At 46.6% G+C, this 140,161-nt stretch overlaps 7 protein-coding genes across 26 annotated transcripts; 3 read left to right on the forward strand and 4 right to left on the reverse strand.

Annotated features, from left to right (window-relative positions):
• Positions 1-1,966: 1,966 nt before the first annotated feature.
• Positions 1,967-32,580, forward strand: PILRA (paired immunoglobin like type 2 receptor alpha). 2 transcript variants are annotated; one of them, XM_066382241.1, is made up of 7 exons: positions 1,967-2,199; positions 2,480-2,869; positions 25,562-25,750; positions 30,686-30,716; positions 31,796-31,842; positions 32,069-32,100; positions 32,258-32,580. In XM_066382241.1, the coding sequence occupies exons 1-7, from the start codon at positions 2,112-2,114 to the stop codon at positions 32,378-32,380; spliced, it is 900 nt and encodes a 299-aa protein (XP_066238338.1). In that variant the 5' UTR covers positions 1,967-2,111; the 3' UTR covers positions 32,381-32,580. The 2 variants fall into 2 exon arrangements, with proteins under 2 accessions (XP_066238338.1, XP_066238339.1); XM_066382242.1 differs by having other exon boundaries at positions 1,967-2,160.
• A 529-nt stretch (positions 32,581-33,109) lies between these two features.
• Positions 33,110-58,990, reverse strand: ZCWPW1 (zinc finger CW-type and PWWP domain containing 1). Of its 17 annotated transcripts, XM_066382244.1 has the most exons (18): positions 57,852-58,134; positions 57,464-57,585; positions 53,581-53,639; positions 51,877-52,130; positions 51,354-51,432; positions 50,452-50,584; positions 49,589-49,746; positions 49,302-49,424; positions 43,945-44,061; positions 43,083-43,203; positions 42,392-42,467; positions 41,086-41,190; positions 39,219-39,302; positions 38,321-38,387; positions 37,745-37,836; positions 36,128-36,182; positions 35,540-35,674; positions 33,110-33,578 (listed from the first exon to the last, which is right to left on the reverse strand). In XM_066382244.1, exons 3-18 carry the CDS (start codon positions 53,606-53,608, stop codon positions 33,271-33,273), a joined length of 1,935 nt encoding a protein of 644 aa, XP_066238341.1. In that variant the 5' UTR covers positions 53,609-53,639; positions 57,464-57,585; positions 57,852-58,134; the 3' UTR covers positions 33,110-33,270. The 17 variants fall into 17 exon arrangements, with proteins under 17 accessions (XP_066238341.1, XP_066238346.1, XP_066238344.1 ...); XM_066382249.1 differs by lacking the exons at positions 57,464-57,585; positions 57,852-58,134 and adding an exon at positions 58,527-58,990 and having other exon boundaries at positions 50,452-50,542; XM_066382247.1 differs by lacking the exons at positions 57,464-57,585; positions 57,852-58,134 and adding an exon at positions 58,527-58,990 and having other exon boundaries at positions 49,302-49,421.
• A 1,003-nt stretch (positions 58,991-59,993) lies between these two features.
• MEPCE (methylphosphate capping enzyme) lies at positions 59,994-65,124 on the forward strand. Its single transcript, XM_066382261.1, has 4 exons — positions 59,994-62,334; positions 63,433-63,651; positions 64,250-64,376; positions 64,494-65,124. Exons 1-4 carry the CDS (start codon positions 60,679-60,681, stop codon positions 64,544-64,546), a joined length of 2,055 nt encoding a protein of 684 aa, XP_066238358.1. The 5' UTR covers positions 59,994-60,678; the 3' UTR covers positions 64,547-65,124.
• Positions 65,125-66,487: 1,363 nt separating this feature from the next.
• On the reverse strand, positions 66,488-67,730 carry PPP1R35 (protein phosphatase 1 regulatory subunit 35). The gene is made up of 4 exons (XM_066379933.1): positions 67,371-67,730; positions 67,038-67,290; positions 66,814-66,950; positions 66,488-66,735 (listed from the first exon to the last, which is right to left on the reverse strand). The coding sequence occupies exons 1-4, from the start codon at positions 67,611-67,613 to the stop codon at positions 66,562-66,564; spliced, it is 807 nt and encodes a 268-aa protein (XP_066236030.1). The 5' UTR covers positions 67,614-67,730; the 3' UTR covers positions 66,488-66,561.
• A 25,559-nt stretch (positions 67,731-93,289) lies between these two features.
• Positions 93,290-97,757, reverse strand: SPACDR (sperm acrosome developmental regulator). Its single transcript, XM_066382263.1, has 3 exons — positions 96,554-97,757; positions 95,954-96,277; positions 93,290-93,726 (listed from the first exon to the last, which is right to left on the reverse strand). The coding sequence occupies exons 1-3, from the start codon at positions 96,605-96,607 to the stop codon at positions 93,493-93,495; spliced, it is 612 nt and encodes a 203-aa protein (XP_066238360.1). The 5' UTR covers positions 96,608-97,757; the 3' UTR covers positions 93,290-93,492.
• Positions 97,758-97,821: 64 nt separating this feature from the next.
• Positions 97,822-108,501, reverse strand: TSC22D4 (TSC22 domain family member 4). The gene is made up of 5 exons (XM_066382262.1): positions 107,974-108,501; positions 106,538-107,576; positions 103,877-104,043; positions 98,939-98,987; positions 97,822-98,506 (listed from the first exon to the last, which is right to left on the reverse strand). The coding sequence occupies exons 2-5, from the start codon at positions 107,297-107,299 to the stop codon at positions 98,297-98,299; spliced, it is 1,188 nt and encodes a 395-aa protein (XP_066238359.1). The 5' UTR covers positions 107,300-107,576; positions 107,974-108,501; the 3' UTR covers positions 97,822-98,296.
• Positions 108,502-111,267: 2,766 nt separating this feature from the next.
• Positions 111,268-119,434, forward strand: NYAP1 (neuronal tyrosine phosphorylated phosphoinositide-3-kinase adaptor 1). Of its 3 annotated transcripts, none has more exons than XM_066382264.1 (7): positions 111,268-111,378; positions 112,590-112,741; positions 114,102-114,457; positions 114,925-116,436; positions 117,312-117,530; positions 117,736-117,845; positions 118,364-119,434. In XM_066382264.1, the coding sequence occupies exons 2-7, from the start codon at positions 112,674-112,676 to the stop codon at positions 118,619-118,621; spliced, it is 2,523 nt and encodes an 840-aa protein (XP_066238361.1). In that variant the 5' UTR covers positions 111,268-111,378; positions 112,590-112,673; the 3' UTR covers positions 118,622-119,434. The 3 variants fall into 3 exon arrangements, with proteins under 3 accessions (XP_066238361.1, XP_066238364.1, XP_066238363.1); XM_066382267.1 differs by having other exon boundaries at positions 117,315-117,530; positions 118,364-119,432; XM_066382266.1 differs by lacking the exon at positions 111,268-111,378 and adding an exon at positions 111,417-111,618.
• Positions 119,435-140,161: the final 20,727 nt, after the last annotated feature.

Here is a 140,161-nt window from a genome sequence, read left to right on the forward strand (position 1 = left end):
GATCCCATAGCTCGTGGGCCAAGGCAAGAATGGGTATCACCTCATAAACAAGGCAGGCTACCCTCTGGAGGTCCTGCTGAGAAGCCAGTGGGTCCCTTGTTGTCTCCTCCGCCCACATTTCCAGCTGTTACAAATAGAGATAGTAATGCACCCACCACAGAATGTTGTAAAGCTGTAAAGGAGGCAATGGATGTTTAGCACCTGACTCAGATAAGAGGATTCCATAAAAACTTGAAACCTGGCCCTGGCCGGTTGGCTCAGCGGTAGAGCGTCGGCCTGGCGTGTGGGGGACCGGGGTTCGATTCCCGGCCACGGCACATGGGAGAAGCGCCCATTTGCTTCTCCACCCCCACCCCCTCCTTCCTCTCTGTCTCTCTCTTCCCCTCCTGCAGCCGAGGCTCCATTGGAGCAAAGATGGCCCGGGCGCTGGGGATGGCTCCTTGGCCTCTGCCCCAGGCGCTAGAGTGGCTCTGGTCATGGCAGAGCGACGCCCCGGAGGGGCAGAGCATCGCCCCCTGGTGGGCAGAGCGTCGCCCCTGGTGGGCGTGCTGGGTGGATCCCGGTCGGGCGCATGCGGGAGTCTGTCTGACTGTCTCTCCCCGTTTCCAGCTTCAGAAAAATACAAAAAAAAAAAAAAACAAAAAAAAAAAACTTGAAACCTCCCTTCTCAGGTCCAGAGGAGGGGTAAGAAAAGCAGGCACAGTTACGGCCCTGGGAGAAGCGTGGAAGAAAACTGTTAGGACTGGGGAAGAAACTGATAAAAAGAAAAGGGAAGTTGGTCTGCTGCTTCCATCGCCAGAAGACCAAGGCCACTTCCTCTGATGAAATCATGCCCACCCACTCCCATGGTCTACTCAGTGAGTTGATGTCAACCTCATTCTGGGGAGGGGATGGGCAGGACCTCCTGTGAGTCATCAAAGACCCCAGTCCCCAAGCCCTCACTCTGTCCAGCACCAGTCACAGGCTGGCAGTGCTCTCCATTCGAGATGGTCCCAGGGGCTCTTTCAGGGGTGACTCATTACTGCTCTGATCTCTAATCCCCTCTGTCCAGGGAAGGCTCTGGCTTACTTGGCCAAGGCTCTCACAGCTGTGGATGGAATCACCTAAGGAGCATTATAAAAACACAGTGTCGGGGGGCTCACCCCCCAGAGCTCTGCACTCTAATGCTGAGGTCTAGAGGTTCTGTGGTGCAACCAGGTAGAAGCATCCAGAAAGAACAGAAGGCTCTGTGGACTCAGCAAGATTGCAGTTCAAGTCAGGACCCATCACTTGAGAGTCATGGGCCTGGGGCACACCCTCTCTGAGTCTTGGTCGCTCACATGTGAAGTGGTGTAGACAGAGGGCCTTGCAGATCCGGACTTGAATTCTGTGCATAGAGCTGGGGCCTCCAGAAGGCCCACTCTCTCAGGAGGTGGGAGTGGCACACCAGCTTCATCTCCTAACCTCAGGGAGGGTGTGAGGTGCACAGAGGGAACAGAATGGGGCCTGTGTACTACACGGGAAGGCGAGAGGTCAAGAGCCAGATGGATGCACCTGTTGCTGGGGCTGGGGTCATCCCCAGCAGGGTCTCCCTCCTCCTTCTCTCTAAGGGGCTGTAGCTGGGCAGAGATTCATGGCTGCCTTTCCTCTCCTGAAAGAGCCTGAGCTGATCCTACTGCCCCTTCGCCTGGGATGAGAGAGAGAAACAGAGAAGCAGAGAAAAGGAGAGAGAGAGAGACAGAGGTGGGAACAGACTCCTAAGGAGATGAGGCAATCCCTCGCAGAGACAAGGAGTTGAGATGGGAGAGGAGGGGCCCCGGGCAGCCAAGGTCAGGACCACACTTATCAGCATGAGGATGGGACGGGGACGTATATCATGGCTCTCTCTCTCTGCACTGATCACAGGGGAGGCCCTTTTGCAATAGAGGAAAAGAAGAAGCCAGATTGAAAAAGGAAGTGCTGGTCACTCTGGGGCAGGCATGTTTGGGGAAGGCCCCCGCCCTCCCTCAGTCCCCTGAAGGAACCTGATCCTGCCTCTCCTGGTGATCAGAATACCAGGAGGCTGCCCTTCCACAGAGCCCCTCTGGCCTAGAGGCTCTACTTGTCTTCTCACCCAGCAGGAGAGCAAGGCGATGGGTCTGCCCCTGCTGCTACTGCTGCTGCCAGCATCTCTGCAGGCTGGTGAGTGGCTGGACCACCTGGCTCTGCCCAGGGCCACAGGTGAGCCTCGGGAGGGGCTGTGGCCAGGCGTCTGGAGAAGGGGTCTGCTGGAGTAGCCAGCCAGGCTTCCCGCCTGCAACAAGCTGCTCCTACAGTGCTGGGTCTCCGCACCCTCATCCCCCTCCCTACCCCAAGCCTGGGGAGGCAGACTCCAGCCAGAGGGCCAGTCCTACCATCTCTCACACTTCTGCCCTTGACTGAGGGTGCCAGACTGCCTGGGGTTATCCTCTTTGTCTCCCCAGGTGGCTTCAAAGTCTCTCCCTCTCCCTCCCTCCTCCAGGTGGCTCAGCAAAATGCAAATCAAACAATGTTTATGAAGTCAACCAACCAGAGCACCTCTCAGCCCCTGAGGGTGGCTCCATCCACATCCCCTTCTCCTTCTGCTACTCCTGGGAGCCAGCCAAGGATCCCAGAGAGAGTATATCCTGGAAGTGGGGAAATTTTCACGGGGAGTTCATCCACAACACAACCCTGCGTTTCACCCATAAGGATTTTAAGAACCGCCTCGTCCTGAACTGGACAAAGGGTGCGAGGAACGGCTCCCTCCTGATCTCTAACCTGCGGAAGGAGGACGACAGTACGTACTTCTGCCGAGTCCAGTTGACCACACAGAAAGAAGGCCAGCAGATGTGGCAGTCCATCCCGGGGACCAGTCTCACCATCACCAGAGGTGAGTCCCGCTGCCCTGGCCACTGGTGCCCTCGTCCCTCAGGACTGGTCCAGGCGCCTCTCTTCCTGACCTTTCTCTCAAACTCCTCTCCATGACTCAGACTCCTTCTCAGGCCTCTAACTTTACCTTTTCCATTGTAATCTCCCTCAAACTTAAGCTGCTTTCCTTGCCCACCCCCCTCACCCCCTCACTGACCCTCCCCAGCCCCAGCCCAATCCCCAGGCTTCAGCACCTTCCAGACTCCCTGGTTACCCTCCCTTCTTTCCCCAAGCTGGGGCTCCAGCCCTGCGCCCTGCCCCATGTCCTCCAGGTGGACTTGACTTTTTCAGGAAGTGGCCTGTATTCCCTTTGTCGTGTGTCTGTGTGGGGCCCCAGCTAGTCCATGTCTGAGTCTCCCCACAGCCATGAGCTCAGCCTGCAGACACAGGAGGCACCAACAGCTGCCTGAGGAATCCCCATTGCCCGGCCCCTGGTAACACCCTGTCACCTGTGTTCCCAGTCTTCCTGCTTCCCTTCCCCACTCTGCTCCCCAGAACATGGCCCTTAGTGCTCCCGCCCCAGTCCCATCTCTCCCTCTCCTTCCCCACCTCCACCCTCTGTATCCATTTGCCTTTCACAGCGACCCCCGCACCTCCCCCACACAACCCTGCTGTTGTGCCCTGCTCCCTCGGTCCTGGTCGTTAGAGGCCCCTCCGCAGCAGCAACAGGGCAGCTAGCTCCTGCTTACTGGGCACCACGTCCCAGCTGAACACATTGGTGTGCATGGCCCTAGTTAACCTGCACCAGGAACCCACAATAACAGTAGGAACCACTATCATCTTCCTGTTCCAGACTGGGAAAAGGAGGCTTTCACCTGCACGAAGTCACCATCACGGTGCAGATGGAATTTGAACCTAGTTTAACCCCAGAGACTCCTGTCTTAACCATTAGCCCTTCAGTCTCACCTACTGACTTGATCATTTTGTTGTCTTGACCTATTTTAACATACTACAGGGTGTGTTGTATTAATAGACCTACCTATATTACTCACTGGGTATGGGAATTTGAATTTAGGCTTATCCGTCTCCAGGGCAGTGGGGGAAGGGCTCTCTCCCAGGCCCAGGCATAAAGGGTTGTGTTGTAAGTTGAATTACTTTTTATAATCACTTGTGCTGGCAACTCTAAACTATGTCAGAGATGAATCACTCCTCCCAGCCTGGTTAAACCGCTGCCCCATCTTGACCACAGAGCTGGCTTTAGATCAATTATAAAGTGGCTCACAACCGAATTAAGCAAGACAGCCTTGGATTTATACTTCCTGCACCTCCTCCATATCTCCTTAAATGGCCATTTTTAAACAATTTTGTCTCTTTTTAGATCACTCTTTCTTCTTTCTTAATTCTTCCTTTTCTCATTTGTCTGTTTGAGTCACATTTAGTATAGGTTTTTTCATCAATAAATTAATTTTTTCAATTAATGCAATTAATAGGATATTCATGCTGATTTTTTTTAAGCCACTGAACTGCCCAGTCAGTGCCTGAAGATTTTTTTTTATAAATATCATGCTTTTTATTTATTTATTCATTTTTAGAGAGGAGAGAGGGAGAGAAAGGAGAGACAGAGAGAGAGAGAAGGGGGGAGGAGCTGGAAGCATCAACTCCTATATGTGCCTTGACCAGGCAAGCCCAGGGTTTCGAACCGGCGACCTCAGCATTTCCAGATCAACGCTTTATCCCACTGCGCCACCACAGATCAGGCTTGCTGATTTTTTTTAAAAAAAACAAAAGTACAAGAAAGTACATAACTGAGAGGAGTACTTTTAATCCAAGTACTTCAATGCAAAGACGTTACACTAAAGGAATATTTGCAGCAAATTTAATTGATAAGTTTGTGATTGGCTTATTAATTTTTTATGTACAAATGTTTTCTTTTATAGCCAAATCTAATAGTATTATCCTTCTTAATTATTTTTCTTTAATTTCTAAGCCCAAAATCTCATATCCCACAAAGGGTTGAAAATATTTTAATTTCTTCTAACTTTTATATGATTTCTTTCCACAATAAAATTCTTTAGTGTTGTGAGAATTTAGTTTGGTATGTGATGTGAGGCAAATAACTAAATTGATCTTTATACCAAGAAACTAATCAATTGTCCCAATCTCATTCACTGATTTCTTGAGTACTTTTTCTCTTCTCCATTGATTCATAGGCCTGGCTTCTAAGTTCTTTTGTGGTAGAGGATGCATTTATGGTCTCTCCATTCTGTTTCACCGTTTGTTTGATGGTTTGTTTGTTTGAAGGGTCAAATATTTTTAATGTTCTTTACAAGTCCTTCTTAGAATGCTAACCTATTTTTTTCAAGTTTTACTGAGAAGTAATTAACATACATCAGTGTGTAAGTTTAAGGTGTACAGCATGATAGTTTCATTTACATATACTGTGAAACAATTACCTCAGTAGGTTCAGCTAACACCCATGTTCTCATATAAATACAATTAAAAAAATAAGAAAAAAGGTTAAAAAGATTCTTCTTGTGATTAGAACTCTTAGGATTTACTCTCTTAACAACTCTCCTGTATGCCACAAAGCTGTTAGCTATAGTCATTGTATCCCTGGTACTTAGGTACTGATTTTGTAACTGGAAGTTTGTACCTTTTGATCATCTACCTCCAATTCCCCTTTCCCCCGCCTTCAGCCTCTGTTAATCAGAAGTGTTATCTCTTTTTCTATGAGTTAGGGCTTTTGAGTTACTTAGATATTACATAAAAGTGAGATCATACAGTATTGGTCTTCTTCTGTCTAACTTATTTCATTTAGCATAATGCCTTCCAAGTCTATTCATATGTGGCAAATAATGGTAGGGTTTCCTCCTTTTTATAGCTGAATAATATTCTATTATATCACCCATCACAACTTCTTTATCCATTCTTCCACCAGTGCATACTAAGCTTGTTTTCATATCTTGACAATTGTAAATGATGCTGCTATAAGTGTGGGGGTGCAGTTATCTTGTTAAACTACTATTTTTATTTCCATTGAATATATTCCCAGAAGTGCAATGGCTAAATTATATGGTAGGTCTATTTTTAATTATTTGAGGATCTTCCACACTATTTTTCATAGTGGCTGCACCAATTTCCACTCCCCCAACAGTGCACAATTTTCCCTTTTATCCACATCCCCTCTAGCATTTGTTAATTCTTGTCTTTTCAATGATAGCCATTCTAACAGGTGTGAGGTGATAGTTCATTGTGGATTTTTTTGATTTTTTTACTTTTAAATCAGTCTGTGTGTGTGAGAGAGAGAGAGAGATAAAGAGAGTCAGAGAGAGGGGCAGATAGGGACAGACAGACAGGAAGGGAAAGAAAGGAGAAGCATCAATCCCTCATTGCAGCTCCTTAGTTGTTCATTGATTGCTTTCTCATATATGCCTTGACCAGGGGGCTACAGCAGACCGAGTGACCCCTTGCTCAAGCCAGTGACCTTGGGCTCAAGCCAGCGACCATGGGGTCATGTCTATGATCCTATGCTCAAGCCAGAGAGTCCAGGCTCAAGCCAGCAACCTCAGGGTTTTGAGTCTGAGTCCTCTGCATTCCAGTTCAATGTACTATACACTGTGCCACCATCTGGTCAGGCTTAAATCAGTCTTTAACTTTCAATTTAGGTATAAGGATATATATATATATATATGTATGTATGTATGTATGTATGTATATGCATATATAAACATTTATTCAAATATTTCTTACTATTATCACATTAATAAGCATTTCTGTTTGTTGAGAGGAGATGCCATCATGATTAATGAAACCTATCTCGTGGTTTTATTTGCATTTCCCTAATGACTAGTGATCTAAGCATCTTTCCATTACCTTTTGCCCTTTTGTATATCTTCTCTAGAGAAATGTCTATTCAGGCCCTTTGCTTATTTTTAAATTGATTTTTTGTGTTTTGCTATTGAAGTGTATGAGTTATTTGGATATTTGGATATTAACCCACTATCAGATATTTATCACTTGTCTTTTCTTATATTAGTACCACAAATTTTATATATTGCAACCTTATATTTTAATGACTGATAAGACTATTTCCATCTCAACAACATTACTTCTTCTTCAATAACTTTATTATTGTTGTCTGCCTATTCCTTCACACAAATGTTAGAGTAAGTTTGCCAAGTTCTGGAAAAAATATTCACAAAGATTTTTTTTCGCCTGACCAGGTGGTGGTGCAGTGGGTAAAGCATCGGATTGGGATGCGGAAGACCCAGGTTCGAGACCCCGAGGTCTCCAGCTTGAGCACGGGCTCATCTGGTTTGAGCAAAAAGCTCACCAGCTTGAGCCCAAGGTCGCTGGCTCAAGCAAGGGGTTACTCAGTCTGCTGAAGGCCCACGGTCAAGGCACATATGAGAAAGCAATCAATGAACAACTAAGGTGTTGCAACGTGCAATGAAAAACTAATGATTAATGCTTCTCATCTCTCTGTTCCTGCTTGTCTGTCCCTGTCTATCCCTCTCTCTGACTCTCTCTCTCTGTCTCTGTAAAAGATTTTTTTTTCTTTTTAAATGAGAGGATAGGAGGCAAGACAGACTTCCACTAGTGGTGCAACAGGGACCCATCTGACAAGGTCCCTACAGGGTGGGCAATGCTCTGCCCATCTGCAGTGTTGCTCTGTTGCTCAACAATCGAACTATTCTTAGTGCTTCAAGTGGAGGCCATGGAGCCATCCTCAGTGTCCAGGGCCAACTCTCTTCAGTTGAGCCATGGCTGCAGGAGGGGAAGAGAGAGAGAGGAGCAGATATTTGCTTCTCCTGTGTGCCCTGGCTGGGAATCAAACCCTGGACATCCACATGGTGGCTAATGCTCTACCTCTGAGCCAACCAGCCAGGGCCCACAAAGATTTTTAAAATCAGAATTGTATTAAGCCTATAAAGCAATTGGCAGAAACTGAAATCAGTGTAATATACAATATTCCCACCCAGAAACAGGTCCTGTTTTTTATCCCTCAGTAAACCTCAGTAGTGTTCTTCTGAAGCTCATATAAATGTCTCACAAGGCTTTCCTCCCTATATTCTTTATTTTTATTATTAATGTGTAACATTATTTTTCATATTTATTTTTTATAATTTTCATTGTGAAATAATGCATAAATTCTGACCAAGATGGAGGGCTTTAAGTACCTGTTTACCTCCTCTGACTCCTAACATAGACAGCATAGGCAATTTTTTAAAGAAAAAAATCCACAAGAAAAATACTTTGTGAGCTCGGTGGACCAAAACAAAATCTGGGGAAACTGGAAACAAATAAACTAATGTAACTGACTTAGGAGACCAGATAAGCTGAACCCTAAGCCAGCAATGGGGCGACCCAGAGCAAGACAATTTGCACTGCAAAACCCCATAAAGGTTCAGGAACAGCAACCCCAAGTACCTGAAAGTGGGGGTGAAAGGGGGTCTGACAACTAGAGGATTTGTTGAAATCTATTTAAGACCAGGGAAATCTCCATAACCCCATCCCCCACACCAGCAGAAGATGAGATTCGGTAACCAAAAAAAAAAAAAAAAAAATGAACCAGAGGGAGTCTGAGTGAAGTACCCTGGGCATAACTGGGGGCAAGGGTTCAGTTCTTAAAACTGGAGATTTGGTGAATTGATGAAACCCTAAAAAGGGTTAGATGCCTCCTAAGACTCAGGGAGCCAGGCTGATGTCCCCCCATCCCACCAGGGACAGAAGACCAGGAGATTCTTCTCTGGGAAATCTCTCTGATGGGGCCAAAAAAAAGATCTAGAAACCTAACAGATCATTCTACAGCCCACTAACTGACCAGCACTTTCTTCCATGACACACACAACTTCCAATCAGTGTTGCTTTCTGCCCACTGGGGGCCAAAAGGGCAAGGAGAGTGGGGTCTCCGTCTCACACCAAGTTCCCCAGCACTGAGAACTGTACCCTCGCCTCAGCTGTGCCAGGGATGCCCCAGACTAGAGGCGCCATTTTGAAATATGACTAAACCAAATATTTAAGGAAAGTTTCTCCCATGAAGTTCAGAGAACATAACAATAAGGGTAGAGTTAGAGAGAGGATAAAAAAGAACCTCAAAAAAGCCAAGACAATGGAAGGAAAGTAACATTGCCAAGTTACAATCATTTTCAGAAAGTCGTGCATGTATGTGACAAAAAAAGGTGCTTTACAAGGGAGCCTTCCAAACAATAAAGGAGCCCTTGGAAATTAGAGATAAAATAGCAAAGATGGAAAATTTGATAAAAAAAAAAAAAGATTGAAAGATAAAGTTTATGGAAATCTCTCAGAAGGTAGAACAAAAGGTCAAAGATTTGGAAATTGTAGCGGGTTGAATATCGGTGGTCTATGAAAAGATATGTCCATGTCCTAATCCCCAGACCCTGTGACTATTTTCAGAAGTGATAACAGATGGGATTCAGTCAATATAATATAGAAACAATAAAAAAAGATAAGAAAAAATGAAGCTTCATCTAAGAGGTCCAACCTCTGAATAATACTAGTTCCAGAAATAGAGAAGAGAGTGGGGAAGAAAATATTAAAGCAATTATTCTAGAAATATTCTAGAACAAAAGAGCCTGGCAAAATGGGTAAAAAAACAAGCAAACCAACAAAAAAAACAAAACAAAAAACCTACTGCAAGACACTGCAACATGAAAAATTTTAATGTCAAAGATAAAAAGAAGATCCAACAAATTTCCAAGGAGGAAGGAAACAGGACCAATCCAGAGATCCAGGAATCAGTTGGCTTTGGATATCTCAAGAGCAACACAAGAAGCTAGACGACAATGGCTGAGTACCTTGAAATTCCAAGGTACTCAGCCTTGAATTATTTCATTCATTCATTTAACACATATTGATTGTCTACTATGGCACTGGGAAATCAGCAATTTTAAAAAATACTCTCAACAATGGAACTTATATTTGAGTTAGGAAAAAAAATCTCTCAAAAAGGAAACAAATTAGTTCTATATCAGGTGGGGGTGAAGAGAAAAGGAGGAAAATGAAGCAGAATCGATGGGATAGAGGTTGCTAGGGGGGCTTCTGTACCCAGATGGAACAAGGAGGACCTCTGGGATACTAGTCAGAGTCCCAGCAGGAAGCAGCCACTCGCACAGGGTAATGAGGAGAATTCTGAGTGGGGCACAGGATAGGAAAACCTATCAGGGATGGTGAGACACCTGGAACCAGCCATGGGCCTAAGGAACAGGGGAGGGAGTGGGTATTGAGCCCCAGAGAGGAGCTGTGGTCTCTGGGGAGAGTCAGCATGCCCATGAGTTAGTTTTATGTGTCAGTTTGACTGGGCTAAGGGACACCCAGATAGCTGGTAAGACATTGTTTCTAGAGGTGAGGGGTTTTTTGAAAAAAATTAGCAGTGAGCATTATCCATTCAGTATGTGCCCAAATAGGTCAATAAGGAAGGGTAAATTTGCTCTCTGCTTGAGCTGGGACATCCATCTTCTTCTGCCCTCAGACATCAGAGCTCCTCGTTCTCAGACCCTCAGGTTGACTAGAAGTATGCAACTGGCTCTCCTGGGCCTTCTTCTTGCAGACAGCAGATCATGGGACTTCTCAGACTCTTTTATAGTGTGAGCCAAAAACTCATAACAAAACTCCTCCTGTATTCCTATATATCCTATTGATTCTGTTTCTCTGGAGAACACAGACTCATGCAGTGCCCATCAGAGAGAGAGCAAAGGGCTTTTCCCTGACATAAATCTTCTCTCCTTCTGTCTCTGCTAACGACTCCCATTGGCCACGGAATGAAAACCAAGGAGTGAGAGCCCATGGATGGAATCCACCAAGACCATTTTCTTCAAAAGCACAAAGCAGGTGGTAAAGCCAGCTGAAAAATCCAGCCTGGGCACAGGAAGTGAGGGAGAGGTCTAAAGAAGAATGTTCCAGTCAAAAGGGAACCGCAAGGTAAAGGCCATAATGTTGCAAGCCAGCGTGACTCATAATTATGCAGGTCTCAAGTGGGAACATGGAGGATTAGAAAATAAACACAGAGAGAAAAAGGATGGGACCAGGAGGACTCATTGCCAAGACTGATGGTCTGCAAGAGCAAGCCCCTACCCCCAAAACACTTTATTTATAGTGCAGAGCAAAGCCATTTGCAAAACAAAGAGAGCTCAGATACAAATTCACATTTCTGAGGCAAACCAAAAATTCTCCCAAGTGCATAAGACCCCCCACCATGCCTAACATCTTAACTTCACAAAACAAAGGATAAGAAGAACACAGCAACTGCCTCCAGTCTCTTCGAGGGACAGGGGGATGAGAGGAGTAGAAACCATCAGCATTACAGCTAACATGGAGGTGTAAGGAAGGGCATGTAAATTGCCTTTACCAACTTAATCAAACAATCAGAGATTGTGGGGAAGAGCTTAGCCCTTTGGCTTAAGCGTTAAACTGCAAGGACTTTTGTCAGCTTGCAGACTCCCACACCATGAGGTAAGATAAGAGTGGCCGAAGCAGATGAAGAGCCTGAGGAAGGCAGGAGGTGAGGTTAGAACAGACAGTGGGGCAGGACCTGTGAGGCTTTGAAAGCCAAGGTAAGAACTGTCACTCAGTGTGATGGTGGCTAGTGAGGGTGTCCTGCAGAGGAGTGCGGTGACCTGATTTATACTGAAAAGTGTCTGTCTAGCTGTTGGAAGACCAGTGAAAAGTAATGTGGCTTGATTAGGGTGTCAGCAATGGCGGGGTGAGAAGTGGCCAGATGCTGGTTACACTGTGAAGACAAAGTGGACAGAATTTGCAGGTGATTGGATGTGGGGGTGAGAAAGAGAGAAGAACCAAGGATGACTCTAAGGCTTTTGGCCTGCGCATCGTAAAGGATAGAGTGGCTGAGAAGGGGAATGGGAGAGAAACAGTTTGGGAGGAAATCAAGAGCTCGGTTTTGGACATCTTAAATTTGAAATCTTAACAGAAAAATGAATGGAATATGATGGGCAGTGAGATAGATGAGTCTGAAGTGCAGGGGAGAGTCGGCTGGGTGTGTGCATTTGGGAGTAATTATCACTAGTAATAATGCTGTGAGGCTGGGTGAGATCATCTGGAAAGTGAGTGTAGATAGAGAGGAGGTGCTAGGACTGTTGGGAAGACAAAGAGGAATCAACAAAGAAGACTGAGAAGAAGCCGCTCAGGAGTCAGGAGAAGAAGCAATAGGAGAATGGTGTCCCGGAAGGCAAGTGAAGAACCCATTTCATGAAAGGGAAATGTCAAATGCTGAAAGCTGAGTAAAATGGAGAAAATGAGGGTGTAAGAGATCTAATTCTTCAATTTCAAAAGTAGGAAGTAAATATATACTACCTAAAACAAGAAACCTCAAACAACAGCAGTATGCACATGTGATTTAGAAATATGAAGTTCAGCTATAGGTGCTAAAAATAGTTGCCTCTGGGGAGTGGGAAGGGAGTGAGGAGGCTTATGCAAGAAATTGCTGGGGGTTTTCGTTTTTGTTTTTGTTTTTTTTTTCCTAAATTCTCTATTTTTGTAATTTAGAAAATTAATTTTAACTGGGTGACATTGATCAATAAGTATACAGAGATTTCAGGCAAACATCACTTCATCATTTAAATAGTGAATTGTGTTGTATATCTATAACCTAAAGCCAAATCATTTTCCATTACCTAGTATTTGTCCCTCTTTACACACTTCCCCCAAGTCCCCTTTCCCTTTCTCTACATCTCCCTCCCCTTGGTAACCACTGCACTCTTATCTATGTCCATGAGTCTCAGCTTTGTATCCCACCTATATGTGAAATCATACAGTTCTTAGCTTTTTCTTATTTACTTATTTCACTTAGTATAATATTCTCAAGGTCCATCCATGTTGTTGTACATGATCCGATGTCATCATTTCTTTTTTTATTATTATTAATTTTAGTGGGGTGACATTGATAACATTGTCTTCCGTCACCTTCTAACTGGTTTTCTTTGTGCCCCTCCCCTCCCCCAACCCCCTCCCTCTCCTCCCCCCCACCCTGTAACCCCAACACTGTTGTCCATGTCTCTGAGTCTTATTTTTATGTCCCACCTATGTATAGAATCATATAGTTCTTAGTTTTTTCTGATTTACTTATGAAATTGCTGTTTTTATAAGCTGTATACAATTTTTGCACTCTTAAATTATGTGCCTATACAACTCTGATAAAAATAAATATTAAAATTTTAAATAATAAGGGTACTATTAATACTTGCACATAATTTTAAAAATTATCAAACAGCACAAAAGAGAATCAAATTAAAAGTATGTTTCTCCCTCTCCATTTTATCTGCCCAGCTACTACCTCTTTCTGTGGAAATGTTCTCTCTTACAGATATATCTATAGATATACATACAGATATAGGTATAGATATAGAAAAATAGAATTAAACTGCATACTATTTTGCTCTACAACCTCCTATTTGTACTGTATGCACCTCAAGTATCTTTCCATTTCAGCACATATACATTCATGCCTTTTGTTTTAATAGCTATGGTATCAAAAATAAAATAAAGTACCTAGGGATGAATTTAACCAACAAGGTAAAAGACCTGTACTCAGAAATTATAAGACACTAAAGAAAGAAATTGAAGAAAATACAAATAAATGGAAGCATATACCATGCTCATGAATTGGAAGAATTAACATCATTAAGATGTCCATACTACCCAGCGCAATCTATATATTCAACACAATTCCTATCAAAATATCAATAGTGCATTTCACAGAACTAGAACAAATAATCCAAAAATTTATATGGAACCTCAAAAGACCCCCCAAACAGCCACAGCAGTCTTGAAAAAGAAGAACAAAGTTGGTGGTACCATGCTACATAATATCAAACTATACTACAAGACTATAATAATCAAAATAATATGGTACTGCCTGAACAGTGGTGGCACAGTGGATAGAGCATTGACCTGGGATACTAAGGTCCCAGGTTCAAATCCCCAAGGTCATCAGCTTGAGTGCAAGCTCACCAGCTTGAGAGCAGGGTGGTTGGCTTGAGTGTGGTATCATCAACATGATTCCATGGTTGCTGGCTTGAGCCCAAAAGTCACTGGCTTAAAGCCCAAGGTTGCTGGTTTGAGCCCAAGGTTGTTGGTTTGAGCAAAGGGTCACTGGCTAAGCTGAAGCCCCCTGGTCAAAGCACTTGTGAGAAGCAATCAATTAACAACTAAAAAAGTGTCACAACTACAAGTTGATGCTTCTCATCTCTCTCCCTTCCATTTTCTATTTCTGTCTCTCTGTATGTGTCTTTCTCTCACACGCACACATTAAAAAAGAAAAAATTTAAAAAGCATGGTACTGGCATAAAAGGCATATAAATCAATGGAACAGAACAGAGACACCAGAAATAAACTCACACCTGTATGAGCAATTAATATATGACAAAGTAGACAAGAATATACAATGGGATAAAGACAGTTTTTCAGTGAATGATGTTGGGAAAATTAGACAGATACATGCAAGATAAACTCAAAATGGATTGAAGATTTAAATGCCAGACTTAAAACAGTAAAACTCTTAGAAGAAAACATAGGCAGTAAAATCTCTGACATTTTTCTTACAAATATTTTTTCTGATATATCTCTTCATGCAAGAGAAACAAAAGAAAAAAATAAACAAATGGAACTACATCAAACCAAAAAGATTTTGCACAGCAAAGGAAACCACCGACAAAACAAAAAGACAACTTACTGATTGGAAGAAAATATTTGCCAATAACACATTTGATAAGGGGTTAATATTTATAATTTATAAAGACCTCACACAACTCAGCACCAAAAAATGAAAAATCCAATTAATAAATGGACAGGAGACCTTTATAAATAGACACTTCTCCAAAAGGACATACAGATAGCCAATAGACATATGAAAAGATGCTCAATGGCACTAACCACCAGAGAAATGTAAACTAAAACCACAATAAGCTACTACCTCACACCTGTCAGAATGGCTAGCGTCCATAAATCAACAAACAAGTGTTGACAAAAATGTGGAAAAACTGGAACCCTAATGCACTATTGGTAGGAATGAAGATTGGTGCAACCACTATAGAAATTTTGGAGGTTTCTCAAAAATTTAAAAATGGAACTGATATATATCCACTTCTGGGTATATGCCCCCCAAAACCCAAAACACTGATTTAAAAAAATAAATGCAGCCCTATGTTCACTGCTACATTATTTACAATAGCTAAGATATGAATGCAACCCAAGTGCTCATCAATAGGCAAGTGAATAAAAAAGTGGTGGTATATAGATATAATGGAATATTAGTCAGCCATGAAAAAGAATATAATCTGACCATTTGTAATAGCATGAATGGACCTAGACGATATCATGCTAAGTAAAATAAGTCAGACAGAGAAAGCCATATACCAAATGCTTTCACTTATGTGTGGAATCTAAAAAGCAAAATAAATAAATAAACAAAATAGAAACAGACTCATAAATATAGAGATTAGATTGATATTTGTCAGATGGAAAGGATTTGGGGATAGGGGGCTGGGTGAAAAACAGGAAGGGATTAAAAAGTACAAATTGGTAGTCACAAAATAATCATGGGGATATAAAGTACAGCATAGGGAATATAGCCAAAAATATTGTAATAACTATGTATGGTGACCAGTGGGTACTTGAAATATTGGGGTACTACTTTGTAAAGTATGATTATCTAATCACTATTTTGTATACCTGAAACTAATACAAAATAATATTGAATGTAAATAGCTGCATATATCTATCCTGTTGTAGCAATGTATTATAATTTACTTAGTCTCCTATTTAAAGACATTTGGGTTGTTGCCACATCACAACAATGCTGCAAAGAACACCCTTAAACACAGGCCTTTTAATATCTGCACCAGCATTCCCATAGGAAAAATTACTAGCACTAAAATAACTAGGCCAGCCTGACCAGGCAGTAGTGCAGTGGATAGAGCGTCAGACTGGGACGCAGAGGACCCAGGTTCGAAACCCCAAGGTTGCCAGCTTGAGCATGGGCTCATCCGGCTTGAGTGTGGGTTCAACAGCTTGAGTGCAGGGTTGCTGGCTTGAGCACAGGATTATAGACATTACCCTATGGTCGCTGGCTTGAGCAAGTGGTCACTTGCTCTGCTGTAGCCCCCCAGTCAAGGCACACGAGAGAAAGCAATTGATGAACAACTAAGGAGCTGCAACGGAGAATTGATGCTTCTTATCTCTCTCCTTTCCTGTCTGTCGGTTTCTATCTGTCTCTATCACAGTAAATTAATTAATTAATTAATTAATTAACGAGGACAAAGAGTATGCATGGGTATTTTGCACCTTGATATTCTCAAACACATTCCCAAAGGTTGTGTCAACTTATACTACCATTGTGTCTATAGTGGGTATTTCTTCCTACTCAGGCCAGTTAAAAAACAAAACAAAACAACAGCTCTTTGTTTTCATCTTCATTTTTAAAAATTATGAATGTATATTAGCATCAGGGTTATCATTTATGTAATAAATTAGAATTGCATAGTCTCCCATATTTCCCTATGTTCTAGACCTTTGGGTTAGGAATTATCTGTTCCTTAAATTTTTATAAGAATTTACCCATAAAACCACCTGAGCTTAGAATCTTTATGAAAGGTGTTCCTTAATAGTGTTCTCACTTCTTTGTTTACCCATCAGTTAAACTACTTAATAAACCCAATTTTTAAAATTTCTTGTTTTAGAATCATCCATTTCACAGTTTTTTATAAAAAGTTCTCAACCTATAATTGAGCATACACTTATTCAGACTAAAGCAAACTCTTGTTGTTGGGTTAGCAAGAATCTTGTTTGTTTTGTTGTTTTTTTCCTAAATAACCATTTCCTATATTTATTATACTTTCTGCTGTTCTGTTTCCTAATTAATTTATTCCTACATAGGTTTTCATTACTTTCAAACTATAATTTTCCTTAGGGCTGGCCTCTGTCTGTTTGGGGTTATTTTTTTCTTTGAAAATTGACTATTTCATTCATTTAAAAAATTTCTCCCCTGGCCCTGGCCGGTTGGCTCAGTGGTAGAGCATCAGCCTGGCGTGCAGAAGTCCTGGGTTCGATTCCCGGCCAGGGCACACAAGAGAGGCACCCATTTGCTTCTCCACCTCTTCCCCTCTCCTTCCTCTCTGTCTCTCTCTTCCCCTCCCGCAGCCGAGGCTCCATTGGAGCAAAGATGGCTCTGGTCGCAACAGAGCGACGCCCAAGAGGGGCAGAGCATCGCCCCCTGGTGGGCAGAGCGTTGCCCCCTGGTGGGCGTGCCAAGTGGATCCCAGTCAGGCGCATGCGGGAATCTGTCTGACTGTCTCTCCCCGTTTCCAGCTTCAGAAAAAATAAATAAATAAATAAAAATAAAAGAAAAAAGAAAAAATTTCTCCCCATTTAAAATAATGAAAGCATTTAACACTACAAATTTAGTTTAGAGTGAAGCATTAGTTGTATTTAAGGAGGTTTTTTTAAAATATGTATTGCTTTGATTTTTATCTTCTAAATAACATAATATATATATACATATACATATATATATATATATATATTTCTTTCTTTCTTTGACTCAGAATTTAAAACTGTTGTCTCAATTGAAAGATGGTATTTACACTTTTATTATTAACTTCTAACAAGAGTGACAGAGAATTTGGTCCATGCTAACCTGGACCAAATTTGTAGTGTTAGATTGTAGTGTTAGATTTTTTTTCCTGTAACTTGTATTATGTCAGTTTTTAATGATGCATTAAACATCTATGAAGGTACAATCTGTTTGTAGGAACTAAAATTCAATATATATTAATTTAACCTTAAAAACATTTCTGTTTTGTCCAGGGATGAGACGGGCAGGTGCTGGGTTGTGTGGCTACATCACAAGAGGCCCAATTCTATATCCCCTGTGAGCTCAGCTCATGCTATCCCAGGAAGGGGAAGAAGTGCCTGCCTCCTTTAGCTAGCTGGCACCACCTCCAGTAGGAAACTGTTTGGATCTGCACCCTCCAAGTCCCAGTAGCCCTGCCCTGCTGAGCTCAGTTCCACAAGGGAAAGGGAGGGCTGTTCAAGCTGGGACATTTGGAGTGTGTCTCCCTCAGAAGTTATTGTTTGGGACCAGGAAAAGTGCTTAGATCTTTCCTGCAGTCTTGCTGGCAGCACCCCCAACAAGAGACTCTTTTAATCTGTCCTCCTGAGCTGCAGTGGCTCTTCCCTCCTGAGCTTGCTCCTGCAGAGGGGATAGCTGGTTGCACCCAAACTGAACCTGCAGTGCACTACTCCTGGGGAAGCTAGGGTTGGAAAGTCTGGCAGAGACTGAGTTGTTTGGTTCTGGAGTAGGGGCCATTTTCCCTTCGTTGAGTTCTCAAGGAGAGAATCAGTGATATCAAAGACAGGCAACTAGAGATGATACAGAGGGAAGAAGAGACTCAAGAACTTTTAAAAATGAGAGAGCTCTATGAGAATTGTCTCGACTCCATCAGAAAGAGCAATATAAAAATAATGGGAATTTCAGAAAAAGAAAAAAAGGAGAAGGGAATAAAGAGCCTATTCAAACAAATAATTGATGGAAACTTCCCAAGCCTATGGAAAGAGTTAGATCCTTAAATCCAAGAAGCAAACAGAATGCCTAGTTACCTCAACCCAAACAGACCTTTTCCAAGGCACATTGTAATAAAAATGTCAAAAATCTATGACAAAGAAAGAATCCTCAAGGCAGCTAGAGAAAAGAAGAACTTAACATATAAAGGAAAGCCCATCAGGTTATCATCAGACTTCTCAGCAGACATTCTATAAGCCAGAAAAGAGTGGACCCAAACATTCAAAGTACTGAAAGAGAGGAATTACCAACCAAGAATAATATATCCATCAAAATTCTTCAAATATGAAGAAGGAATAAAACTTAAAACTTTTCTAGACATACAAAAGCTGAGGGAATTTATCACCAGAAAACCCTCACTACAAAAAATACTCAAGGGGGCTATTCTACCAGATACAAAGAACAAAACAACACAAAACTACAAGTAAAAGCCCCAAAAAGGTTACAATATAAACAAGGATAATCTGTGACCAAAAAAACCCCCCCAAAAAAACATAAAAAGGGAGAAGATAAAGTAGCAAAGGAGGATAGAGGGCAGAATCACTCATAAGACAAAGGACTTCATATATATGAAACAGTATTTCTCAACAACCTAATGGTAACCACTCATGGGAAAAAAAAAACTGAAATACATAGCAGAAAAAAATAAAAAATAGAAGAAAGAAACATGGGATACCACCAAACAAAAACAACTGACAGAAACACAAAAGAAAAAGAATGAAGGGAGACACAGAACTACCAGAAAACAAAACTAACAGTGGCTATAGGAATCCTCATATGTCAATAATTTGCCTAAATGTAATAGTCTGAACTCACCAACAAAGAGACACAGAATAGCAGATTGGATCACAAGGCAAAACTCAAACATATGTTTCCTTCAGGAGACACATCTAAGCTGCAGGGACAAAAGTAGACTCAAAATGAAAAGTTGGGAAATGATTCTCCAAGCAAATAATACATATAGAAAAGCAGATGTAGCCATACTTGTATCTGACAATACTGACTTCAAGACAACAAAGGCAACAAGAGACAAAGATGGATATTTCATAATGATAAAAGGAACACTATATCAAGAAGATATAACACTAGTATATATGCACCAAATCAGGGAGCACCAAAATATATAGGGCATCTACTAACAGAGCTAAAAATAGAAACAGATAAAAAGGTAATCATAGTTGGAGACTCAACACAACATTTACTGCTTTAGATAGATTATTCAAACAGAAAATCAATAAGAAAATACTGTCCTTAAATGACATATTAAACAAAAGGGACATAATAGACATTTACAGAACATTTCATCCCAGAACATCAGATTATATATTCTTTTCCAGTGTGCATGGAACACTCTCAAGGATAGTTCATTATGTGGGGATCACAAAACTAACATCAACAAATTTAAGAAGATTAAAATTATACCAGACATATTCTCTGACCATAAGGCTTTGAAGTTAGAATTCAACTCCAAAAAAGAAGTAGAGAAATCCACAAAAAAATGTTTAAATTAAACAATATACTTCTAAAATTGGCTGGGCCAAAGAAGAAATAAAAGCAGAGATAAAAAAAATATATACAGACAGACAAGAATGACAACACAACATATCAAAAAACAAGAGAGCTCTCAAGTAAACAATTTAACATCACATCTGAAAGAACTAGAAAAAGAACAAAGGCAACCCAAAGTCAGCAGAAGAAAGAAAATATTGATAATAAAAATTAGAGCAAAACTAAATGAAATAGAGAACAAAGAACTACAGAAAAATTAATACAACAAGGAGTTGGTTCTTTGAAAAGAACAATAAAATTAACAAATCCCTGGCTAAACTCACTAAGGATAAAAAAGGAAGGACTCATAAAAACAAAATCTGAAATGAAAGTTGACAAATTACCACAGATATCTTAGATATACAAAGGATCATACTAGATTATATGCCTCCAAATTCAACAATCTAGAAGAAATGTATAAATTTCTAGAACTATACAATCTTCCTAGACTGAGACACAAAGAAGTGGAAAACCTAAATAGACCAATTAGGAAGGAGGAAATTTTAAAAAATATCAAAAACCTCCCCTAAAATAAAAGTCCAGGACCAGATGGCCACACTAGTGGCAAACATTCAAAGAAGATTTGGTACCTATCCTTCTCAAAGTCTTCCAAAATATAGAAGAAAGAATACTCCCTACTACATTTATGAGGCCAACATAACCCTCATACCAAAACCTGGCAAGGACAATACAAAAAGAAAAAGAAAACTAAAAACCAATATCTCTAATGAATACAGATGCAAAAATCCTAAACAAAATTCTAGCAAATTGAATATAACACATTAAAAAAATTATACATCATGATCAAGTAGGATTCATTCCAGGAGAACAGGGGTGGTTCAACATTTGCAAAATGATCAATGTAATATACCACATCAACAAAACAAAGAGTAAAAAATAATATCATTCTCAATAGATGCAGAAAAAGCATTCAATAAGATACAACATCCATTTATGTTTAAAACACTCAATAAAATGGGTATAGAAGGAAAGTACCTCGGCCCTGGCTGGTTGGCTCAGCGGTAGAGCGTCAGCCTGGCGTGCGGGGGACCCGGGTTCGATTCCCGGCCAGGGCACAAAGGAGAAGCGCCCATTTGCTTCTCCACCCCTTCCCCCCTCCTTCCTCTCTGTCTCTCTCTTCCCCTCCCGCAGCCAAGGCTCCATTGGAGCAAAGATGGCCCAGGCGCTAGGGATGGCTCCTTGGCCTCTGCCCCAGGCGCTAGAGTGGCTCTGGTCGCCACAGAGCGACCCCCCGGAGGGGCAGAGCATTGCCCCCTGGTGGGCAGAGCATCGCCCCTGGTGGGTGTGCCGGGTGGATCCCGGTGGGGTGCATGCGGGAGTCTGTCTGACTGTCTCTCCCCGTTTCCAGCTTCAGAAAAATACAAAAAAAAAAGAAGAAGAAGAAGGAAAGTACCTCAACATAATAATGGTCATATATGACAAACCATCAACAAATATCATACTAAATCCGTGATGGCAAATCTTTTTATAAAAAACCGCCCACTTTTGCAGTGCTGGTCAACCTGGTCCCTCCTGCCCAATAGTGGGTGTCCCAGCTTTCATGGTGAGCCAATCATGGCGCCATTTGGTTGCTCCGCTACCCGGGCGGGAGGGACTAGGTTGACCAGCACTGCAAAAGTAGGTGGTTTTTATAAAAAGGTTCGCCATCACGGTATTAATGGTGGAAAATTGAAAGCTTTTCCTCTAAAATCAGGAACAAGACAAGGTGTCCCACATTCTCCACTCTTATTCAACATAGTACTCAACTAAATATTATCAAACCAGATTCAGCAATACACTAAAAAGATCATACACCACAAACATGTAGGATTTATTCCAGGGATACAAAGTTGGTACAGTATTCACAAAACAACAAACATGATTCATCACATAAACAAAATGAAGGATAAAAATCACATGATTATATCAATAGATGCAGAAAAGCACTTGATAAAATTCAACACCCATTTATTGTGAAAAAGCTCTCAGCAAAATGGGTATAGAAGAATCAGCCTGACCACGCTGTGGCGCAGTGGATAGAGCGTCAGACTGGGATGCTGAGGACCCAGGTTCGAGACCCCGAGGTCTCCAGCTTGAGCGCGGGCTCATCTGGTTTGAGCAGAAAAAAGCTCACCAGCTTAGACCCAAGGTCTCTGGCTCAAGCAAGGAGTTACTCAGTCTGCTGAAGGCCCGTGGTCAAGGCACATATGAGAAAGCAATCAATGAACAACTAAGATGTCGCAATGCGCAACGAAAAACTAATGATTGATGCTTCTCATCTCTCCGTTCCTGTCTGTCTGTCCCTGTCTATCCCTCACTCTGACTCTCTCTCTGTCTCTGTAAAAAAAATAAAAATAAAATAAAATAAAATAAAATAAAATAAAAATGGGTATAGAAGAATCATACCTCAAAATAATAAAGGCTGCCCTGGCCGGTTGGCTCAGTGGTAGAGCGTCGGCCTGGCGTGCAGAAGTTCCGGGTTTGATTCCCAGCCAGGGCACACAGGAGAAGCGCCCATCTGCTTCTCCACCCCTCCTCCTCTCCTTCCTCTCTTTCTCTTCCCCTCCCACAGCCAAGGATCCACTGGAGCAAAGATGGCCCGGGTGCTGGGGATGGCTCCTTGGCCTCTGCCCCAGGCGCTAGAGTGGCTCTGGTCGCAACAGAGCGACGCCCCAGAGGGGCAGAGCATCACCCCCTGGTGGGCAGAGCGTGGTCCCCTGGTGGGCGTGCCGGGTGGATCCCGGTCGGGCGCATGCGGGAGTCTGTCTGACTGTCTCTCCCCGTTTCCGGCTTCAGAAAAATACAGAAAAAATAATAATAATAATAATAATAATAAAGGCCATATATGGCAAACCCACAGCCAACATCATACTCAATGGGCAAAAACTAAAAACATTTCCCTTAAGATGAGGAACAAAACAGGGATGTCCACTTTCATCACTCTTATTCAACATAGTACTGAAAGTCCTACCCACAGCAATCAGACAAGAAGACGAAATAAAAAGCATCCAAATCTAAAAGGAGGAAGTAAACTGTCATTATTCGCAGATGTCATAATATTGTACACAGAAAACCCTAAAGACTCTACAAAAACACTACTGGGTCTAATAAATGAATTTGGCAAAGTAACAGGATACAAAATTAATATTCAGATATTGGTGGCATTTTTATGCACCAATAATGAACTATCAGAAAGAGAAGTTAAGAGAACAATTCCATTTACTATTGCAACAACAACAAAAAATAAGGTATCTAGGAGTAAATTTAACCAAGGAGGTAAAAGACCTGTACTTGGAAAATTATAAGATACTGAAGAAAGAAATTGAGGAAGATTCAAATAAGTGGAAGAATATACCACATTCATGAATAGGAAAAAATAACATCCTTAAAACATCTATGCTACCTGCACTCAAGCTGACGACCTCAGGGTTTTGAACCTGGGTCCCCTGAGTCCCAGTCTGATACTCTATCCACTGTGTCACAGTCTCTCGTTCTGCTATAACCCCCCAGTCAAAGCACATGTGAGAAAGCAATCAATGAACAACTAAGGTGCCGCAACAAAGAGCCACAACAAAGACTTGATGCTTCTCATCTCTCCTGTCCTGTCTGTCCCTATCTATCCTTCTCCCTGTCTCTCTCTCTCTGTCTCTGTCACAAAAAGAAAAAGAAAATGTCTATACTACCCAAAGCAGTCTACACATTCAGTGCAATTCTTATTAAAATACCAATGGCATATCTCACAGATCTAGAACAAATATTCCAAAAATTTATGTGGAACCACAAAAGACCAACACGTAGGCACAGACAACAGTGGTGATAGCCAGAGGGAAAGGGGGTGGGGGGAGGTGGAGGTGGGCAAAGGAAGGGAAAATGGGGACAGAAACAGACGTTGAATGGAGTGATGGGTGCACGATGCAATGTGTAGATGTTTTATTGAGTTGTACATTTGAAACCTGTGTGGACCAATGCCACCCCAATAAATTCAATAAAAAGCAAGTTTCAAAATATGTATAACATGACACCATCATAGTAACAGCTGCTGAAAGTTACCAGCACATTTTTTTAAAGTTCCAGGTGGTTTTAAACACCTTTTGTAAATACTCATTTATTTTTTACAACAACTTTATGAGGTACACACTTCCATTATCCCTGTTTGATAGATGAGAACAGAGGCATGGAAAGATTTTAAAACTTTCCTAAGGTCACAAAACTATTAAGCAGCAGAATAAAGATTCAAAAGAAGGGAGTATGGCTCCAAAGTCCACACTCTTTAAGTCATTCAAAGAAATGCCCTGTACTGTTTAAATATATAGTTTATTAAGAGGTAAAATGTAAGGATACACATCAAATTTGTCATAACAATTGCCTCTGGGAGGGAATATGAGGAGGAAAGAGAGAGGATAATATTGGGGAGAATAAAAGGGACTTTAACTTGATCAGCAATGTTCAAGTACAGTATAAAGTTATACACAGCTCTTTTAGAATTCAGCATAATAACTATAATACACATATTTCTTTTATATTAAGCACATATCTGAAGCAAAAATGTTAATATTTTGTATGGTGGGTATTGTATGTTTACTATTTTTTAGTTTTCTGTATTTTTAAAACATTTCAAAAATAAAAATGTCTTATTTAAAAACAACATTACAACAAAAATAAAAAGAAATTTGTTTGGCTGACATTGGTTGACAGGATCACATGGGTTTCAAGTGTACATTTCTATGATACATAAATAAAAAGAAATTTAAGAAAAAAAAGCATCTTTTATTTTGCCCCACAAAACCAGACATAGAGAATGATAAATTGTCTATAGATAGTAAGGATACAATACCCACCATACAAAATATTAACATTTTTGCTTTAGATATGTGCTTAATATAAAATTGTCTATAGATAGTAAGGAGAATAAAGAAAACTGAGAGGCAGAAAAACCCCACGTCATATTGCAACATATTTCCAATATACACTAGGTGCTTTACGGATGTTTTCTCACTTATTAAAACAATCTTATAAAAGGACAAATACTGTTTGATTCCACTTGTATAAAGTCTCTACAGTAGTCAAATTCATAGAGACAGAAAGTAGAATGGTGGGTTCCTGGGCTGGGGTGAGGGTGATGAGGAGTTATGTAATGGGGACAGATTTTCAGTTTGGGAAGATGAAAAAATTCTGGAGGTGGATGGTGGTGAGAGCTGCCCAACAATGTGAATGTGCTAGTGCCACTGAGCTGTACACTTAAATATGGTGAAACTTGTAAATTTTATGTTATGTGTCTTTTGCCAGAATAACAACATTTTTCTAACCCTGTGATCCAGTTATCCCTATTTGTAGGGGATGAAATGAGGTTCTGAGGTCACACCACTGACCAGTAGCGGAGTCAGGATTTAAACTGAGAGGTGTGGATTCTCAGCCCTCAGCATCTCACCTTGTTACTCCCCTCCCGGAGTGAGAGCTTCAGAGGGCTGCTTTCCAGCCCCATTAGTCCCCAAACTAGGAAGCAGGATTGACAGTGTCACCCAGGTAGCTCCAGTCTTCCAAGGGAGAATTTGCTTATCTCTCCTGTCTTCTCAGCCACAGAGAAAACCACCACGCGGGCCACCAGCACCATCACCACCACCACCACCACAGATGACGTCAGTGTCACAAAGAACGAAAAGCATCTGACTCTAGAAGCTACAATTGGTGTGGCACTGGCCGTTGCTGTGCTCATAATTGCAATTTTGGGACTGATGGTCTACCTCAGGTGGAAGGGAAGTAAAGGTAAGTTGTCAAAGACTCCACTGTCTCCTGAAGCTTTCCATGCAGGTATTTCTCTGAACCCACTTACAGCAGAATGATCATAAATATCCATTAAAAATGCAAATCCAGTCCTGGGCCGGTTGGCTAAGTGGTAGAGCATCGGCCCAGCATGTGGATGTTCCCAGTTAGATTCCTGGTCAGGGCACAAAGAGAGGCGACCATCTGCTTCTCCACCCTTCTCCCTTGCCCTTCTCTCTCTCTAGCTCTCTCTTCTCCTCCCACAGCCATGGCTCTGTTGGAGTGAGTTGGCCCTAGGCATTGAGGATGGCTCCATGGCCTGGCCTCAGGCACTAAAATAGCTCATTTACCAAGCAACAGAGCAGCGGCCCCACATGGGCAGAGCATCAACCCATAGGAGGCTTGCCAGGTGGATTCTGGTCAGGTCGCATGGGGGAGTCTGCCTCTCTACTTCTCCGCTTCTCACTTAAGAGGAAAAAAAAAAAAAAAGCTTGATGGACTGAGGTCTGGACTTGGGAATCTGCACTGTTAACAGTCTCCTCAAGTGGTGTCTGGGAGTGATCAAGTTTGAGAACCATTGCTTCAGACCAACCCCTTTCTACAAATCTGATCATTTTCCAGGTCTTGTTTCTTGACTTAATAATTTTTCAGTAGTCCTTACCTTTTGGTACATGGGGAGGATCTGCCCTGAAAAAAGAAAGGAGAGAGCGGAAGGGATAGGAAGTTGACTCAGCTCAGCAAGCATTAGTGGGGTGCCCCTTTTCTAGGGCCTGGCTTGAAATTGAAGAGACAAGTAAATAAAGCAAAAGCCCTGCTTTTAAGGAACTCAGCGTGGGCAGAAAGTGCCTTAAGGGCTAATTCCGTCATTTGGAAAGAGCTGTGGTAGGTTGGGAGGAAGCACAGTAATCAGGGAGGACTTTCCTGAGGAGGCACACCTGCCAAAAAGTCTCAAAGAATAAAAAAGAATTAGCCAAAGAAGCAGTGAGGATGTGTAGAGATCACTGTTATTCCAAGCAAAGAAAACCATTCTGGGAACTGTAAGTAGCTCAATGATTCTGAGGAGGCAGGAGCTGGGAGAAGAGGGCCTTGTAAATCACACCCATGAGCCTATGATTCCAGAGACAACATGAAGCAGCCAAGGGGCAACCTCACTTCACCTTGCAGATACATAGGTCTGCAGAGAGAGCCAGATTCTGTAAACGGTTAAGAGGGAACAATAAGACTTGGTGATTGGACTGATGTAGTGATGAGGGAGCAGGAAGAAGTCACATGTTTACAATTTGGGTGAACAAGGGTGTGATGAAACCACCAAATGAATTAGGGGACATAGGAGGCCAAAGGCCATGTTTGGAGGGAGAAAATGATTCCTCCAGTTTGAGATATGTTATGTTTGAGACACCTGTGTGGCATCTGAGCCAAGATGTCCATCAGAAACTTGGATGCATGCACTTACAGCTCAAAGAGAGAACAAGGCTAGAGGCATTAATTATTTATGCCCCAGTAGCATCAAAAATTGATTCAAAATTACTTTTAGGAAAGTTTGCACCTGACCAAGCAGTGGTGCAGTGGATAGAGCATTGGACTGGGATGTGGAAGACCCAGGTTCAAAACCCCGAGGTCGCCAGCTTGAGCGTGGGCTCACCAGCTTAAGCACAGGGTCACTGGCTTGAGCCCAAAGGTCACTGGCTTAAGCAAGGGGTCACTCGCTCTGCTGTAGCCCCCCAGTCAAGGCACCTATGAGAAAGCAATCAATGAACAACTAAGGTGCCACAATGAAGAATTGATGCTTCTCATCTCTCCCTCCCTGTCTGTCCCTATCTGTCCTTCTCTCTTACTCTCTGTCTCTGTCAAAAAAAAGAAAAGAAAAAATTGCAGAAAGATTTGTCCTAATTGATATTAAAGTACAGAGGTGAAGAGCATAAACTATGACTGCCTGCAGGCAATCCAGTCAGTGCTGGCTGGGTCAACTCCGGCACCATGGTACTCTTACTCTGCGCTTCAACTTACTCATCATAAAATGGGGATAATATTAGTAATTAGCCCACAGGTTGTCATGAAAATTAAACACAATGCATTTAGAATAGATCCTGGCACAGAGTAAGCACTAGATGAGCATTAGCACTTATAATTATTTTTTTTGTATTTTTCCTAAGTGAGAAGTGGGGGGCGGCAGACAGACAGACTCCCACATGCACCCGACTGGGATCCACCCGGCATGCCCACCAGGGGCCGATGCTCTGCCCATCTGGTCGTTGCTCCTCTGCAACTGGAGCCATTCTAGCACCTGAGTCAGAGGCCACAGAGCCATCCTCAGCACCCAGGCCAACTTTGCTCCAATGGAACCTTGGCTGTGGGAGGGGAAGAGAGAGACAGAGAGGAAGGAGAGGGGGAGGGGTGGAGAAGCAGATGGGCGCTTCTGCTGTGTGCCCTGACCAGGAGTCAAACCCAGGACTTCCACATGCTGGGCTGACACTCTATCACTGAACCAACCAGCCAGGGCAGCACTTATAATTATTAAGCTACAATTACTAAAGTGATACAATCCTAGTATATGATACATAAACAGATTATAAAGTAATGGAAGAAAATAAAAAACTCAGATATAGGCAGGATGAAAATAGGCCTAAATAAATGCTGGAATTTAGTTGATTAAAAAGTAACATTTCTAATCAAAGGAAGAAGAGGAGTAATTTAATACATAGTGCTAGAACCATGGAGTGGAGATGACTTCCCTAAGTACGACATAAAACTCAAAAGGGGTGAATAAAAATATTGATAAATTCACCTAACCAGGCGGTGGCACAGTGGATAGAGCGTCCGACTGGGATGTGGAGGACCCAGGTTCGAGACCCCAAGGTCGCCAGCTTGAACGTGGGCTCATCTGGTTTGAGCTAGGCTCACCAGCTTGAGCCCAAGGTCGCTGGCTCAAGCAAGGAGTCACTCAGTCTGCTGTAGCCCCCTGGTCAAGGCACATATGAGAAAGCAATCAATGAACAACTAAGGAGCTGCAATGAAAAATTGATGTTTCTCATCTCTCTCCCTTCCTGTCTGTCTGTCCCTATCTGTCCCTCTCTCTGACTCTCTCTGTCTCTGCCACAAAAAAAGAAAAAAATATATATACGCACACACACACACACACACACACACACACACACACACACACATATATATATATATAGAGAGAGAGAGAGAGAGAGAGAAATTCAACTACATAAAAATTGAGGTTAAAATTTTACAAAGAAGTTTCACAGTGGTTTCTCCTGAGAGTGAGAATGAGGGTCAGAGATGAAGAGAGAATATGATATAGCCTCCAAGGAAATGGAAGGTTGTATTCATGGATTCACAATAAGCCATAATAAGCCATAAATCGGCCGAAGCATCATTGCACATAATGAATGGTGTTTTTCCCAGCAGTATTCAACCATGCCATTTAGTAATCTTTAGGACCTGTCAACAGTTCTATTTAGCAGTTAGCATCAGAGACCAGAAGCAACCATAACTTAAATGACACAGAGTTTATTATTTCCCCCTCATATAAAAGGACCTAGAGGCAGACAGCAGAGGCCACTGTCCTTAGGCACTCAGGCTCCTACCTTTCTGCTAACTGTCCTGAAGACTGGCTTATATACTAAAGGTTGCCTCCTGGTCCAAGGTGGCTGCTAAGACTGAGGCCATTATTTCTGAATCCAAGTAGGAAACAGAAGGAGGAACGGACAAAAACCCATGCCTCAATTGTCTGTCTTCCTTTTAAAGAGCCTTTCTGAAAGTCCTACCCACACTTCCCCCTATCTTATTGGCTAGAATTTAGTCCTATGTTCCACAGCTATCTGTAGGGGAGCACACTGCCACTCCAAACAAAATTGAGGTTCTGTAACTGAGTAAGAACAGGTGAATGGATACTGAATAAACAAATAGCATTCCATGCCATAGACACATGCAGGACTGGAGATTCAGCAGCTCGGTGTGGCAGGACAGGCAACTCAGGAGGTCAAGGAGCTGGTGAAAGGGCACAATGGAATGGAGGACTTGCAGATGCCTAGATAACCTGAAAGAAAGTGAACAAGAGTTCAGGGAGGTCAAAGCACAGGTGCCGGGGGGTAATGACCAAAGAGAGCTGGAAGGAAAGAAAGTTGTAGCACAAAAATTATACTAGCATTTAGTATTTCAGAGTCCTCATTTCAGGGATTAAAAAAAATAAAGTCCAAGGTATTGCTGAGTGGAACGGAGGTTGCTGGAGCTGGGGGGACGGGTGAGTCCAGAGTGTTCAGAGGGTTGTCCCTGTGGATGATGAGACCTCCCAGGACGGTGGTGGCGTGAATGTGTGTGAACTAGAGGCCAAATGCTGGGGAAATGCTGAGAGAGACTTGAGGATGTGGAGGGAGGCTGGTGCAGGGGGGACAGCAGAGTCCTCAGTGGAGGAGAGGAACAGACTGCAGTGCAAACACGGATTCCAGCCACGAGGTTCATGCGCTGGGAGAGAGAAAGAGCCGCCACTCAGAAGGAAAGCACAAGAAGCTAGTTTTCAGGGCAGGAGGGAGCAATGGTGCCTGTGACAAGAGGAAGGAGGGGGGAGTGAGGGTGGGCCAGGGCTCAGCAGTGGAAGGAGCAGGTTTGGGGGTTGCAGGGAGTTCAAGGAGAGGGGAAGGGAGCAGAGGGAAAGTTAGGGAGAGAGGGCAGGGTGAGGGAGGCACAGGGTGCAGAGAAGAGCTCCTCTCCAGATTTGGTGTCGAGGACAATAACAGGACAGGCGTGGGCGGCTTCAGGGTGCCAGCTGGGTGCCAGCTCTGAGTCCTAGGCCCTTCCCACATGGGTTTCAGCAGAGCTGCTTTGCTCCCTGGTTTGTCCAAGGATGGTCTCAGAGTAGAACGGAACAGAGAAGGCAGGAGGACAGGTGCTGTTCATGGGTGACACACTGACACACTGTTGGTCCTTCCACAGGTCTGCAGACTAAAGCCAGAGCTCCAGCCAGGTGAGCGCTTGTCTTCCAAGGTGGGAAGGGGGGGAGGGGCTCTGATCTGGGAAACAGGAAATGTCCTTATGGGAACAGTGTGAGGGAGCCTTTCACAGCTGCTCTCATCCTCGACTTTCTCATCCCTGTCCTCCTACGTCCCTAACAGGCTAGACTCTTAACTTCCTGAGTCTGACTCCTAAAAGCAAAACAAAACAAAAAATCAAGAGCAGTGGAGCTAGAGGTTTCAGCAGTTTCGCTAATTCTATCCCAGAACGTCTCCCTTTTCTCTTTCCCTGGTGTTCCTTTCAGAGCCATTTCTGTTCTTCCTTCTGCTCGTTGTGTTCTTTCCACCTTGAACATCATCCTTCCCAAACACATTTCCCTGTTCCACTTTTTTCTTTCTTGCTCATTGCTCAATCTGCCTTTTCCCCTGGTGATGGGTCTGAAGGGGACACAAGAATCGTTACCTCCATCTCCTCTGCCATGTGCTTTTCCCCAGAGCACCTTCCTCCCTCAGCTCCCAGCCTAGCTTCCTCTCCTCTGTGCTGGGGATCCCCTCCCTTTCCTGGACACTCCTATCAGTTTTCTTCCCTCCATCCTTCTTCTCATTTCCACACTTACCCTTCCCTAAGTCCCCCTTCCTCCTTTCTCTCTACCCCTGACTTTTGCCAGCTGCCTTCCTCGGGTCCCCTTCCAGCATGATGTCTCCTTCTGGGGACCAGGCCTGAGCACCGAGCCAGAGGCTGTGAGATGAGCTTCACTTATTTTCGTTCTCCAGTTCTAACCGAGGCAGTGCCAGCAGAGAGGACAGCAACTCACCCGTCCGACTTCTCCTCCCGTGCCCCCTTCCTACCAAAGTGGCTTCTCTAGAACAATGCTCCTTCTGTTGGCACTCAGGGACCTCTCCTGGCCATAGCACAGATTGCCTCTCAATGCTCTTGCAGGCAGCCTCCTCTGAGAGCCTCAGACCACTGCCTCCCTCTTCTGAGTATGTCCAAGCAGGTCACAGCGCCCCCACAACACAGCCAGCCCGATGCAGGCTTTAACTCTTTTCTGCCTAGCCTCTAACACATTCCCACCCTTTCCTTTCGGTGCAGGGGATCCTTCCATGACACTGAAGAGTCCAAGAACATTGGGAATAAAGGTCAGTCCGACCATTATCATCACTCCCCACTCTCCACCTTGGCCCCTCCTTTTCCCACACACTTCCTCCCAGTGTGCCCCTTTTCCCCTTTCCCATGCCTCACCCATCCCTCCCATGTGACCCGGGTCCTCACCTAGCAGATGACCTCACTGCTGAGCCCTCTGCCTATTTCTCTACCCTGGCTGCCATGCCATCTGACCCTGGCACATCTTGATTTTTTTCCTAGAACAACATAGAGACCCCAAGCTGGACCCAAAGGTAAGCAGCTCAGACTAGAGCCTGAAAGAATTAAAGGGAAGCTTGGAAGGAATAGAGGGACAGTGGTATTGGTGGGACGCTCAGGTGTGGGATCACTGCTCTCAGATGGGGTCAGCTCCCCCTCCACTTCTAACCCCCTTCTCCCGTTCTCACCCAGGTGGATGGCATCGTCTATGCCTCGCTTGCCCTCCCCAGCTCCACCTCACCATCAGCACCTCCTTGCCATCCTGTCCACAAGACCCCCCAGGAAGAGACCCTATACTCTACCCTAAAGTCCTAAGGAGTGGGACTGAAAGATGACCTCCTTAGAGTAAGCTGCACAGAGGGATCACCAATTCCCATAATAACCCCGGCCAGACACAGGTGCTTCAGAAACCAGCAGGGGTTAAAGGTCACCAAGAATCTGAGAGAAACAGCCATCTTCTCCAGTTCCTGCTTTAACTCCCTCCCTTATCAACAAAAATAAAAGTACCTATTGGATTTGCCTGAATGTATCTAAGGAGAAAATTGATGTTACCTTCAACTTCTGTCCTTCTCACCAAAAATGAACAATAGCTCACTCCCAAGATTCCTCCTCTAGTTAGTAACTGCCTCAGGCCTGGAAACAGCAAGTCCCCAAACACTGGTAGGTAGCCCAAACTCAAGTCTTCCCCTCCCCCAATCTAACCATTCTGTTTTCCTTGTGATAATAACTAGGTGTATTGTATTATGCAACACTCTTATCAACAACCCTCTATGGCATAGGATGTACTCGTTTGAGTCATGAAACGAAGAACCAGAATGATTACAGTGCTTTTCCCAAAGCCACACAGCTAGTAAATGGTGAGCCAGGATTTGAGTCCAAACTTGCCCTTCTTGATGTCCTTCTCCCAGGGTTCAGGTGTCATTGCCTCCCCAGATTCCTATACTGTGCAGGCCCCCCACCAGAAATAATGATGTGCCACAGTGACATGAAGGAGGAGGAAGAGAAGCCAAAAGGAAGCATATGGTTAGAGACAAACCAAACCAATTGAGCCAGTAACCTATTTTATTAACACATAAACCATACAACTCTGACTTTAGCCAATTAATCTTATAGTCAGTGAGAAATCCCAATGATTCTCTGGGATCCTCTAAGAGGTTCTCCACCCTGCTGCCAGGAAAGAGGGGAGGGAACAAAAGAGCACGGAACTACTCCTCAAAGAAGGTGAACTCCTCTGTGTCGTCTCTATGCCACGGCTCCACCCTCTGCTCTGGCTTTTTTTCAACATCTTCCATGAGTTGTTCAAGGTCCAGGTCACTGGAGGTTTTATCGTCAGGGGGTACACCACCAACTTCCTGTAGCTCCTGAGGTCCAGGCTCTTCTTTCCCCATGGCAGGACAGGTCCCATGATCAGCTAGTAGGATCAAGCCCTTTGGCACCATTTTAACCTCTTTTTCTTCAGACAAGCTGGTTACTGACACCTTGCTTTGGGGAGCTTTAAATTTTTTCTTAGGGCCTAAATGTAAAAATGACGAAACTGTGAGTTGTTTTTTTTAGGTGAGAGGTGGAGAGATAGTGAGACAGACTCCCATACACACCCTGCCTGGGATCCACCCCCATCTGGAGCTGATGATCGAGTACTGAGCTATATTTAGCACCTGAGGCTGCCATACTCTAGCACTATTCTCAGTGCCCAAGGCCACACTCAAACCAATCAAGCTACTGGCTGTGGGAGGGGAAGAGAGAGAAGGGTGATAAGGAGGGAGGAAAAGCAGATGGCCGCTTCTCCTATGTGCCCTCACCAGGAATTGAATCTGGGATGTCCATATGCCAAGCTGACACTCTATCCACTGAGCCACCAGTCAGGGCCTTTTTGTTTTCTTTCAAAACTGAGAGTCTTGCCCTGGCCGGTTGGCTCAGTGGTAGAGCGTCAGCCTGGCGTGCAGGAGTCCCAGGTTCGATTCCCAGCCAGGACACACAGGAGAAGCACCCATCTGCTTCTCCACCCCTCCCCCTCTCCTTCCTTTCTGTCTCTCTCTTCCCCTCCCACAGCTGAGGCTCCATTGTAGCAAAGATGGCCTGGGCGCTGAGGATGGCTCTGTGGCCTCTGCCTCAGGCGCTAGAATGGCTCTGGATGCAACAGAGCAACACCCCAGAGGGGCAGAGCATCACCCCCTGGTGGGCGTGCCGGGTGGATCCCGGTCAGGCGCATGCAGGAGTCTGTCTGACTGCCTCCCTGTTTCCAGCTTAGGAAAAATGAAAAAAAAAAAAAAAAAAAAAACAGAAAAAAAAAACCTGAGAGTCTTAATTAGTCATCTGTCCTTACCTTTTATAAATCAAATTCCTAATTTCTATTTCCAAAATATCTCTGGAAAAGATTGCCTTTCTCAATAGAAAGAAAAGGGCTTTGGAGTCTGGCCTGTGGTGGTGCAGTGAATAGAGTGCCAACCTGGAACACTGAGGTCACCAGCTGGAAACTTTGGGCTTGCCTGTTCAAGGCACTTACGACAAGCAACCAATGAACAGCTAGAGTGAAGCAACTACTTCTTGTCCCCATACCCACCCCTCAACCCTTATCCCCCATAAAATCAATAAATAAAATCTTTAAAAGAGAGAGAGAGAAAAATAAAAGAAAAAGAAAAGAGCTTTGGACTCAGAAAGATTTAGATTCAAGCTATAGTTTGACCATTTGCAAGACATGAGTCTTGAGCAAATTTTAAACTCCTTGAACCGCCCTGGCCGGTTGGTTCAGTGGTAGAGCGTCGGCCTGGCGTGCGGAGGACCCAGGTTCGATTCCCGGCCAGGGCACATAGGAGAAGCGCCCATTTGCTTCTCCACCCCCACCCCCTCCTTCCTCTCTGTCTCTCTCTTCCCCTCCTGCAGCCAAGGCTCCATTGGAGCAAAAGATGGCCCGAATGCTGGGGATGGCTCCTTGGCCTCTGCCCCAGGCGCTAGAGTGGCTCTGGTCGCGACAGAGCGACGCCCTGGATGGGCAGAGCATCACCCCCTGGTGGGTGTGCCGGGTGGATCCCGGTCGGGCGCATGCGGGAGTCTGTCTGACTGCCTCCCCATTTCCAGCTTCAGAAAAATACAAAAAATACAAAAAGAAAAAAAAAAAAACTCCTTGAGCCACAGTCTCCTTAAGTGTTCAAATGGTAAATACCCCGTCATAGAGATACTGAAAAAAATAAAGAGAAAAAGCACGAGTGTATCTATCCAACCAGTCAGTATACGGCAATACTCAATAAATGTTAGTTCCTGCCTTCTTACCATTCTCAGGTCTCTGGATGAAATTTAAAAACCATTATGTTTCTGTAGTGCATACTGCATTCTACAAGCTGAGAAATGCCCTTTTGGCCTAATTTTTGTTCTTTTTAAAATAATGAAAAGCTGTAGAATTGTTTTAAAATGATCCAGGGAGGGGAAATGCAGACATGAGCCCTATTTCCCCAACTTCTCCCAAGTCTACAGCCTTACCTGGCTGGTCAGGATCTGAATTCTCATGCACTTCTTTCCTTCCTATTATGGGTATAGGAGTAGCTGCAGGTTCATTTCCCAGAGATCTCTTCATCGACTTCCTTTGCTGAGTCCCATCTTGTCCGTCTGCTAAACCTGTACCATCCCAGCCCCCAAACATGAAGAACATTAGTTTACTTCCTTCTAAATAACAGCTTGTCAAAGGTCCATGGATTCCCTATATTTAAGTCTCTTCCCTGCATCTTCTGCTAATCTTAGTCTAGTAATTTCTCTACGTTTCTTTTTTCCCCCAAAGAGTCAACGCCACCACCCCTGCCATCATTTTCTCTTTAGGGTTCTCCACCTGCCTTCTCCAGGAAGTCACCATTCTTGCCTAATAATTTAAAACATTCATTATTAAGATTTTATAGCTCAATATACAGAAGTGAGGAGGCTACAGCTCCTCTAATGACACTAGCATGAGTCCTGCCTGTTTCCTCAGGTTCTGGAGCTGAGACAGGAAGTTCCAGCTACCTGCAAGCCCCTTACCCTCTCTGCTTCTGTCTTGCCTTAACTGTAGCATGTCCCATTTTCAGCTGGCTTGCTTACCTCTTGCCTTGGGTTTTTTTGTCTGAATTTTGGTTGGCTTGTGCAAAGTTGGGTCCTAAGGAGAGGAGAGAAAAGTGAAAAGATAAATGAAGTCACATAACTGTGTTTTTAATAGAGTGGGATGCTATATAAATGATGAAAAGACAGGCCACAGACTGAGAAAAAATATTTGCGAAAGGCACATCTGATAAAGGACTGATATAAAGAACCCATAAAATTCAACTATAAGAAAATAAACAACTCAATTAAAAATGGACCAAACACATTAATGGAAACTCACCAAAGAAGATAATACAGATAGCAAATAAGCATATGAAAAGATGTTAAACATCAAATGTCATCAGGGAAATGCAAATTAAAATAACAATGACATAGTACATCTATTAGAATGCCCAAAATCAAAAACACTAACAACATCTAATGCTGGCAAAGATGTGAGGCAACAGGAACTCTCATACATTACTGGTGAGAAAGCAGAATGATATAGCCACTCGGGAAGACAGTTTTGTGGTTTCTTACAAAACTAAACATACCCTTACGTATGATCCAGCAATCAAGCTCCTTGGTATTTACTCAAAGGAGTTGAAAACTTAATTTCCCACAAAAACCTAAACATAGATGTTTATAGCAACTTTATTGATAATTGCCCAAACTTGAAAGCAACCAAGATGTCCTTCAGTAGGTCAATGGGTAAATAAACTGTGGTACATCCATAAAATGGAACAGTATGGAACAGGAAAACAAAGAAAAGAAAGAGAAATAAACAATCAAGCCATGAAGACATGGAGGAACCTTAAATGTATAATTCTAAATTAAAGAAGCTAGTCTGAAAAGGCTACATACTGCATAATTCCAACTATATGACATTCTGGAGAAGGAAAAACTATGGAGACAATAAAAATGCCAGTGGTTGTCAAAGGTTGAGGGGTACCAGGGCAAGAGAGGTGAATAGGTGGAGCACACAGGATTTTTAGGGCAGTGAAAATACTCTGAATGATACTGTAATGATGGATACATGTCATTGATACATTTGTCCAAACCCACAGAATGTAAAACACCAAGAGCGAACCTTAATATAAATTTCAGACTTCAGGTGATTATGATGTGTCAACATAGGTTCATTTATTATAACAATTGTACCACTCTGGTGGGGAATAATGGGGTAGCTATGAATGTTTGGGGAAGGGGGTGTATGGGAATTCTCTGCACCTGCTTCTCACTTTTTCTATGAACATAACACTACTCTAAAAATCTCTTTCAATATGAAAAACAAATCTGTATTTCATGTGCCTGAAAAGAGACTAAGGAAACAAGTGAATGAATATCCTAAGTGTCTGCATAGTAGAAAGGGAGAATAAAGAGAAGCAACCTGGTATTCTCTGAAATTGCTCCAGTAAGAACTAAAGAACTACAGTAGAAATTGAAATGAAAATCAAGAAATAAGTTCCTGAAGATGTGATATAGAGAGAATTACCTAGGAAAGAGGAGACCAGTCAGGTAAGACCAGTCAGGGATACCCTGAGGCAGAGACAAGACAGTTCTTTAATAAATGTAAACCCATGCCAACCAGATGTCGTAGAGTAATCTCCTAAAAGGAGCCCCAAAGAACAATCTTACTTTTTTATCTTCCTCCACCTCCTCCAAGTCTGACTCTTCCTCTTCTTTCCCCGAGAAGGAATCTGGGCTCTTAGCCCCAGAAATCATTAAGTCTAGAACAGGAATAGGAAGGAAAAGCTAAACCATTTATTCAATAAAATAGGTGATGAGTTAATAGAGCTGATCCCAGAGAATCATTCTTCTAACTCTACCCTTCATGTCTGAGCAGTATTTTCTCTATAAAACATGATCCTAGATGATCATGGGGCAACTCTTTTCAAAGTCCCATCACTATTCAATGTGTACCCTCCCTTCCTGCCCTCTTTTTCCCTCCATTCCTCTCTTCACTCATCTATCTATCTATCCATCCCCAACTTTTCTCTCGATTCCTCTCTCCATTTATCTTTCCTTCTATCCATCTCTGACACTGGGCCAATGGTATTCATGGAAAGCCTTCTAATATAAAATCCAGAACTAGGCTGATGACATCAGATATAAAATAAAGCTTCAATTGCTTCCCTCATGAAGAAATTCCCTCCTCTACTCTTTTTTTTTCCTCCTCTCCCTTTTTACTCCTCCTCCTCCTCCAAATCTTACCTTTTCCTTCCCTACTATTGTCAGATCCATTGTATCGGCTCCAGAAACCAAACAAGTTAACTCGCTCCTGAGGAAAACAAGAAACAGAAGCATCATCTACCACTCTCCCAGGGGCTATTTTAGCCCTCAGTCCTCAAGATTTTAGTTATAAAATTTGTATTCATATTCCATATCACTTTCACTTGAAATTTCACATTAAATTTATTTAGATTTTTATGGAGATTAACTATTATAATATATCATAGTATTATAGTAAGTAAAATAATATATAATCATATACTATTATATAATATTATCATCTCTTTTTTAGTTTATAATTCAGTAAACAACTGGAAAATAAAAATTCAGTTTGTCATTCTCCATTCCATCCCCAAACGTAGAATTTGAGGATAAAAACTGACTCCTCATAGAAGAGAAGATAGCCTGATCTGAAGTGGCACAGTGGGTGAAGTATTGACCTGAAACACTGAAGTTGCAGGTTCAAAACCCCAGGCTTGCCCAGTCAAGGCACATATGGCCGTTGATGCTTCCTGCTCCTTACCCCGCCCTTCTCTCTAAAATGAATAAATAAAATCTAAAGATAAATAAATAAAAAGAAGAGAAGGTAGGGTACATACATCTAAGACTTGAAGTTAAAATAGGGAGGGTGGAGGTCCCCTACCATAAACTGTCTCTGTTTGAGCTTAAAGAAGATCTCATTTGTCCAAGGGTACAGAAAAGAATGGATGAGTTAAGAAATCAAGGTTATTTGGCCTGGGAAGAAAGGACTATATAGTTCTAAGACTAAGACTGTGTAATGGAGAAGGACAAACCGGTTCTCTGCAATAGAGAATGGATGGTTTACTTTAGGTCTCAAGTCCCAAAGAGGAGCTGGTATGTGGTCTGAACACTATCCCACCTGAATACTGATCTGTTCTGCCTCTTGAGCCATTATCATGGCTGCCCCCAGTTTCTGGCTGCAGTCCTTGTTCCTGCACTTTTTCTAAAATGGAGGAAGATTAGAGTCATGATATATATTAGAGAAGTGACCCCAACATACAGCTATTCACCAGACATTATCTTTATGCTTATTTTTGGTTCTTGGTATTGACATAATACTTTTATTAATCTTTTGAGCTCAGAAACACAATTGCCTCTTAGCCCCCAACAAAAAAACCCTCACTAATTCCTAGCAATATTTTCAACCAATATTTTGGTGTCCTCTCCAAAGTAAATCCCATGGAAATTTGAAGACAAGATATAGGAGTTCAGGTGATTACATTTTAAGCTTCTCACAAGTTCATTTAGATCCAGCTGCTTGATTTAATACTCACTACCTGATTTTCTAAGGCCTCTGAGCTGCTGTACCTCTGTTCATTTGTAAGGCTGGTCAAACCCAAAGCAATTATAGGAGGAAAATATTTATCTAACTCAGTGATTCTCAATCAGGGGAGGTTTTATCCCCCCAGAAAACATTTAGCAACGTCTAGAGACAACTTTTTGGTTGTCACAACCAAGCGTTAAGAGTTGCTACTTGCTAGATGCCAGTAGGGCCCAGGGATACTATTAATTATCCTACAATGCCTGACAAGTGGTGGCACAGTGGATAGACACTGAGGTCCCCAACTTAAAACCTCAAGGTTGCCAGCTTGCATGCGGGCTCATCCTGCTTGAGCACAGGCTTGCCAGCTTGACTGCAGGGTCATCAAAAAGCATGGGATCATCAAAAGGATCCCATGGTCATTGGCTTGAGCCCAAAAGGTCGCCAGCTTTAAAGCCCAAAGTCACTGGCTTGAGCAAGGCGTCACTGACTCAACTTGAGTCCCCTGGGTCAAAGCACATATGAAAGAAAACTAGATAGAAGGTGACGGAGGACAATCTGACTTTGGGTGATGGGTATGCAACAGAATTGAATGACAAGATAACCTGGACATGTTTTCTTTGAATATATGTACCCTGATTTATTGATGTCACCCCATTAAATTTAATAAAAATTTATTTATAAAAAAAAGCACATATGAGAATCAATGAACAACTAAAGTGATGCAACTACAAATTGTTATTTTTCATCTCTCTTCCTTTCTCTCCATCTCTGTCTCTGTCTCACTCTTTTTTTTTTTTCAGAGACGGAGAGAGAGTCAGAGAGAGGGATAGACAGGGACAAACAGACAGACAGGAACGGAGAGATGAGAAGCATCAATCATTAGTTTTTCGTTGTGCATTGCGACACCTTAGTTGTTCCTGGGTCCAAGCTGGTGAGCTTTTGCTCAAACCAGATGAGCCCGTGCTCAAGCTGGTGACCTAAGGGTCTCGAACCTGGATCCTCATCATCCCAGTCCAATGCTCTATCTACTGCACCACCACCCGGTCAGGCTCTGTCTCACTCTTTTGCCAAAAAAAAAAAAAAAAATCCTACAACACACAGAATAGCACTCTACAACAATTAATTATCTGGCTTAAAGTGTCAATAATATCCAGACTGAAAAATCCTGAGTTAATCTGTGCCCACATTTCTGCCACATCTGCTTTGGCTAAACTATAGAAAACCAGAGTCTTCAGGAAGGCCTCTCATTGGAAGGCATGGAAGGAAACTAAGAAAAATCATTATCCTGTTACAATCCTAGTAGAAAGAAGAGTCCCTCATGAAGTACCTCACCCTCACACACTTGGTCAGACATGGGACTTTCTCCTGACACAGCTTCCGCTGGGAGAAAATCATGTTTGACTCAGGGAAGATTTAGTTTTCCAGTTTCCTGTATCACAACTGACCCCCAAGGGTTGCTCACCACTCCAACTAACTCCAGAGACAGCTCCTGGAAGTTCTTTAGCATGTTGACTGGGATCCAAGCACGAGAGACTGTATCGCCAAAAAATGTCACATGGTACTTAGACTGAAATAAAAGATGGTTATGTTATAGCCTCTTCTCTTTCTCTTTGCTTTGGCCCTCTAGCCAGAAAAGGCAGGGAAAGAACTGAGAATCACAAGAAAGAAGTGTGGGGCCCTGGCTGGTTGGCTCAGTGGTAGAGCATCGGCCTGGCGTGCAGGAGTCCCGGGTTCGATTCCCGGCCAGGGCACACAGGAGAAGTGCCCATCTGTTTCTCCATCCCTCCCCCTCTCCTTCCTCTCTGTCTCTCTCTTCCCCTCCCGCAGCCAAGGCTCCATTGGAGCAAAGTTGGCCCTGGCGCTGAGGATGGCTCCATGGCCTCTGCCTCAGGTGCTAGAATGGCTCTGGTTGCAGCACAGCAACGCCCCTGATGGGCAGAGTGTCGCCCCCTGGTGGGCATGCTGGGTGAATCCCAGTCAGGCGCATGCGGGAGTCTGTCTGACTGCCTCCCCATTTCCAGCTTCGGAAAAATACAAAAAAAAAAAAGGAAAGAAAGAAAGAAGTGTGGGCCTGTCTGCTCCCTTAAACCTGACTCACCTAATTCCATTGTTCTTTCATCCTGACCTCAGGAATCCTAACCAAAGCATATTTACCAAAACCATAGGCCCTGGCCGGTTGGCTCAGTGGTAGAGCGTCGGCCTGGCATGCAGAAGTCCCGGGTTCGATTCCCAGCCAGGGCACACAGGAGAGGCGCCCATCTGCTTCTCCACCCCTCCCCCTCTCCTTCCTCTCTGTCTCTCTCTTCCCCTCCCGCAGCCAAGGCTCCATTGGAGCAAAGATGGCCCGGACGCTGGGGATGGCTCCTTGGCCTCTGCCCCAGGCGCTGGAGTGGCTCTGGTCGCAACAGAGCGACGCCCCAGAGGGGCAGAGCATCGCCCCCTGGTGGGCAGAGTGTCGCCCCCTGGTGGGCGTGCCGGGTGGATCCCGGTCCGGCGCATGCAGGAGTCTGACTGTCTCTCCCAGTTTCTAGCTTCAGAAAAATACAAAAAAAAAAAAGAATTTTAAAACCATAAATGTCCTAGTAAGAAATATTTAATCAGACACATGTCTGTTTTTTATATGCATTTATTTCTGTTTGTCACTCTAGCTAAGTGTCTGTTTCTGTTCATGTCTGCTGGCTCTGACTATGTTTCTAACTCTGCACATCTGTTAGGATGAATTTAATCATTACTTTGGCCTGACCACCTACCCAAATCAGGATACTCACTGGCATGGAATCAAGATGAGAAGCAAAAAGAAAATATTCCCCCAGGTCAGGATCAGATTCTACCATGCCTGGCCACCTGGAGAAGATAGATGGGTGTAAGGGATAGAAGAGAAGGAGTTGGATGAACAGAACACAAACTCATCTATATACCTGCAGAAAGGGACAATATGTTTTATAAACAAAGCATCCCAAAGATAGACCTTTCTGTCAATTCCTCCTAGTGGCCACTGCCAAATAACTGAACTGACTTCCATAAATGTAGAAAGAAGCTCAGGATCTTCCTTGTAAAAAGTATCTTATCCTTAGGCCTTCTGGTAACTCTGAGAACAAATTCTTCTGACTAGGGACATCTCCAAAGAAGAAATTACCCATGCTACCATCCCTGTTCTTTCTTTGTCCATAATATCTCTCAATGTTTTAAAAATGCCGTAGAGCCACCCTCTTTCTACCCACTCAGGGTAGAATTGTCAGACCCTTTTTTCCAGGCAGATACTACTTCCACTGTGAAACTCTAGAAAACACACTCTTTCAAAGCCTCCAAGCTTGGTACTCTATCTTTTCCCTCACCCCATGCTCTTTCTAAGGCAGGTACCATTTCCATTGTAAATGCTTTCCATTTCCTTCCCTCTCTACTTGAATCTACCACACCCAAGTTCATAAAGGATGTTCTGAGTATGCCATGGTGCCCTACCAGGGGTAACCATATTGCTTGGCCCAGATGATGGATCCTGGGATGTAGGAGGCATAGGCCACATCACTCTCACGCCCTACCCAGGTCTCCTCAGGGATATCACAGCGATTGTACTCCAAGTCTGCCAAAGAAAGAGAAGAAATGAAGGGAAGACAAGAGCATGGATGAGGGCAGGAGGTAGGACAAGAAGAAACTGATATCGGCAGCAGGTGGGATCAAAAGGGAACCTGGAATATGAGCATGGAGGAAGAGCCTTTAAAGACCCATGGAGGAAATGCAGTCTAGAGCCAGGAGAAGTAGGAGTGCTGCCTCTTTGAAAGAGATTCCATACTTCTCCAATACCTACACTGTCTGATCCTGCTTTCATCTATGTAACACCACGGCGGTAATTTCCCTGAAACTCTGTTTTCTCATCTATATAATAATTGGGTTGAACTAAAGCATCATAATTTCTTTTAAGTATTATAGTTTCAAACATTCTAGAATTCTAAGTCGCTGGATCGCTCTCACCTGCTATTTCCCATATATCCCATTTCCCTTCCTACCCACCAGTCCAGCCCCAATAATTTAATCAGGATTGACAGAATCATACCAATGATGAAAAAGATGGAATTTGCTCAAAATATATGTTTAGATTCCATGCCCTCCCCACAACATAACTGTTCAGGCTGTCTTCTCATTATGCCACATTCATCTTGATATGACAGGAAGATCCTTTTCTCTCTCTCAAACACTATAAGGACCCCTAGAATTGAAACTACACCTACAACATAATTAATCGAAAGAATATATGTAGGGAGAGAAAGGGAAGAACAATAAAAATTTAAAAAAATAAAACAAAAACAGTTCCACTCCATTCTACCTGTATTCTGGTCACAGGACCAATTATCTGGGAGGACTGAGGGGTCAATGTTCCCACGTAGCCGCCTCCATTTCTCACAGTTTGGAGAGGAACACTGGACCCAGACTAGACACTGACCTGTGATAAAGGAAAAAAAAAAAATGAAAAGACTCAAAAATATGCTCTTGGCCCTGGCCGGCTGGCTCAACGGTAGAACATCAGCCTGGCGTATGGAAGTCCCAGGTTCGATTCCCGGCCAGGGCACACAGGAGAAGCACCCATCTGCTTCTCCACCCTTCCCCCTCTCCTTTTTCTGTGTCTCTCTCTTCCCCTCTCACAGCCAAGGCTCTATTGGAGCAAAGTTGGCCTGGGCGCTGAGGATGGCTCCATGGCCTCTGCCTCAAGCACTATGACTCTGGTTGCAACCAAGCAATGGCCCAGATGGGCACAACATCGCCCCCTAGTGGGCATTCCGGGTGGAACCTGGTCAGGCGTCTGCAGGAGTCTGTCTGTCTCCCTCTCCGCTTCTCACTTAAGAGGGAAAATATATATATATATGCTGTTCCTTCTTCAATCCAAGTAAAATCAATATACTCCCCACCAGAATCACACAGCCTTAGTGATCACCTAGTCCAATCCTTGACTTATAAATGGAAAAACAAAGGCTCAGAGAAGATAACTGACTAGCTGAAGATCTGTCTAAATTTGTGGCAGAGCTGAATTTACAGCCCAGGTCTCACATTTCAATCTTTTACTATATCACGCTATCATCTCTCTTCCACCCAGGGCAGAAAGGAGTGTTCCCTGTATTGACAGTTCTTAAAAACGTTGGTTTCCATCCTCCTGGCTAGTGCCTTGTTCTCTGCTGGCAGAGAACCTTACAGTACTGAAAAGTTCTTTTGAAGGGTTACCCAACATCTTTTATATACAATATCCAAAGTTCCTACTTAAATTTCAATTGATTTACCTGGCATCAAATCACCAAGTTGCAGCCTTTGAGACCAACAACCCTGAGTTCACCCCCCTCCAAAAGGCACAGGTTTCTCAATTAACTACTTCAGGCCCTGCTAAAAGGCAAAGCATTCCTTTTAACCATTATCTTCCAAACCCTCATCCCTCATCTTTCTTTATATCTACATTTTCTAAGTTGATCCCATGCTCCAAACATCTCCTCTTTCGCTCTCAAATCCTTCTACTGTGTTCTCTGGAATTCCAGACAACAGCAACAAAAGTCCACATAGCCTCAACCTCTTCCCTGAGCCTCTATCCTTTTTGTTTGTTTGTTTGTTTGGTTGGTTGGTTGGTTGGTTGTTTTATTGATTTTTTTTTAGAGAGAAACATCAATTTGTTTTCCCACTTATTTATGCATTCATTGGTTGACTCTTGTTATGTGCCCTGACTGGGGATCAAACCTGCAACCTTGGCATATCAGGACAATGCTCTAACCAACTGAGCTACCCAGCCAGGACCCTCTATCTCTTTTTTGAAACCTGGTGAAGCAGTGCCTCTATCCACCCCATCCCACCCACAGCCCTCTATATAGAGTTAGTTCCTTTTCATACATCTCATGTCTCTCAGGCCAGAAAATGGGGTCAGCATAGTCCTTACTCCCCATTGCCATTTCCAGACTATTACTATCTTCCTTTTTATAAAAACCCTTCCTCCCTTGAGGTTCATGCCATGAAACTACATCTCCCTCTCATCTCCCTTGAAAAGACGCTGACATTTGGTTCAGCCTTCTCCTCTCTACCTCCTGCCCTAATTACAAATGGCCACTTTTTCCACATGGGGTAACTCACAAAGCACCCCATTCTCTGAGTTCCTTGACCTTTTTCCTCTATGACACCTCAGTAACCCATTTCACTTCAGTAACCCATCCTACCCTTGCATGCCCCACACAGTCATCTGCAGGGGCCACATACTCCCTTGAACCACTTACCCAAACATCTCTCTCTGATAAAAGTTCCCCATCCTTCCACTTCACTTGCTCAAAGACCCCTACAGCAATATTCCCTTTATTTAGATCTCTGATCCACTGGCCCCTAACTTCTCCTCAATCCAGTAGCAACCTCTTTTCTTTACTCTGCACTTACTCAGGTTGGATTCCTTAGATTTTCTTACAGACATCTTCAACTCCCTTTTCCTGTCCTTCTGCCTACCCAGTTGATAAAATACAACCCTGAATAAACCCACTCTACCTTTTCTGTGCCTATATTCATTAAATTGAGTGTTCCTAGAGAAAAATCACATAACCCAGCACATAAGTGCACTATATATTCACAATATATTTCCCTAGTAAATTCACTCTCCCACTGTCAAATTTTGTCTTAAATGCCTGAACATAAGAAATGCTTTCCATTCCACAGAAATCATCCTTCAGAAAAGCATATTATGATCACTTTCTCAATTACTTAATTTTGAAGAACAAAGTACTGGTTGGGAATGATGTATTATTATTCTAAAAAGACAGTTGCTGCCCTGGCTGGTTGGTTCAGTGGATAGAGCGTCAGCCCAGTATGTGGATGTCCCTGGTTCCATTCCTGGTCAGGGCACACACAACAAGGGACCACCTGCTTCTCTTCCCTCCCTCTCCCCCTTTTCTCTCTCTTTCCATCTTGCAGCTAGTAGTTCGATTGGTTCGAGCGTTGGCCCCAGGTACTGAGGATAGCTTGGTTGGTCTGAGCATCGGCCTCAGGCATTAAGGATGGCTCGGTTGATTTCAGCATCAGCCCCAGACAAGGGTTGTCAGGTGGATCCCAGTCAGGGCACATATGAGAAGCAATCAATGAATACCTAAAGTGATGCAGCTGCAAGTTGGTGCTTCTCGTTTCTCTTTGCCTGCCTGCCTGCCTGCCTGCCTGTCTCTTTCTGTCTCTTCTCTCTCTCTTACTAAAATAAATAAATAAATAAAAAGAATAAATAAGTCTATATCCATCCTCATCTTCCTTCCATCGTAATTTCAAAAGCTAGCTGTCCTTTCCAACAAAGAATAAATCCTCTGGTTCTCTCCTCATTCCCTTCAATTTCTCTCTATATTTAAACAATTTTCCCTAAATATGTAAATATACTGAGAATACCCAGGTCAAGTCTATTTCTTTTAAAAGAAAGTTAAAAAAAGAAAAACTTTCCCTCAACTTTATACCCACTCTTCCCTTTATTTAAGCATTTTATCCCTCCCAGTTTCATATCTAAACTAATTGAAAAAGTATTCTTCAACCAACTATAACCTGCCATTCAACCTTACGAACCTATATGATTGCTCTAATCAAGACCCTAATTACTTCCTAATTGTGATATCTGTTAAGCATTTTCAAATCTTTATTCTCTTTGATGTCTATGTAGTAGCATTTGACAAGGCTAAATACTCCCTTTCTTGAAATGCTCTTCTCCCCTAGCATTTGTGATAACAACTCTCCTAATTTTTCTTCTATCTTTCTATTTTTCCCTTAGTTCTTAGTTTTTACCCTGGGCAGTTCTTCTTCTGCTCAATACTAAACATTATGTCCTCCCAGGGTTTTTTATTCAGTGTTCTTCTCTTTTCACTCCCCACCTTCTTCTTGGAAAAAACTTTTTCCATTCCTACTGATATAGATGACTCCCAAATATCTATCTCTAACTAAGACCTCTCTCGAGCCTCATCAAAGACCTCTTCACTTGTCCAAAGCTGAATTCATTATCTTAAACTTGCTCTTTCTTCTATATGCTACATTTTAGATCATAATTCTTTTAGTCACTCAGTAGCACATGCCAGAAAACCGAATCATCCTCAAGGCTGAGGCCTCACTCCTCTTTAGCTCTCATATCCAACTGGCAACCAGATCATATTGATCCTGCCTTCTAAAGATCTCAAACTTATCTCTTTCTCTTCACTGCTATTGTCTATGTTCCTTGCTTTTGTCACTATTTCTGAGTCTAGTCTGGTTCCTGGGAATTCATCTTCCATGCTAGTGCCAAAATGGGCTTTCTGTTTTTTATTTTAGGTGAGAGGAGGGGAGATAGTGAGGCACACTCCCGCCTGCACCCCGACTAGGATCCATCCATCAACCCCATCTTGGGATGATGATTAAGTGGCACTGAGCTATTTTTTTTTCTTCTTTTTCCAATTGAAAGGAGGGGACATAGAGAGACAGACTTCTGCATGTGCCCCAACTGGAATCCACCTGGCAAACACCTGTCTAGAGCTGATGCTCGAACCATCTGGGGCTCATGCTCACAACAGAGCTATTTTTAGTGTCTGAGGTGATGGCTCCACAGAGCCATCCTCAGCGCCTGGCCAATGCACTCAAATCAATTGAGCCACTGGCTATGGGAGGGGAAGAGAGAAAAAAGGGGAAAAGGGAGGAGGGGAGAAGCAGATGGTTGCTTCTCTTGTGTGCCCTGACCGGAAATCCAACCCGGGATGTCCATAAGCCAGGGCGATGCTCTGTCCACTGAGCCACTGACCAGGGTCCCAAAGTGAACTTTCTAAAATGCAAATTTTATCAAGGTTTCCATACTTAATGCCAATGGTTTCTCTTTACCCGTAAAATAAAATCCAAATTCCTTTGCTTCACACGATAAGGCCCTTTATGATCGGGTCCTTGCATGCCTCTAGACTTATTTCCTGATCCCCTGCAACCTCCTATCCCACAATAATTATCACTTTGATCCACCCCCATTTTCACCTTGGTTCATCTGACTAAATTATACTTCAAGATCTGTCTTAAGCAATACCTTTTCTTAGAAATTTTCCAAGTCTACTCTCAACTTGTAGCTTTGTCTGACTTCCTTAGAAGTCTGTTTCAAACCCTGGCCAGTTTAATCAGTGGTAGAAGTGTCAGCCAGTGTGTGGATGTCCCAGGTTCGCCCTCCCTCTCTCTCCCTCCAGCAGTCATGGCTCAATTGGAGCAAGCTGGCCCCGGGCACTGAGGATGGCTTCATGACCTCTGCCTCATGCATTAAGAAGAGCTTGGTTGCTGAGCAACAGAGTAACACCCCAGATTGGCAGAGTATTTCCCCCTAGTGGGCTTGCCAGGTGGATCCCAGTCGGGGCACATGTGGGGGTCTGTCTCTCTGCCTCTCTGCCTCTCCTCCTCTCATTGAATAAAAAAAAAAGAAGTCTGTTTCCTTTGTGGCAGGCTTATATTCATTTCCTCTGCACTTACCCACACCTCCTAAAATGCCTGGTGTACAGTAGGTACCCCAAAACTATGGATTATATGAAGGATTAATTGAATGAATTAAATCTTTCTTCCTCAGCAGCATATCCTCTACCAAGCAGCTGTAAGAAATTAATTAAAATATTTGCAGAATTCCTTCCAACATTCTAACCCTTGCCTCTCTGCTCCACCTCCAGTTTTCATTCCCAAGTAGTTTTTCCAAACAATGGCTGAACTTACCAAAACCACTTTCCTCTCCTTTCTGTTGGTCCCTGATCTGAGAATGATCCTGAACCATTTTATTCAGTTGGTCTTTTTGTATATGCTCATGTCCACTTTGGGCTTTCTTCATTTTCTCATCTTCTGGCAAGATAAAACATTGTAGGGTAGGAAGATGAGGAAGAGATTCTTTGTAGATAGCAGGAATAATAAGAAGAAGAGAATCATAGCCTGCCCACTGTCCCATTTCCTAATTTCATGGATTAAGTACTTGAGTCAGAGATCAAAGTATATGTGACTATACTTACGAGCTTCTTTATTTCTTTTGCTTAAGGAGAGTTTACTGAATTTCTTCTCAGGGGGTGCAGGATCTCGCTGGCCTGGCTTAGATGACTTTATCTCAGGGAATATTCCATCCTCCTGAGAAGCTGAAATCTCTAAAATATGAGGTGCCATTACCTTCTCTCTGAAAATAAGATTTTCTTTTAATGAAAAGGTAAAATAAATCTGAAGATAAAAGTTAAGAGAAGCGGTAGAGCGTCGGCCTAGCGTGCGGAGGACCGGGGTTCAATTCCCGGCCAGGGCACACAGGAGAAGCGCCCATTTGTTTCTCCACCCCTCCGCTGCGCTTTCCTCTCTGTCTCTCTCTTCCCCTCCCGCAGCCAAGGCTCCATTGGAGCAAAGATGGCCCGGGCGCTGGGGATGGCTCCTTGGCCTCTGCCCCAGGCGCTAGAGTGGCTCTGGTCGCAACATGGCGATGCCCAGGATGGGCAGAGCATTGCCCCCTGGTGGGCAGAGCGTCGCCCCATGGTGGGCGTGCCGGGTGGATCCCGGTCGGGCGCATGCGGGAGTCTGTCTGACTGTCTCTCCCTGTTTCCAGCTTCAGAAAAATGAAAAAAAAAAAAAAGTTAAGAGAATAGGAAAATCCTAGGCTCTCTAAGGCCTCTGAGGTCATTTTATCTATCTACAAGCCTATTTTCCCCAATTCAGACAGGTGTCTTTCTTGAGCTGAGAGAACTCTACAGAGATATAAAAAAAAAAATGACCAGTCAGATAACTAAACTGATAGATAGATAGATAGATAGATAGATAGATAGATAGATAGATAAATGATCATTTATAAATATTAAATATACCCTGTGATCAACTTACTTTACAAGGATAAACTTACCTATCACCATTATTATTATCAGTAGTAGAAGAAGAAATTCTTGGTTCCTTGTCTAACTGGGTACATCTTATGGGCTGGGCACAGGAAGTCTCTGCAAAATCAAGGCTAGATTCTATCCTCTCAAAAGAAAACACTATAAGCAGAGAAGCAATTAAAGAAAATAACCACTCCATTATTTTCAAACTAACCTTTCATTAAAATGTCTTCCACCTGTTGCCTAGAAGAGCCTACTTTTGGACTTTTGTCATATCATAAAATTTTAAGTCTTTAAATTTTCAGGAAAAGGTACAAATCTATGTCCTTCTGAAAACCTTTCCAGAATGGTCAAGTAGTGTTAATTGTATTTTATGTACTGTGTTTTATATCATTTGTTCTTCAAACTTTCCTCTAGGAATAGAAATACACCTAAGAATAGCTGAAAATGTCAGACCATTCTCCTCAGCCTCATGACCTTATAGAGAAGGTCTCAGAGCCTATGCTATGGAGTTCTTTGTCCTAAAAATCAAATCCCTGAGCATATGCTGAAACAGTATGGGAAACACAGAATATACAAGGGTAGATGGAAACTAAATTCTTTCAACCTAGGAAAAATAATTTATCTCTTCTAAGTAGATTCTGAACATATAAAAATGAATTTAAACTACATTTTAAAAATCTAGATGAGACTATATTTATATTCTGAAGTCCATGTAATCTACTTTTATAAAAATCTGTACCCCTTAAGGTGGTATAGTTATAATACTATTAATAGAAGGATGAAATATTTAAAAATATCTCAAAGTCTCATCTAATTCTTTATTAGGAAGATGGAGGGAAGGAGTGAAGCTGTCAGCTTACTCTATACCTCTGGTAACAGTTTCTCTGCCTAACTCAAATTCTTTTTCTCTCACCATAAGCCATACCCAAGCACTGCTGAAGGGACTTCTGTAGCACAATCTGGACAGTGTCCTCAAATTCTTCATTGGTAAGACTTAATTTTTTCTGCAGAGACAAGGATAGGGAAGGAAAACTGCTCATCTTTTCCTAGTTCTCCTCTTTGGCCAGTCAGAAAAGCCTCCTTTAGATAAAGCAGTAAATTAACAAGGTCAAGAACATGAAGTCAATGATCGTACATAAGAACTCCAAAAACTCTATCCCAGATCTACTGGGAATAAAGGAGTCAAAAATTGAATAAAGTTGATTAAATTTCTATCTACCTCTAATCTCAATTCCATCCCACCTCAGGCCCTACCTACCTGCCCATTATTTCCTGCTAAATGCTTTTGTCAAAACATTTTTTACCTCCCATTAAAAAAAATGGAAGTCTCAAAAAAGGAATAAAAAACTGAAACTACAAGAATTTCCCCAACATGAAAAGATTCTGTTTGTCCAGGATGGGTAACTAGAAGAAACTGTCCCACTAGAGCCCATCAATATGACTGATACCTTTTCTTTCTTTTCTGCTTGCTTCTTAGCTTGAGCCTTTATTTTTCTCTCCTGGCCACTGCTTGGACCATTCTCTGTGGTTGCTTTCTCCTCCTTCTTCTCTAACTCGGTCTTTATCAGGTCTGGCCTGGCCTCTGCCCCCCGGGAACTGATCCCCAGGGTCTCCTCTTTGGGTGAGGTAGGGCTTAAGGGCATCAGGCTACGCAATTTTTGTGCAGGCGGGGCAAAAGGTTTTTTTGGTCCTTTCGCATATTCTGAAAGAAATTTGGTCATCAAATGGAATTTATAAAACATAGAATCTAACACAGAGACTACTAAACACTGCTCATTGACTAACTATTCCAGAATTGTCTGGAGAAATATTTTAACAAATTCAGATTTCTAGGCCTCTCCTCAACTACCCTCACCTCCTCTGCCCTGAGATTCTGATGAAATATTTTGAAGTGAGGCCCAAGAATTTGTTATTTTATAATACTATCTAGATGATTCTGATAAAATTGCAGGCTTAAGAACCACTGAGTGCCTGACCAGTGGTGGCACAGTTGATAAAAAAGTATCAACCTGGAATGCTGAGGTCTCTAGTTTGAAACCCCAAGATCACAGCTTGAGTGCAGGCTCCTCAGGAAGAGCACAGGCTTGCCAGCCTGAGAACGAGGTCATCAACATGTTCCCAAGGTCACTGGCTTGAGTCCAAAGATTTCTGGCTTAAAGTTGAAGGTCACTGGCTTGAGTAAGGGGTCAATGGCTCATCTTGAGTCCCCCAGTCAAGGCACATATGAGAAAGCAATCAGTTAACAACTGAAGAAAAGCAAATAGGAGTTGATGCTTCTCATCTCTCTCCTCCCTCTCTCTCCTTTCCTGTATCTCTCTTTATAATCAATTTTTTTAAAACCACTGAGTAATTCAAAGTAATAAATATGATAAATATAAGCATATGGATAACTGAATTATTCAAATGTGAAAATTTTTTTAATTTGCTTATTTTAACTTTGGACAAAATTGTATGGAAAATTAAGAAAAAATGAAAAAAACTAGTCATAATCTATAAATGATACAATGAAAATTACAGTCATCCTCCCAGTATGAGTAATATCTCTTTCTTCTGAGCTTCCATACTATTTTCTATCTGCCTGGTGGCAGTCACCCAATTCAAATTTATGTTACAGATATGTAAATGTCTTTTCTCTCCCTATAAGTTCATACATTCCTTAAGCAGTACTGTTTCTAAGACATGTATTTCACTCAAGTGTCTAGAAACGTAGTAACTTTAACAGAGTGGACACAAAATACATGTGAACTAAGCTTCTCTTTGGTGGGAACCTGAACCCCTTGGTCTAGATGACCAAGAGCTGAGACAGAACAAAAAAATGGGAGAAATGTATAATGATAACCTCCCTCACTTTTTTTTTTACTTGTTGATTTGAGAGAGAGAGAAATACCAATTCGTTGTCCCACTTAGTGATGCATTCATTGGTTGATTCCCATATATGCCCCAACCTGGGATTGAATCCACAACCCTGGCACATTGGGATGATGCTCCAACCAACTGAGCTACCCCGCCATGGCCATGAGAGAGACAGGAACATCAATCTGTTCCTGTATGTACCCTGACCGCGGATCAAACCAGCAACCTCTGCATTTCAGAATAATCCTAACCAACCAAGCTATCCAGCCAGGGCCGAACCTCCCTCATTCTTGACTTACCTTCTTTACTCTGCAATGTTGTCATCATTGAGCTCAAAAGTTACACTTTCTTTGTGCCTCTGTTAGAAAAAAATAAAATAAATAACTGTTATGATTCTGGTTGAACATGATTTTAAACTTTCTTCTTTTTATCTTCTTGGGTTCAGGATTTATTTTCCTAGAACCCCTGAACTGTATTTTCTGCCTTCTTGATTACCCTCTGCCTCCTCAGTAGTGCCAAATACATGACAGGGGGTAATAAGAGTTACTATTATAAAAATTATCAATAATCCTTAGTGTTTTCAATGCTGAAGACATTAGTATACCCACACAGCTATAAGCCATATGTGGCCCAGCAGAGTACTGAGACTCAACTTGTGATGTTTCAATAATTTATATACTTATCCAATTTACATTTTCCACTATTGATATTATTTCTACCCAGTTGTTAGAATTGCTTTTTGTTTTGTCAGCCTAAACTTATAACCCTCTACCCAGTTTTCTTTCTGTTTAAAGCATATAATTAATTTACTCTTATTTTTATAACAGTTATAATAAACACTGTAACTCTGGTAGGGTCTTTAGAGGTCATAAAATGCCACTTTCCCTTTTTACAGGTGAAAAAATACACAGAGAGGTTAAGTGGTTTGCCCAAAGCCTCAGTGTTCATATATAATAGAGCCAAGTTGAACCCAACCCTCTGGCTTTCAAATTCTACTAATACCACATCAATTCTTCTCAATGAACTTGTTTCTGGTTGTTGGTTTTCAGTACTCTGAAGGCCCTAGACTTGAAACTCAATCTTCCAAATCTGCCATCTCCCACTTATAAAGAGACCCAAAAGCAGTATAAAAAGGAACTTTTGGTTCAGACCCTTCAAAGGATCTGAAATTTTAAGATCTTCAAATGGCCAAGCTATAGTAAATACTTAGCTGTTCAGGGTGTAGGGTTCCTCTCCCAGGTTCCTAATATAAACTCAAAAGCTGTTGGGGCTTGACTTAGTGTGGCCACAGCACAGTTAAGTGTAAAGTCTTTTTAAACTATCTTTTGGTATGTTTCTGTTTCTTTTCTTAATTCTATAAATGTGAATAATTCTGATGTGCTGTTCTTCAATAACTACTTTTCCTTCATAGTAAGGGGCGTACTTTCTCATTTTTTCTATCTTAACTCATCACCACCAACCCCAAATTGTATTTGCTCTAAGAAAAAAGGCAAATGGGAAATTGAGGGAGAAACACTATAGCAAATTGGTCTCCTTCTTTATATTAATCCTAAATAGAAGCTAAAAATGGAATACAATTGGCTGCATAAGGAATATTAATTTGACCACAAATGACAAACATATCTTCTCTCAGATTCCAGGATTCCAAAAATAATCATGAGAAAGTCCCTATGAAGGTAATCTAAATTACAAGAAAAGCTATACTAAATAAAAAATGAAAATTAGTATATTTGAGATGACAACATTGGATTTTAAAAAATATACGTCTTTATAATATGCTTGTATATACACAAACTGTCTCTGGAAAAATATACAAAAAACTGACAAAAGTGCCTCTGGAGAATGAAACTGTAGAAGGGAGCTTTTTACTGTACCCCCATGTGCATCTCTAGTATTTTATAACATATACATATTATCACTTCAACAAAAGTGATTATTTTTAATTCTTTAAATAAAATAGAGTATTATGATCAACCTAAAAATGCAAAAATTTCCAAGTTAAGTTCAAATCATTATCTAAGCCTATACTGCCCTCTCTAGGCAAAAGTGTGTTACTGGAGCTCCAACCAACTGGATAAAATTGTGACTCATTATTGAGTTAATAAACTGTAGTAAATTTATTAGTAGCAATGTATAACAGTTCCCCTTACTCTAGAGTGGGGGTGTGAGGAAGAACATTACTTTCAAGGAAAATATCTAACCTGATCAATAGATAAAGGAAAGCCAGTAAGTCACTGACCACTCAAGTTTCTTCTCCTCTGTTCCAGACTAATTCTTTTCTTCCACAATAATAAATAGTAAAATCTGGTTCAGAGAGAGAAATTTTTTTAAATAACTAATATGTATACCAAATACCACCAACTTTCATCTGACCAGCTACAAAATGATTGGGGACTCCAGGCCCAGGAATAATAATTGAGGTTTTAATTTATCTTAAATGAAAAAGGTGGGGGGGAAATCCAATAAAGCTTCAAGGATGAAAGTAAAAGAAAGTTCTATAAGCCAAATGCTATTCATCCAACATAAAAAAAGAAGGATGAATAAGGAGGGGAAAAGAATAAAGGAAACCAAGGGAAGGTGAATGAGGTGCTTCAAGAAATAGAAAGTTTTCTTTCACTTAAACACTAAAAATTATCACATTGGCTTTTAGATAAAATCGCCTAGCTAGCTCAGCAGTTCTTAAAGTGTGAACCAAAGACTCCGGGAGGTCCCTCCTTTTTCCAACTACTTATCTGTATTAGGTTGGATTTTCTCATATACTTCAACCAAAATAAGATACAAGCATACCTTGGAGATATTGTGGGTTTGGTTCCAAACCACCAAAATAAAGTAAGTACCCTAATAAAGCAAGACATACTCTTTTTGCTGGCGGAGGGTCTTGACTTCAATTTGTGTGTGTGGGGGGGGCAACATCTGTAAAGCTCAATAAAGGGAAGAGCAATAAAACGAGGTCTGCCTGTATCATAACAGATTGAATTCAGAAACAGATGAAAATCCAGCTGTCGTCTATTAATAGACATAAAAGATATTGGAAAAATGTAAAACACCACCATTCTTCACACTAACATTCCATTCATTTAGGAAAATATATTTTTCATAAAAAATGTTATGTTAACATGTAATGGGTTTGTTATTTTCAATGTTGATAAATGTTTATATTTTTCTGTTTAATTTGTCTTCGGTCAGAAATTAAACTAGCACTCGATAATTTCTAATATATTCATACCAATAAATATATAAATATATATAAACCAACTTTTGGAGTCCATAATTTTTTAAATTATAACATATTTGAGAACTGGTCTAACTAAATAACTTAATTCAGTCTTGTCAATATTTTTCAAAAAGCATTAACTCTCCTCCCCCCCCCCCACCCCATTTAGAATGTGTTCACAAATTTCCCCCTCCTAAATATCCAATTGTTTCTTCTTTATATTGTTCCTGGAATCCTTAGTCTAAGAGAATAAAAGTAAACCCTTTAACATTGCCCTCTAACACAGACTCTGTGAGCCTCTATAACCTGCATTTAAAGACCTTTTAAAATCTCCTTTAAGCTGGAGTTAGATTTCCTTTTGGTTTTAATATCTAATGGCATATAGCCCTCCGCTTATTTTCATGCCTTGATTGTTAAGAGCTGTTTTCTTTTTTTTTCCTTCCTGCACTCAGCGAGCATGATTTAAAACATTTAACAAGAAAGAAGGGAAAAGATTCCAGCTACCTTACTGCCTCTATGTACTAGACTACCTGACATTACTGTCATAACTACTCTACTTGACCTGCTCCGTTTCCGACCTGGGCCGGTTCACCCCTCCTTAGGCAACCTGGTGGTCCCCCCCTCCCGGGAGATCACCATATTGATGCCTTAGTGCGGACGTCCCATCGGCATAGCGCACGCACTACGGCCCAGAACTCCTGGGCTCAAGCGGTCCTCTTGCCTCAGCGTCCGCTGTAGCTGGGACTACAGCCGCGCGCCCCCGCGCCCGGCATAATAACTACTGTGCTGGAGCTAAACCTTTTACAGACTCTTATACGTAGGTTAATGGTGAACTAAAGCTTCTAGGTTCAGAGAATGCAAGGAAGCACAGAGAAGCAGCCACTCATCACCAAAATGCTCCTTCAGGACTTTCATCTTGCTCTTGCTAGCTACTGCCCAAGATGCTTCCATATGTGCCGGTTACCAACCTCCAACTCGCTTTTTTTGTTATCATTTAAAGGAGCACGTCTCCATCAACTTCGCGGCGCCCTTTTCCGTCTCAGGGGGCCAAGGTTTGGAACCGTCAAAGGCCTTAACTTCACCTTTAAAACTTGAGGGAAGAATTTTTGGTGACCGCTATTTTTCCTCTTTTTTCCCTCACCAAATCTCTCTCAAGGACAATTAAGATCGGAGGTATCACAAAGCTAAAAGTCCTTAACATCCCTCAACGGGTAAAATTGTCTTTCTACCTTCCCTTTCCCACCAAGAACCCCACCGTGAGAGAATTTCCCCTCAGCTTGCCCTCCCGCTGAGGCACCAGGATCCTCATTCTCGTTCAGACCGTCATAACCCGCCCGTATGAAAGTATGGGGTTACTTTTGTTTGTTGGTTGGGGGTGAATCTGCGGTTAGAGGTTCAAAGAAGCATGGGTTAAGAGCTGGTTGTTGCCCTGAAGAGAAAACTCAGACGAAAGGTTCCGGGATTGACTGCTCCTGGCACCTTTATCTGAAACCGAGATATAGCTGCCTTCTGGAAAGAGGAAGACCTAAAAGCAAGGAGCAGAGTGAGCTACTGCAGCAATTCTGCAAGCCCCTCCGACCTCGACCCCCTTTTCCCGCCACGGGGAGAAGGCGCGAGGCTACGCACAAGCGCCGCAGTTCCCTCCCACACAGAACTCTGAGCTGAGGCGCGTGCGCAGCTGGACGACACATTTGCGCTTGCGCAACTGGGTGATGCCGCCATCTTCTAACCCAACGCTCTGTAAAACTACAAATCCCATAATCCTGATTGTCCTCACTATTTTTTTTTTTAGGTGGCCGCAGCAGTGCCTGATCCTTAATGAACCGCATCTTTCTTTTACTAACTTTTTCTTGGCCCAAACTTTTTTCCTTTTCGTTCCCTGATTCCTTTTAGTCTCCTTAGCACCCTTATTTTAATACTGTGTGTCCATAAAGTCATGGTGCACTTTTGACCAGACACAGGATAGCAACAAAAGATGATAGAAATGTGAAATCTGCACCAAATAAAAGGAAAACTCTCCCAGTTTCATACCTATTCAGTGCAGTTCGATGTGGGCTCCATTTGTTGCCCATCTGTAGCAAACGTGCATCATGTGGGTCTATCCGCGGATTTGATAGCGTGCAACAGCCTCAATTTGTACCCCGTAAAACAGAGACGTTTCTTTAACACCTTATGAACCGTAGTCTTGTTTAGGTGTAATTGTCGAGCACACGTGCGCACAGATTTTTTAGGGCTCCTTAGGTAGCTATCCCGTATAGCCTCTACACACTCGTCACTGACTGATGGCCTACCAGAACGGCTTTCTCCACCAAACTGCCGGTTTCCTTCAACTGCTTATCCCACCGAGTAATGTCATTCCTATGTGGTGGCGCTTCATTATAAATGCGCCGATATGCACGTTGCACTTCGGTCACGGATTCGAATTTAGCGAGCCACAGAACACACTGAACTTTCCTCCATCCCTTCCACTGGCAAGGCTGTGGGCTGCTCCGCTGTATACAGTTACGTCATCGTCTGCGCATGCGCACATGCTGCCACATCATCCCACAGAAACTGGGAGGGTTTTCCTTTTATTTGGTGCAGATTTCACATTTCTATGGTCTTTTGTTGCTTTCCTGTGACCGGTCAAAAGTGCACCATGACTTTACGGACACACTGTATTTTGAGACTCTTCTAACCCCATTCTCGCCTCTCCATCCTCTTCTCAGCCACAGGACCCGCACCCCAACCACTCTTGCGGGCCACCAAGCACCCAGTAAAAAGGGCATCGGACAGCTTCCTTCCCGTTGGCGGAGGCGGAGACCAAGGAGGCCTAAACCTCTTACCCCCCTACACACACACACACACACACACACACACACACACACTCATTTCTCTGTAAGGCGGAGAGAAGCCGCAACGTGCGAGGTGCTGGTGGTGTAGTGGGGAATGTAATACTGTACTATTGGTAGCTGTGGTGGGCATAGGGTCATAGTCTGCGGACTAGGGGCTCAAGCGCAAGTGTCAGGTGATGTGTAGAAGCATTGGTGTCAGGGCTTTCGGTGTGGAGGCACAGGGAAGGGCGTAGTGTTCCCAGGTGATCGTGTTTAAGGGAAGGCTGAGTGAGAAAAACGACTCAAACCTTTCGGGGGAAGAGGAGGTTGGATAACAACGGCCGTCTTAGTACTGTTTTTTTTTTCTTAATTCAGCAGAGAATATTTTCCAGGAGGGTTGTTAAAATGACCTATCGTACTCGACTGAGAACAGTTCGTAAGAAGACGGCCACTACGACCTACCACTTCCCTTCCCTTCTACTTCTGTTTCCCCTCCTCCGCCCCTCCGAGGCCCTTGTAAGTAGGCGGGCAAAATGTGGGGGAGGGCGGTAAACAACCAGTCATGAATAATTCATAAGAGCTACCTCGGCCTTTAGTCACGCCCCTCCAAGTCGTGCTGACGCACGTTACGTACACCAAACCTGGGGAAGCTACGTAACAGTCCCCGCCCCTAGGGCGGAGGGCGGGGCGTCACCTCCAGCACGTGCTGCATCTACCCGCGCAAGCCCAAAAGGGTGTGCGCAGGCGCTGCCTGCTAGGGGGAGGAAGGAGGCGGGGTAGGGAGGTTGTTGGGTTTAGAGCCGGGCGGAGACCGCTGAGACTCATTCCTCAGGAACAAGGGTCGGGTGTCAAGGAGACCTTTTCACACCAGCTCCCCGTCCCCCGCCTACGGTGGGTGGGTTCGCGCGGCAGAGACAAAGGATATCAGTAGGGACGAACATAACTGCGAAGGGAAGTAGGGTGTCAGTTTGGGGTGGTGGGCTTTGGGGGAGGATTGAGGGGGGCTATATTTAAACTCCCGGAGCCGTTAAGTTGGTTCGTTCTGGGATGCGCGCGCGACCAGGGTGGTGGCGGACTGCGCATGCGTGATTCTAGGGCCAGAGGAACGCGCTTCAAGAGGGCGCGCTCGCGCAAAGCGGTAGTGGTGGAGGAGAAAGGGGTCGGCGCACGCGCAGTTCACTCCGAGTTGTTCGGGTCTCGCGGGCGAGTTGGGCGCGCTTTGGGGGAGGTGCTTGGGATCGAGACTAGGCTAGAGGAGCAGAGCTGCGCGCGCACTCGGGAAAGGGGGGTAGGGAGCGGGGTCTAAGGAGGGGGATCAAGCCCCCTAGTCCCTCCTCGTAGCCCTCGGCTGGACGGAATAAGGGGAGGAAATGATAGAGATGGCGGCGGAGAAGGAGCCGTTTCTGGTGCCTGCCCCGCCGCCGCCGCTCAAAGAGGAGTCCGGCGGAGGGGGCAGCCCCTCGGTGCAACCACACCGAGAGGCCGCCTCCGGGGAGCTCCGCGGCGGGACGCAGCGTGGGCCGGGCCCGCGCGCACACTCAGCTGGGGTCCTGGCTTCTGGGGCGGGCAAGGAGAGCCCCGGGGCTACATCCACCCCTCGGGGCGGCCAGTCGCAGCAGCGAGGGGGCGGCCCCCAAACGCACGGAGAGGCCCGCTTGTCGGATCCCCACGGGCGAGCCGCCCCCCCGGACGTGGGGGAGGAGCGACTGGTAGGGGGTGGAACAGAACTGGGGCCCCCGGCCCCGCCTCGACCTCGTAATGGCTATCAGCCCCACCGGCCCCCTGGGGGAGGTGGGGGTAAGAGGAGAAATAGCTGCAATGTAGGGGGAGGTGGTGGAGGCTTCAAACATCCGGCCTTCAAGAGGCGCAGGCGGGTTAATTCGGACTGTGACTCTGTGTTACCCTCCAACTTCCTCCTGGGGGGCAATATCTTTGATCCACTGAACCTGAATAGTCTCCTGGATGAGGAAGTGAGCCGCGCACTCAATGCAGAGACCCCTAAGTCATCCCCACTTCCGGCCAAGGGGCGAGATCCAGTGGAGATTCTCATCCCCAAAGATATTACTGACCCGCTCAGTCTCAATACTTGCACAGATGAGGCTCAAGTAGTTCTTGCTTCACCACTCAAGACTGGTCGGAAGCGGCATAGACACCGGGGACAGCATCACCAGCAGCAGCAGGCAACTGGAGGGAATGATAGCCACTCTGTGCTGCCCACAGCCCCCCTCACTCCCTCACTCCATGGGGAGGGCACCACACAGCAGCAGCGGCATAAGGGCCAGAACCGAGATGGCCCCCAACCCTATGAACTCAACACTGCTATCAACTGCAGGGATGAGGTCGTGTCTCCCCTTCCATCTGCCCTACAGGGTCCCTCAGGCTCCCTTTCAGCCCCTCCAGCTGCCTCAGTTACCTCTGCACCCTCGTCTTCCTCCTCACGACATCGAAAACGTCGCAGGACTTCCAGCAAGTCAGAGGCAGGGGCTAGGGGTGGAGGCCAGGGTCCCAAGGAAAGAAGCCGAGGGAGTGGGGTAGGCCGCCACCACCTCCATCCACTACCTGCAGTAGGTTTCAAAAAGCAACATCGCAAGTTCCAGTATGGGAATTACTGCAAGTACTATGGGTACCGCAATCCTTCCTGTGAGGATGGGCGCCTTCGGGTGTTGAAACCTGAATGGTTTCGGGGTCGGGACGTCCTGGATCTGGGCTGCAATGTGGGCCATCTGACCCTAAGTATTGCCTGTAAGTGGGGCCCATCCCGCGTGGTGGGCCTGGATATCGATCCCCACCTCATCCACTCGGCCCGCCAAAACATTCGACACTACCTGTCTGAGGAGCTGCGTCTGCAACACCAGACTTCTGAGGAGAACCCAGGGACAGAGAGTGAGGAAGGGACCACGACCATCCGAAAGAGGAGCTGCTTCCCAGCCTCACTGACAGCCAGCCGGGGTCCCATTGCTGCACCCCAAGTGCCCTTGGATGGAGCAGACACATCAGTCTTCCCCAACAATGTTGTCTTCGTCACGGTAAGAGGGTCTTGGGATAGGGGCCAGGTATGAGGATGAGATTAAATTAGAATGTGGCAGGGAAGGTTATGAGCCAGAGGAATTTCTGTGTATGTAGTTCTCACTGGGAGAACCAAATCCTCAAGAGAAGAGTCTGAATCTGCGACTGTATTCCGCTGGTTGTCTCTTTCCTCCTATAGCCTGAAAAGGTAGGGGCTCTACCTGGGCTCCTTTCTCATGACTACAGGCCCTCAAATGGGATCTGACTCCTTTTGCTCTGCTCCCTTCCTGGACTGTAATCCAGACCAGTCTACCTTCCCTTAGGGACTGGTTACTGCTGATGATCCCTAGGGAATTTGGTTCAGATGGAAACTTGTTTTCCAGCCTACTGAAGGTGCATGAAGTGATGGGTATCAGACATGGGATGTCTTGGAGTAGGAAGAGATTAGGGTAGTGACCAATATTTACAGTTTCTGTGCTTTGGTAAGGACTAGGTTTTCATTAGATACAAAGTCAAAGTGTCAGTGGTCAGTCTCCACATTGACCCTAGCTAGTAGGATGGAGAGAAGAGTCAGAGTCCTCTGCAGGAAGGGAGGGTAACATGTCTTCAACAAATGTCCCCTGGCTGCACATAGCTCCTCATAAAATACTCTAATTCAGCCATTTGCAGTAGTGTTGGGAAAGTGGACTTTCCAGAGGGTGGTAGTGAGCTTATCTTCATTTCTCTAGAGGAAAGGGAAGAACAAGCCTATAAACTGCCCACCCCATCTACTGAGAAGGAACCACCGGTCTCCCTTTCAAATCTAGGTTAGGTGCCTTTGGATAATGTTAGGTTGCTGAGCTTAATGGACAGGGTCTTAGAGGAACTCCATCCAGCATTTTCTCTGCAGTTTCACCCAAACTTTGGAGATCTCATGGATACTTTGCTCAATTTAACATTCCCTGGGCTCTTTTTTGTTTGTTTTACCACCAATAAATAGCTTGCTAGAAAATGTGACCGAAGGTATCACAGATGATTATGGCCAAGGGCTAAAGTGTGGCTGCAGGATGAATGAGTTATGTGGGGGTAGTGGTTCTTTTAATCCCTCTATTGACCTTGCCCCCAATTCTTGCTCTCAGGGTAACTATGTGCTGGATCGAGATGAACTGGTGGAGGCCCAAAAACCTGAGTATGATGTGGTACTTTGCCTCAGCCTCACCAAGTGGGTGCATCTGAACTGGGGAGACGAGGGACTGAAGCGCATGTTTCGCAGGATCTACCGGCACCTACGCCCTGGGGGCATCCTGGTCCTGGAACCCCAACCTTGGTCAACTTACAGCAAGAGAAAGACTCTCACAGTGAGTTGGGATTTCAGTAGAAATTGGGGATATCCTTCCTTTAATTGAGGCATGGTGGGCCTGGCTATCAATCCCCGGCTCATCCACTCAGTCCGCCAAAACATCCAACACTACCTGTCTGAGGAGCTGCGTCTGCAATACCAGACGCAGCTTGGTGGCAAGATAGGCCTCAAGGAAGCAGAAGAGGACTTTTTTTTTTTTGGCTTGCTTTTTTTTATTTATATAATTTTTTCTTTTTCAATTACAGTTGACATACAGTATTATATTAGTTTCAGGTATGCAGCCCAGTGATGAGACCTGTACTGTATAGCTTACTAAATGTTCATCCTGATAAATCTCATACTCATCTGACACCATACGTAGTTATTAGAAAATTGACTATTTTTCTTATGCTGTACTTCACATCTCCGTGACTGTTCTGTAACAACCAATTTGTACCTCTTAATCCCTTCACCGTTTTCATCCACCCCCTCAGCCCCTTCCCCCCCAATCTGAGGAAGACTTTCTGAACGAGGTGAAAAGATAGCCTGGGTGGGCATCATTTTCCATGAAGGGATAAGGCAGCAAACTGAAAGTGTTCCCTGCTCTTTTTTCCTAGGAAACAATCTATAAGAACTACTATCGAATCCAGTTAAAGCCAGAGCAGTTCACTTCCTACCTGACATCCTCAGAGGTGGGCTTCTCCAGCTATGAGCTTGTGGCCACACCCCACAACACCTCCAAAGGTAAATTTGGCTTATTTCTTGGGGGAGGAAGGGAGACCAGTCCTTATGGAGAAGGTGCAGACCCTGTGGAGTCTTGAAGTCCTGACAACCCCTCCTGATTGCACGCTCTCTTCTCAGGCTTCCAGCGTCCTGTATATCTGTTCCACAAGGCCCGTTCCCCCAGCCACTAAGTGGCCCCCTGAATAGAAAGTGAAGAAGCTGTCCAAGAAGCTGCCCGCTGCTCCTAAGGACCTGGGGGTAGGGCAGAAGAAAATATCCCACGGTCTTGCCTTTCTGGCTCCGAAACGTTTCCTTTCTTGGATCTACACAGAGAGCTTATCTTATGTTGCTGCCCCAGCATCCTCCCTACACCTCTGGTACCTAAGCAGCAAGCCCAGCTGTGTTGGAGTTACCACCAAATCTTCCTCTTACCCCAGCCCACTGGGCTGGATGGCATGGACTGTTTGCTGACCTCTGTTCTCCTAGAGCACAGGAGGTTGTGTGTGGGGCGGGGGCGGGTATCAAGTTCTCTAGCCTCTTCCTCCTGTTCTTCCAAGGAGAGATTCCCTTTTTCCTCAGCCCTTGTCCTTAGCTACGTTTCAGTGGACCACAGACAGGTGGACTGAGGCTTAAGAGGGGGGGAGCTTGGTAGGAGGCACACAGGTACTGTGAAAATCCTTCCCTCTGCTGTCCCCCATTGGGAGAGGGGGTTGAGTTTGGAATGCAAGAACAGCACAATAAACTTGATGTTAGGGCAGTGGCCCCCATACCTATGTCTGGCACTTTTTAGCTAGTGGGAAGGGATAGTTCCTCTCAGTACCTGTGCTTTCTCTCTGCTCTAACTAGTCTCAAGGTTCAGTGGTTGGGAAGATTGTGGATTGCTATATAGAACCCTACTCAGGAAAAAGGTTATATTGCAAATGTTGATGTGAAACTTGAAAAGCCCATCTATTCCCCACCCCTCTCACCCTAAAAATGAAAACCCATCGACACAGTTTTTTGCAGAAGCTATGGCAGGCTAACGAAATTAACAGTGGAGTTGAAGTAGAGCTAAAAAAAGGGACTGTGGGCCAGACTACCTTTCTACTGCAGGACTTACGACCATCCTTTTTTTTGGTGTGGTGGAATGAGATTAATAGGCTGTTTAACATGTAGCTTGTTGAGTATTCCTGGAGCTTTGGATAGCCAACAAATATTGAGTGCTCTTAGGCCAGGAGTAAAGACAAGGCGAGACCCTTGGAGGTAAAAGCAAGGAGATAATTTAGATGCTAGTAGCTGCTTTGCAGGTTCCTGGAGTCAGGTAACATGGGTGAGGACACATATGTTAATCAGAAATAAGTGGTGCGAAGGAACAAGCATGGAGCCATTGAAAACAAAGGTAGGTATGAAGTCAGGAAGATGTGGGGAGGGTATTTAAAGTCCTGGCTTGAACCAGTGTTTTCTACTTGTCATTACTGAGTTCTTTTAAAAAGGGACCAGAGGCCCTGGCTGGTTGGCTCAGTGGTAGAGCATCAGCCTGGCATGCAGGAGTCCCGGCTTCGATTCCCGGCCAGGGCACACAGGAGAAGTGCCCATCTGCTTCTCCACTCCTCCCCCTCTCCTTCTTCTCTGTCTCTCTCTTCCCCTCCCGCAGCCAAGGCTCCATTGGAGCAAAGTTGGCCCCGGGCGCTGAGGATGGCTCCATGACCTCTGCCTCAGGCACTAGAATGGCCCTGGTTGCAACAGAGCATTGCCCCCTGGTGGGCATGCCAGGTGGATCCTGCTGGGGCGCATGCGGAAGTCTGTCTGACTGCCTCCCAGTTTCCAGCTTCAGAAAAATACAAAAAAAGGGGGGGGGGCCAGAAACTTGACCCCATCTTAAACATCCCCAGAAAAGTCCCATTTGTTAGCAAAACCACTTTATTATTGAGAGAAGGGGAGATAGAATACTATATGGGACACACACACATTTGACAACCCTGTCTGGCTGAAATGTGCACCTGGGGAGATGCTGGAACCAATCCAGCCACTGGCTGCCAGAGGGGAAGAGTGGGAGGGGGACAGAAACAGATTGTTTTCTCAAGTGTGCCCTGACCAGAGATCCAACCCTGGACTTCCCAGCTGGGCCAACACTCTATCCACTGAGCCAGCCGGCCAGAGCAAAATCACTTTATTCTGATTCATGTAACACAAAAATATGAACTAGCAATTCTGGGAGCCTGCAGCTCTACACTTCCCATCGCCTCAGTGTCCGATGCATGAGAAAAGTGTCCTCTGAAGGGCGCGGCCGGAGTTGAAGGCGGAGAGAGGGCAGACTGTCCAGGGTCAGGTGTGGAGATTCATAAAATAATGTTTCTGGGTCACAGAGCATAGTCATGTCAGGCCCTGGCCCAGGTGGCTCCTGTTGGGAGTCCAAAGCAAGGTTAGAGTCAGGGAGGGAAGAGAGCACCTGGAGGGGACTAAAGCCCAAGTCCCTCACCTTCGGGGGCGGGGCTCGAGCCTGCGGTGGTAGGAGCGCCAACTTCTCCCTCAGCGCAGCGTTCAGAACCTGTTCCTCCGGGACCTGCAGGCTCACCAGGCCCCGGAAAAGCCGCTTGGAGCGCGGAACGTTCAGTCCTAAGGGCGTAGGGGGAACGGGGGTGAGACGTGCCGCTCACCCCCACTTATGCGCCCGGGCGCAGGTCTCCACCCCACCACCCTCACCCTCGGCCACGCTCTCCTCCAGGACACAACGGGTCTGGAACGACTTTCTCAGCTGTTCCTCCACGGCCTTTGCAGCATCGAACTGGCCGGCGGCTGCGGCCCGCGCGGCTTGCAGCTCGAGGCTCAGAGCCAGGCTGCTGTGCTGTGCGGGAACACCCAGCTCCTGCGGCGCCGCGGGCTTCTCGCTCGGTGCAGCGGTGACCAGCAGCGGTTCAGACTGGACTGGGGAGAGCGGCGCTAGGCGGAAGCGGACCTGGGAGCAGAGAGCAGGGCAGTGAAATAGTGGGCGCGGGGTTGTTGGCGGGCTGCCGGCCAGGTCTTAAGCCAGCTCACCTGCCGCCCCTTGCGGGTCCCGCCTCGCCGGTTTGCCCGCCCCTTTCCCCGCCCCGGGCTGCAGTTCAGCCTGTCTGGGCTGTCGGACCGCGGGCTCAGGCTCAGGCTAAGGCTCAGGTCCAGGCCGGGCTCGGGCAGTGGGGCTCCGGGCTCCAGGGCGCGGGGTATGGGGGGTGGTCCCGCGGCCGCTACGGCCTCTTCTCCTTCCACCGACTTCAGCTCTGAGTCCCCACAGCCCATCATTTTGGAGTGGCTGCAAGGTGCGAGGGTCGCTGAGGGCCAAGGATCAGAGGGAATAAGCTCCTCACTCAAGAACCCGACCCCCACCTAGACACCGCTACCGGAAACGGTTAGGCCCTACTCAATGGGGCGGTGAAACAAGCCCCGCCCCGCCTACTGACGTTCTAATCGTCATTTCCGTTGCCCCTCCCCGTTTCTCGGTCCCGCCCCTAAGGCAGGGTAGCGCTGAAGCCGGTAAAATTTCCGCTGATTCTCATCAGTACCGTTTCCCTTCGAAAAGTACAACACAGTTTCCTCCCCTGGCTAAATCTTCACATGGCTTCTGCTGGAGTCCGGAGTGTGTCAGTCCCCCCAGTACGAGTGCCTAATAGGACAGCCTTAACAGTCCAGCTTCCCCGCATTGGGACTTTTCTACTCCGTGCCTTCACAGCATCTCCAGGTTTTCTGTTGCCTTCGAGTTCGGACCAGAGCTTCCCCGTTTGAATGAGACAGGGCTTGCTGACCCCAGCCTCCTTCTCCCTCCTGGGACCCAGGGCGACTGTGGTTGCCTGAGTGATAACTGCTTCACTCAGTGTTGAGGAGTTTTTTTTTATATATAACTTTTTCCTTTTGGAGAATCTCCTAAAATACCCATCTCTATAAAAATAAACATTTGGGCCCTGGCCGGTTGGCTCAGCGGTAGAGCGTCGGCCTGGCGTGCGGGGGACCCGGGTTCGATTCCTGGCCAGGGCACATAGGAGAAGCGCCCATTTGCTTCTCCACCCCTCCCCCCTCCTTCCTCTCTGTCTCTCTCTTCCCCTCCCGCAGCCAAGGCTCCATTGGAGCAAAGATGGCCCGGGCGCTGGGGATGGCTCCTTGGCCTCTGCCCCAGGCGCTAGAGTGGCTCTGGTCGCGGCAGAGCAACGCCCCGGAGGGGCAGAGCATCGTGCCGGGTGGATCCCGGTGGGGCGCATGCGGGAGTCTGTCTAACTGTCTCTCCCCGTTTCCAGCTTCAGAAAAACACACAAAAAATAGATATTTGTATGTTGAGTACAGTTTTTTTTTTTAAAAAAAAAAAAAAAGAAGAAGGGCTTGGCCTGACCAGGCGGTGGCACAGTGGAAAGAGCATCGGACTGGGACTCGGAGGACCCAGGTTCGAAGCCCTGAGGTCACAGGTCGCTGGCCTGAGTGCAGGCTCATCTATCTTGAGTGGGGGCTCACCAGCTTGACCGCAGGGTCGCCGGCTTGAGCCCAAGGTCGCTGGCTTGAGCAATGGGTCACTTGCTCTGCTGTATCCCTCCCTCCAGCCCTCCTCCCCCCCCCCAATCAGGGCAAATATAAGAAAGAATCAATGAACAACTAAGGAGATTAAGGAGCCACAGTTAGAATTGATGCTTATCATCTCTCTCCCTCTCTCACTCTGTCCCTCTATCTCTGTCACACACACAAAAAAAAAGAAGAAAGGCTTGGATTTAGCCAACTGCAAGACAGAGAAGACTGGAACTCTCCCTCATTCCCTATATTATATCCCTTGGGCAGGTCCTTTCAATTCTGTGAGCCTGTTTTGTTCTTGTGTAAAATGTACTAACTTGGGTTCAGGACTCTTGAGGCTCTCCTAAAATGGATTAATAAATCAATAAGCATGTTCATGTATCACTGTGTGTGTGACAGAGAGACAGAAGAAGGACAGATAGGGACAGACAGGAAGGGGGAAGAGATGAGAAGCATCAATTCTTTGTTGCAGCACCTTAGTTGTTCATTGATTGCTTTCTCATTTGTGCCTTGAAGGGGGGGGGGGCGCCACAGCAGACCAAGTGACCCCTTGCTCAAGCTAGCAGCCTTGGGCTCAAGCTGGTGAGCCTTGCTCAAACAAGATGAGCCCGCACTCAAGCCAGCGACCTCAGTGTTTTGAACCTGGCTCCTCCACGTCCCAGTCCAACACTCTCCACTGCACCACTGCTTGGTCAGGCTGTGTATCACTTTTGAGTTTGAGAGTTTTCACATCCTTAACCTTCCAAAAAAAATGCTGTGGAAGATCAGAATGGATAGCGTTGCCCTCATTTTACAAAAAAAAAAAAATTAGGATCTCTGATGAAACACTAGAAGCTTACCTCTTCAAGTCGGGAATAAGAAAATGTGTCCATTTCCTCTACTCTTAATTTATAAAAGGGAGTAAGGAGGTACAATTGTAAATAAATAAATACTTACACTTTTTTAAAAGTGGAAAGGTAAGCCCTGGCCAGTTAGCTCAGTCAGAGCATCTTCCCGAAATGACAAGGTTGTGGGTTCAGTCCCCTGCCAGGGCACACATAGGAAGCAACCAATGAATGCACAGCTAAGTGGAACAACAAATGAATGCTTCCCTTCTCCCTCCCCTCTCTCTCCCTTCCTTTCTCTGTCTCTCTAAAAATTGATAAATAAGTTGATAAATTAAAAAAAAAAAAAAATCAAGCCCTGGCCTGATAGCTCTGTTGGAGCATTGTACCAAAGAGCAGAGGTTGCCAATCCCTAGTCAGACACATACAGGAAGGGCTCAGTGTTCCTGTCTGTCTCTCTCCCTGCCTCTTTCTTTAAAAAAGTGGAAGTATAACATTTTATTTAAATTTTTTAGGTGGTGGAGAGAGATGAGAAACATCAACTTATAGTTGCTTCACTTTAGTTGTTGCTTCACTTTAGTTGTTGCTTCTCATACCTTGACTGGAGTGCTCAAATTGAGCCAGTGACCCCTTGAGCTTCAAGCCAGCAATTTTAAGATCAGGTTGATGATCCTGTGCTCAAGCCAGCAACCTCACACTCAAGCTTGGCAAGCCAGCACTCAAGCAGGCAACCTTGAGGGTTTGTGTGTGTGTGTGTGACAGAGACAGACAGGAAGGAAGAGAGATAAGAAGCATCAAGTCTTGCCTGACCTGGTGGTGGCGCAGTGGATAGAGCATCGGACTGGGATGTGGAAGGACCTAGGTTCGAGACCCCGAGGTCGCCAGCTTGAGTGCGGGCTCATCTGGTTTGAGCGAGGCTCACCAGCTTGGACCCAAGGTCGCTGGCTCCAGCAAGGGGTTGCTCAGCCTGCTGAAGGCCCGCTGTCAAGGCACATGTGAGAAAGCAATCAATGAACAACTAAGGTGTTGCAACGCGCAATGAAAAACTAATGATTGATGCTTCTCATCTCTCTCTGTTACTGTCTGTCTATCCCTCTCTCTGACTCACTCTCTGTCTCTGTAAAAAAATAAATAAATAAATAAATGTTTTTAAAAAAGAAGCATCAAGTCTTTGTTGGGGCTCCTTAGTTGTTTATTGATGGCTTTCTCATATTTGCTTTGACTGGGGGGGTTACAGCAGAACGACTGACCCCTTGCTCAAGCCAGCAACCCTACGCTCAAGCTGGTGAGCCCACGTTCAAGCTGGTGACCTCAGGGTTTCAAACCCAGGTACTCTGCATCCCAGTCCAACACTCTATCCACTGCGCCATTGCCTGGTCAGGCAACCTTGGGGTCTAGAACAGGGGCCTTCAGTCTCCCAGGCCTACACTCAATCCACTGCACCACCACCAGTCAGGCTAACATTAAAAATTTTTAATAGTTACTTACCTTTAAAAGAGAGACTAGAATGAAGGGAAAAGAGACAAGACTTTGATTATATTTTGTGCATTTGACTTCAGAAACATATGTTTTACATGATTGTATGATAAAAAAAAATTTTTAAATCATTCCCTAAAAGATGAACATGAAACAAATGAACCTAAATGTATATCTAGTTGGTGGCCTAACTGCACAGAAAGGAACTCTTCTGAAGGACTGGAAAACACACTGATTTAACTGTACATCCAAAGATCTACCCTAAGTATAAAATTACCTGCCATTAAAAAAATGTGTCATAAAATTTTAAATTGTATTTAGTAGTTATATTTTGTCAGGAATAGGTGAAAATGTGTAAGGTAAAACAACTATGTTGGGAATCACTTCATAAATTATATAATTGCCTGACCAACACGCTATACACCTGAAACTAATATAAGAAACTAATATAAGATAATATTGAATGCCAAAAAAAGACAAATACTAGATGATCTCAGTTATATAAGATATTTAGATTGCTTAAAATCATACAGACAGACAGTAGAACAATAGTTACCTAGGGCTAGGGAGGAGGAGGGAGAAATAAGAAGTTATTTAATGGGTATAGAAGAGCAATTTTCAACCCTTTTCATCTCATGACAGACTTAAACTAATTACAAAATTTCTGCAGCATGCCAAAATATTTATTACATTACATTTTTTGCTGATCTGACATAAATAGGTATACTTTTGAGTCATTCATACCAGATGGCTGTCATTTTTCTTTATTTGATAGTCTAAGGGAAAAGCAGATGAAATACCTGATGAAATAGTCAGTTATCTCATGTTTTAAAAATCCTTGCAGCACATCAGTTGAAAATCGCTGGTATAGAGTTTTAATTTTACAAGATGGAAAGAGCTATGGAGCTGGATGGTGGTGAAAGTTGCACAACATTATGGACATATGTAATAACACAAATGTACACTTAAAAAATCGCAGTGGATAGAGCGTCGAACTGGGACACGGAGGACCCAGGTTCGAGACCTCGATGTCGCCAGCTTGAGCGCGGGCTCATCTGCTTTGAGCCTGGCTCGCCAGCTTGAGCCCAAGGTCACTGGCTCAAGCAAGGGGTCACTCAGTCTGCTATAGCCCCCCAGTCAAAGCACATATGAGAAATCAATCAATGAACAACTAAGGAACCGCAACAAGAATTGATGTTTCTCATCTCTCCCTTTCTGCCTGTCTGTCCCTATCTGTCCCTCTCTCTGACTTTCTCTGTCTCTGACACACGCACACACACACGCACACACACCACACACAAAATGGTTAAGATGCTCTGGCCAGTTGGCTCAGTGGTAGAGCATCTGCCTGGCGTGTGGATGTTCCTGGTTTGATTCCTGGTCAGGGCACACAGGGGAAGCACCCATCTGCTTCTCCACACCCCCTTACTTCTCTCTCTCTCTCTCTCTCTTTCTATTCTCTTCTCCTCCTGCAGCCATGGCTCAATTGGAACAAGTTGGCCCCAGGCACTGAGGATGGCTTCATGGCCTCCACCTCAGGCACTAAAAAAATGGCTCTAGTTGCAATGGAGCAAGGGCCCCAGATGGGCAGAGCATCGCCCCCTAGTGAGCTTATGGGGTGGATCCTGGTCGGGGCGGATGCAGGAGTCTGTCTCTGCCTCCCTTCCTCTCACTAAATAAAAAACATTTTTAAATGGGGTAAAATTTATGTTATGCTTATTTTATCACAATAAAAAATTGTGGAAAGGCCCTGGCCGGTTGGCTCAGTGGTAGAGCGTCGGCCTGGCGTGCAGAAGTCCCGGGTTCGATTCCCAGCCAGGGCACACAGGAGAAGCGCCCATCTGCTTCTCCACCCCTCCCCCTCTCCTTCCTCTCTGTCTCTCTCTTCCCCTACCCCAGCCAAGGCTCCATTGGAGCAAAGATGGCCCAGGCGCTGGGGATGGCTCCTTGGCCTCTGCCCCAGGCGCTAGAGTGGCTCTGGTTGCAACAGAGCAACGCCCCGGAGGGGCAAAGCATCGCCCCCTGGTGGGCAGAGCATCGCCCCCTGGTGGGCGTGCCGGGTGGATCCCGGTTGGGCGCATGCGGGAGTCTGTCTGATTGTCTCTCCCCGTTTCTAGCTTCAGAAAAATACAAAAAAAAAATTGTGGAAAAATAATTATTTTATTGTGTCAGAACAAGAGAAAATACATGCAGACCTAAACTTAATGATTTATGCAAATTCCCCATAGTCTTGATTTAATTAGGAACTATCTGTATGAACTCATGGCATATTTTAGCTTAAATTAAAAAGCATAGCCTGCCTGCCTGACCAGGAAGAGGCACAGTAGATAGAGCATCAATCTGGGATGCTGAGGTTCTAAATGATCCCATGGTCACTGGCTCGAGCCCAAAGGTCACTGGCTTGAAGCCCAAGATCACTGGTTTAGCCCAGGCCAAGGCACATATGAGAAGCAATCAATGAGAACAACTAAAGTGATACAACTATGGGTTGATGCTTCTCATCTCTCTCCCTTCCAGTCTCTCTCTCTCTCTCTCTCTCTCTCTCTCTCTAATAAAAAAAAAGGAAGCATAACCTGCCTGACTGGTGGTGGTGCAGTGGATAGAGCTCACCTGGGAACTCTGAGGTCTCTGGTTCAAAACTCCAAAGATGCCATCTTGAGCACAGGTTGCTGGCTTGAGTGAGGGATCAACATAATTCCTGGGTTGCTGGCTTAAGCAAGGAGTCACTTGATTGGCTTGAGCCCCAACATCAAGGCATGTACAAAAAGCAATCAATGGGCCCTGGCCAGTAGCTCAGTGGATAGAGCATCACCCTGGCATATGGATGTCCTGGGTTTGATCTTGGTCAGGTCACACATGAGAAGCAACCATCTGCTTCTCACCTCCCCTTCTCTCCCTCTCCTTCTTCCACAGCCAGTGGCTCAATTGGTTCAAGCATGGCCCCGTGCACTGAAGGTAGCTTGGTTGGTCTAAGCATGACAACCTCAGGTGCTAAAAATAGCTTGGTACTTGAGCATCAGTCCCAGATGGGGTTGCTGAGTGGATCCCCATCAGGGTGCATGCAGGAGTCTGCCTTACTATCTCCCCTTCTCTCACTTAAAAAAAAAAAAAGAAAAGGAAGCAATCAATGAACAACTAAAGTGACTCAACTATGAGTTGATGCTTCCCACTCTCCTTCCTCTATCTGTCAAATCAATTTTTTTAAAAAAAGCATATCCTAATTCTATCTACTGCAAAGCCCTTACAGACAATGATGGACTCAATAAGCACCCCCAGCCCCTGGATTGTGATAGGTATTTCATAGCATAAATGTTCATAGCAGCTTGATTCAAAATAGCCAAAAAACTGGAAATAACTATTTACCTATTGAAGGTAAACTATGGTACTTCTATATCATAGAATACTACTCAACAATCAAAAGGAACAAACTATTGGCCCTGGCAGGTTGGCTCAGTGGTAGAGCATTGGCCAGGCATGTGAAGTCCTGGGTTCAATTCCCAGACAGGGCACACAGGAGAAGCAACCATCTGCATCTCCACCCCTCCCCCTCCCTCTTCTCTCTCTCTCTCTCTCTCTCTTTCTCTCTCTCTCTCTCTCTCTTTCTCTCTCTCTCTCTTCTCTTCCTGCAGCCATGGCTCAAATGGTTTGAGCAAGTTGGCCCCGGGCTCTGAAGATGGCACAATGGCCTCGCCTCAGTGGCCCCAGATGGGCAGAGCATCACCTGGTAGGGAACTTGCCAGGTGGATCCTGGTTGAGGCGCATGTGGGAGTCTGTCTCTCTGCCTCTCTGCCTCTTAATAATTAAAAAAAAAAAAGGAACAAACTGCTGATACACACAAAACATGGATGAATTGTCAGGTTATTATACAAAGGGTGGGGGGAGCCAGTCCCAAAAAATTACATGCTGTGTGGTTTCATTTATATAACATTTTAGAGGGGACAAAAGTTTAGGAATGGAAGACAGATTTAGTGGTTGCCAAATATTAAGGACTAAGTGGAAGAGGTGGTAGGAGGATCATGGATGTAGTTATAAAAGGGCAACAGCAAAGATCCTTCAGTGTTGGAACTATTCACTTCCTTTATTGTCATGGATACAGGCCCCTACATAAGTTATGACATTGTACAGAACTTAATACATATACATGCAAAAATGACTACAAAACTCGGAAATATGAATGTGATTAGTGGATTGTATGACGGTCAATATCCTGGTTGTGACAGTATAATATAGTTTTTCAAAATGTTACTGTTTTAGTCTGTTCATGCTGCTATAACAGAATACCATAGACTGGGTGGCTATGAACAACAGAAATTTATTCCTCACAGTTCTGGAGGCTGGTAAATCCAAGATCAAGGTATCAACAGATTCAGTGTGGGGAGAACCTACTTCCTGGCTCATGGACGACTGTGTTCTCACTGTGTCCTCACATGGTGGAAGGAAGCAAGGGAGCTCTCTGGAGTCTTTTTTATAATAGCATTCATCACCTAATCACCTCCCAAAAGCCCTTACCTCCAAATGACAACACATTGAGGATTAGGTTTCAACATATGGATTTTGGGAGGACACAGTCAGTCTAGCAATTACCACTGAGAAAAACTAGGGAAAGTGTGTAAGTGATCTTTATACATTGTGTTTTGTAAATCCGTATGAATCTACAATGATCTGAATAAATATTTTTTTGTTTTGTTTTGTTTTGTTTTGTTTTTGTATTTTTCTGAAGTTGGAAACGGGGAGGCAGTCAGACAGACTCTCACATGCGCCCGATCGGGATCCACCCGGCATGCCTACCATGGGGCAATGCTCTGCCCATCTGGGGCATCGCTCTGTTGCCACCAGGGCCATTCTAGTGCCTGAGGCAGAGGCCATGGAGCCATCCCCAGAGCCCAGGCCAACTTTGCTCCAGTGGAGCCTTGGCTGTGGGAGGGGAAGAGAGAGACAGAGAGGAAGGAGAGGGGGAGGAGTGGAGAAGCAGATGGGCGCTTCTCCTGTGTGCCCTGGCTGGGACTTAAACCCAGAACTCCTGCATGCCAGGCCGACGCTCTACCACTGAGCCAACCGGCCAGGGCTGAATAAATATTTTAATTAAAATAATGTTGGGGTTGGGAAGAAGGGCAATATTTGGATGTATAGAAAAAACCAGATTAGCCAAATGTGAATTATTGTTAAAGTTAGGTAATGAAGCGGGGGAATTGGAGGAAGGGTATAAAGAGGGACAAATATAAGATGATGAGATGATGATTTGACTTGACTTTGGGTGATGACTATACAACATAATCGTCTGTTTAAACGATGTGGAGACATTTACTTGAAATCTATGTACTCTTGTTGATCAATGTCTCCCTGTTAAATATAATTTTCTAAATTAAATAAATAAGAAGTTGGGTGATGAGTACACAGGGTTTATCATATTTTCTTTACTTTTATTTAAGTAATTAAAGGGAAGAGGCTAAATAGTTGTTTTTTGTTTTTTGTTTTTTTGTGACAGAAACCGAGAGAGTCAGAGAGGGACAGACAGGAAGGGAGAGAAATGAGAAGCATCAATTCTTTGTTGCAGCACCTTAGTTGTTCATTGATTTCTTTCTCATATGTGCCTTGGCGGGGGGCAGGGGCTACAGCAGACTGGGTGACCCCTTGCTCAAGCCAGTGACCTTGGGCTCATGCTGGTGAGCCTTGCTCACACCAGATGAGCCCACGCTCAAGCTGGTGACCTTGGGGTCTCGAACCTGGGTCAACTGCATCCCAGTCCGACGCTCCATCCACTGCGCCACCGCCCAGTCAGGCTCTTTACTTTTATATATATGAACATTTCTACAATAAAATCTTTTGTTTTCTGTTTGCCTGCTTGTTTTTAAAGAAGGCTGAGGTAGCTTTGGCACACAGGAAGTGTTAAGAGCTGAAACTTAAAACCGCCCCTTCCCAGGCCTTGACTGTGCTTATGGCTATAAAGGCCTTACAAAAACCTTAGCCACAAATTTTATAAGCATAATTCTTCACCTTAAAATCTTCCTACTACCTCTTCCTATGCCCAGACATAGAGATAAAAACAAGCCATTTGGTTTGACAGTCTATGTTGTGGGCCTCTAGGAAATGGAAAGTTAATTCAATGAATTTAAAGAAACTATATGAATTTTAAGGAGTAAAGGATCTCAGTGCTGCCCCACTCTTCCTAGTTTTCTTTTGGGGGGGGGGGTTGTACCCAACTGAGAGGCCTAGAATTGCTTTTACTCTTTAAAAAAAATAACAAAAAAACCCTCCTTTAGAAAGGTACTGATAAGTGAGGAAGACTTCTCTATTCTTAATTTTAGTCTCAGGCAGCATGTTCTACTATACTCTGTTCTGCAAAGGTGGACTCCAGTTACATGCCCTACTAAACCATGCCTCGACTAAGGACAGTAGAAGGTGGAGCTGGGATTGGAGGCCCCAAGGTGGGAAAGATTTGGTCATAAGGACCATCTAGTCTTGAGTGTGTTTCTGCAGGCTCTGGAGAGTTGCCAAGGGAAACGGGGAAAGGCAGGAAGGGAAAAGTGGGAGCTGAGAGACAGGTGGAGTGTTGGAGAGTCCAGGGAGGGAGGCCTGGTATCTGGATTATAGAGGGAGAGTTGGGTAGGAGTCCCTCTGTGGGGGAAGGGAAGGATAGCCGTGTCAGCGCTGGAAGGTGGGGGGTGGTTAGGAGGAGGCCCTGTTGTGTGGAGGCTTTAATGTCCAGCCATGCCCATCCAGTGGTATCCAACATCTTAATATACAGGGGATGGTGACACAGCTGTTCATCAGTTATGTTCAGCAAGTACTGGGTTACCATGGTAACTAGCAGGCATGCTGGAGAAACTTATGCCTTAGATGCAGAGTTTTAGAAGACAGAAACCTAAGCTGCTAACAGATTCCTAGGAGTCAAGGCCCAGCCCCTCCCTACAAATTACTCCTCCCACCAATGTCAGTCCCTCAATCTGAGAAAACCCCAAATGTCAAGTATATTTCCCAACGGCATTGCAGGCCTAGGAACGGCTTGTTATTCTGGCAACAAGGGCTGAGCAAAGGGTTGAGGCTGAGTTGGATCTGGGGTGGAGGAATAGAAGGGGCAGCAGAAGGGGCCTGGGGAGCCCAGCAGGAAGTGAACTTGGTGGAGAAAGAGTTCTTTCTGCACCAATGTTGTGACCTCAGAAGTGTCTATGTTCAGAGAGAACACATCTACAGTTAACATCCCAAGTCTGGTCCTGGGGGGAGAGGAGGAGGAGGGACTCACATCCCACACAAGACTAGGCTTGGGGCCAGAAGTCAGTGAATTCTCCCCCAAAATACCATCCTTCCCTGTGGGCCTCAGTCTCCTCATCTGTAAAATGGAGAGGGGGTACAGGAAGTAGGGGCAGGGAAGTTACACTAGATCTCTGAGCAGCTTCTGTTCCAAACAGCATAGAAACCTAGCATCTCCTCCTCTAACAGCACACACACACACACACACACACACACACACACACAAGTCCTTTGCCACCACCAAAGCACTAGTCCCCTTCCCTTGGCACCTCCTGAAGCCAGTCCCTTCCTCTCTCCTGCCCTGGATTTCCACTTCTCTCCAACATTCCAATAGTCCCCTTTCCAACTGGACAAGGTGGCCTCCCCATCCAAGTCTCATCAGCCTCACTTCCAACCAGCAGCAGTAACAACTCACGATGACTGGGTAAGGAGAGTATGCTCACAATAGTCATGTTCAGGCCCTGGCCGGTTGGCTCAGTGGTAGAGCGTCGGCCTGGCGTGCAGGAGTCCTGGGTTCGATTCCCGGCCAGGGCACACAGGAGAAGCGCCCATCTGCTTCGCCAACCCTCCCCCTCTCCTTCCTCTCTGTCTCTCTCTTCCCCTCTCGCAGCCGAGGCTCCATTGGAGCAGGGATGGCCCGGGCACTGAGGATGGCTCTGTGGCCTCTGCCTCAGGCACTGGGATGGCTCTGGATGCAACAGAGCGACGTCCCAGAGGGGCAGAGCATCGCCCCCTGGTGGGCGTGCTGGGTGGATCCCGGCCGGGCGCATGAGGGAGTCTGTCTGACTGCTTCCCCGTTTCCAGCTTTGGAAAAATGCAAAAAAAAAAAAAAAAACATAGTCATGTTCAGCAGGTACTGCAGTAAGCAGCAGATTTCCTGATATAATTTAAGAGGGATGGGTCTGGGATCAAGAATGCTGGAGCCTGACCAGGTGGTGGCTCAGTGGATAGAGCGTCGGACCGGGATGTGGAGGACCCAGATTTGAGACCCCGAGGTCGCCAGCTTGAGCGTGGGCTCATCTGGTTTGAGCAAGGCTCACCAGCTTGAGCTCAAGGTCACTGGCTTGAGCAAGGGGTCACTCGGTCTGCTGTAGCCCCCCGGTCAAGGCACATATGAGAAATCAATCAGTGAACAACTAAGGAGACACAACGAAGAATTGATGTTTCTCATCTCTCTCCCTTCCTATCTGTCTGTCCCTATCTGTCCCTCTCTCTGACTCTCTGTCTCTGCCAAAAAAAAATAAAAATGCTGGAGATCAGCTGCTCCTTGGCAGTAGAGAAAATTGAAAATTCTAGGAGCATAATGTGGGTGCAGTGAGAACTGGAGGGGTGGAGCAGGTCAGCTTCCCCTGCCAGGAGAGCATTCTATGCTTTGGGAGTCAACCAGTGAGTGAGGAACTGAGGTAAGACAGGGTACAGGCTCAAATGGAGGAACAAGGAAGCTGTGGAGCCCCACCATTCCAGGAGAGCTCCACCGTGGCAGGACTTCGGACTAATAAGACCAGGGTTCCCCAATGGGATCAACCTCTCCTCTCCCTTCTCTACCCTCAGGTCAGGGAGCCCAGCCAACCCTGTTCCCCTTCCCCACTGCAGCTTAGGTGGCCCTCTCCCACTCCCCTTCCAGGAGTCACGTCCCCCAACTCCTCCTTATCTCCAGACCCCAGGCCAGCTGCCACCACCCTCCTCACTGATTCCTGTCTGCCCCACTTGGTGCTGAAACCATCCAGGCAGCGAGCCTGACGCTCTTGAGAGAAGGTCTATCCTCTCCCAGATAGCCCCTCTCCCCATCTCCAAGTCTGCATGCAGGGTGCCCAGTGTGGCTCCAGGACACTGAGGCTGCTTTTCTTCAGCCTTGTAGTATCAGCTTGAAGGACCAATATGTCTGGCTCATAAGGTTCATCCACCTGGCCTGTGTACCCCAGGAATCCCATGGAAAAGTCTCATCTTGCTCACAGGACACTCACCTGCAGGTGGGTGGGGAAGGGGTAGTTATGACCTGGCAGACAAGGTGACCCTTCATACACACATGCACACACACACACGCACACACACGCACACACACGCACGCATGTAAATACATGCTTGTTAATAGGTACAGGGCCCACTGAGAAGCAGAGTCACAAGGCATTATCACTCCACTGGAGGAGATTAGATCTCCCGGGCCAGGCTCTGCGAAGACCTTGTTGGTCCTTTAGGAAGGCAATCCAGATGCCAGACATACCTGCCAGGGAAATGAGGAGGAAATGTGGGGAGATAACCACACGGACAGCAAGACAGTCCGAAAGGCCACTTCGTGCAAACCGGGAAAATGTGCCCCTTCTCCCAACCCCTTTACGGCCATCTGATGGAAAATGTTGAGTGCGGAGCTGCAGTGCATAGCCTGAATAATGGTAAGGGTGGCTCTCAGGAATGGAGAATGGGCTCCGAGAGAGAGAGGGAAGAAGGACCCCAGGGTTCAATCGGGGGGGGGGGGGGAACAGTGGTCAGTGACAAAGACTCTGGGTCTGGCAGACCTGTGTCCACTCTCATACCACTGTGGGAATTTGGGGGAGTTAGGAGACCCCTCTAAGCCACAATTTACTGACTTGAAAAATGGGGGTGATGGTCTTAGGGCCTACAGGATGGCCTGTCCTTCAGACTATGAGAGATGGAGGCAGAGATGGTCATGAAGTGAGTGCCCCAATGGTGGCGGACATGGCAACAAGAAAAGTAGCTGCTATAGAGGGGAAGAGGCAGAGAGAAAGGCCAGCCGTTCCCAGCCAGCTACCCGGTTTCACTAGCTCGTTGAGAAGTTGTTTTAACTAAAATTTAACTGTCCTGTGGAACCAATGTCACCAACGGCCCATGTTACCACGGTCAGCCAACCCTGAGTGTTTAAGGGTAATGAACAGAGCCTCCTTCATTAGCTAATGCCTTTGGGTCTGCGGGGACAGACCTCACGGTCGCAGGCGCACACTGGGATGCCTCCCTCCTTTGGACCACACTTCCACCTCCAGGGCTCCCTAAAGCCGCTGCAAGCTCCCAAACCCGGCCCAGAGAAGAGCAAAGAGAAGGCAACCGTGCTGCACCTCAGCGCCACCTGGAGCTCGGGGCCGCAAAATGACAGGTTGTCCAGGTCCCTTAGCTCTGTGGCCTCTCTGATGAACCTTCTCCCGTTCCTACCAGCCCCCCACAGGTTCGACCTCTGGCCTTTGTCCACCCGCACCGGCCAGACAAGAGGGGAGGTCAAACTAGACCCCAAGGCGAAAGGACGGGAGCGACTCCGTCTCCGTGAGGCCCCGCCCCTTCTGACTGTAGGGACTGTGCCCCAGCTTGTGGATGACTTCATGGGGTTGGGTAGGTGTACATGTCCCGCACTCCATTCATCGTGTACCCTTTGTTCCCCTTCCTCGGTGGCCTTAGGGTCAAGTTCTTCCTCTCCAGCTTTATATCCCTCCTCCTTACCCTCAGCCCCAAAAGAACAACTATAAGTGCCTTCCTCGATCTTCCCCCAGGGCAGCTTCTAGAGCAGGGTTAATCCCCCCACCCCATACACACACACACACACACACACACACACACACACACCCCATCACGCTCACCTCAGGTTAAAATATAGATTCCCAGGTCCCACCTCAATGTCGGGTTTTGAGTCCAGGAATCTGCATTTTTAACAAGTTCCCAAGTGATTTCCATTCAAAATGGCAGTGGTTCTCAAACTGCAGTGGGCCTGGCAAAACAGAAGGCTGGGCATCACCCCAAGAATGTCTGATTCAGTGGGTCTGGGGCAGCGTCTGAGAGTTTGCATTGCTACCAGTCTCCAGGATGCTGATGCTGCTGGTCTGGGACCAAACTTTAACCACTTATTTAATACTACATTAGCACCTGACCAGTCCCACCTCAATGTCGGGTTTTGAGTCCAGGAATCTGCATTTTTAACAAGTTCCCAAGTGATTTCCATTCAAAATGGCAGTGGTTCTCAAACTGCAGTGGGCCTGGCAAAACAGAAGGCTGGGCATCACCCCAAGAATGTCTGATTCAGTGGGTCTGGGGCAGCGTCTGAGAGTTTGCATTGCTACCAGTCTCCAGGATGCTGATGCTGCTGGTCTGGGACCAAACTTTAACCACTTATTTAATACTACATTAGCACCTGACCAGGTGGTGGCACAGTGGATAGAGCGTCGGACTGAGACACAGAGGACCCAGGTTCGAAACCCGAGCTTGCAGGCTTGAGCATAGGGTTTGCTGGCTTGAGCACAGGGTTTGCTGGCTTGAGCGTGGGATCACAGACATGACCCCATGGTCACTGATTTGAGCCCAAGGTCGCTGGCTTGAGCAAGGGGTCACTAGCTCTGCTGTAGCGCCCTCCAAGTCAAGGCACATATGAGAAAGCAATCAATGAACAACTAAGTGCTACAACAAAGAATTGATGCTTCTCATCTCTCTCCCTTCCTGTCTGACTCTCCGACTCTCTATCAAGAAAACAAACAAACAAAACTACATTAACTATTCACCTGTTGCCAATTCACTGGGTACCAGGCCCTGTGAAATGTATTTCCCATTCATACAACTGTGTAAAATAAATATTTACCACAGTTTCCAGATAAGGAAAGTGAGATTTGTACAGGTTAACATATGTGCTTACAACACACAACCAGGAAGGGCAGAATTTAAACTCAAGTCTTTCAGAACCCAAAGTCTGGACTGGCTCTGCCTCTTGTGCACTGCTGGTTATCCCCTCCCAGGGCTTGTCTTGTCTCTACAAGTCACTAGACATTCCCTAAAGCCTGAGAAGGTACAGGATAAGGCCTTGAAGATCCTCTCTCACACTGCCCTGGGGTCAGGGGGACTGACTTTGCTGGGTACCACATTCTCTGCCCAGAAATCTCATGAAGAAGGAACAGGGAAACAAACCCAAGGTGCTGACTCCTAGTTCCTCCACTTCCACTCCCACTGTGAATGGAAGTTCTCCTGACTTCTCTCTGATTGGTTCCAGGAGGAGTTTGCTAAACAGATGACCAGAGACTAGGAGAAAGAAAGGACACTCAAGTGCTGCAGGAAGAGCGAGATGGAGACAGGACTGCTGGGTTGTGATGAGAAAAAGAGAGGTGGTGCCACCCAGATGCCGAAGCACCTCATCAGTGCTGCCTGGAAGTATTGACCGGACGGGTCCTGAGTGGGACCTATTAGGGGCAGGAACATACAGGTCAGGCCACAGCTACAGACAGGGTAGAGTTTGAGCAGCAAATCTCAATGGAGCTCTTAGGTGAAGGACAGTGTGTTGAGGAAAATAAATCTAGGTGGGTTGGGAGACATGTGTAGGGTCACTGCCTGTGACTTCTCACCCCTGCATACTTCAGACCTGTGCGTCTCCCTTGTCACCATCCCAACCCCCGTGTCTGGGCTATGGGCCTGAAACAGGGGCAGCAGCCCCTCTGGACAGTACTTATTCTCCTTTGCCTCTTCCTTGAAGCCCTCAGCTTTGTGCTTCTCCTCGCTGGCTCCTGGGACTTAAAGGTTCTCTTGGGGAGCACAGCCTGGGAGGGGAGCACAATTGGGGAGTCAGAGATGGAACCCTAAGGAAGTGAATCTGAATCCTGAAGCCATTGCTGAACTCATCGAGTGGGGAGCCCAGGACCAAGTAGTACATACCCACTGAATCATCCTTTCCTACTCCACCCAGTGAGCACTTATGCCTGCCACACTCTGCGCTTCAGTAAAGCCCAGGACACAGCGGTGAACAAAGCCCAGGGAACAAGGGGGTGGGGATTCAGGGAAGACCGCCCACAGGTAGAGGGTAGCTCTGAAGGAGGAATGAGAACAAGCCAGGTGAAGAATGTGGGGGAACAACTTTCAAAACAGAAGAATCAGCATTTGTAAAGGCCCAGGGGGAAGAGGAAATAAATGAAATTAGCCAAGCATAGTGGAAGTGATCAAAAGGGAAATCTAGGGAGATGAGGCCAGGTAGAGAGAGACCACAGCCTGGAGCTGAGGTAAGGAGTGTGGATTTCATCATGACCGCTACAGATACCCTGAAAAGATCTTAAAAGAAAGGACAACATGCTCTAAGTTATACTAAAAATATCTCTCTAACCCCATTTTAAAAATTCAAAACGATATTTGCGTGACAAAATAATAATAATCACCTCACACATGTTAGAATGGCTATCATCAAAAAGACAAGAAATACCAACTGTTGACAAGGATATGGAGAAAAATAACACAAGTAAACTGTTGGTGGGAGTGTAAACCAGTGCAGCTACTATGAAAAACAGTATGGATGTTCCTCAACAAATTAAAAATAGAACTAGCATATGATCCAGCAATTCCACTTCTGGATATTTATCTGATGAAAAGGAAAACACTAATTGAAAACTTATCTGCACCCTTATGTTCATTGCAGCACTTTTACAATAGCCAAAGTCTGGAGAAAACATAAGTGTCTACTGATGGATAAGTGGATAAAGAAAATGTAGTGGGCCCTGGCCAGTTGGCTCAGCGGTAGAGTATCGGCCCAGTGTACGGAAGTCCCAGGTTTGATTCCTGGTAAGAGCAGACAGAAGAAGTGACCATCTGCTTCTCTACCCCTCCCTGCTTCTTTCTCTCTCTTTCTCTCTAGCTCTCTCTCTCTTTCTCCTCCCACAGCCATGGCTTGAATGATTGGAGCAATTTGGCCCTGGGCACTGAGAATGGCTCCATGGCCTTGTCTCAGGCGCTGAAATGGCTTGGTTGCAGAGTAACAGAGCAGCAGCCCCAGATGGGCAGAGCATTGCCCCGTAGGGGGCTTTCTGGGTAGATCTCGATTGGGGCACATGCAGGAGTCTGTCTCTCTGCCTCCCTGCCTCTCACTTAATAATAAAAAAAAGAAAATATGGCATACTCACACACACACACACACACACACACACACACACACACACACACACACAATGGAATACTTCTCAGCCATAAAATGAAGGGAAACTTGCCATTTGTCAGAACCTGGATAGATCTTAAGGGCATTATGCTAAGTAAAATGGATCAGAAAGAGAAAAACAAATAAGTCCTGGGATGTAACATACAGCAGGGACTAAAGGTAATAATACTGTATTATATATTTTAAAGAAAAACATAAAATAACAGTTAAAACAATTTTTGAAATAAAGAATAAAGTGGGAGGAAAAATTCTACCCAATGTTAGGTTACCATAATAATCAAGACAGTGTGGTATTGTCAAAGGACAGACACAAATTAGTAGAACAGAAAAGAGAACCCAGAATTAGGCCCATAGACCCACACAAATATGCCCAAATGATTTTTAATAAAGGTGCGAAAACAACTCAATAGAGAAAGGATGGTCTTTTCAACAAACAGTACCGGAGCAATTGGACATCCATAAGCAAAAAAAAACCTCGCCCTAACCCTCACACCTTATACAAAAATTAACTCAAAATGGATCACAGACCTCATCAATATAAAAATGTTGATTCTGTGAAAAGCACGGCTAAGAGGATGAAATGACAGCTACAGATTGTAAAAATATATCTGCAAAAGACATACCCAACAACATACTTATATATCTAGAATATATTTTTTAAAACTCTCAAAGCTCAAAAATTAAAAAACAAGGCCTGACCTGTGGTGGCGCAGTGGATAAAGCGTCGACCTGGAAATGCTGAGGTCGCCAGTTCGAAACCCTGGGCTTGCCTGGTCAAGGCACATATGGGAGTTGATGCTTCCAGCTCCTCCCCCCTTCTCTCTGTCTCTCCTCTCTCTCTCTCTCTCTCTCTCTCTCTCTCTCTCTCTCTCTCTCCCCCCCTCTCTAAAATGAATAAATAAAAAATTTAAAAAAAATTAAAAAACAAGAATAAACAATCCAATTAAAAATGGGCAAAACACATGAACAGGCATCTCACTAAAAAGGATACACAGATGGCAATTATTTAAACATATGTGAAAATATGTTCAACTGCATTAGCCATTACGGAAATGCAAATTAAAATCAGAATGAGATATCACTACACACCTATCAGAATAGCTAGAAGAAAAAAGTAGTGATAACAGTGAATGCTGCTGAGGATGTGGAGTAGCTGGATAACTCATGCATTGCTGGTGGGAATGGAAATCAGTACAGCTGCTCCGGAAGAGTATGGCAGATTCTTTCTTGTACATGAAGTGAAAATTTACATTCATACAAAAATCTGTACACTAATGTTCATAGAAGTTTTATTTCAAAGAGCCCCAAACTGGGAAAACTCAATGTCCTTTAATGGGTGACTAGTTAAACAGACTATGATGGTACATGCATACCATGAGTACTATTCATCAGTAAAAATGAACACACTATTGATACTTGCAACAACTTGTATAAATCTCAAAAGAATTTCATGTTGCGTTTTTTAAAAATCCCCAAAACTGTATACTATATGATTCCATTTATATAACATTTTTGAAATGATAAAATTATAGAAAGGGAGGCCCTGGCTGGTTGGCTCAGTGGTAGAGCATCGGCCCAGTGTGTGGATATCCTGGGTTCAATTCCTGGCCAAGGCACACAGGAGAAGCACCCATCTGCTTCTCCACCCTTCCCCCTCTCCTTTCTCTCTGTCTCTCTCTTCCCCTCCTGCAGCCAAGGCTCCACTGGAACAAAGTTGGCCCGGGCGCTGAGGATGGCTCTGTGGCCTCCACCTCAGGCGCTAGAATGGCTCCGGTTGCAATGGAGCAACGGTACAGATGGGCAGAGCATCACCCCCTGGTGGGCATGCCGGGTGGATCCTGGTTGGGTGCATGTGGGAGTGTGTCTCTCTGCCTCCCCGCTTCTCACTTCAGAAAAATACAAAAATAAAAATTATAGAAAGGGAGAACAAGTTAGTATTTGCTAGAGGTTACAGAGGGAAGAGGGAAAGAGGTGCTAAGGCTGTAAAAAGGTAGCATGAGATGTCCCTATGATGTAACTTTTTTGTATCTTGACTATAGTAGTGGTCACATGAATCAACACCTCAAAAAATTGTATGGAATTAAATACACATCCACATACATGAATAAGTAAATGTAAAATGAGTGAAATCTGAAAAACGTCAGTGGGCTGCATCAGTGTCAGTTTCCTGGTGGTGGTGATGTACTATACATATGAAAGATGTTACCATTGAGGGAAACTGGATAAAGGGTATATAGGAGTTCTGTATTATTTCTGATGACTGCATGTGAATTCATGTTACCTCGAAATAAAAATTTAATAAAAAGGAAAACAGAGGACCATGTTAAAATATTTTCAATTTATATCATAGATAAAAAACCTGGCAGGATAGCTCAGTTGGTTAGAGCATCATCTTGATGCACAGAGGTTGCTGGTTCAATCCCTGGTCAGGGCACATACAGAAACATGATCAATGTTTATATCATAGATAAAGAATAAAGAACTAATGCCACTGATATATAAATAGGATCTTCCCTGACCAGATAGCTCAGTTGGTTAGAGCATTGTCCCAAAATGCTGAGTTTTGGGGTTAGATGCCTTGTCAGCTCGTAATATGTGGCAGGCACATACAGGAACAGATCAATGTCTCTCTCTCTCTCTCAAATCAATACATAAATTAAAAAATAAATAATAGCTTTTAGACATTGATAAGAAAAAATAACAAAAACAAACATGCAGCGAGCTCATAATATGTGGCAGGCACTATTTTAAGTTTTTTCCAGGCATAATTCATTAAATCCTCACAACAATCCTAAATCATTTCCACTTTATATGTGAGGCAACTGAGGCACAGAGAGGTTAAGCAATTTGGCTAAGGCCATATAGCTAGTTAAGTGGTAGAGCCACAATTCAAAACCCAGCAGTCTGGTCCCACAGTGCAATCTCTTAAACTCTATATTATACTCTTTTCTTTTTTTAAGATTCTATTTATTGTTTTGAGAGAGAGAGACAGAGAAACATGGGGGTGGGGGAAAGTGATAAGCATCAACTTGTACAATGCTCACAAAAATTAGGGGATATTTTATCACTTCATATTCATTTTTTAAATATCCCCTAATTTTTGTGAGCAGTATAGTTGCTTCTCATATGTGCCTTGACCAGGGTTTCGAACCCACAAACTCAGCATTTCAGGTTGACACTTTTTTCACTGCACCACTATAGGTCAGGCTATATTAAACTCTTAAACGCTATGAGTCTCTAGTAAAGATCCACAACACAGTATAGAAATCATCAGAGCATATAAACAATAAAGGAGAACAACTGGGTCTTAAACTTAGAGAAGGAGAGAAAATACGAGAGAAGGCTGATACTGACCTCTTGGACCCTGGAGATCACCCTTCTTACAGCCTCATCTATCTGCCCAAGCTTGGGCAAGCTCACAGTCAACACCATCCCTCACTGAATAGTGCACAGACTCCTTCAACACAAAAGACTAAACCTGCCTTCCAAAACCTGTCCCTCTGCAGCCACTCACCCCAGGAAGCACTGAGGAAAAGGCAAACAGAGAGAAGGCCGGTCCTCAGCATTAGCAGGAAGACAGAGCCAACCATCCCGGGTGAGCTAGACAGAAGGTGTGGAGCAGGTGAGCTCAGCTTTGGGACAAAGAGAAGTGAGAAAGGAAGGAGAAATACTTCCCTTGATCCATTTCCCTCTTGGAGATCTTACCAGCTGTCTGCTCAGTCCCCCAGACTGACCCAAGAAGTAGACAGGTAGCTTCAGTAAGGGGTGACAGTGCTGGAAAATCCAGCAGCAATGAAGCAGGGGACAAAGGACTCAGCATGACCCACCAGCAGAAACACCTCCTCCCAGACCTGCAGCCCTCTTGGCCCCTTGGAAAAGCTCCAGCCCTCTAAGTCTCACAGGTGTTCCCCTCCAAATCCCTATACCTCTAAGTCTTGGGGGACTGTGGATATATCTGGAGGGGGGCATGCAGACAAAGGATGTTCAGCTTGCAACAGTCCTGGAGACTAACATTTCATTTGACTGGTGACTTCTTTCCTCAGGTAGAGTCAAAAATGCCAGCCTTGCAATCCTACAGTTTTTTCTTCTGGGTAATCTCATTTCTGCCACTCCTGAGAGGAAAACAGGAACAAGTTAAAATATAGCTACAGAAACCCGCAAGTACATTCAGGCACATGCATCTGTGTTCATCCAGCTGAACACACAGCCTGAGTGCATGTCTGAGAATAGCTTTGAGCCAAGGCCTTCGTGTCTGTGCCCAGCCCATGGTGGCTGGCTCTCCCCCCCTAGGATCAAATCCTAAAGTGGATGAGATGCAAGGGGAGGGAGGGACATGGGTGGAAAGAAGATCTGGTGTCAGGGCTGAGACTTTGTCTCTGGGTTCAAAGGCTTAAACCAAGAATGTTTTATCCAGGTCAGCTTTCTCCGTGGCAGCTTTGAACTGTTAGGAAGCAGGGCTGAAGGAAGCTTGGAAGCACCATGTGTTCCTGACCCTGAAGAGTATGTAGTGGATCAAGGGAGCACAGGACCCAAAAGGGAACCCCTGGAAGCTGGCAGGGAGCAGAGCAACCAGTGGTTCAACCCATGATTTTATTTTAAGAGCCTGAGGCCCAGTGAAGGGAAGTGACTTCCCTAAGTGCCACAGCAAAGTGGTACTAAAACTGCTACCAGAACTATCTGTCAAGTGTTCTTCCTGCTACCCACTGCACAAACATTCTTTGTCACTTCCTAAATGGCGTTCCCTCCACAAGGCAGCTGGTTGGAGTTTGTTTCTCACACACTAGGGGAAGGTTTGCTTTCTGGTTCATTCAGCACTGTTTTAGGCCATGGGATAGTAGCCATAAACCGTAAATCTTAACCATTATCATAATAGCAAATAAAATTTATTGAGCCCGTGTTGTGCCAGGAATCATATCCCTGAGCCTCATGACAAGCATATGATAAAGTGATGCTGCTGTCCTCATTGTATAGATGAGGAACCAAGGCTCAGAGAGGTTAACCTATATACCCAAGGTTACACATCCAGGAAGTGTTAGCTTAAACCACTTCCTATCCTCTTAAGTACTGCATTTCACTGCTGCTTCCCAAGAATATGGGTAAGAAAATAAATATGATAATTTCAGATACTTTTAAGTACTACGAAAAAATAAAGCATGGCGAGAGATAAAGGATGACCGTGACAGTGGGTCTCTTCTGTTGTTTAGGTCGAATGGCATCTGTACAGAATTCAGACAGACAAAAACTGAGAGAGGGCAAAGGGAACCGCTGGAGATTTTTTGAAAGACAATGGAAAGCCATTGGAAGGTTTAAACAAGGGAGTGACACGTTTTTGCTGTGACAGATAAATGTTAGGGGGATCCCAGGGAAAAAGCAGAAGAAAAGATTTGACATTTTCAGGAAATTCTATGGGGATGGAGGAAGAGGGAGTAGGGTCAGGACTGGGAAGAGAGCCAGGGCATTTGGTACCAGCATTCTCATTCTGCTCCCACATTCCCAGGGACACCCTCTTTAATAGGATGGGTAAGTTTTGAAAATAAAGAAGGACCTCTGATTCCAAGGGAGCCCACCCATAGCCCTACCACTTTTGCCTCGGGCAGTCAATGGAGGGGAAGAGCCTGGGGTTGCATGGGGATAGGAAGGGAGACTGTCTAAGGTGGGATTTTTATTCAAGACTGTCATCAGGAGGGAGATTTTCCCAAGGGTCACCCTGTCCCCCATTGCTGTCTACCAGGAAAGGGTTAGGGTTGATAAGAATTCTTCCCCCAAATCTCCACCCCAGGAGATCCCACCCACATGCTTTCCTCCCAGGTTCCATCTCAGGCCTTCTCCAAGGCTGGATTATGGATCTTCCCCTTCCATCCTGCTGCTTACTCTCCCACAAATCTCCTGCCCCCACTGGCCAAGCCCAGACAGGATTCCATCATATCTAGGGAGAGTGAGGGGTAGGAGGTGCCAGCAGCTCCCCTGGCTGATGGCGAACTCACCTTCTTCCTTCCTCCCTCCCACTCCCAAGAGGCTGAAGAAACCAAAGGAAAATGAGAGAAGTATTCCTTCCCATAAGCCCACAGCCTCAAGCCCAGACTGGTTCCTGGGCCTGTATTTACCAGTGACTCTCGGGGGCCCATCCTTTGCCAGACCCTTCCCTAATCTGTCATAATCTTATGTCCCCGATAAGACGATAGGAAGATGAGCCTGTCTCTAAGGACTTGGAGGGGCTTAGACAGTGGATCCCAGATAGTGAGGCACTACTCCATACTCCAAAGCCATGGGACCCATTAAACCTCTGGGTTTCCTGACACACAACCCTTCATGGCCTGTTCAGCCCCAGTACAATTTTTGGCACCTGATGGAGTTGTGATGAGCAACTGGTGATGGAAAGCCCCCAAAAGGAGCCACTTGCATTATATGTTTTGAGGACCCACCTGAAAACAGGCTTTCACTTCAGGCTGAACTCAGGACCAATTCCCAACAAAGCCACTTTATTCATGCATTAAATATCTGCTATATTACATGTATGTGTGTATTCATGTAACATGTATGTAACATCCTATGTGAGCTAGGTTCATTAGATGAATGAAAACATGACTTTTCCTTCAGTCTATTCCTCTAAAAAATGGAAGCAATAATACTTCATCATAAAGCTGTTGTGAGAATTACTTAGAATAGAACATAAAAATAGTCATAGTAGGTGCTTAATAAGTGGTGATTAGTATTAATTGTGGCTGTAAGTGTTGAGATGCAGTGGCCAGCTAATAGGCTCTGGGTAGCAGAGCTGGAGAGCGGAGAGGCCCAGTGCTGCTCCGGACTCTGGGGAAAGGCCACCCAGATTCACAGCAAGTGGACCCCAACTCTCCCAGAGCTGCAGGGGTAAGAGGGACGAGGGGGTAGGAGGGAGCTGGGGAGATGTTTACTGACTTTTCTAGTTAATTGGCACTGCCAGCAAACCATCCCTGTCACTCCTCACTACCCCCAGGCTTTGCTCAAGCGCAGCCACACAGCAGTCCGCACTCTCTCTCCCCTTCACCCCACCTCGGTCTCTGCTGTTGCCTAGGCTTCGGCGCTGCTGCCATCGCTTCCTCCGTCCCCACGTCACCCCAATCCCTGTGAAGGCTGAAATCCCAGAATGTTGCTGTTTTGTCAAACATCTCTGCTTTTCCTTGGCGAGCCACCCCTGCGCCTCTGCATGGCCCCGCAAGAGGGCAGGCTAAGCTGGAGAGGACTTGAGGCTTCACGGTTTCCCCTCGTGCCACTCCCACCCCCACCCCCACCCCCCATGGCGCCAACCTCCCTCCGAATCGCCAAGACCTCCCGCCGAGCTGCTTTGCCTGTGGTGCCAAGCCAACTCTCTCCTTCCTGGCCGCAGTGGACAAGGCCCACCAGCCACAACTCTCGGCCACAGCCCCGCCCCAAACTGTGTCACCGCGTGGAAAGTCTAGTCTTCGGCAGCGTGGCTCGCTGGGTCTGAGTGCCTTCCCAACAGACTCGCATCCGGCCATTGCCATGTGCGTCTTCTGCCCCGCTGACTCTGGCTGTGGCTGAGCCCTAGAGCCCCAGACAGGCAGGACAGTCGCTGTTTCAGGCGGCCAGTTTCCAACGAGGTCTCCGTGGGGCCTTTGACAAGTACCGTAACCTCAGCAACAGTCTGTCTCGCAGGCTTTCAAGGGAGCATGGGCTCAGGACCTAGCATGCAGAGTGTCCTCAAGAAACAGGTGTGATTGCTATCTTTACTGGCCAGGCAGAGTTGCCAAAGCCAGTTCAGCCCCTAAGTGAGTGTGGGCCCATGGCCAGGACCTGTTGTCCTCCATCCCACACCACCTCCCCAGCAGGCCCAGAGGTTACTGCAGAACATACTTGGTCCAGCAACTCAGATGCCCCTCTCTGTCCCACCTGAGTTACCCTGTTGCCTCTGGCCATCCACAAACACACTTTCCACTTACTTAGAAATATCTGATATTTATTTTCCAACATTTTGATAATTTTTTTTTTTTTTTTTACAAATTGAATAAAAAGAATGAAAGGGAAAGTGGGACTCAAAGCCTGGCCAAGGGCGCCTGGCTGAGGGCTCCTGACGCGAGGTGACAGTATGCAAATGTTTCCTCACCCACACCTCCTGGCCTGCTGTCCTAACCTCTCCTGTCACCTTACCTAACGGTGAGGTGGGGGCTGCGTGAGCACGTGGGGTTCCCCCCTAGAGGGGACTCCGGGCATCCTGACTCAGGCTCTGAACGAGGCCAGGCTGGGGGCACGTGTGGGCCCAGATGTGGCGCCTCCTGCGCCTCTCCTGCCTGCGGGCCAGCTGCCGCAGTTGTTTCCGAATGGCCCACACCACCAGATACACTTCCCGCAGCATCTCAGCTTCCGGCGACTGCAAAGGGGACCCGATCCTCAGTTGAGAGGGAACTGAGGTAGAACTCACAGATGACTGAAAGAGAGAGATGCACACATGTAAACAGTTGTTCTAGGGAGAAACCAGTGGTGGAACCACCTGCAGATAAATAGCAAAGGCTTTTAGTTTCACCTTCATCAGTCCTCAGCCCAGGCACTGCCTCCTCCAGGAAGTCTTCTCAAGCTGCATTAGGTGCTCGTCTCTACCCTTGTGTTTGTCCCATCATACCACATTTCAGCACTATTTGTTCTGCAGACTTGTCCATTTTCAACACTAGAATGCAAGCTTCTAGAAGACTGGGACCAACTCTAACAGACCTTTGAATCCCTACTAATGTTTCATGGAAAGTGTGCTAAAATGAAGAAGGACCTGTCTCCAGCCCGGAGCTCCCTCTGACTTCCAGGTCTGTATATCCCTGCCTCCTAGTATCTCCCTGCAGATATCTCATCCACATCTCATCTTGTCTTAATGCCCAAACTCAGCACCTCCTCCCCTAGTATGCCCTTGCTCCTTCCTTCGCCCTCAGGGCATGGTTCTAGCCTGCTTTGGCTTCTATCTCTCCCTATCCCCTCTCACCATCTTCCAATTAACCACTTGATGCAACAATTCTACTCCTTAAATATTGCTCCAATTCTTTAACTTGTTCTACCTGATACCTTTCCCTCAGTCCAGAATATCCTCTCTTAGCCTGGACTACAACATCTCTAATGGGTCTTCCTGCCTCTCTTTTTGTCCCTTTCTGACCCCACTTCCCTCCAGAGGTCAGCCACGTGACCTTTAAATTAATGCCACAAGACTTCATTCAAGGCCAAAATAAGTTGATTTGGTAGTGATCTAGACATTTTTCTTTTTTAAATTAAGTTTCTGTATTTGAGATAATTGTAACTCACATGAAGTTGTGAGAAATAATAGACTTCCTGTATACCTTTTACCCAGTAGTCCCCCCCAATAGTAAAATCTTGCAAAACTCTATCACAATATCATAGTCAGGAAATTGACATCAATACAATTCACTGATCTTATTTAAATTTCCTTAGTTCTACTTTACACTTGTGTGTGTGTGTATTGAATTTTATCATATGTGCAATATCATGTATTCAACTACCATAATCAAGATGATACAGAAGATTCCCATCACACAGGATTCCTCATGTTGTCTTTTAAAACAAACTCACTTCCCCCACTCCCACCCCTGCAGCCCTGGCAACCACTAAACCACTTATTCGTTCTTCATTTCTATAATTTTGGTATTTCAAGAATGGTACATTATATAACTGGAATCATAGAGTATATAACCTTTTGGGATTAGTTGTTTTCATCAGCATAATTCCCTTGAGATTCATCTAAATTGTATGTATCAGTAGTTTGTTCTTTTTTATGGCAGAGAAGTATTCCATGGTATAGATATATCACAGCTTAACCATTCATCCATTGAAGGACATTTGGGTTGGTTTTGGCTATTATGAATAAAGCCCCTGTGAACGTTCACCTTCAGATTTTTGTGTGAACATAAAATTTCATTTATTCTTTAGGATAAATGCCCAAGAGTACAACTGCTGGGTCATATGATAATTACATGTTTAGTTTTATAAGAAACTACCAAACTGTTTTCCAGAGTGGATGTACTATTTGATACATCCACCTGCAATGTAGGAGTGCAGGTGAGCTTTCTTAATCAAAATCTGATTGTGTCACTCCACTCAAATGTCTGCAAGGGGTCCTATTGCTTTTAGGGTCAAATTCAAACACCATAACTGACCACCCCCTGCCTGGTACTAGCGGGCCCTCAGGTCCCAGATCGCTTTACTCTGACCCATATACCTTGGGCCAGCCTTCCAAACATGTTATTCTTTCTTTACGAGTGCTCCTTCCACTCCCTCCATCTTTCCCTAACCACCTCCACCCTGCCTCAAGCCAAGCTAAATCTTTCATGTCTCAGCTTCACCCTCTCTTCTGTTAGGAAGGCCTTTCTTGACTCCCCATGCCTGGATGAGATGCCCCTCCCCTGTGCTCCTACAGATCGCTGTGCCTCCCATGTCACACCTTACGATACTGAACTAACAATGCCTGTGATCTTGTCTGTAAGTCCTTTTAGTCTGGGTAAATCTTGTTGACCACGTATCCTCAGTGCCTACCTCAGTGCCTCGCACTTAATAGAGGCACAGGAAATAAATGTTGAACAAGTGAATGGAGGGAGGGGTGAGTCATGAAGGGGTGGGGAGAGTGGGAGGGTTGCTGGGGACAAGGGGGATATGGTACTGACCTTCCAGCTGCACTTTCGCCAGCCAGACTTGAGAGCTGAGACCATGAGCATGGAGACAGACCTGGCAGCTGTTCGGGGCAGCTGCAGCAGAGACCGGCCCCCTCGGTCCAGCTCCACCTCAGCTCCATCTGTTGTCTTGGCCAATATGCAAGGATCAGCCACCTTGGGGGACACTTCCATCTCACAGACCTTAGCCTTTTTGAGGGACTCAACCGACTTCAAAGTCTCATCTGCTTTGATAGCCTTCTCCCCCTTCAATTCATTTTTTTTGGAGTCAGGGTGTTCCAAGATGGTTGACTTAGCTTTGTGTTTCCAGAATAAAACCTAAGAACCAAGAAGGGAGAGGAAAGATAGGGGAGAGGGCCAGATAGATACAACAGTCAGAAGAAGGGACAGCACAGATGGGATGGGACAGTGTATGTCCTGGCCTCCCCCTTGCCTGTCCTACCCCTCACTTCTTCCTTCCCTGTCTTGTTTGACCATAGGAAGCCAGGAGGGGGGAGAGGCCAGGAAGAGGGGGTGTTTCTGGGACCTAGAAGTCATTAAACAGCACTTCCCACCCGAGCATGGTATGAGGAAGGGGCAGCTTCTGAAACTCACCCAGCAAGTAATCTTTTGCCAAACCCATGGGAAGAACCTCATGACTGCAGCCATTTCTCTCAATACACGAGTCCCAAGTAGGAGACAAAACCAGCACTTTGTAGAAGGGGGTGGGTACAAGCTGCAGGCTAGCGGTTGCCAGCTAAAGGGGTCTCTTGGACACTTCAAACACAGCAGTGAAGAAAGAAATAGAGAATCCAGGGGGAAGTCCCTCCTGACAACTCATCCGAGGCCTTTCCTCCCCTCCCTGAGACAGGGAGAGGAGTCAAAGTGGGTGAGAACCCAGAGTAAGGGAGAGTTCTAACCCATTGTGAGAGCCTGCCCGGCCTTGACCCCAACCCCCGAGGCCCCTCCAGAACCCCTGAGCCAATCCCTGTTCACTCAGACCTGACCCAGAAACAGGGAAGGGAAACTAATGTTTACAGAGAGCACGGTACTCATTGGGCATTTCCTGTATATGCTGTCCTATCATCTCACAGCAGCCCTCAGGTAGGTATCATTGTCAGTGCCGTTTTACCCATAAGGAACCTGGAATTCAGAAAAACCAAAGAACCTGCCCAAGGTCATAAACCTAGGGAGTTATAGGGCAGGGAGGCCCACCCAGGTCAGCCTCCAGTATTCAGCTCTCCACAGGTCCTCACTAGTCTGGGGACAGGGTCCTCCTGAGGCTAAGGCTGCCGCTTTCCCCGCTTCCCCACTAGATGGGGTCCTTCTCCCTATCTGCCTCTTCTGCCTGGGATGGGAGCCCAGTTCAGGCTGTCTGGGAGGGGCCTGCTCATCCACAGGGCCCTGTCCTCAGCCAGCAGGGGGTGGAAGCCACGGAGGCCGGTCAGGCCTGGCGAGGGCACCGTGTGCCCAGGAAGCCTGGCCCACACCCAGGACTGAGACAAGGGGCCCATTCAGGGCCCCCTGCCCCACCCCCCAGCAGCCACCCGGATCCAGCCCGCAGAGGGGACACACTGGGAAGCTGGGGGTGGATCCTGCACAATCACCAAAGGCCTCATTGTTTCCCTGTCCGTCCCCCCCACCAGCACGTGGGCTATTGGTCCCCTCCACCCTCCCTTGCCTTGCCTTGCCTGCCCCTTCTCAGGACCTGGCAGGCCACTGGCTCTCTTTCCCGTATCTCTTTTGACCACTCTGGGCCACATTAAACTTCTTCAGTTTGGGTGAGATCTCCAGGGGAGACCACAGCCTCAGCCCTTCTTCCACAGAAACTGCTGGTACAGGCCCCCAGTCTGGACACAAGCAACAAGATGCCAACTTCCAGATTCAAGTTTCTTCAGATTTTTAATTATAATTATTATTTTAATAACAACCTGAATCCCAGAACTTCCAGATACTGTCCATACTCCCTTCCCTGGGCAGAGAAGAAGGGGCACTTCCAGGGAACAAGGTGAGGATGGGGTGTCTGCCAGGAAGCCTCCAACTCCCCCAAGCCATCTACTACTGGAGAGGGGAATCCCAAAACACTGACACCTAGGGAGGGAGGAGGGAGCTCCATCTAACACCCCATCCTGAAACCTTCCCTCTTCTATCAAGGACTAGGGATGCCCCAACCCAGTCCTCGTGCACTATGGGGAGATGATGAAGGAAGGGTGGGTGGACAGGCCAATTGTGAGCCTTCAACTCCCATCCCCAGGGACCAGGGGGAATTAAAGCTGCATAGGAAGAGGGGGCAGGCAGCTGGCACAAGGCCTGGCAGCTGTGGTAGCCCCCAAAGGCACATTGTGAGGGAAGGGAGGCTCAGACGGAGGGCCCGTTGGGCGCGGAGGGCCCAAGCCGCGGGACCCCCGAGGAGGGCAGCTGGGCCAGCTGCTCAGGGCTGGCCAGGGCACGCAGCAGTCCGTTCTCCTGCTCCAGCGCGGCATTCCGCTCGGCCAGGTCTCGGATCTGCTCCTTCAGCACCTCCACCTCCTCCCGGACCGCAAACATGAGGTGGGACTTCACCAGGTCCTGGGGGACAGGCAAAGCAACAGGGGTAACAAGCCACCCCAACCTCATCTCCAGCCCAGTACCTTGAAGAGCTGGGTGTGAGAGATCACTCTGCTTCCAGATAATGGAGGACCACTGGGGAAGAAGCAAAGCAGGGGAGGAATGGAGAAAGGGTGGGGGAAGAGGCCAGACAGAGGCAAGGTCAGGGCTCAAAGACAGAGATGTGGACCAGGAGCAGGACCAGAGATCAAAGGAAGTCAAAGATTTAGGTGGAGACTGGAGGGTGTAGAGGGCCCAAGGGAACCCAACTGAGAGCGGGTAGAGGAGCTGGGAGTTAAATGTTCCCTAATAACAAGGACAGCTGGGGTGGAGCAGCAGGCCAGCTAATGGAAGCAGGACCTGGGCATCAGCACATGAGCAGGGACCTCCTAGGGCCGAGATGGCTTCTCTTACCATGGCTTGTTCAATCTTGTTGTCAATGCCAACCAGGCTTCCGGAACCACTGGAGAGACATAGTAAGATGAGAGATGAGGAGAAGGAGCAGGTGCCAAGCCAGGTTTCTGGACACCACAGCCAGATGCCTTCCAGGTGTTTCTCAGAGCAGGCTCTGGTCTCCACAAGCCCCATTGCTGCAGCCTCCCCACCCACACCCCAGCCTGTACCTGTGACAGTAGAGGATCAGGGAGAGGAGGGTTTTGTCCATCCCCCGGCGGGGTGAGGGTCTCTGCCCAGCCCCCCCTAAGCCCCGATGGGGTGGAGGTCCAGGTGCCCCTCGGATGGGGGATGATCCCCGAGGGGAGCAAGGAGAAGAGACACAGCCCCTTTTCCGGGGAGGCCCCGGAGCCATCCCTACCACTCGGGTCTCAAATGATGACACCAAGGATTTGACAGAGACTCCTGGCTGAGCCATCCCCGAGGGGCAAGTATCCCCAGGCCCCCCACAGAGGGAGAGGGCTGTGTCAGGACTGCCTGGGGGGCTCAGAGCCCCCCGGGGCAGAGCGGGGTCTGGCTGTTGCCAGGCAGGCAGAGAGAAGACAGTGCCTAGGGGGTGCTGGTCTGAAAGATATATACCACCCCCCCAGGACAAAGCCTGGCTGCTATTGGCTCCTCAGGGACACGGGGACCCCCTCCCACTGGCTTCATGGTGGGCGGGAATTCCCAGGCTCAATCAGTGCCAGTGTCCCCTTCTCACCCTGGCACCAATCCCAGAGCGGAGGGGAGGGGGCCTGGCTGAGGGAAGTCAGCTGGTGGGCCTGGTCAGGGGAGGGCCTGTGGGGCCAGAGCCCGGGGGCCAGGAGGACTGTGAAGGTTGAGGGAGAGCCTGGCCCTGGGACGCTTCTCCCCACTCTGGTGGCTCCATCCTGCCCACTTTGGTTAACACTGGCCTTCCTCAAGGCCTTAGCTCCTCTCAGCTGGGATGGAGGAATGGGGGGGATTTCTGATGTGTTTGTGGTCTTCCTTGGACTATAAGCAAACCCCCCTCCAATACAAAGCTCACGTCATAGGTCATCCCTGGTGCCTAGCCAGAGGGTCCCCCATTTTCCATAGTGAGGGCCAGGAGGAATGGGAAGGGAACAGAACAGAGCCCAGAGCCCTGAAAGACAAGTACAGCCTATGGTCCTGGGTCCGAGGTCCTGAAGGAGCGAGGGCTTGAGGAGAGGTAGGAAGACGAAGCTGGAGGTGGGACACTAAGAATACGAGCAGAGGCTTTTTGAAGACCTCTGGAAGCAGAGAGAGGGGAGAGCAAGTCTGGCTGCAGTTTGCTAAGTGACCACCAGAGGTCAACCCAGGCCTAGCACAAAGGTCCCCAGAGCTAGGCTCTGGGTCCCAGAATCAACTTACCCTCAAGTCAGTGTCTTAGAGGCCAAGGGCCTACACTAGCCTTTGCACCCTGCTCTTTTCTCCAAGGCTTCCTCTCCTCACCACTCAGGCCCCAGGTTCCCGCGTCATCCCATGGCCATGACCCACTCCTGTCCAGTTTCTGCCTCAGCCTCAGGTCCGGCCCTCCAGCCGTGACCCTGTGCTTCAGGATCACCAGCCCTGTCCTTCTGCCCAGCTTCCCTCCTCTCAGAGTAGGCAGCCCCAACATGCTGCATCCTGCGCCCTGTGCTCAGTTGTCAAGCCCTCTCTCCTAGTTGTCAGTTCCAACTTGCTTTCCTGGAGGAGGGGGGGATTAGCACTCAATTCAAGGTGACCCTTGAATGAGGCCCTGTAGCCGGGAAGGGAGCATGAGGGAGCTGGGAATTTTCCATTTCCAATCCAAACTCTGGGTGCAGAAGGTGCTAACAGGTGGGTAACCAAAGGGGTGACCAGGCCTGAGAGAGCAGCACAGGGTGGGGTGCGGAAAGGACACCTGGAACTCATGGAATTGGAGGGGAGAGGACAAATTTAAGAGGAGAGAACAGGCTGGCCAGCTGGAGAGTCAAAGCAGCTTTCAAGCTATTTCGATCTGAAACACCTGGGTGGAGACTGGGCCACCACAGAAGCTCCCCCCCACCCGTAAACACAGACACATAGAGACCAAAGAGGGGCAGATTCACGGGAATAGGAGCCCTGGCCTTGCTTGGCGGACACTTGGGTAAAGATGCCAAGTAAGTTGTTTGCTCTTGCCAGAAATAAAGGAATACTACAATAATAAACATTTGTTGGCTGATAGATGACTATCTCCTGTTTGTCTAGCGCTGGAGAGTTTTTGACAGCATTTTCCACTGTTATATCCTAACATTAACACTTCAAGGGACCAAGACTTTGGCTAGCAACCCTAGCCCTCCCTTTGAGAACCCCGAGTGAAGGGAGGGAGGCCCTGTGCTGGAATTCCTGGGAAGGGTCAGCAGCCGGAAGTTTGGGGTTGGCTGGGTGAGATCAGCTCTCACCACAGGTCCAAAAGGTGACTTTGTGTGAATTAGAACAAAATATCCCCTTCTTCAAGACACTTACTGCCATCTTCTGGAAAACTGTCATGACTCCCAGTATCGATAGTGACTTCAAATGTGTGTGGTGCCCCCTGGAGTTGTGTAGGGCACAACATGCACAACTGGGGACTCCTGGGTCTGCAGGACTTCTGGGTGCTGGGGACAGGATAGCCCTAGAGTTGATCTGTCTTTCTGAAGGTCAAATAAAACAGCCTCAAAATGAGGATCAGATGAAGAAGCAGGACATCTGGGAGAGCTGGAGGTTCTGATACTGGGGACAAGGGCCAGCCCTGCTCCTTCACTGTGTTCTTAGGAGCCCCCGGGGGCTGGGCCTGGGGCCAACAAAGTGGCATCTGGCTGTCCTGCCTACACTCCCTCCCGGATTTGTGGTGTCTTTGGGGTGGGGCCAGGCCCGAACACAAGGGAAGGAGGCGGCTCCTTGCCCAGCTTGGGAAAGCTATCCCTGCCTCTGTCCCGGAGAGAGGGTATCCTAGAGATAGCTGCCTCCCTCTCTTCTCTTGGTACATAGGCCTCTATTAGGAAAATGGAAAGAATGTGGCTTTGGTGTCAGATACAGGCTCTGATTGCAGTCCTGCTATTTACTAGCTGGGTGACCTTGGGCAAATTGGTAAAACTCTCTTCCTGAGTCAGTTTCTTCATGTGGGTTTCATACAGTTGCTTTTAGGATTATGTGACATAAAATGTAGCAACTAACCAAAAGAAGACACTGGATATAAATGTACCTTTTTTCCTCCTTAGTTCCTAGAATTCAGTCCTTATAATGCTTGGATCCCCAATACTGGTCATCCACCCACCCATTTACCCATCCATTCACCCATCCATCTATTCAATTATTCAAGTACCTCCCAACTTCCAGGCCCTGTTGAGGGCTTGAAGGTTTTTGTAACCCAGGGGCACATGAGCAGTCTGAATTCACCAGGCATCAGCATCCTCAACTCCCTATCTGAGATCCAGGCATGTAACACCCCGAACCATTTTCCCTCTCAAAGAGGAGTTCCTATGCCACTTGGATTCTGTCTCCTGCCAGCTTCAGGCACACCAGAGAATTGAGGTAGGGGCTATATGGCCCATTTTAAGGGGCCAAAGCAGTGGCTCAACCCAAACCCGCTAGCCCAGCAGGGTGGGGCACAAGGGGCTGGACTGGGTCAGAAAGAATAAAGCTGAGGAGGCTCCTGGAGGCAGAACTCTCTAAGGGAAAGCAGGAGGCTGGGCTCTGAAATCAACCGGAGGAGGAGGGGCAGGGGGCCCCAATGCCAGCTTACTTCCCAAGTAGGAGGAGGAGAGGGTGGGAAGAGCTGAGAATAGCAGCGATGGAGGCAGGTGACTCTCCAGGCCCTGGCCGACCTTACACCTCACACATTCCTTAGAGCCAGAGCTCAGATGGGAGCCCAGAGCTCGGATAGGAGCCCAGACGGGGCCCTGCCCACACGGGCTCTGTTCCTCATTCTCCACAACCTCTACCAGGCCCCTCACTCTCCATCCCATCTACCTGCTCCCAGCTCCCCCTCTTTTTTTGGTTTCTGGCTCTCCCCAAGGCCTCAGGGCCTTTTCTTTGGTGAGACACAGTCCCTGATTCTGGGGGGTTGGTCCTACATCAAGGGGAAGGAGTAAGAATGACCCCCACCCACCCAGCACCCACTCACTCATCACTAAGCTCCGCCCCTTATTTTCCCCTCCAAAACAGGAAGTCCCTCCCCCAAAAGCCTTAAACCGGAAGTCCCACTCCTCCCTCCAAAATAAAAGTTACAACTCCCTGCCCTTCTCCTGGGTTCCTATCAGTCCACGGCCAGAAGGGAGCAGCCTGGCTATCTGACTCACAATTTTGTTCCTCCCTTTTCAGTTTGCTGACATTCCTATGTTGAAACCTGGGCCTCGAAACAGTAAGTTCTGCCCACTGTGCCACCAAATCGAATGGGGCATTCTCTCCCTAAGGGCAAACCCCAGCAGATCTATGCCCCTGTGCCTTCCCTGAGTACAGACAGCCATCCTCTCTATGGCTTTGGCTTGGCCAAGGGGAGGACTCAGCCCTGCGGTACTCCTAGCATAGAGAACAGAACCTTAGGGATCATACTTTCTTGGGAGTAGAGGTCCTAGGAGTAGTAGCCCGTATGAACTGTAAGGATGTTACTGCTAAAGACAGGACTTCAGTTCCCCTCTGTAGGAAGAGGGATATGGGAAATGGGATGAGACTGACTCCCTATTCTAATTTCACATTTGCCAGTAAGTTCTTAGGTTTGTCCAAATGATTGCTAAATCTAAATCTACAAGTGCTCTGGAATTTGACAATGAACTCCAGAGGGGGAATGGGTCCCAAATCAACTTTGTCCAGTGTGTTATGCCCAAGCTAGCTTTCTCTGTTTAAGAGGTCCTCTCCAAGTTCAACTTGGATGAAGGATACCTATCAGGCGGTTTCATATGGCTATCCCAAGGGCTGGATTTAGAGGCAGAGCCCACCTACCTATCATCATCGCTGTCCAGGTGGCCACTGATGGCCAGCATGGACCGGGCCAGGCTGAGACTCTGGGCTGCCGCTGCTCCAAAGGGGTCTGGAGACTTGTGGACCAGACTGGCATCAGGAAAGAAGTAGAGGGCCGGAGAGCTGGGGCGAGAGTCAAGTGGGGGCACCTGGAAGCAGAGACGTAGGAACTATCACGTCAAGTAAAAGGAACCAATTACTTTACAACTTGCCTAGCTAGTGCCTGACCTGTGGTGGCACAGTGGATAAAGCATCGACCTGGAAATGCTGAGGTCGCCGGTTCGAAACCCTGGGCTTGCCTGGTCAAGGCACATATGGGAGTTGATGCTTCCAGCTCCTCCCCCCTGTCTCTCTCTCCTCCCTCTCTCTCTCTCTCTCTCTCTCTCCCTCTCTCTCTCCTCTCTCGAATAAAAAAAAAACTTGCCTAGTTGGTTTCCTTTCTCTCCACCTTCCCCCCCCCCCCACCCTGGTCTCTTCTAAGGACCCAGGAGTCCTGCCCTTGCAACACCTTTCTTCCCTGGTCGAGAGAAAGCATTGGGCAGGTGCTCAAGTCAAGGAAACAGCGCTCATCCTGAAGACTGAAGACTGAGTGAGTTGCCCCAAAATTATCTAACAAGGTAGTATCACACAGGGCCTGTGATCTGCATGCCAGCACCCTGCCACCAGCTGATCTGGGACCCCCAATCACAGGCTAGTCAGAGTATCTGCCTTCTGTCACCTTAAGAGGCTTCTTAAAATGATTTAAATGTCACTTCCTCAGAGAGGCATTTCCCCATCATTCAACGAGTAAATTCCACTGAACAGTTCTTTTTTATTTTTGTAACACCTAACATTATCTGAAACTCAAGTGTTTTTGCCTTTCCACTGTTAGAAGGTAAGTTCCAGAGGGCACAGCTTAGTTTGTTCAATAGTTATTTGTAGAATGAATGAATCCTCAGAAACTTATCCTCCACCCTCTCACCCATTCCCTCACCACCACTACACCCATTCAAGCCTTTCCTCTTAAACTTCTGGGGACTCAGGTGAAGTTCTGCTCCTGCCCTCTAGCCCTGGGGTTGGGGGTGGAGGGAGCGGGTTGCAGAGATGGGGGAGGTGGAGCCTGGGTGTGTACAGCCCAACCAGCACTGGGGGAGGCTGCAAAAGGGCGGGGGCCACAGGAACAAGCCGCCTCTGTGAGGCCCCAGGAGGCCCCAGCTTCTCGGAAAAGCCAAGAACAGAGAGTCCAGGGTGGTTAGAGGGACAGAAGGGAGGATTGGGGCCCAGGTGATGCTCCAGCCCTTCTCCTGGCTCCTGTTAGAGGTAACACAGAGAGAAGAGGCATAGGGGAGTGTAGAAGGAAACTAACTTTGGGGCAGGGAAGCAGCAGTGCAAATGCATGCACACAGGAAGGGATCAATACCTGATAGAAGGAAAGGGGACTGGGGCACTGAGAACAGAGGGGCATGGTCTGCAGGCCCAAGGATATAGAGAGCAGAAGCTAGGGTCAGAGGGGCTTGCTTTGGAAGAGTGTGTTGGAGGAGGGGAAGGGACCAGTAAAGGAAACACATCTTCTCCCCTGGGGTAGGAACTGAATGAAAGAGCTCAAGAGAAGTAGGGAGGGGTGGCGAGAGATGTGAGCTTGAGGCCAGGAGGGAGTAGGGGGGAGCCGGTCCTGACCGGTCCTGACAGGGCCCAGACATCCAGTCTCAGGTTATTTTTATACTGTGGTTTGTGCCCAAGGCCAGGAAGGGGAAAAGTACCCATCCTCACACTCCCTGCCTTTCCTCCTGCAGCCCAAGGTGTTATTTTCTCCTCTGGGACAGAGACATTCTAACCCCCTGCATCCCTGGCTGCTCACCCCCCATCCTAAAGACCCAGGCATCCTGTCCCCCAGCCCAGACTTGTTCCTCTTTTGGAGACAGGAAGCAAAAAGAGCAAAGGATTTAACTCTTTGCTGCTTCCCACCTCTCTCCCACTCCATGGTAGCCAACCCCAGTTACTGATCCTGAAAAGCCCAGATATAGGGAACTGAAACAGACAAGCCAGCAGGCCCCCAGCCTTGTAATGGATACCAACCACCATCCAATTCCTCAATTTCTCAGAGAAATCTGACCTGGAACAAAGCTAGAGAGGGGCTTGGATGGGTGGCTGGCTAGTGAAAAGAAAGAAGACCCCCATCTTGGGAATGGGGCTGCAAGAGAGACAGCAGAATATCTACTTTTTGCCCCTCCCCCCAAACCTGGCATCTCCTCTCCCAGAAGCCCAAACACAGAGCCCTGCTTGGGGCCTCCACCCTCAAAGCCCAAAGAGTGAGACCAAGACAGAAGATGAAGGGGCCACAGTGAGGAGAGCACATGTCTGTGATAGAGATGCGACTGGCTATATGGAGATGGAGACTTGGGCCAAAGGCAACAAATGAAAGAGCCAAAGAGAAAGAAAGGTATAGAATTTGAGGAAGAGGAGCCTGAGAGAGAAAACAAAGGCTGTGTGAGAAGTAGGAAAGGAACTCCAGGTGAGATGGCAAGAAGAAAAAAGAGGGGCTCTCTGATCTGACAGGTGATGATGGAGTTGGGAAAGCTCATTATGGAGAGAGGCAGAGGCCAAGGCCAAGATGGGCATGCACCACCCCTCATGGGTCCTCCCACCCTAGAACCCAGCTCTTACCTGCGCCATCTCCTCTGGAGCAACGAACTCCATCCTCAGCCGCAGGGCTCCATCTTTAGTTCGGGACAGTGGAGGAGTCCCAGCTGCTGAGCCCCCTGCCTCCATTTCCACCCTCAGGGAGGACAGGGGCGTGGCGGCCCGGGATGTGCCCGTGCTATCCCCGGCCCCAGGCTCTGGAGGGCGCTGCTGCGGTAGGGAAGCTGACAGAGGGGGTGTTTCCACCTTGGCCTTGCCAGGCACTGCCAGCTGGCCTAGCCCCCCAGTGAAGGAGCGGGCCTGAGGTCCAGGGGAGGTGGGAGGTGGGAGAAGCCAAGAGGTGGGACCCTGAGACAGGCCTGGCTGTGGGGTAGGCACGCCAAGGCCCAAGCTGGAGAGCTCCAGCCTGGAATCCAAAGATCTGCCCCCGGTTCCCCCTGAAGGCCCTCGAATCCCCTCCAGGAGCCGGCCAAAGCTAGGGGGCTCCAGGTCTCTCTCGTAAACATCCACACACGTCCAACGGCCACGGCGATAAGGCTCTCCCAGGCCCTGTGGCAGCTTCACCACCCGGAAACGGGAGGCAGGGGCCCCAGGCGGTGGGGAGCCGTTCCGGGGGGTGCTCTTGCCCCCTGGCTCTGGGTTGGGCTGCCCGTTGGGCAGGCGGGGTGGGGGCCCCGTGGGAGTCGCCAGGGCAGGGGAATCGGGACCTCCAGGGCTCCCGGGGCCCTCGTAGTCCGTGGTGACGCTGGTGATTTGGAAACTACTCTTCTTCTTGCCCCCACTCATGGTCCCTGGAGCTCAGGACGGGGCCAAAGTAAGCAGGGGACGGGGCGGTAGTTGCTCTTCAAAGGGGCTCAGGCACCCCTGGAACAGGGGAGCCACATGGCGGGGACATCTGGGCCCCTGGGGACGTCTGGGTCCGACATGGCGGGAGGGCCTTGCAGAAACTGGGGGTGCCTGGGTGGTGAAAGGAGATCAGGGTAGGGGAGGTGGCAAGAGGGGAGAGCAGGGGCAGGTTTTTCCTGCTGCTGTCGCTGCTGAACTCCAGAGCTGAGTTTGCAAACTGGAAAAAGAGAGTGAGAGAGTGTGTGTGTGAGAAAGCAGTGGGCAGGCCACCTCTGGGGCTTCCTCTCTGGGGAGTGGAATGAGGGAGGAAGGGGAAACCAGCAGAGACAAAGTGACAGAGACCAGAGAAGAGGGCGCACAGAGCAGGAAGAGGCAGCCCAGATCCAAAGTTGGGCATTTCTCGCCTGGGATTCAATTCAAACTCATGGGATTCCAACTCGTCCCAAGAGCAAAGGGCTCCAGGGCCTGGGTGAACAGGGTGAAACAGCTCCTCGGCCTGGCCCGGCTGCCGGGAGGCCTCTGCTGGTCCTCAAGGTCCCCCGCAGCCCAGCTCCCCCATCTCTGGGACAGGCGCTGCCCGCCGCCCCAGCGCCCCGCCCAGCCCAGCGCCTTACCTCTTGGCCTCCGCCAACTAGCTGGGCCAGGGGTCCCGGCCACCTAAGATGTCGGGCTCTCCTTTTCCTGGGGCCTTTTGGCCCCAGTAACGCGGGGGGCACAGGTGGAGATCAGAGTCTGTATAGTCCTCTTCGGGGGCCGCACCTCACCGCGCAAGGCATCTCCGTGGAAAGTTTGCGCTGAGGAAAAGAAGGAACCCCCGCCTCCTTGGTGGAGCCCAGGCGCGGCCTCTGAAGCTCCAAGTGTCTCGGAACTGATGCGGTAGGGGGCGGCTCAGCCCCCTGATCCTCCAGGTGGAGCCACTGCGGAGATTGGGGCTAGTGTGTCTCCCAAGTCTCCTCCCGCGTGGCACCAATGGGTCTCTCCGCTGCTCTGCTCCTTTTGGTTCTGTCTTACTGTCTCTCTCTTTCTGGGCTGTTGACAACCCCCACACCAGGAAGTCCTGCCTCCTCGGGCCTGCTGACTGCTCCTCTCCTCCTCCTTCCCCTCTTCCTCCCCTTCCTCCGCCCTCTCTCCCTCCTGGGGCTCCCAGCCAGCTGGCGCCGGGCCAGGCCTGCCACCGCCACTGCTGGTGCAGCAGCAGTTGCCGCTGCCGCTTCTGCTCCTGGGGCCCTGACCAAGCTCCCTTAACCCCACACCTGCTGGGCCCTAGCCCAGCTCTTCCTCGGAGGGAGGGGCTGTGGAGGGAGGAGAAAAAGGGGAGGAGACTGCAGGGCAGCCAGGGATTCCCTTACTTGTAGGGACTTGCTGCCATTGGCCTGCGGACACACAGAAGAGTGGGAGGAATTGACCAGCACCTCTACTGGTACCTGCCATCCCAATAAACAACCGGTAAATGTTATGGTGCTGCTGGAGCTGTGATCGTCATATTTTCACAGACACTTTATTAAGAAGGTATTGTTATTCTCCCCTGACCCTATGTTAAAAAGTGGATTACTATAACAATTTTCAGAAATGCCCCGAAGTAGAGAGGATGGTATAATGGACTACCAGGTACCCATCATGCAGTTTCAACAATTATCCACTCATAGCCAATCTTGTTTCATCTATACCCCATGTTCTATTGTGCTGGATTATTTGAATCAAATCCCAGGCATCATATTATCTTCTGCTTAGATGTGGAAATGGAGACTCAGGAGGTTCAAAAAGGGTATCAGCGGTAGAGACATTCCATACACTCAAGCATGTCCTTGTCTGGCCCCCATATAGAAAAATGACATCATACAGGTACAATCACCTACACAGATACACCTGAATGAACTGCTGACCCCAAGCAGGGGCCCCTCTCCCACCTCTCCCCTCCCATCCCTTGCTCACTGTGGAGAATTCACACACAATGTGAAAAAACCTCCAACTGCCATGGTCTCTTTTAGCACTCAACCAACATTCTGAGAGGAATTATTTTAGCAAAAGCCGCCTCTGCCTTCACTTTTAGGTTCAGAAAGAAATGAATTTAATTAATTTTGATCAAATGGAACTATTCTGGAGTATATTAAATATTTCTCATATTTGTTCACATAATTACCTGGTATATTCTCAAACAGCCTTGGGCAGAGATGGTGTGGGTTTTGAGCTCCAGTATTTCTGCTAGAAAACTGAGGCTCGGGGGCATTCATTTATTTGCCCAAAGCCTCAGAGTTAGTATGGTGGCAATGAGACTGACTCTGTGCTGTCTGATATCCCTCCATCCTCAGCTTTAGCTCATGGAAATTTTAGGATTAGGCAAAAATGGAATGAATCAAAGCCCCTTGCACCTATATTTATATATTTACCATTTATCTCTTTGTTAAAATGCATTTGCACTCCTCTCTCCCTTAATGGTAACAATGGCTACCATGAGGCCTCCCAAATCTTGAGGTCCAGGAAGCAGCCCCCCACCCATTTCTCTCCCTCTGCTGATCTTTAGAACACTTTCCTGCTGCTCCAGCCCCAGACCCTTCTTCCTTCAGTGCTGATTAGTTACAGATTATTGGAAACCCATCTTTAAACACCCCTCTTCCCACTGCCTCAGACCTTCAGCATCATCTCAGACACCTAGTTTATAGTTTCTGCAGAAATGTTCATTGAATCAATGAAAATCCATTCACCATTTTCAAGGTGTAAAAATGAAAAAAGTTATGTCTTAATGTGTTATCTCTCCTGGGGGCATTTGCAATAGCCCTTTACATTAATATTCATTACTTTACTGACCCCCCTAACATTATTGAGGTAGGTATGAAATGAGGCATCTCCCAGAGACGTTGCACTATTTGCCCAAAGTCACACAGCGTATCTGCAAAGCTGTCATAAAAAATAATTCACAGGTTCCAGGGACTGGGGCATGGATATCTTTTGGGGGTCCATTTTTCAGCCATTTAAGGGTAAAACAGGTTTTCTTGCAGCTAACCTGCGCCAAAGGGAATTCCAAGAGGGGAATTTCTCATGAAGCTGATGAGAAAGGTGATGGGGGAAGGGGACGAGGTGGCCCCTCAGCGGCCATGAAGACAGAACCTGGGCCTTGGCCAAGGTGGCTGCAGTCAGAGACCTACCCAGAGCGCCCAGGTTCTAGCGGGCACCGCCCGCGCAGTCAAAGGTTACCGGGAGGGAGAATGACTTAGGCCGCGCGGCGGACAGGCGGAAGACTTTGAGCCCAGAAGGTGAAACAAGGCCCAGGCGCCTAGGAGGCTGGAGGGATAGACGACCAGACCCAAGTGAGCCAGCACCGTGCCCTCTCCGCATCTGGGGGGCGGCGGGAAGATGGCGTGCAGCCAAGGGCTCTCGCCCCCTGCTGGGCAGAGAAAAGGATGGCCCGGCTCGGAACTCAGAGCCCCTGGTCTCCAGAAAGCTGCACCCCCTGCCGGCTTCGCCGCCTCACTGCACTCCGGGCCCCGCAGCCGCAGACTTGACTGGGTCCGACACCGGGTGCGCAGCCCGGGAGCGCATGGCGCACAAGGCACGCGCGCGGCTGCAAGCCTGGGGCTGCCGCTGGGGGGCACCGCGGCGCGCTGCGCCCCACTTCGCTCCACCAGGGCCTTGGACACCGAACCCAGCCCAGCCCAGCAGGGCACCGGGCGAGAGGCGGCGAGAAGCGGACACCCCAAAGCGGGGGCTGGCTGGCCCTGGGTCTCCCGCACGCCACGACCTTTCTCTGAGTTCCCCTGTAGACTTCGCGGCCCCCGCACCTCCTCCCCCGCAACCCCAGCCACGCGGCGCGGCGCAGCACAGCCCGGCCGCTCCCGCTCCGTCCTTGGAGGGTGTGGAAGGGTGGGTTTGGGGCCGGGGGCGGGTCTGGGGGCGGACCCGGAGGCGGGGCTGTCTCTGCGGCAGGATCCAGCTCGGCTCCCCCCCGGTCTCTCTCTGTCTCTCCTCCTCCCTCCTGCTCCGGGCGGAGCCCGGCATGGGGGGGCCGGCGCCCGGCAGGCCAGGTACGGTGATGTAGAAATTGGGGAGGCTTGGTACGAGGAGGTGGGATGGGGTTGATCAGGGGCAGGCTGGATTGGCGGGGCGAGAGAAGGAGAAACCCAGGATAGCAGGACAAGGGGAAGAGGAAGGGTTCCCGGGAACCTGGGGCCCTTGGATGGAGAGGGGGGTAATGAAGCCAGCCAGGTTTGGAACCTACAGGCAAGGGAGAGGACGGCAGTAAGGAGGGGCGCCTGGAAGGAGAGGTGAGTCTGACGCGCAGGAGAGTGTGTTTGGGGGAAGGGAAACCAGGCAGGTATGGAGGCCGCAGCTCAAAAGGTAGCTATGGGGCCAGATTGGAGAGACCGGGTGGGATTGAGGGGTGGGGACTGAAAGAGGTAGCCTGGAGCCTCCCAGATCCTGGAGGAGGAAGAAAGTGATTTGGGCCATCCAGCGGGGGAAGCGGAGACCATCGCTGTGGAGCCAGGGCGCAAGAGAGGGGTGGACAGAGGACCGGGCCCAAGCAAAGAGCTGGAAACGGTGAACGGCAGGGGTTGGAGATATTTGGGGGTTGGTATTGTAGGTGCCCAACTCAGAGTGCCCCTGCCCTTTTTCCAGCATTCCAGTCCTGCCCTCATGACACCCCCAAGCCTCAGGGTCCCAAATGCTGTAGGGAGTCTGACTCACCCCCTTCCTCAGTGGGGTGCAATGTATACAAGTAGGCCTGGGCATAACTCGTTGTCTATAGGTATGTCCAGTTCTGTGCAGTCTATTTGTGTTTGTCTGGAGGTCTGTGTGTGCTGTGGGTGTGTCGGGTGTTTATGTCTGTGTGGGTCTGCCTGTTCCTAGGTTGTGTTTACCTATGCTGATGTATGTGTCTGGTCCTCTGTAGATATGGGTCTATGGTCCCATGGTTTGTGTGTCTGAATGTGTGTTTATAGGGCCTGTGTGGTAGAGCAGGATGTATTTACAGGATAGGAATCTCTGTTGATCTGATCTCTCCAGGGTATGTATATGTGGCTCTGAACACCTTTGTCAGGATGTGTGACTCTGTGTACAAATGTCCATCGATGTCTATCTGTCTATGTTGGGTTTTCTGTGCCTCCATCTGTTTTCTCTCTCTGAGAACCCGAGTCATGTCTCTGTTCTTTTCTCTCTCTCCCTCTCCCTCTCTCTCTCATTCCTGGTCCTCACCTACCCCACACCTTTCTCTTTTTCTTCCCATCCTTCCACCAAGTGGATCCGGGACCCAGGGAGGGCCGCCCCCCGGGCCTGGTGGCACTGAGCAGGTCCCCCCAGCCCCCACCTCCTGCCTCACGACATGAACCTCCTCTACCGAAAAACCAAGCTGGAGTGGAGGCAGCACAAGGAGGAGGAGGCCAAGAGGAGGTAAGGCTGTGTCCCAGAATGCCCCCTCACCTGCCCACCTCGGCCTTCTCCTGTCTGGGCCACATCCCTTCTGCTTTTCCTGGGACCAACAGCCTGGTCATCAGTCTGATCTCAGAGTCTGTACAGAATTGCTGGAACGACACACACCCTGTCCCTACCCTGCTCCTGGCTTCAGCCACTATTCTGCCCTTTTGTGGGGCTTCTAGCTTAGGAGCACCCTGGTGGCTCTTCCCTATTCCCAGAGGCCCAAGCCAGTTCTTCCTAACTCATGTAAGGCCTGTGGTCTTCTCCTCTGTTCATTTGGGGCTGGTTCCTGACTCCCTGTCAGCTGACCTTGGAAGGGCCAGGCCCAGCTGTCTTCACAATAGAGGGACAGGGTCATTTGAGGGGCCCCCTCCCAGCCTCTGTTGGGGGAGGTGAATGGCCAAGTGATAGGGTTGTGTGCATGTGGTGAGGGACATGCGGGCTGGGCTCTGCAGAAGAGGGCTTACCCTCTCTCCTAAGGAGCTGGGGCCTGCCCTCTCCTAGCTTGTTTCCTTCTCCTCTTCACTCCCATTGACTGCACAGTCTGAGTCAGAGCCATCTCCCTGCTCCCTTCTCCCTCCTCTCAACTGGAGTTTAATTCTTGTTAATTAGATTAATCAGAGCTATCACCGCAGTGATCTCTCCCTAATGCAGGGTTAGTAGAAAGGGTTTTCATGAAAGCCCACCCCACAGTTCTCCCCTGTTCCCTGCCAGCTGCCCCCCCCAACCCTTCACTCACCCAGAAGCTCCGAGACAGTGAAAGGGAATGGGGGTGAGCCTGGGAGAGTGACAGAGAACAGCTCTGAGGAGAGAGAGAGAGAAAAGGATAAGCCTGGGGTGGCTGCTCTGGTGATGTGGTGGTACAGCCCCGGGTCTGGGAGAGGGGGTATGGTGTGGTGTGGAATGTAGGCCACTGAGGCTGACGTGGGGGCAGCCAGAGTCCAGGTGTGGGCCAGCATGAGTGAAAAGGAGTGGAGCTGTGGTGGCAGGTGTGTGAGCCAGGCTGGGCTCTGCTGCCTGGGTTGGCATCTCTCTGCCTATGTATGAAGTCGGTCACGTATGTGCTGTGTGCTGATATACCTAGGCTGGGATTGGCCAGCTCTAGGATGCTCCTCTGCACAGATACTCACTTTTCTCTCATCCCAGTTTTAAAGCCTAGGGATTCTGCCCAAAGCTTCTACTTCTGTGCCCTAGACCTTCAGGCTTCTCCCCCACCCCATCCCCATCTTAGTGCCCTTCTTCCTGGGAGGCCACAGGGTTGCAAACCCCTCTTGAGTTGAAGAAGGGGGAGGCCCAGGCTTGAAGCCTCTACTCCATCTTGGTCTTCTCTCCCCAGCTCCAGTAAGGAGGTGGCTCCTTCAGGCCCAGTAGGGCCCGGGGCTGGCCCAGGGCCCGGGGTTCGTGTGCGGGACATCGCCTCTCTCCGCCGCTCCCTCAGGATGGGCTTCATGACAATGCCTGCCTCCCAGGAACACACCCCTCACCCCTGTCGCAGCGCCATGGCCCCACGCTCCCTTTCCTGCCACTCGGTGGGAAGCATGGATAGTGTGGGGGGTGGGCCTGGAGGAGGTAATGGGGGTCTCACCGAGGACAGCAGCACACGAAGACCCCCAGCCAAGCCCCGGAGACACCCCAGCACCAAGCTCAGCATGGCAGGCTCAGTGGCAGAGATGCCCCCTAGCAAGAAGGCAGGTGAGATACCCCCAACCCTCCCCAGGGGGAGCTGGGAGCTGAATGGATCCATTCCAGGCCAAGGAGGCCTGCTGGGAGGGTTCATTCAGGAAAAAAACTAAAGAAGTGGAAGATTTCATTCTCAGAGGGGGTGAGGGGAGAGTTTCTCTCTGGAAGGGCTTAAGATGAATTATTCAAGGCCAGCAGAAGCCTCCTGAAAAGTCTAATCTTGGGAAAGGGGTGTCATGTCCTTGGAGGCACATGAGGGTGGGAGAGAATTTCAGGTGGGAGCTACAGATTCTAAGGAGTTCATTAGGACTGAGAGCTGACTGGTAGGACAGGAACCCACTGGAGCTGTAAGTTGAGGGATGTGGGCAAAATGAAGAGGCAGAGGTTCTTGCAGATGGGTCAAGAGGTCAGAAGGAGTCTCCCCATTCCCTTCCCCAACCAAGAGCCCAGTTTATTTTTCTCTTTTCCATTCTTCCCAGGCTCACAGAAGCCAGCCCCAGAGGCCCGAGAGTCTAGCCGGAAGGTTCCTCCACAGAAGCCCAGGCGAAGCCCCAACACCCAGCTCTCTGTCTCCTTCGATGAGTCCTGTCCCCCGGCCCCCTCTCCTAGAGGGAACCTGCCCCTTCAGCGCCTCAGTAGGGGGTCCTGCATCACTGGGGACCCTGATGTGGGTTCCCAGGATGAAGAGCCTGTATACATTGAGATGGTGGGGGATGTCTTCAGGGGAGGAGGTAGAAGTGGAGGGGGCCTGACTGGGCCCCCTCTTGGGGGTGGGGGCCCGACCCCACCAGCTGGTGCAGACTCAGACTCAGAGGAGAGCGAGGCCATATATGAGGAGATGAAATATCCACTGCTTGAGGAGGCAGGGGAAGGCCGGGCCAACGGGGCCCCTCTACTGACCACCACTTCCTCGCCACACCAGCCTCATGTCCTCCAGCCCCACACCCACCGCCGTCCAGCCTCAGCCCTCCCAAGCCGGAGGGATGGGACACCAACCAAGACCACTCCTTGTGAGATCCCCCCACCCTTCCCCAACCTCCTCCAGCATCGTCCTCCACTTCTGGCCTTCCCCCAAGCCAAGTCTGCTTCCCGAACCCCTGGCGATGGGGTCTCGAGGCTGCCAGTCCTCTGCCACTCCAAGGAGCCAGCGGGATCCACCCCAGCTCCCCAAGTGCCTGCCCGAGAGCGGGAGACGCCTCCCCTACCGCCTCCACCTCCTGCTGCCAACTTGCTGCTGCTGGGACCCTCGGGCAGGGCCCGGAGCCACTCAACACCGCTGCCACCCCAGGGCTCTGGCCAGCCCCGGGGAGAGCGGGAGCTCCCCAACTCCCATAGCATGATCTGCCCCAGGGCGGCAGGGGCGCCGGCAGCCCCTTCTACCCCCACCACCTTGCTTCCTGGCCCCCCCAAGGACAAGGCCATGTCTTACACCATGGTATACTCAGCAGTCAAGGTGACCACCCACTCTGTCCTGCCAGCTGGGCCTCCACTGGGTGCTGGGGAGCCAAAGACAGAGAAGGAGATCTCAGTCCTCCACGGGATGCTGTGCACCAGCTCGAGACCCCCTGTACCTGGGAAGTCCAGCCCCCACGGTGGAGCCATGGGCGCAGCAGCTGGGGTTCTCCACCACCGAGGCTGCCTGGCCTCCCCACACAGCCTTCCGGACCCAACAGCAGGCCCCTTGACCCCCCTGTGGACCTACCCAGCTTCAGCAGCTGGGCTTAAGAGACCCCCTGCCTATGAAAGCCTCAAGGCTGGGGGGGTGCTGAATAAGGGCTGTGGAATGGGGGCCCCATCCCCCATGGTCAAGATTCAGCTGCAAGAGCAAGGGCCCGATGGGGGTGCCTTTGCCAGTATCTCCTGTGCCCATGTCATCGCCAGCGCAGGGACACCAGAAGAGGAAGAAGAGATGGGTGCCGCGACATTTGGGGCAGGCTGGGCTCTGCAGCGGAAGGTCCTGTATGGAGGGAGGAAGGCGAAAGAACTGGACAGTGAGTGATGGGAATATGGGGAGGGGTGGGCATGTCCATGGTGATTCAGGGGAGGCCTTGGAGGAGTTATTTGGAAGCCATGGCCCATTGTCCTGAACTGGGAAGAGTTCTGGGAGACCAGAGGGATGGGGTGTGCAGTGGACTGAAGGGATGGGGTCTCTGTGTGTGTGCTGAAGGGGCAGAAAGATCTGTGCTGGGGTGGGTAGAATCTGACCCCCAGAGCAGCCTCCTCCTCCTGCCCCATCCTGCGCTACTCCCTGCCCCTCCCTTTGCTGGGCTGCAGGGGTGTGTATGAGTATGCGCACACTAGGAGCTAAACACTGCTGCCTCCCAGCTGTTACCATGGCAACTCATCCAGACAGGAGGGAGAGGAGAAGGAGGCCCCTAATGTTGCCTAGCAACGCAATGCTCTGCCAGGCCTACTCTCAGAGATGAGCTTAGTTCACAGTCAGCTTGTCTCCCCCCCCCCCCCCCCACACATACACACACTTCCTGGCTCAAGATTTGAGATTCTTCCCCTCCTGGAGATAGGACCCCTGGTCTGCTTCCAAGGGTGATGGTCATTTTAGCCCTATCTGAGGCAGGAGGGGCTCAGAAGCTAAAGGTGGGGTAGGAGAGACCCCTCTCTCAGGGAAAGGGGTTTGAAAGAAGTAAATATCTATGATCTCAACCCAGGGATAGTTCCAGTGAGTACAATGGAAGGTAGCAATACTGGGGTTCCTCCTGTGTGTGAATGTGCTGGGGGAATGTGAACTAGGGCTCCTCCCTGCCCAGCTGGGACCTGCAAAGGTCCACCCATGCTGCAGTGTGTGGAGCTAGGGGAACAGCAAGAGCCCCTTTCACATGCAGGCACTGAGCTTTCCTTCTCATCCCAGCAGAGGTCGAGGACAATGCGCGGGCCTGGAATGGCAGTGCCGAGGGTCCAGCCAAGGTGGAGCGTGAGGACAGGGGTCCTATGGCATCAGGGATCCCAGTGAGGAGCCAGGGGGCAGAAGGCCTGCTGGCCAGGATCCACCATGGAGGGGACCGAGGAGGGAGCCGCACAGCGCTGCCCACACCCTGCCAGACCTTTCCAGCCTGCCACCGAAATGGAGGTGACACTTGGCCCTCACACACCTATACACAGATAGGGTGGGCTGAGGGGGATCTCCCAGGGCCTGTGTCATGGGGCCTACAGCTAATACCATATCTCCATCCCCTTCCTCCTCTGATGAGGCAGGGGACAGTCTGGAAGGGACTGTTCTCAGGGAACTTGGGAGTGGGTAGACTTGAAGGTCACTTCCCTCACTTCCTCCTCAGACTTCACAGGAGGATACCGCCTGGGGCGCTCTGCCTCCACCTCTGGAGTCCGGCAGGCCGCACTCCACACACCCCGGCCCTGCAGCCAGCCCCGGGATGTCCCGAGCCAGGTGAGGAAGAAGACAGGTTTGGGTTTTATTTGTTAGAGATAGAGAAGGCCAGAATATGGAAAGAAAGGCATGAGGTCAGATTGGGGCCTGGCACAGACTAATAGGGCATCTGTAGAGGGTCTGGGAGGGTGGGGATTTCAGGAGGATCCTGGAGAGGTGCTGCCTGTGATAGGCATCCAGGCAGAGCCACTACTGCTGGGCAGTGCACCTTTGTGCATTTAGTAAAAGGTATGCCCTCTGGGAGGACCACGGGAAAGCCGAATCCTACTAGGAAGACAGTTTTAAAAGGTGCCCTGGCTCCAGGGTCCACACAGCTGGGCAAAGAGTGCAAGGGCTGGATTTCTGTCCCCATTGATGCCCCCCAGGCAGGGAGAAAGGACTGTATCAAGAGAGGACACTTGTTTCTGGGAAAACACACTGGTGTCCACAATGGGAACAGAGCCCAGTCACTCTGAGGTCCTTGACCCCCTTTCTTCCTTCCTCCCCCGTTGGGGCCGGCGACGGGAGGAAGGGTACAGACCCACCCTGCACTGCCGCTGCCTCTGCCCCTGCCGCCGCAGCCATCCCGAGAACGTGACGGCAAGCTGCTGGAAGTGATCGAGCGCAAGCGCTGTGTATGCAAGGAGATCAAGGCACGCCATCGTCCGGACCGGGGCCTCTGCAAGCAGGAGAGCATGCCCATCCTCCCCAGCTGGAGGCGGGGGCCAGAGCCCCGCAAGTCCGGCACTCCGCCCTGCCGCCGGCAGCACACGGTCCTCTGGGACACTGCCATCTGAGAGGGGCGGGAGACCCGGGCACCCGGACTGGGAAGCGAGCAGGGCGGGGCTTCCGAGAGACTTGCCTTGAAAGAGGGACACTTGAAGGACCAGGTGAGAGAGAGCCAGGGTGAACCCCTGCCCTCCATCCTAACCCCCTGAGACGGAGTCTTCCAGGCCAGTCGGGCTTGGGGCACCAGCAGCAACCCTGGAAATTTGAGGGAGGAGGGTTTGCTTGAGGTTGGCTGTAAGGCCCTCGCTGCTCTCACCCTTGATCGTGGTAGACTCCTCCTGAGAGGGCAAAGGCCAAGCCAGAGGTCAGCATGGGGGAGGAGGGAAGGGTTAGGGAGGAAAGGGGACGGGTCAATTGAAGGAGAGGGACTAGTGAGTGTTGAAGGAGCTCTTATAGAGTTGGGAATTGGGGAGGGCATATTTATTTTGTTATTTATTTTTGTCTAGAGGGCAATTCTGGGCCTTTGGACCTACTCCTGAGCAGGGAGTGGGGAGTCGTGAGCAATTAAAGGGAACCAAGTTTGCACTCTCCCCAATGCCTAAAGTCCCCACAGTCCATTCCTGTCCCAAAGCTAGGGGTTGGCTTGGAGGGCAGCAGACTAATTTATAGAATTTACAAGTCTCCAGAATTTGGTGGTGAGCGTGGCCTGCTCTGAAACAGGCATCTATTTAGCTCTGGAGTGAGGATCTGGCACCAGGGATGGGTGGGATGATGGGGAAGGAGGGAAATTTTAGTGGGTGAGGGGAGGGCAGGGTATTTATTTGAATTTTAAAAAATCAGAAGAGATGTCAGGAAAATTTTTTTTAATTCGTTTCTTTCAGAATAATATATTAAAAGACTAATGATCCTAGAACTGGCTTCTTAAATTTAAGTGTGCTCTGCCTTTCTTACTGTTTCCTCTTCCCTCTGGCCCTCGGTTTGTGGGAGTTGAAGGTTGTGCAGGGAGGGTTGAGTGGCCAAGGCAAGTAACAGACAGGTGGAATCTGAGGTAAGTATTCGTAATACCACCATGCAGTGACTCAACACATTTATGGAGCATCTGATGTGTGATTGGCAATGTGCCAATGCAGAAGGAATGTTCAAACTAAAGCCTGCCTGCAAGCAGCTGTAATCTACCCAAGGAGATGAACTTCCTGAGCTGACACTAGACAGTGCTCCAGGAGTAATATAGGGAGAGGGCTGAGAAAGCATCCTGGAAAGTGAGCCTCTAAGGACAGGTAAGGTTTGGATGAGCAGGGGGAGCAGGGACGGTCCCAAAGTCACAGTGTGATTGTAGAACAGTAGAAGATGGGTGTTGAGGGCAGGAAGGATGTATAAATAATACAGAGGGCAATACGGAGTCAGCTATGATGAAGCTGGTTCAGAGATATGGGCCTCAAAGCAACATGATGATCCTGGGAAGGAACCCAGAGAGTCCTGGGAGGTGATGTATCATCAGGGAGGAGGATAAAAGAAATGTTGGGAGAGCCTGACCTGTGGTGGCGCAGTGGATAAAGCGTCGACCTGGAAATGCTGAGGTTGCTGGTTCGAAACCCTGGGCTTGCCTGGTCAAGGCACATATGGGAGTTGATGCTCCCAGCTCCTCCTCACTTCTCTGTCTCTCTCTCCTCTCTAAAAAAATGAATAAATAAAATTTAAAATTCTAAAAAAAAAAAAAGAAATGTTGGGAGAATGGAGGGCAAGACACAATGAATGGTGGTGGGGAGGGGTCTTCAAAGCCCATGTTTGGAGCGTATGTGATTAGGGAAATGATTGTCTTGACAGAGCAAGGAAAGTGGCATTAAGAGGATTTTGAGGGAAGAACAGTGAATTTGAAGCAATGGTGAATATTCAGGCTGGAAGGTTTGTAACCAGCAGGAACAGAGAGTTATAAAAATTGTCAATGATACAAGAAATGTTTTTAGCCTGCCCAGGCAATGGCACAATGAATTTAAAAATTAAGCAAATAAATAATGGTACAATTGGTCTGTAGAATATGAAAAAATATGGCAGTCGTAAGAGAATTTGAAATAATAGGAAACACCAAGTTAGAAATTAAATGATGATAGTTTGGGAAAGATGGCAAGACTGTGAATTTGGAGTCATCAACCAGAAACAATACTCAAAGCCAAGATTGAGGTTTATAAGAGGGTGTGGATAGAAATAAGAGTTAAGAACAAAATATAATCAAGGAATAGCTTTTTAAATTTTTATTATTTTTTGAGATGTAAGTGACACATAACACTGTATTCATTTTAGGTATACAACATAATGGTTGATATATGTATATATTGTGAAATGATCACCACAGTAAGTTTAATTAATAGCCATCACCACACATAGTTACAAATTTTTTTTCTTGTGATGACTTTTTTAAGGTTTAATTTATTGATTTTTAGAGAGGGGAGATAGAAAGTCTGGGGGGAGGAGTGGGAAGCAATTCATAGTTGCTCCTCACATGTGCCTTGACTGCAGCAAGCCTGGGGTCTTGAACCGGTGACCTCAGCATTCCAGGTTGATGCTTTAAGCACTGCACCACCACAGGTCAGGCATGATGAGAACTTTTAAGATCTACTTTCTTAGCAACTATTAAACATGCAATATAGCAATGTTAACTATAGTCACCATGCTGTATAAGACTTACTTATCTTATAACTGGAAGTTTATGCCTTTTGACTACCTTTGCCCATTTTGCAACCCCCCCAACACCAATCTGTTCTCTGTATCTATGAGGTCAGTTTTTTGTTTTTATTTTAGATTTCACATATAAATGAGATAATATGGTATTTGTCTTTCTCTGACTTATTTCGCTTAGCATTATGCCATGAAGGTCCATCCCCGTTGTGGAAAATGACAGGGTTTTCAATAACTGTTTAAGCTAATTAGAAAATAATTAGAATAATTTTCTAATTTAAATAATTAGAAAGTTGATGGAAGGGAACATCCAGTGTATAAGAGCAACAAAAATAAAAATATCTATGAGTAACTTTTTTTAAGCGAGAGTGAGGAGGCGGAGTGGGGGACAAACAGACAGGCTGATGAGAAGCATCAATTCGTAGTTGCATCACTTTAGTTGTTCATTGATTGCTTCTCATACATGCCTTGACCAGGGGACTCTAGCTAAGCCAGTGACCCCTTGCTCAAGCCACTGACCTTGGGCTTCAAGTCAACTACCTTTGGGCTCAAGCTGGCGACCATGGGGGTCATGTCTATGATCCCACACTCAAGCCGGCAACCCTGTGCTCAAGCTGGTAAGCCTGCATTCAAGCCCGCGACCTCAGGGTTTTTCAGCTTGGTTCCTCAGCTTCCCAGGTCAATGCTCTATCCACTGTGCTACCACCTGGTCAGGCTCTAGGAGTAACTTTAACAAGAAATGTATAGGATTGTATTCGATCAAACAGTAAAACTAAAGTTCTTTGAGTTAGACCAGGAAGACTTGAATAAGCAGAGTAATAGGTGACAATTTTCCCTAAATCTATAAATTCAGTGCAGAATCCAAATTTCAAAGGAATAATTTGAGAAGATTGACAAAATAATTCAAAAGTTTGTCCAGAATGATAACGAGATGAAGCAGAACACTGAACCAGGTAAATAATGGGGGGGAGGGAACTGGCCTACCAAACATTAAAAGTTTAAATAAAAGCACAGTGTACTGGAACTGGCACAGGACTGACACAATCTATCAGAATAGAGTACAGAAATCTCCCCAAATGCACATGAAAATTTAGTACATAAATGATAAAAGTGGTGTTCTAATGGTGAGGGAAAAGTTAACTCAATAATTGTTTCTTGAACAATTAGCCAATTAAAGGAGAGTGTGGAAAGCTGGGTTTCTATTTCATTTATTATGCCAAAAGATTTAAGTGTAAAAACAAAATATTAAAAGGGGAAGGTGGGGCCCTGGCCGGTTGGCTCAGCGATAGAGCGTCGGCCTGGCGTGCGGGGGACCCCGGTTCGATTCCCGGCCAGGGCACATAGGAGAAGCGCCCATTTGCTTCTCCACCCCCATCCCCCTCCTTCCCTGTCTCTCTCTTCCCCTCCCGCAGCCAAGGCTCCATTGGAGCAAAGATGGCCCGGGCGCTGGGGATGGCTCCTTGGCCTCTGCCCCAGGCGCTAGAGTGGCTCTAGTCGCGGCAGAGCGATGCCCCGGAGGGGCAGAGCATCACCCCCTGGTGGGCAGAGCGTCGCCCCTGGTGGGCGTGCCAGGTGGATCCCGGTCAGGCGCATGCGGGAGTCTGTCTGACTGTCTCTCCCCGTTTCCAGCTTCAGGAAATTAAAAAGAAAAGAAAAAAAAAGAAAAAAAAAGGGGGGGGGGAAGGTGGTAAGCATTCTCATAACTTGGGATGGAGGAGGCCTTTCTAAAATGACATGAAAATCAGAAGCAAATCAAAAGACTTAAGTTTGACCTTTCAAACTCCTATATAGCCAAGTCAACTTACAAGCATTAAACTGGAAAAATATGTCTAACACATGTGAAAATGATTGATACAACATACAAGCGAGATTTCTAAGTTGATAAGAAAAAGAAAACCCAAACAAATGTGAATAGAGAACATGAACAGAGAAGTCACTAAAGAAACAAATTACCAATGAATGTGTCCAACCTTAAAAGTAAGCAATGCAAATAAGCAATAAAAAAAAAATACTTTTTTTACCTATCAGACAAAACTGAAAAAAGAATTTATAACATCTGTCTGGCAAGTATGTGCAGTAAAGAGGCACTCACTGTAAATGTAAATTAAAACAGCTGTTCTAAAGGCCAGTTTAAAAGTATTTACTGAAATTTAAAATGTGCATAGTTTTGACTCAAATTTTTCATTTCCCAAAATTTATCCTATGGAAATAGTTACACAAGTATGCTAAGCTAACTGTACAAGGGTGCTAATTACAGCATTATTTTAGACAATGAAAAATTGGAAACAACCCCCAAAGTTCATCAGTATGGCAACTGACTAAATAATTTATGATAGCAATGGAAAACTGAAGCTGTTAAATAGAATACAGATGGTATAGCCATTCTGAACACAAGCAGCAGTTCATAATAAGTAAACAAAGCAATATACAGAAAAGTACATACATGTAGAAAAAGCACATTTTCAGAAAAATTACTTTTAAATTTTTATGTAGGTCTGAAAGGAAATAAAACCAAATAATTCATGATGATTATTTTGAGATCTGAGGAGAGAAGGGGTTTTAATTTGCTTTGAAAAAATAAATTTAGATTGCTTGAATTTTTATGTGTATGTCTCATTCAGAAATCAGAAAACTATATATTTATTATTTTTTAAAAAGAGAAATAAATAAGTAGTTAAGTGTTCAATGAGGATGAAGACAAGGGACAGGGGTTATGCTCAGTGACAAGAAGCAGAGGTAGGCACCAAGTGTCAAATTCTGTGGAACCGGCATGTGTGGCTGTGTGGGTTCAAATCCCAGATGGGGGCCCTGGCCGGTTGGCTCAGCGGTAGAGCGTCAGCCTGGCATGTGGGGGACCCGGGTTCAATTCCTGGCCAGGGCACACAGGAGACGCGCCCATTTGCTTCTCCACACCCCCCCCCTCCTTCCTCTCTGTCTCTCGCTTCCCCTCCCACAGCCAGGGCTCCATTAGAGCAGGGATGGCCCGGGCGCTGGGGATGGCTCCTTGGCCTCTGCCCCAGGCGCTAGAGTGGCTCTGGTCGCGACAGAGTGACACCCCGGAGGGGCAGAGCATCGCCCCCTGGTGGGCAGAGCGTCGTGCCGGGTGGATCCCAGTGGGGCACAGTCTGTCTGACTGTCTCTCCCCGTTTCCAGCTTCAGGAAAAAAAAAATACAAAAAAAAAAAAATACAAATCCCAGATGAGCACCTAGAGGCTGAAAAGAGAGGAGTAGGGATAGAGATGGAGATGAGGTGAGATGAGAAAGACTGGAACTCAGTAGAGTTGGAGTGCGAGGCTGGAGTTTAAAAACGTAGGCTGTAGCCCTGGCCTGTTGGCCCAGTGGTAGGTGTCGACTCCACATGTGGAAGTCCCAGGTTCGATTCCCTGTCAGGACACACAGAAGTGACCATCTGCTTTTTCTCCCCTCCACCTTCTCTCTTTCTCTTTCTCTCTCTCTCTTTCTCTCCCCCACTCCTGCAGCCATGGATCAATTGATTCGAGCGTGTTGGCCCCTGGCGCTGAGGATGGCTCCTGGAGCCTCTGCCTCAGGAGTTAAAAATAGCTCAGTTGGGCAAAGCATGGGTCCCAGATCATAGGCCCCAGATGGGGTTGCCAGGTGGATCCTGGTCGGGACGCATGCGGGAGTCTGTCTATCTCCCCTCCTCTCACTTAAAATAAAAAAAAAGTAGGCTGTGCTGAAACTGTAAATCTCACATGAGGGATGAAGGGATGAGCACCCCTAAGAAGCCGGCCTGGGCCCAGCTCTGCTTGCCTGACATGTGGTAAAACATCTGGATGCCCTCCTGGGGCCACTAAGCCACTTCCAATTCTGACTTTTCATTTTTAGAAACACCAACAAAGCAGGAAAGTTGGGAGCAGCACAGCCAGAGGTGAGAGGGTCCCTGTGCATTCAAGTCAAAAAGGCCACAGGAGCTGGGTAGGAGAGACCTTCATTGGGGAGGTAACACATTCAAATTAGAGGGGAGAGGAAAGTACCTCAGAAATAATATCCTGTCTTATTTTTCATGGACAGTGTGTCTATTGAGATTATATTTAAGCTCTGAAGAGAGATTTCTATCAAAGATTATATATAGGGTCATGTTAAAAAACTTGGGAGTGGCCTGACCAGGCGGTGGCGCAGTGGATAGAGCGTTGGACTGGGATGCTGAAGACTCAGGTTCGAGACCCTGAGGTCACCAGCTTGAGCGCGGGCTCATCTGGTCTGAGCAAAAGCTCACCAGCTTGAGCCCAAGGTCGCTGGCTCAAGCAAGAGGTTACTCGGTCTGCTGAAGGCCCGCGGTCAAGGCACATATGAGAAAGCAATCAATGAACAACTAAGTTGTTGCAACGCGCAATGAAAAACTAATGATTGATGCTTCTCATCTCTCCGTTCCTGTCTGTCTCTCCCTGTCTATCCCTCTCTCTGTCTCTGTAAAGAAAAAAAAAAGTAAAAAAAAAAAAAAAAAAAACAACCTTGGGAGCATTTGAAGAGTGCTCAATGGCCAAAGGATGAGATAATTCGAGCATCAAGAAGGGTAAGAACAGCCTGACCAGGTGCTGGCGCAGTAGATAGAGCATCCACCCGGGGCGCTGAGGACCCAGGTTCCAAATCCCGAGGTTCCCTGATTGAATACAGGCTCATCTGGCTTGAGCGTGGGATCATAGACATGACCCCATGGTTGCTGGCTTGATCCCAAAGGTTGCTAGCTTGAGCAAGGAAGGAATCACTGGCTCAGCTAGAGCCACCACCCCCCATCAAGGCATGTATGAGAAAGCAATTGATGAACAACTAAGTGTACAAATACCAAGTTGATGTTTCTCATCTCTCTCCCTTCCTGCCTGTCTCTGTCTCTCACTAAGAAAAAAGAAAGAAAGAAGAAGAATAAGGGTAAGAATTGCAGTAGATTGAAAGTCAAATAGGTAAATTCGTTAGTTCACGATGACAGAAAATATTTCTCACCTTTGGAGGATGCTAGAGAATCAATTCATTATTTTGAAAACTGGTAAGTGAAGGGAAAGAATCAAGCATCTGTTTACCTTTTATCAAATCACCGATGAAGGAAAATTTCTCTTTATATAAATATTTTTACTAGTAAATAAAGACAGAATTTTAGAATTGAAATATAATCATGAAGTAATGGTTCTAGGTATTGAGTTTCAGTAGTAGCTGTCACCATCTATCACATTAAAAGAGACAACCAGACATGATGTGCCTCGTGATAGAAGAATGCAACACCACCTATGAAGTGTTCTAGTCCCCAAAAAACTGAACCTAGAGATATGATCAAGCCTATAGATGCCGTTACCAGTTACAGGAAATAAAAAGAAGAAAATGCACTGAACACCAGGAGATGCAATCAGCAAAATTGACACTGTGGGTAACACTTCAGGGCAAACAACCTGGATTCTTCAACCAGGGAAAATAAAGAGATGGACCTGTATATTAGACTAAAAAACATTTTGTCTATTGCAATCCTGGACCTCCTAATTATTTGGATCCTAATTCAATCAAACAAACTTTTTTTTCCTCTTTGTGGTGAGAGAGGGACTGACAGGAAGGGGGAGAGATGAGAAGCATCAACTCCTAGTTGCGGCACCTTAGTTGTTTATTGATTGCTTTCTCATATGTGCCTTGACTGGGGGCTCCAGCTAAGCCAGTGACCCTCACTCAGGCCAGTGACCTTGGGTTTCAAGCCAGCAACCTTTGGGCTCAAGCCAGCCACCATGGGGTTATATCTATGATCCTATGCTCAAGCCAGTGACCCCACATTCAAGCTGGCAAGCCCTTGCTCAAGCCAATGACCTGGATTGAGCAAACCTGGGTTCTCTGCATCCCAGGCTGATTCTCTATTTACTGTGCTACTGCCTAGTCAGGTGAACACTTTTTTTAAAAAGCTCACTTCTTGCTCACTTTATGAGACACTAGGGAATATGACCCCTGACTGGTTATTTGATGAAATTAAGAAATTATTGTTAAATATTTAGGTGTAATAATGTATTCTGGTTATGTGTTTTTTAGAATATTTGAAGAGATAATACTGAAATATTAATGGGATAAATTATATGAGGTGTGGGATTCACTTCAAAATAAAATGGAAAGGGAAAAAGTGCAAGGGGGAAACTATGAATGAGTTGATCATTGTTGAAGCTGATGAATGGTTTGCATTTGGGTCTCTGAAATTTTCCACAATAAAAAGTTGGTTAGGATATCATCCTACAGTGTAGAGGTTGCTAGTTCGATTTCCGGTCAGGGCACATACAGGAGGAATAGCTCAGTAGTCCTGTTCCTGTTTCTGTCTCTCTCTCACTCTCTCTCTAATCAATAAAATATACATTAAAAACAATTTTAAAGATGTTGTTTTAAGACAGTGTGATGAGTCAAAACTTTTCCTCCTTTGAAAAGAATAAGGAGTGGAAGCAAATTATCTAGGAAGTCCCTCCCAGCACACACACTCTAATGAAAAATAAACTTCTTGTCCTGGACGGTTGGCTCAGTGGTAGAGCGTCGGCCTGGCGTGCAGAAGTCCCGGGTTCGATTCCCGGCCAGGTCACACAGGAGAAGCGCCCATCTGGTTCTCCACCTCTCCCCCTCTCCTTCCTCTCTGTCTCTCTCTTCCCCTCCCGCAGCCGAGGCTCCATTGGAGCAAAGATGGCCCGGGCACTGGGGATGGCTCCTTGGCCTTTGCCCCAGGCGCTAAAGTGGCTCTGGTCGCGGCAAAGCGATGCCCCGGAGGGGCAGAGCATGGCCCCCTGGTGGGCAGAGCGTCGCCCCCTGGTGGGCATGCCGGGTGGATCCCGGTCGGGCGCATGCGGGAGTCTGTCTGACTGTCTCTCCCCGTTTCTAGCTTCAGAAAAATACAAAAATAAATAAATAAATAAATAAATAAAATAAAATTAAACTTCTTTTTAAAATATATAGGCATTGTAGAAACTTATTAAATACTGAAAAGAAAAAATAAAATAAAACACCATATTTCTACTACCAGAGGTTATCATTTAACAGCTTACTATATAACATTACAGGACTGTTTTCCCAAATATATGTTTTCTAACAAAATGAGATCATCCTGCACATCTGATTTTGAAAGCTGTTTTTCTCTGTTAATGGTCTCCACTTCCCCATGCCAATAGCTTTTCATCTTATCTAACATGTAGGCAGTGTATACAGTTCCTTAATTGTGCCCCAAAGTGTCCTGGTGTCTCAGTTCAGGCTGACAGAACAAAATACCATAGACTAGGTGGCTTAAACAACAGACATTTATTTCTCACAGCTCTGGAGTCTAGGAAGCCCCAGATCAAGGATTGGCTGGTGCAGTTCCTGGCTTGTGGATGGCCACCTTCTCACTGTCTCTTCACATAAAGAGGGAGAAAGAGCTTCACTAGTCTTTCTTCCTCTTCTTAAGTTGAGAACACTAATTCCATCAAGGGACCCGCACCCTCACGACCTCATCTAAACCTAATCACCTCCCAAAAGTCTCATTTCCAAATGAATGCCATCATATTGGAGGTTAGGGTCTTTTTGAAATTGGTTTATATGAATTTCAGACGCAGAGTTTATCCAGAACCACACAATGCATTTGGTTGGTATGTTTCCTCATCTCTTCTAATTTGACACATTATCTTTGCTTCTCTTGTTCCCATAACTCTGACTAGTGAAACGGATTAGGCCAATTGTCCCCTAGAACAGTGGTCCCCAACCTTTTTTGGGCCACGAACCGGTTTAATGTCAGAAAATATTTTCACGGACCAGCCTTTAGGGTGGGACAGATAAATGTATCACGTGACCGAGACAAGCGTCAAGAGTGAGTCTTAGATAGATGTAACAAAGGGAATCTGGTCATTTAAAAAAAATAAAACATCGTTCAGACTTAAATATAAATAAAACGAAAATAATGTAAGTTATTTATTCTTTCTCTGTGGACCAGTACCAAATGGCCCACGGACTGGTACTGGTCCGCAGCCCAGGGGTTGGGGACCACTGCCCTAGAATGTTGCACTCCCTACATGTCCTTGGTTACTTACTCAAGGTACCTTTACAGTTGACAAGTACCGGGAGCAGAGCCTTGTCCCTTGCTATTCAGACCCAGGTGCTCTAATGCGTACACCTTCAGAGTGGCAACCCATTCTGAGGGTCCAGCTTCCAATGCTCCTCTGTCACCTCAGCCAGGTCACCCATTGGCTTCTGCTACCACCCCAGTGCAATTTTTGCCACCGAAAATAGCTGAGAGCCAGAAACCAAAGGCCGGAAGTACCAGAGTGGTATTACCACTATTTAATAAAATTTTCCACTGACCAAGTGGTGACCTTATGCTGATTGTGTTTGACATTCCTGCCTTAAAACCCAGGGATGGGTGGGACGTGAGATGTACACATTCCAGAAATTTCAGAGTAATGAGAGAAACCTTTTGGAAAAATTAGAAACTAGAAGGAAATTTTTAAATATATGTATTATTTATTTTCCTGCCCATTCAGATCTGAAGTCACTTTGCTTGTTTAGAAATATAAAATATATCTTTGCATTTGGATCATAAAACTGTCATGGTTGGTCTACTTAGAGATATGGAAATATAAAAAAATGAAGAATACTTCTCCCATCCCACCTCCTATTTTGAATTTGGAGCTGGGTGAGTGAAAAAAATCTATGAGGAAAAGTTTCCCTCCTCTCCTTGTTCTTTTCCCACCTAGGAGGTTCTAAGGCAGGGGTCAGGAAACTTTTTGGCTGAGAGAGCCATGAATGCCACATATTTTAAAATGTAATTCCATGAGAGCCATACAACGACCTGTGTACGTTCTACATTATCCAATAAAAATTTGGTGTTGTCCCAGAGGACAGTTGTGATTGGCTCCAGCCACCCGCAACCATGAACATGAGCAGTAGGAAATAAATAGATTGTAATACATGAGAATGTTTTATATTTTTAATGTTATTTTTTTTATTAAAGATTTGTCGGTGAGCCAGATGCATCCATCAAAAGAGCCACATCTGGCTTGTGAGCCATAGGTTCCCAACCCCTGCTCTAAGGTAAGGGAAAGAAGACAGCTCCTAATAACGTCTTACAGGGGCAAACCCTCTCAACAAGGGTGAGAAGGGCTCCTGACAACAAAACAGATCTGAGAAGGGAAAATTCACTTATAGAATTTCCTCCTGGGGTGGGGATAGGAGTAATCCACCTCTTTTCCAAGAAGAGAGGTAGAAAGATTCTCACCCAACCTTGGCATCCTAATCATTACTCTGAAAAAAGACCTGCTCCCAGCCCCCTATTCCTTTTGGTAGATGAGAATTTCCCTTCCTTTGCCATTCTGAAGGGGAGAGAGGGGGTCTCGGCAGGAGAAGGGGCGTTGTGCCTGTCCACCAACAACCTACCTCTCGTTACACCTTGAAGAAGAAGAACACTCAAGTTTTGCAGTGCATGGTGTGGGGAGGGTACGAGAGGACAGCAAGGAGGACAGCCATTGCTCCTGGAAGTGCAGATGAGGGAGCAGGTTGAAAGAGGTGTGGTGGGGGGGCACCCTGCCAAGGAGGCCAGCAGAAGCTGTCCCTTCCAGAAGAGTAAGTGGGGTGAACCCAGGTGCAGGTGGCCAGACAGTGACCTAGATATGCTCGGCACCCTGGTCAGTAGGCATGAATCCCTGACCACATGGTGCTATTGAAGTTTAAGAGGAGACTCTACCACCCAGATGATGTGCTAATTGGTAGTTAGAGCGTGGTTCTTAACCAGGTGATTCTGTCCCCCAGGGGACATCTGGTGGTATTATTGGTTGTTACAACTGAGGATGCAGTTGCTCTTGGCAGCTAGCAAGTAGAGGCCAGACGTGCTCCTAAACATCCTACAATACATAGGATGGCCCCCCAGAACAAAGAAGTGCCTGATCTGAAGTGTCCATAGTATTATTATTATTAATGTGTGTGTGTGTGTGTGTGTGTGTGTGTGTGTGTGTGTGTGACACAGAGACAGAGGGACAGATAGGGACAGACAGGAAGGGAGAGAGATGAGAAGCATCAACTCTTCGTTGTGGCACCTTAGTTGTACATTGATCGCTTTCTCATATGTGCCTTGATGGGGAGCTACAGCAGACCGAGTAACCCCTTGCTCAAGCCAGCGACCCTGGGTTCAAGCTGGTGAGCTTTGCTCAAACCAGATGAGCGCGCACTCAAGCCAGCAACCTCAGGGCTTCAAACCTGGGTCCTTTGCGTCCTAGTTCAATGCTCTATCCACTGCGCCACCGCCTGGTCAGGAACGAAGTGTCCCTAGTATTGAAGTGGAGAAACCTTGAGTCTTGAGGTTGAGAAACCCTAAGTTAGAGTATCTTAACATTCAGAATGTGGTAGCTTTAAATTCCTATAGTAAAAGCTAACAACTTTATTCAATCCACAACTTTCTCTGTGTTTGTTTTCAGTGTGCCAATTAAGATTTCTAAGTCAGACTAGGTAGGAGTAAAAATTACACAAGATCTTCCTTAAGTTCCAACCTTCATTACTTGCTAACACATTAAGTTTGTATTATTTCTGTTAACAACTGCTTATGGACCCCTGATGCATGCCCAATGGAAACCCCAAAATCACATTGCTGTTTTTTCAAATTAGCTTTATTGAGGTACAATTTACACACAGTAAAATGTACTTATTTTAAGTCTATAGTGAGTGAGTTTTGACTCTTCTGCATACCTGTATACATAAGTTTTTTAAAACTATCTTCAGCTTTTTGGAGTTATGGTTATAAACATGGACTTTGACGTCGACTAGACCTGGGTTCAAATTCCAGCTCTGCCATCTACCAAGTCTCAGTTTTCTCAGCAAATTGGATTAATAATATCTGCCAAAGGGGTCATAAAAACTATGATAAAAACTGCTGATAAAACTATGACACACAATTATTTAGCACGAACCTGCCTGACATATGATGAAGTGCTTCATCATTGGTAATAATGATAATCATGATTATTAGTGTTCTCACTTAGTTAATTTTTTCTGTACCCCCATGTCCTCCCAGGGTGATCACACCTTCTCCATGGTTACAATAATCATTTATACACAAATGATTTCCAAACCAGTATTTCTAGCATCAGTCTCTCTCTGGGCTCCAGCAGCACAGGGCAGTTTTCCCCAGGCCCACCTCAAGACATGTCCACTGCTGCAATCACTCATGATCTTCCTTCCAACCTCCCACTAGGTCTTAGACTGCCTATCTCAGTCAATGGCATCACATCCAGTCTCCTGAGGCAGAAATCTCTTCATAGAAATACCTGGTTTCTCCTTCATTCACACACACTCTTTATTCATTAGAATAGCGTTTTACAGCTTCAATACAGACCCAAACAGCAGTGGTTTAACCTAACTGGAAGGTTATTTCTTGCTCATATAAATATCTAGACATAAGCAGTCCATAGCAGATCTGGAGGCTCCAGGATATCTGGAGCCAGGCCCTTTCTGTTTGGTTGTTCTGCGTTCCAAGTGTGTTGCCTTTGTTCCACAAGGTCTGAATGGCTTAATACTGGGTCCACTTTTCATGCAGCAGAATGATACTTGCTTATAATGCAAAAGGCACTGTATTTAATCCTAATACCATCTAAGAGGCAGTGGCTTTATTAGGTTGAGCCATATAAAATTGCCAGTTTGTTGGTCGAATAGGGTAGAATAGTGACAATTTTATATGTAATTCAACCCAATACTATCTTTACAGATAAAGACTGATGCACAGAGAAGTCAAGTAATTCGCCCAAAGTCACACAGCAAGTGAACAGCAGAGAAGGCATTCAAATCCAGAACCTCCCTGGAAGCTGGTCCCGTAGAATATTCTTCAATGAGTAAAGTTTGGTTTCTCTGTCCCCAATTCACTCATAACCTAGTTGAAAGTCATTCGTGAATATTGAAAAACTAGATAAAAGTTCAAGAGAGAAACAACAGCTCAATATATCTATATAAGCATGTCACAATGCCATCTATAATTTTTTTTCTTGAATAAGTGAAAAGACAAGATCTTCTTTTCCTAAATGTTGAAGAGACGGAGCAATGGTCCCAAACTGACTGGGCCCAAAAATCTCCCCAGAAGAGAGAAGAATTCAGCTGAGTCTTGATAGCAGAGAAGGTTTAGTTTTACGGTGGTGGTGGGAGGGATGTTTAGTGGTAATAATCTCATTCTGTGCTTTTTAACAAAACTTTGAAATGTTATTTATGAGTACTTGGGTCTCTGTTTTTCCCTGGGTGTGTGTACACAGAGGTGTGTATATATTCCCATAGTGCACCTGTGGATTTCTTCCTGTTAAGTCAATCTTTATTTCTCACTTCGTGTATGTGGGTCTGGGTATGTCTTTCTGTGTCTCTATCTGTCTTTCTGTGTCTTGGCGTTTGTTTCTCTCTCTCCCTCCCCTTCCTTCCTCTATTTCTTTATCACATACTCATCATCTGTCTCTCCTATCTCTGCTAACTGGTCCCATATAAATACTAAATACAGCTTTCATTATTCATTGTACATATTAAATAGTTCGCCATGCCCTGCCCCTAATTTAAAATGCAAAGGACTGACCTCTGGTGGCACAGTGGATAAAGCGTCGACCTGGAAATGCTGAGGTCGCTGGTTCGAAACCCTGGGCTTGCCTGGTCAAGGCACATATGGGAGTTGATGCTTCCAGCTCCTCCCCCCTGTCTCTCTCTCCTCTCTCTCTCTGTCTCTCTCTCTCTCCTCTCTAAAATGAAAAAATAAATAAATAAATTTTTTAAAAAATTAAAAAAAATAAATAAAATGCAAAGGAACAGAATATTTCATCACCCCACCTAAATATTTTTTCAATTTTATTTCTCCCCCCCAGCCTTTTATTTAATTAATTTGTTTTAATTTTTATCAAGTTAAATATGTACATCATTTTAAAAGTCAGGCACTAAAATGCTAATTATGAAGAAAAGCACCTCCAGCTCATTACACTCTTGACCTGCTGCTTAAATTTAATGTTTCCAAGTCTTCTAGTGTGTACCTCCCAGTTTCTAAATAATATGCTTGTACAGCTAATTCTTGATTTTTCCAGTTTTAGATATGGTTTATTAAAAAAGAAAGTAAGGATTTAATTCTTTATTATTATTATTATTATTATTATTAATTAAGTGAAAGGTGGGAGGCAGAGAGACAGACTCCTGCATGCGCCTTTCCTGGGACCCACCCAGCAAGCCCTCTACTGCAGTGATGCTCTGCACATCTGGAGCCACTGCTTCGTTGCTTGGCAACCGAGCTATTTTAACTCCTGAGGCCAGGCCTTGGAGCCATCTTCAGCACCCGGGACCAACTTTTGCTTGAACTATTCCAGCCATGGCTGTGGGAGGAGGAGAGAGAGAGAAACAGAGAAAGAGAAGGGGGAGGGGTGGAGAAGCAGGTGGTCGCTTCCCCTGTTTGCCCTGACTGGGAATCAAACCTGGGACTGCCACATGCCAGGCCAAGCTCTACCACTGAGCCAACCAGCCAGGGCCAGGATTTAATTCTTACACCTCCACCCCCATACACAACATTTCCCCTTCCCCATCTTTTCAACACAGTTATATCTTAATTTTTGGACACAGCAGAATTCAGCATTTATAATATTATTACATAAATATTACTTATAGCTGAGCCATGTGATGGGCTATGACTATATTTTCTTTCTTGGAGTTTTTTTTCTCCAGAGTTAATTAACTCAAAATTTTGTCTAGTTTTCTAGGTACCTATCAGTAATTCAATCTCTGGTCAATTGATCTAATTCTTTTCTTGGAGTCATCTATCCTTCTTTTCCTGAGTTCTGTGCTTCCTTTTTCTTGGATTATTCCCTCATTTAATTGAAGCCTGTCCTCCAATTGCTTCCTGTGAAAATGTGCCTCGGATATAATTTTTTTTTTTTTTTGTATTTTTCTGAAGCTGGAAACGGGGAGAGACAATCAGACTCCCGCATGCGCCCGACCGGGATCCACCCGGCACGCCCACCAGGGGCGACGCTCTGCCCACCAGGGGGCGATGCTCTGCCCCTCCGGGGCGTTGCTCTGCGGCGACCAGAGCCACTCTAGCGCCTGGGGCAGAGGCCAAGGAGCCATCCCCAGCGCCCGGGCCATCTTTGCTCCAATGGAGCCTTGGCTGCGGGAGGGGAAGAGAGAGACAGAGAGGAAGGAGGGGAGGGGTGGAGAAGCAAATGGGCGCTTCTTCTATGTGCCCTGGCCGGGAATCGAACCGGGGTCCTCTGCTCGCCAGGCCGACGCTCTACCGCTGAGCCAACCGGCCAGGGCCGGATATAATTTTTTTGAAACTTCACACACCTGAAAATGTCTGTTACCCTAAATGGATTGATAGTTTGGCTAGGCACAGAATTCTAGGTTTGCAATCATCTTTCCTCAGAATTTAGAAAGCATTGCTTTATTGTCTTCTAGTTCTCAATGTTGTTGTTGAGAAGTCTGAAGTCATTCTGATTCCGTTATTTCTCTCTATAAACTGTCAGCATCTTTGCTTTGGCTTTTGAAATTTCAAGATTATTTTTTATGGGTTTATTTTAATCCATTGTATTGAATATATATAGAGTCTCTCCACCTAAAAATTTAGTTTCTTCCATTTTTTCTAGAGGTTTTAAAAATATTTCTTTATGTCTAGTTTTCTCTTTATGAAACTACTGTGTTTTAGGGTCTTTGATGTTGAATCAATCTCTAAATAGATCCTTGAGTTTTCTTATTTTTTTCTCTTATTTTTTGCATCTTTGTCATTTGTTCTACTATCGTTTTTTTCACAGTTACTTTCCCACTCCTCTACTGAATTTTTTGTTTCAATGCCATATTTTTAATTCTTAAGAACCTTTTTTTGTTGTTGTTCTCTGAATGTTCCATTTTTATGGTCTTTTGTACTTGCTTCAAGGATGAAATAGCTAATCTTATCTATTCAACAGCTAATAATATTAATTTGTTCTTTAAGGTTTTCTTCTATTCTTGCTCCTACTTCTTCCAAGGTCAGGTTTTTTGGTGTGTGGTTTTTTTTTTTTCTTTGTTGTTTTGGTTTCTGTCCTTCATGTCAAAGGCTGGTGTGACCTTCAGTTCTCTAATTATATATTAATATCAGCAGATCTTTCTCTTGAACCAGTTTCTCCAAAGAGGACTCCACCAATCATCAATGGGGGATGGGGAGAGAAATTATAATCCCAGTTTCCAGCTCTTAAAAGTGAGAGAAGGGAGAGAGGCTGCCTGGAGGTCTCATTTGCCTGTTAAGCCCTTGCTCTCGCAGCTGTGTTACAGGCTCTGGGCCAGAGTTCCTCTTGTTTAACCTCTCCAGAAAGTCAGTATCACATCTTCAGCCCAGAGTGGAGAAGGAGAGCTGAGAATCTGTTCCTTTATCAACTTTATTTGGCTTGTGGTAAAATACACTGAACATAAAATGTATCATTGTAACTATCTTTAAGCTTACAGTTCAGTCCTGTCAAGCACATTCACACTGTTGTGCAACCAATCTCCAGAACTGGCAAAACTGAAACTCCATCCCAAATAAACAATTCCCCATTCCCCTACCATGTCCAGACCCTGGCAACCACCATTCTACTTTTCATCTCTATTTGACTATTCTAGGTACCTCATATAAGTAGAATCATACAATATTTGTCTTTTTTTTTTTTTTTTTTTTTTGTATTTTTCTGAAGTTGGAAACGGGGAGGCAGTCAGACAGACTCCCGCATGCGCCTGGCCGGGGTCCACCTGGCATGCTCACCAGGGGGCGATGTTCTGCCCATCTAGGGCGATGCTCTGCTGCAACCAGAGCCATTCTAGCACCTGAGGCAGAGGCTATGGAGCCATCCTCAGCTCCCGGGCCAACTTTGCTCCAATGGAGCCTTGGCTGCAGGAGGGGAAGAGAGAGACAGAGAGGAAGGAGAGGGGGAGGGGTGGAGAAGCAGATGGGCGCTTCTCCTGTGTGCCCTGGCCGGGAATCGAACCTGGGACTCCTGCACGCCAGGCCGACGCTCTACCGCTGAGCCAACTGGCCAGGGCCAGTATTTGTCTTTTTGTGACTGACTTATTTCACTTAACATAATGTCCTCAAGGTCTGTCTATGTTGTAACAGTTTTCAGAATTTCCATCCTTTTTAAGGCTAAATAAGCCTGATCAGGCGGTGGCGCAGTGGATAGACGTCTCACTGGGACGTGGAGGGCTCAGGTTCAGAACCCGGAGGTCGCTGGCTTGAGCATGGGGTTGACCAGCTTGAGCACAGGGCTGCTGGCTTGAGCGTGGGATCATAGACATGACCCCTTGGTCACTGGCTTAAGCCCAAAGGTCGCTGGCTTTAGACAAAGGAGCCACAATGAAGAATTGATGCTTCTCATCTCTCTCTCTTCCTGGATGTCCCCATCTGTCCCTCTCTCTGTCTCTCTCTCTGTCTCTGTCTCCCTCTCTCTGTCTGTCTGTCTGTCTGTCTGTCTCTCTCTCTCTCTCTCACACACACACACACACAAAATAAGGCTAAATAATATTTCAATTGTATTTATGCACCATATTTTGTTTATCCATTATTCATTGATGAATATTTAAGCTGCTTCTATCTTTTCGCTATTTTGAGTAATGCTGCTATGAACATGGATGTATAATTTTTATAAACTTTTATCTGATCTCTTTGTTCACCTCTATCTGCACTCCCACTGTCAGGGATACCTGGTATCTCTAACATCTAAGTCTTTCTTTCTTTTTTTTTTTTTACAGAGACAGAGAGTGAGTCAGAGAGAGGGATAGACAGGGACAGACAGACAGGAACGGAGAGAGATGAGAAGCATCAATCATTAGTTTTTCATTGCACGTTGCAACACCTTAGTTGTTCATTGATTGCTTTCTCATATATGCCTTGACCACGGGCCTTCAGCAGACTGAGTAACCCCTTGCTGGAGCCAGCGACCTTTGGTTCAAGCTAGTGGGCTTTTTGCTCAAACCAGATGAGCCCGCGCTCAAGCTGGCGACCTCAGGGTCTCGAACCTGGGTCCTCTGCATCCCAGTCCGACGCTCTATCCACTGTGCCACCTCCTGGTCAGACCATATAAGTCTTTCTGAGATTCTGTAATGTCAATCAGCTTTCTACTGGGCTCCCCTGTTACCTGCTTAGATCTTAGCTTTTTTGGTCTCTTGTGAGTTGGTTACCATTATCCATGTGCTTTTCAACTTCAAAAGATTTTGTTATTATTTTCTGCTTTCTGTGTCCATGAGAGTGTGTGTGTGTGTGTGTGTGTGTGTGTGTGTGTGTATTTAAATATTTAATTTATTGATTTTACAGAGAGAGGAAGAGGGGGGACAAGAAGTAGTTGCTTCACTCTAGCTGTTTATTTGTTGTTTGTCATATGTGCCTTGACCAGGAAATTCCAGGGTTTCAAGCTGGCGACCTCAGCATTCCAGGTTGGCGCTCTATCTGCTGCGCCACCACAGGTCAAACCACAAGGGTTTATATCTTAAAAAATATATATTTTACTATCATTTTGGTGTGCTTTCAGAAGGGAGAAGATGTAAATGCTAGTGCACCTCTATACTTAAAGTCTCTAAATTGTATTACTTCTATGATATGATTTCTGATTTTTCCCCCCTTGTGAATAAGTGGCTTTCAATTTTTGAAAATTATATTTCTTCAGTGTAGAAATATATGTGATTATGAAAAACCAGTTTGGCAGGTCCTCAGAAAGTTAAACAGAGTTACTATATCACCCAGCAATTCAACTCCCAGGCATATGCCTGAGAGAATTGTAAATATACATTTGTGCAAAAAACATATACGTGCAGCACTATTCATCATAGCCCCCCCCCAAAAAAAAAAGAAGCGTTTTTTTATTGATTTTAGAGAGAGAAAGAGACAGAAGCATTCATTAGTTGTTCAACTTACTGTGCAGTTTTTAGTTGCTTCCCATATGTGCTCTGACCAGGGATCAAACCTGCAATCTTGGCATTTCAGGACAATGCTCTAACAAACTGAGCTAACCAACCGGGGTCAAAAAGAAGCAATATAAGTATTTATTAGCAGCCTGATCAGTGGTGGCACAGTGGGCAGAGCATCAACCTGGGACACTGAAGACCCATGTTCAAAACCCTGAGGTCACCGGCTTGATTGTGGGCTCAACAGCTTCAGTGCAGGGTTGCTGGCTTGGGTATGGAATCATTGCATTACCCCTTGGTCAATGGCTTGAGCTTAAAGGTCACTGGCTTGAAGCCCAAGGTTGCTGGCTTGAGCCAAAGGTCGCTGGCTTGAGCACTGGGTTACTGGCTAGGCTTGAGCCCCCTGGGTCAATGCACATATAAGAAGCAATCAATGAACAACTAAAGTGCCATAACTACAAGTTGATACTTCTCATCTTTTTCTCTCTCAAAAAGAAATATTCATTGGCAGATGAATGAATAAACAAAATGTAGTATATTTATACAATAAAATATTATTCAAACATAAAAATAAAGTACTAATACCTACAACATGGATGAAACTTGAAAACATTATGCTAAATAAAAGAAGACAATAAGATCACATATTGTATGATTCCACTTATATGAAATATACAGAATTTGCAAATCTATATAGAATGTAGACAAATAGATTAGTGGTGACTAGGGCAGTGGTCGGCAAACCGCGGCTCGCGAGCCACATGCGGCTCTTTGGCCCCTTTAGTGTGACTCTTCCACCAAATACTACGTGCGGGCGTGCAGGTTATAATAACAATGTACCTACCTATATAGTTTAAGTTTTAAAAATTTGGCTCTTAAAATAAATTTCAGGCCTGACCTGTGGTGGCGCAGTGGGTAAAAGCGTCGACCTGGGACGCTGAGGTCAACAGTTCAGATCCCCGGGGCTTGCCTGGTCAAGGCACATATGGGAGTTGATGCTTTCTACTCCTCCCTTCTTCTCTCTCTCTGTCTCCTCTCTCTAAAAAAATTTTTAAAAAACCCAAAAAAACCTTTAAAAAGAAAAAGAAATTTCAATTGTACTGTGGATA

Source organism: Saccopteryx leptura, chromosome 4 (genome assembly GCF_036850995.1).
Source record: "Saccopteryx leptura isolate mSacLep1 chromosome 4, mSacLep1_pri_phased_curated, whole genome shotgun sequence".
NCBI classification, from domain to species: Eukaryota; Metazoa; Chordata; class Mammalia; order Chiroptera; family Emballonuridae; genus Saccopteryx; species Saccopteryx leptura.

Excerpts from the sequence above, each read along its gene's own strand:
- MEPCE (XM_066382261.1), top strand. The coding sequence starts at position 60,679 with ATGATAGAGATGGCGGCGGAGAAGGAGCCGTTTCTGGTGCCTGCCCCG. Across the intron at positions 62,335-63,432 it reads ACAATGTTGTCTTCGTCACG|GGTAACTATGTGCTGGATCG; the intron begins GTAAGAGGGTCT and ends TCTTGCTCTCAG. Across the intron at positions 64,377-64,493 it reads ACCCCACAACACCTCCAAAG|GCTTCCAGCGTCCTGTATAT; the intron begins GTAAATTTGGCT and ends CTCTCTTCTCAG.
- NYAP1 (XM_066382264.1), top strand. The coding sequence starts at position 112,674 with ATGAACCTCCTCTACCGAAAAACCAAGCTGGAGTGGAGGCAGCACAAG. Across the intron at positions 116,437-117,311 it reads GAAGGCGAAAGAACTGGACA|CAGAGGTCGAGGACAATGCG; the intron begins GTGAGTGATGGG and ends TTCTCATCCCAG. Across the intron at positions 117,531-117,735 it reads AGCCTGCCACCGAAATGGAG|ACTTCACAGGAGGATACCGC; the intron begins GTGACACTTGGC and ends CTTCCTCCTCAG.
- TSC22D4 (XM_066382262.1), bottom strand. The coding sequence starts at position 107,299 with ATGAGTGGGGGCAAGAAGAAGAGTAGTTTCCAAATCACCAGCGTCACC. Across the intron at positions 104,044-106,537 it reads CTCCAGAGGAGATGGCGCAG|GTGCCCCCACTTGACTCTCG; the intron begins GTAAGAGCTGGG and ends CTCTGCTTCCAG. Across the intron at positions 98,988-103,876 it reads CTGGACAGCGATGATGATAG|TGGTTCCGGAAGCCTGGTTG; the intron begins GTAGGTGGGCTC and ends ATGTCTCTCCAG.
- ZCWPW1 (XM_066382243.1), bottom strand. The coding sequence starts at position 53,608 with ATGATGACAACATTGCAGAGTAAAGAAG. Across the intron at positions 51,433-51,876 it reads AAGCAGAAAAGAAAGAAAAG|AAAAAATTAAGTCTTACCAA; the intron begins GTATCAGTCATA and ends TTGTCTCTGCAG. Across the intron at positions 50,585-51,353 it reads GTCCCTTCAGCAGTGCTTGG|TGTTTTCTTTTGAGAGGATA; the intron begins GTATGGCTTATG and ends CTCTGCTTATAG.
- SPACDR (XM_066382263.1), bottom strand. The coding sequence starts at position 96,607 with ATGGCTGCAGTCATGAGGTTCTTCCCATGGGTTTGGCAAAAGATTACT. Across the intron at positions 96,278-96,553 it reads GGCAAAAGATTACTTGCTGG|GTTTTATTCTGGAAACACAA; the intron begins GTGAGTTTCAGA and ends CTTGGTTCTTAG. Across the intron at positions 93,727-95,953 it reads GGCGAAAGTGCAGCTGGAAG|TCATCTGTGAGTTCTACCTC; the intron begins GTCAGTACCATA and ends TCTCTCTTTCAG.
- PPP1R35 (XM_066379933.1), bottom strand. The coding sequence starts at position 67,613 with ATGATGGGCTGTGGGGACTCAGAGCTGAAGTCGGTGGAAGGAGAAGAG. Across the intron at positions 67,291-67,370 it reads GGACCCGCAAGGGGCGGCAG|GTCCGCTTCCGCCTAGCGCC; the intron begins GTGAGCTGGCTT and ends CTCTGCTCCCAG. Across the intron at positions 66,736-66,813 it reads CTCGAGCCCCGCCCCCGAAG|GAGCCACCTGGGCCAGGGCC; the intron begins GTGAGGGACTTG and ends GACTCCCAACAG.
- PILRA (XM_066382241.1), top strand. The coding sequence starts at position 2,112 with ATGGGTCTGCCCCTGCTGCTACTGCTGCTGCCAGCATCTCTGCAGGCT. Across the intron at positions 25,751-30,685 it reads CAGGTGGAAGGGAAGTAAAG|GTCTGCAGACTAAAGCCAGA; the intron begins GTAAGTTGTCAA and ends GTCCTTCCACAG. Across the intron at positions 32,101-32,257 it reads ACCCCAAGCTGGACCCAAAG|GTGGATGGCATCGTCTATGC; the intron begins GTAAGCAGCTCA and ends GTTCTCACCCAG.